The following is a 104,741-nucleotide window of genomic DNA, read 5'->3' as shown; positions in this document are numbered from 1 at the left end:
AGCTGGTTCAGAATGTGGCCGCGCGGGCAGTCTCGGGAGTCTCTAGCTACTCTCACGTAACACCTCTCCTGCGCGGGCTACACTGGCTACCTGTGGCTTTTCGGGTGCGCTTCAAGGTGTTGACCATCATTTTTAAGGCGCTCCATGGCACAGGACCTAGTTATTTGCGGGATCGTATCCTGCCCCACACATCCCTCCGGCCGATTCGCTCACACAGAGAGGGACTCCTCCGGGTGCCGTCCACTAGGCTGTGCCAGCGGACGACGCCTAGGGGAAGGGCCTTCTCTGTGATGGGCCCGACCCTCTGGAATGACCTCCCCCCGACATTAGAATGACTACGGATCTCCGCTCCTTCCGTCAAAAACTTAAAACCCACCTATTTCAGCTAGCCGGCTTGGCCTAATTCCACCTATCCCACCTCAGTCCTATTTAAGGTCTGTTTTTTAATTTTTATAAATTGTACAGGGGCTATTTAATCTGCTTTTACTTATGTGTATGATTGTCTGTATGTTTTAAATTTATTCCTGTACACCGCCCCGAGTCCCTCCGGGAGAGGGGGCGGTCTAGAAATTTAATAAATTATTATTATTATTATTAATATGATTTTTATGTTGATTTAATTTTTAATTGGGAGTTTGTTATAAGAAGAGAGGCTATACAACACCCCCAGGACCAGACTTTAAGGAGCACTGATCTATATAGTGGGGCTTCAGATAGATTCCATCAATTTTATCAATGGAATCAATTTCAGGAGCCACAAATTATGAATCTTTCTTAAACAAAAACAAACAAATTGCTTTATATCTTAGTACAGTGTGTGATTCCAGCCATTGAGTAAATGAACAAAGGCTTCAAATAAATGAAAATGTAAGAAGAATATCATTTTCTCCCTTTTCCCCATTTTGGGCATTAATAGAGGTCATAAGCATATCTTGCATAATGGTTAAGCAATATCTTTGCGTCTTCATTATTAATACCAACTCAAAGCGCTTTGTCTGAATTTACCAGACCACTGTTCCTTAAGCGTCTGGCTTGCAGTTCATTTGTCTTTGTTTTTGTGCCACAGGTCATCATTCAAAAAAAAAAAAAAGACCAGACAACTACAAACAGTTGTTCCCATATTAATCATCCGTACAGATCAAGGGCATAGTGTCACACATAAAGAAGAGTGGAACTTTAAGGAATGTTAACTCAAAGCCTGGGAGAACAGGTGACAGAAAAAGGTCTCCTATTATTGTTTTTCAGATCTAGTAAAGCAAAGGTTTCTGAATATAGATACCACCTTGCTGAATGCCGTTTCTAAGTTTAATGAAGCTAATACAGCAAAATAAAGAATGAAGTGTGGTGAAGAATTAGTGAGGGATTTTGTGACATGTTGCACCAAGTTTCACCAAACCAATACTCTCCAGTGTTGTTGAACTTTGATTCTTAAAATTCCCAGCTAAAACACCAGATTGGAGAACAATGTCTTATACTATTTAGTAAAGTATAAGAAGCTAAAGCCACAGCAACTGAGAAATGTTCCCAGTATAATCTATTTAGTGTAAAAAAAAAAAGTTAGTACACACAAACAGTCATGTAAGTTGTATCAAAAGTGGCTAACTTGCTTTGATGAAATAATTTTAAGTGGAGGATAGCCTACTTATTCATATCATATTTGCCAGGATATAGATTAATATTTGAGCTACAGTATTTAGGTATTAGATTTGCTCAGACAAATGATCACAGCCTGCAGTCCGGCTTCCAGAAAGTACAACCAGTGGATTCTTAATGCACATCCTGCTGTTTAAAATATTACATGGATGAAAATAAGAGTACTGACTAATACTCATTTCCTTCTAAACTGCTGTTATATACAGTGTGTTGAAAGCATAAAACATACAGTACATGCCTGCATTCATTCTGAAAAACAACTAAAACAAATCAAAATAACTTATTTAAAAACTTTGAAAAATAATATGTGACTTTATATACTGTAATCAAGAAATAAAAAGCATTAAATTTTTGAGCCAACAAAAAAGATGCAGTAGTAATTTTACCATGGATTTTATTATTAAAAAACAGTTTATTAATTGATTGATGCATATACAGAATCATAATCTATGTGTAGGCAACTACTGTACAAAAGTTTCTATTGTGAGCCAGTGTGGAATAATGGTCAAGGGGTCAGGTTATAAACTGGGAGACCGGGAGTTCTAATCCTTTCTTAGTCACAAAGCCAGCTGGGTAAACTTGGGCTGGCCATTCTCTGTTAACCCTGGGAAAGAGGTAACTGCAAACAACTTCTGAAGAACCTTGCCAAGAAAACTGCAGGGACTTGTCCAGGCAGTTGCCAGAGTAAAACACTGGCTAGTTGGCAACAACAATAATAAAAGATTCAATTATACCTGCAGTTATGTGAGCACTAGCCCATTTCTGAAAGATTTCTTTTGGAAGGATTTTCAAAGAAATCTTTGCAAAATTCAAAAATTTGCTGGTAATTTATTACAGAAGCTATGCCAAAATATATCCCTTTCTAAAAAGGGAGGGGGGAATCAAATAAAACTGAATGTTATTAATTATGGCCTGACATCTGTACACTTAAAACTATTCTTTAAAACCAAAACATCTGAACCTATGTGTCTAAAAATTAAGATATACAATCAATGAATATGAATACTATTGATGATCCTTACTTTTATGCTATAGAAGTCATCATTTGTTGATAGCTGAAGGCTAAAGTAACAACTTTGGCACCATTGTATATAAAATAGCAATCCTTATTAACCAAAGCCTTCATCATAATCTTAAATCTAATCAGAATTCCAGCTGAAAAAAGAGAAAATTAGCTTGTGCCACAAATCCAGATAAAACCTCCTCCGTGCCATGTGGCACAAGAAATGCACTGCGGGAATTTGAGTATATCTGCCCTGCAAAACTACAGTTGAAAGCAGTTAATATGCTGTATGTCTTTATAAAAGCCAAATGATTGAGTCAGTATATAAAGAGAAAGGATTAAGGTTCCTTTGAAAAACATTTGAAGATTTTCAAAAGCTAATATTAAATTATTTTTGTGTCTCTAAAAGTTGCTCTTTGCTCTTGAATAATTATTTCCTCCTGGATAATTTTTTACTCTTGGATAATCTCTTCCTTATGTCTTAAGGCCTAGGTGTGTAGCATACTTTATTTTTATAGTACTGAATAAGTTAAGAAGCCTATGATTTGATGGATCATCCCTACTACCTTTTTTGTAGATTGGATTAAAATGCCTTATCCCCTTCTGGGGATAAATAGGAGTAACACAGCCAAAATTGGTAGCAACCAGTAAGCAGGCTTTTTTTTTTTACATAGCTCAAGAAACATTCATTTCCAGGGGAAAAAATGGTTTTTGATCTTTGCATAAAAGTAGTAAGTCCTTTCTCAATGTGGGATGGAAGAAAACAATTCATTCCTTTAATTGTATCCTTCAAATGAAAGACAGCTAGTCCAATGGAGTACTGTAGATTGGATTAGATTAGTACAATGTATGAACCCAATCACTACACAGGTTTATAGTTCAATGTGCTATTCATGATGGTTATTCCAATGACTGGTAAGTGTAATATTCGAACCAAGGCTGGGAAAAGCCATTCCTGAATTATTGGAAAGGACTAATATTTGTAGAAGACAGAAAACTTTTGTTTTTGTTAGTCAGAGGCAAAACTGAAATATAACAAAAAAGATATTTGAAATTATTTTTCCCTAATTACTGTATGTGGTTGACTCCAAACAATAATCACTCCCAGTCACTGTAATTTAACCCAGGTGGAAAACACTGGGTTCAGAAGGCTTGTCTAGACATACTCTGGACTTCTGGGCTGCCAGATACAGATGATTTATTACTTATTCATTTGACTTCTTTCTGCTTTCTCTAACACAGAGACAATGTTACTGCCAATCATTTTTCTCACAAACCAGTTTGGTCTAGTGGTTAAGGCTTCACATTAGAGACCAGAAGACTTGGAGTTCTAGTACCACCTTAAGCATGAAAAACTGGATGCGTTACTTTGGGCCAGTCATCCTCTCTCAGCTCAGCTCACCTCACCTCACAGGGTTGTTTTTGTGGGGAAAATAGGAGGAGGAAGGAGAATTAGGTATGTTCACAACCTTTGAGTTATTTATAGAGTAATAAAGTCAGGATTTAAAAAATCTGCTGTGCCCAAGTTTGTTATCAGTTGGGTTATTAGTTTAGGTTTAACTAATCCTTCTAAGAAATGTCTTCAATTGAACTCTGAATCACGAGTTTGTGTAATAATTTTGTGTAATAGCTCATTAAAAAGAACACATGAAAATTAGAGATGATTATGAATTTGCTTGAGGCTTAAAAGTTTTGAACGGATTAGCTTCACAATTGCAGTTATGACAGGAGTTTTCTGAATTGCCTCAATTGGCACAGTTAGCTCATACTTAATATGTTTTTCATATTTTGAGATAATCTTCATGTTAAGCAACATGAAATTCTTTTTTTAGAGGTGAAAGGAAGGCAGTTGCCAAACCACTGTACCAATCAAGGAAGGATGTATCTCATCACATTACATATTTCATTCTGGTCTTTTGGAAGATAATTTAAACAGAATTGCTAGATTCTTTTAATGTAACAGAGTGTGTGATCAAATGGCAAGCAAAATAAAGTAAATTAAACTGTGTTTATGCCAATATCATTTGCTACTCTTCTCCATACAATTCCAGCTTTGCAAACTGTACTTGCTTCTCGGGGGGTCCAGATTATTTCATACATAGCTTTATGAGAATTATAACTAGTTTCCCCTTATTATTTTTCATCATAAGTACAGTCTAATTTGGGGTGAAAGAATGCCTTGTCACCTATTGCTACTATTAGGTAGAAACTATTCTCTCTGTCTACTCTATTCTATAAGATGTTTTAAGTACATATTGTGAAAACAAATGCATATTGTTGATCATCCCCAGATTTATCGTGATATCCTGATCTACTTCTTGTCCACTTCTACATTATAGAGTATGCTTAAGCTAGAATCTTCTGGAATCAGACTAAGCAAGTTTATGTATGACTATGGCTGGACTTATACAACCCCACTGAATATAGCTAGATTTATTCCTGGGTAAGATTGCTCTGGTTTGCAACCTTACACAAATGTTTGACTTTATACACTCTTTGCTGATGGTACATAGTTTAGAAATCACAAATGTAGTAATTTCCTATATTGGAAATAATGTTTATGATTATTTCTAAATGTGCTATTGGCCAATTGCAGCCCTGTAGACTTTTTACATCTCATGGGCATTGCTTTCAATTTCCAAATGTATTGCATTGCTTAATGCAACTTTCTATTTTAAAAAAAAGGTGGGTAAAGAGGCAACCAACTACAAAATTCTGTCTGATTTTCTCAACAGCACACTCTCTCTATCTGCATCTTTTAAAATTAAATGCTTTGAGAATTTATAAATATGTTTAACTGAATAATTTTGTGAAATCAATTAACTGAAGATTCCATCATGAACCCTAGCTGATAAATTAATACAGATTCTTTTATTTATGTATTTAATTTATTTATTTGCTGCCCATTTTGTAGCAAATGAACCTCATTTAGCAATAGTTTTCTAAAACATAATTTACTGAATAATCACATCTGATGGAATTTATTCAAATGAGAAACCATCATTTGAATGAATTCCATCAGATGTGATTATTCAGTAAATTATGTTTTAGAAAACCATCATTTACAAGATATAAGATACAAACACAACAAATAATTAATAAACAATCAATATTTTGATTTAATTTGGCATTCAGTTAAGGTTTATAGCACAAAATTGTTGTCTGATTATGGAGAACAATATGTTTGTCGAACATATAATATTGATATTTAGAACTATTCATGATATGGGCATATATGCATGTCATTTAAAGCTAAAATATATGCCTAAAGTGTTCATCTGTCTCTTGTATACGGTATTTCTGAATCACCGATCCCTGTTTATCTTACATGGGCAGCTGGGATGTCCTTCACGTTTTGGGTGACCCCATTGGAATTATATACTCTTGGGATCCAGTCCAAACATTTTTCCTCATTGCTCCCCAGGACACTCTACTGATGAGGTAGACTATCAGGACTTGGGGGAGAAGTCATGATTTCATCCATGTAAACAAATCAGAATTATAAATGATGTGAAAATGCCATCTAAACAGCTGCTATTTTATTATGATTTAGCTTTATCCTTTATTATCTTTATAACGGCTGCGACCCACCACATGTTTAATGGACCCGTGTCCCTCCTGGTTGGTACTGGCATCTTGGGAGGTGACCCGAGGCTGGCTTCTGGGCCTGGTGAATGCCTCATTGGGTGAGGGATCCTTACCAACCGCCTTGAAGGAGGCGGTGGTGAGGCCCTTACTTAAGAGGCCTTCACTTGACCCAAAGGAGCTAGCTAATTATTGTCCAGTCTCCAACCTTCCCTTTCTAGCGAAGGTTGTCGAGAATGTGGTGGCGCAGCAGTTTCCACAACACCTTGACGAATCCAATTATCTAGACTCACGCCAGTCCGGCTTCCGACCCGGGCACAGCACGGAGACAGCCTTGGTCGCGTTGGTCGATGATCTCTGGAGGGCCAGAGATAGAGGTTGTTCCTCTATCCTGGTCCTATTAGGCCTCTCGGCGGCTTTTGATACCATTGACCATGGTATCTTATTGCGCCGGTTGGAGGGGATAGGAGTCGGAGGTACCGTTCTGCGGTGGTTCGGCTCCTACCTCTCCGACCGGAAGCAATGTGTGTTGACAGGGGGACAGAGGTCGACCCCGAGGCCACGCACTTGTGGGGTGCCACAGGGGTCGGTCCTCTCGCCTCTCCTGTTCAACACATATGTGAAGCCGCTGGATGAGATCATCCATGGTTTTGGGGTTGAGTACCACCTCTACGCTGATGATACTCAGCTGTATATTTCAACCCCAAACCACCCCAACGAGGCTGTCAAAGTGATGTCCCGGTGTTTGGAAGCCGTCGGGGTCTGGATGGGGGACAACAGACTCAAACTCAACCCCTCCAAGACTGAGTGGCTGTGGCTACCGGCACCTCGGTTCAGCCAGCTGATTCCATCGCTGGCCATAGGGGGCGAACAATTGCCCCCTGTGGAACGGGCGCGCAATTTGGGCGTCCTCCTTGATGCCCGGCTGTCAATGGATGACCATGTGGCAGCCGTGGCAAGGGGGGCGTTCCACCAGGTTCGCCTGGTGCGCCAATTGCGCCCCCTACTGGACCGGGATGCCCTACACACGGTCACTCATGCGCTGGTGACGTCCCGCCTGGATTACTGCAACGCTCTCTACATGGGGCTGCCCTTGGGACGCGCCCGGAGACTGCAGTTAGTTCAGAACGCAGCCGCGCGGGCTGTGATGGGGAGTACGAGGTACTCCCACGTAACACCTCTCCTGCGCGAGCTGCACTGGCTACCTGTGGTTTTTCGGGTGCGTTTCAAGGTGCTGATTACCATCTTTAAAGCGCTCCATGGCACGGGACCTAGTTACTTGCGGGATCGCATCCTCCCACATACATCCCTGCGGCCAATTCGCTCACACAGGGAGGGACTTCTCCTGGTGCCGTCCACTAGGCAATGCCAACGGGTGACACCAAGGGGTAGGGCCTTCTCTGTGATGGGCCCAACCCTCTGGAATGACCTCCCCCCCGACATCAGAACCACTACTGACCTCCGCTCCTTCCGGCAAAAATTGAAGACTCACCTGTTCCGATTAGCAGGCCTGGCATAACTACAACTGTTCCTCCTGGCAAATGTACTATTAACTGGTTATTTTAGGGGTATTGTTTTTAATTTATTATATGTGTTTTAGGGGTTAAAATTTATATTTATATATACTGGCTCTGTACAGTTCTTTTAATTCCATTTTTAACCTGTAAAATTCCAACTGTACATATTATTGTATTTTGATATATTTTTGCATGGACTGTACACCGCCCCGAGTCCCTTTTGGGAGAGGGGGCGGTCTAGAAGCACGGTAAAATAAATAATAAATAAATAAATAAATAAATAAATAAATAAATAAATAAATAAATAAATAAATAAATAAACAATGAATCCATCTACATGTAATTTTAAAAAAGCCAAACTGCATATTAAAGAATACATTTGAATTTTGGGCACATATAATGCATTCATTGGCATCCTTATGGTTGCAAATTTGAGCAATTGCTGTTGCCTTTTACCCAGTTCCATTATAGCTGAACTGAGTATTCTTTAGTTTCACTTTCAACTTTACCCTAGTTTCATTCTTGGAAACTTTCCTATGCATACAGTTGTTTTGGCAGACATTTTTCTTTCTCCTATTCCTGCATAAATTATTTTAGCCAAGTATGGATTGTAGACTGCATGTACTGAATGTGATGTTATTACAGCAGACAGTCAATAACTGTTAAGGGCAAATAGAGGAAAGAATTTGAGTCAATAATAGCGCACATGCTTTGCAAAACAGCAGGTCACAAATATAGTCCTTGTCATCTCTAGATGGACTGAGAAAGAATTATGTACAAAACCCTGAAGAACTGCTGCTACCTTGGTAGTAGTATAGAGATACATACTGGTAGCCCTCTGGTTATAATGGCAATTTCCATCACCCAGCGATACAATCATATATTTGGGCAGTTGCTGAATGAATGAATTTAATTTGAGGACTACCTGAATGAAGGTCATTCACAGTGAGAATAATGCTTCCAAAACTGTATTTATAGGAATGATTAGTATAATCAACCAGGGATCATTGTAATTATTAAACATACAGTACTTGAAATTATTTCAAAATGCCTATGATTTGCTATGATTAGTGGCAATATTTCTGGCTTTAACAGTTATAGATAATACATTACTAGTTAAAGTAATAGATTATAATAATTAAAATTTATATTTTTGATAAATGGAAGACTAAAAGCAATAAACTATTTTGAAACAAGTTGGAAGAAAAATGTATATGATATCATTTCCATGTGAAATGATGTTTATACTAGCAGCCATTAAAAATGTAGTATTCAGTTCAGTCCCAGATAAGAGATGTTCTTGCTGTTTCATTAGGAAAATAAAGCAGCATGCTACAATATAATATAAACCAAGACAGGAATAAGGCTTGATTAAATAGCTTAGTGAAGTATTATCTCATTATACTTAGTATGAATGGAAGTAGCAGCTGCTCATGATATGGCATTATCAGATTTAATAAAGAAAGGTCAACATTGTAGTTTGTTACTATGGAAACAGGGGGAGTGAATTGTCATTTGGAAAATGAGGTGATGAACATTGTTATGGACATTGTGTATTTTTCAAAGGAACTTAACTACTGAACATAAGATTGTCATATTAAAGCAGGTTGTTTTTCTGAGATGAATGAAAGTTATCTAAAGCCTGCTGACCACTTCCATTCACTAAGATAGTTAATAAAAATGAAATGGATCTAATATTATAGATTTGATCCAGTATAAGAAAAGAATTCTTAATATTTATACCATTATTCATTTCAGTTATAAAAAAATAAAGCAAAAATGAATATTTTGTTGCATTCCAAATCCCACCAATTGCAGCCAGCACAACCAGTGGTTTAAAAAGGTGAAACCATTAGCTCAACATTTGTATGAGCCCAACTACTATAGAAATATGATACCCTGAATGCAAGAGGAGACAGGTGCTAGTTACCCATCATCATAAAAACTTACAGGTGACTTTTTCCAGTGACACACACTCAGCCCAACTTAACTCACAGGTGTTTGTTGTGGGGGAAAAATAAGAGAGGAATAATATGTACATAGAACATAGAATAACAGAGTTGGAAGGCACTTCTAGTCCAATCCCCTGCTCAAACAGGAGACTATATACCAAGGCTGTCAAACCATGGCCCTTAGGCCAGATGGATCACCTGCTGACCATGCCCACGCCCGTTTTAGCAAAGGAGAAGTGTCCTGATATGTCACATGACACCATCGTGATGACGTGAGTTTGACACCCCTGCCCTATATCATTCTGGACAAATGGTTGTCCAATCTGTTCATGAAAACCTCCAGTGATGAAGCATCCACAACGTCTGGAGGCAAGCTGTTCAATTGATTGATTGATTGATCTCAAGGCCAGAAAATCTTTCTTAAATTATCTCAGATCCTTTATTTGTTATCCTGCCCTCAGGTGCTTTGAAAAATAGGTGCACCCCATCTTCTCTATGACAGCTCCTTAAGTATTGGAAGACAGCTATCAGATCACCACACCCCTTCTCTTTGTTATATTAGACATAACTAACTCCCATGCCCATTCATTGTATGATTTAGCTTCCAGACTCCTTATTATCTTTGGTGCTACTCTCTGCACTCTTTCTAGAATCTCAACCTATTTTGTGTATTCAAAATCCTTCTGAATCTTGAGTTTATCTTTCAAAATGTTGGCTATTCCCCCCAACTTGGTGTTGTCTGCAAATTTGATGAGTTTCCCTTCTATTCCCTCATATAAATATTTTATGAAATTGATGAAAAGTATTGGACCTAAGACGGAACTTTGAAGCACCCCTCTCCATTTAGATGAAGTTCCATTTAATTTGATCAGCCACTTGTGAAGCCATCTGATGGTGATGCTATCTATCCCACATTGTTCTATTTTACCAAGAAGTAAGCTATTGTTTTTGAAATGCCTTCCTGAAGTCTAAGTAAATTATATCCACAGTATTTCCCCGATCCACTAATTTAGTCACTTTATCAAAGAAGGCAATAAAATAAGGTTTGTCTGTTGCGATCTGTTTTTAACAAAACCATATTGATTTTTATAATAGCTTTGCTAAATTCTAGGTGCTTAAAAATCCATTGCTAAATTATCTTTTGCAGAATTTCCCCAGGTATTATGTTAAGCTGATTGACCTGTAATTTCCTGGGTTCATTTCCCCCCCCCCCCTTTTTGAACATTCAAGCCACATCAGTACCTTTCCAGTCATCTGGTATTTCCCCAATGCTCCAGGAACTTTGAAAGATTTTGTTCAATGGTTCTGAGATCACATCTGCTAGCTCCTTCAAAATGTAGAAGTAATGGGAAGTAATCCATCTGGTCTTGGCGATTTGAACTTCTCTAGAGTAGATAGGTGTTCTCTTATCATTTTCTTGCCAATTTTGACTTGTATTCCTGTTTTGTCTTCTACAGTAGTTTTTTTTATTTTTTTCCTTTTGCATAAAGACAGAATGAATGAATGAATAAAGCAGTTCCAGTTTCTCCCCATACCTGTCTCCTCTTTGCCATCTTCTCTCATTAGTGGACTGATCATTTTCTTGATGTTTTTCTTGTTTTTCACATGTTGAAAGAAACATTATTATTATTATTATTATTATTATTATTATTATTATTATTATTATTATTATTATTATTATTATTATTATTATTATTATTGGCATTTCTTGCAAGGCTTAATCATTTTGAGCATTAGCTTTCTTGACTTCATCCTTCCAGATTTGGGCTATTTGCTGGTATTCTGTTTTAGTAATATGCCCCCCAGTGAACATATCCAACTCACCTCCTACTCATATTTTCCCCATAATAACAATCCTGTGATGTAGATTGAGCTGAGAGAGAGTGACTGTCCCAAAGTCACCTAGCTGGTTTCATGGCTAAAGTGGGACTTGAACTCACAGTCTCCCACTTTTTAGCTTGGTGCCTTAATGACTAGTTCAAACTGGCTCTCATTATAAATTATCATATCATAATCATATCATATTGCATTTTAAATATGGATCAGAGAAAGGCAATTCGTAGGTTACTCGTAGAAGAAAGACGATCTTCAACTTCCTATATTAGACTAGCATGTTGAAAATGTATCACAGAAGAAGGTAATTGCAAACCAATTCCATGGACCAATCCCAATAGATAGGTCCATGAATCTAGCTTGTTTCATTTAACTATGTACTGTACTTAGCAGACATTTCTTATTTTTAATCTGTAAACATTGATTGCAGCAGATATTAATAATAAATATACCGGTATTTATGTGGAAATAGAGCACCAACAATTGAAGGCGGTAACAGATGTCTGATTAGGTGAAGAAAATGTAGGTCTCTGTATCTGGTACATAAGACATAACTTAGTATTAGTATGACCAGTGACGTGCAGTCAGGTGAGGCAGGTGAGGCAGAGCCTCACCACTCTCATCATGAAAAAAAAAAGGAAAAGGAAAAAGCTGAGCTAGTTGCTGCCTCACCGTGGATGACTCTGCTTAACCTCACTGGTGCTCTCCCTCCCCAAGTGTAGTGACTTCCTCCCCAGGCCCCCATTCATTTCTCTCTCTCACACACACAGCTGGATAAAACTATATAAAAATCTAGCCCAGCTTCACTGATTACAACTTTGAAAAGGCAACGTGGCTCCACCTGCAATCAAACTACACTGGGGAGGGAGAGCACAAGCGAGCACTGAGGAGACCACAGGAGGAGGCAGGAAGCCAGGCAAAGAGCCATGATGTAGTACACACACTTCCCCGCAGCCTCTTTCTTTTGGAAGGCTCGGCTCGGCTCCCCTCCGGCTTCTCTGCCTCTCCTCTCACCCCAGCCTGCCAGCAGGAGGTGGTGGGTGGGCTTTATTGTGTTCCAGGCATTTCCCACCCAGACAGCAGGCTGCATTTGCAATGGTGGAGGTGTTTGGGAAAGGCAGCAGGGGGATGGGGGGGGGATGGCAGAGGAGCTGCTTTCAAGCCACTGGAAAAGATATCCAATCCAACTTTTGTGTGTGGGGGGGTTTGTTTGAGAGTGAGTGAGAGAGGGAAGGGGTAGGAGAGATAGTCCAATCCAACTTCTCTGTGTATGTGTGTGTGTGTGTTTGAGAGAGGGGGAGGAAGGGAGAGAGGGAGGAAGGAGGGGAAGGAGAAGAAAAAGAAAAAGAAAGAAGGAGCAAAGGAGAAAAACAAATGCTGTCCCTTTAAATTGGAACTGAGCATGCCTGGCTGTGGAATTCTGGGAGTTGAAGTCCACAAGTCTAAAAATATTTGAAACCCAGCACTGTGTCAGTGCCTCACCAGTCATAAACCTCACCGCACGTCACTGAGTATGACATAACTTAGTATTGACAATACCAACCAGTGACGCCCAAAACCAATAATGACATGTGGTGATTCTTCCAAGCTGATTTTGACACCTACATATAGACAAAATCTTGGCAGACTCTACTATCTGCAGCTATAATGAACTCGGTGAACTATTAGGGAGGAGCTGTCTTTATCCTCTTTCTCTTATAGATAATATCTGAACTGATTTGTCACTTCTCTGGAATGTACCCCGCCCTCCTGGGAAACTATCTCCTGACTACATAAACACAATAGCATTTAGATTAACATAATGCCCTATAGTGTTTTACAGCACTCTTTACAGAACTTCTTACAATGCCAGCATATTGCCCCCAACGATCTGGACTTTCATTTTACCAACCTTGGAGGGATAGAAGGCTGAGTCAACCTTGAGCTGCTCAGGATCCAACTCCAGGCTGTGGGCAGAGTTAGAATGCAATACTGCATTCTAACCACCACACCATCATGGTTCCTGAATAAACTATGGCTAGATGAGTATTGCAACACTGATTGTTAATTGTCTGAATATCTGCAGAGTATCAGGCAGGAATATTTTTTCCAGTCCTACTGAAGGCACTAGAGATTGCTACTAGAACCATCTGTACTCTACAACTGAGCTATAGCTTCCTTGTTCCATGGACCAGGTGCACTTTGCTATGTTTAACAATGCTGGAAACATTATTGTTCTATAATTACATTGGATAAAAAGTACACCACCTGTCTGTTTATTTTAATCCACTAGATGTCACCTTTCCTTTTTATTTTCCTTTTGTTCACCAGAATTCTTCATCTCTGCAAGTGGCATCATCAGATGTTTGTAATGCTATAAGAAGGGACTGGGCCAATTGTTTAGAAGATTCTTTTTAGAGTTTTGTTTAAAGTGGGAATTGGGGTAGAAAGCCTCAGGAAGGAAAAACACTTCCATTTCTATCTTTTAAAGCCCTTGACTTCCCCTTTTCTGTAAAAAGACCTGACTCATGCTACCAGAAGTCAGCTGCAAGATAATCAGATTTCAGTGGCATGACTTTGGACTATTGGCAGAAGTAGGATGGAGAGAAATGACCAAAATGGATGCTACTTGTTTATTAGGAGGCGCTCCAAATAGTGCCACTGAAAATTAGCCATTGATCACCAAATTTAGTTGGCATGATCTAAGGGTGCTAGAAGCCACTGCTCACCCCTGACCTATTGTAAGATAAGTTAATGGAGAGAAGTATCCAGTTTTGGAATGTGAGAAACAAGCCTAAAATTGTAACCCTGTGCTCCCCTAAGAGTAAAATTTATTGCACTAGGTAAATCTTATTATGGATAAATATTTATAAGCCTGAAATGTTAAACACTTTCTACGTAAGCAAGAAGGGAGGAAGTAAACAAATGAGATGTAGCTGCTGAACAGTGATGGGTCATGGAAAAATTAATATGAATAGTTTCTCACAGCATGCTATGCCTGTCAACATTTTAGAATCAGAAAGAGGGACAAGGTTATTTCAATGTGTCTTGCGCATAGCACCAACGTGCAGCATTATTTTCAGTCCTGTCCTCTTTGCTTCTCTGGTACTCTTCTCTTTCTGGAGCTCTAAATGATACTCCAACCAATCACAACCAATGTGGATGGAATATGGTAGATCAGGTTTACATTTATTTCATTTTTTCCCCAAAGATAGAGAAAGTTTTACATCACAATTCCAAGAAAAGTTTCATATTTCATTTATTACAGCCAAAAATAAAGTAGATGTACAATCACAAAGTTTACTAACAAAAAGTAAAAAATTGCCTATAGTACAATATTTGTCACTCTGCATATCTACCTAGAAACTGAAATTTTCAGATTTAAAGAGTTGTTTCTCTCCATAAACATGAGTCACCTTAGATTCGATAGGCCTTCTTCTGACATACATCTGTATTGGATTACAATCATCTCACATAGAGTTAAACAATATATTTGCCACAAGTTATGCCACCCTTTTTCCTAATCAATAAAAAAACATATACTGAAAAACTTTTTGTATAGAATATTTGGATAAATTGCTACCTGTACACTGCAATGCTAAAATTCAGGTTTGAGACAAAATTTGTTAAAGAAAGCTTATTCCTGGGTGACAGTATTATTCAATTCCAGCCAACTTAAACATACATAATTGCACAAGCCCATTGCAACACTGCAACCATTTTGGGGGTGAGGGGGGAGAGAAAATCCTTTATCTCCCCTTTTGGCTTATTTTTATTGTTAAGAACTCCCTAGGTACAATGTATTCCTGCTTTCTATATTATGTTGCAAGCAGCAGAAGTTTACTAAAGACAGCTAGGCTTACTCGGAAATCTCTCCACTCTGCTTTTGATCACTGTTCAACTAAAGAATAATTTCCTAAAATTCTTGATACAGAATAGCTATCCTTCAACTGCAGATTGAAGGCCAAGTTTTAAATTTAAGTATCTGATTGCCTGTGCCCTTAATTGGATTCAAAAGATAATGCTTCTAGCAATATAAAATGGGAATGACTAGAAGAATAGGTGGAGAATCTGCTTCCAACACTCTAGTGATATAACAACAGAGAATAAATCCATCCATTTTTGTCTGTAACACTTCAGATACTTGAAAGTTGTTACAGAGATGGTAGATATACTGTGAAGAATGGATAAGGACATGACATTGTTTTTTTCAGTCGTGATCTTATTATGTGCTGCGATGACAGAATGGCAAAAATAGTAGCCTAATCAGTTTCAAGAGGAACCTGTTCTAAACATAACCTTCCTCAGTGTTTATTAAAGTACCAAAGATGAGATATAACAGCACTTTCTTCTGGAATCTTTATATAACAGCCATGAAGTTCAGGTTAGAACATGTATACCATAGCATAGTAGACAGCATAGTTTAAGAAGGCTCATATGCAAATTAAAAGAGGGAGTGGAAGAAATAGTATATAACCCTATGTTATTATTATTAGTTTCTTAAATATTTTTTCATTATATCAGGTAGCTGTATTAATATCAAAATAAATATAAGAGAGATTACAAAAGAAATCTACTACAATTGTTTCAGTAAAAACATTTTCAGTTTGTTCTATTCTAGAAAAATGTTTTGGATGAAAGAAACACTGATTTATAAACTTATTTGGGTCTGACATAGTTTCAGTTTGGAACCATTCTTTAGAAGAGTCTTCCATAATAAATGGAATCATATGCTCCAACTGTGCTGCTTGATAAGGGGTTCACACACGGTACTACAGAAATCACATTATGGCTCAGCATAATATACAATTGCTGGCAACATGTTTTACTTCTAGAGCTGCCAGACATCTTCTGTCCTCCTTTCTGTATTTTGTCTTTTCCTTATATACAGACTCTTGCATGAATTTGCCAATTTTAGTCATAGTACATCATCAACTGCTGTAGATTGTTTCATTTTCAGCCTCATTAGACTGTCAGTTATTGTTCTGACAGCCTTAATTTTAAGCCTGATTGATAACACATTGAACGGAGCATTATTATAATAAACTCAAGACAGTGTACAATACACCTGCCTCCAATTTTCCTCATAACAACAGTTCTGCGAAGTGGTTTGGGGTGTGTTAGAGTTACTCGACCAAAGTCACCCTACTGGCTTTCACAGTCCAAGTTTCCTACCAGTACTTTAACCATTACACCAAATTGTCTCTCTACTATCTGATAATATGTGTAGACCACTCTTCATTATCTAGAACTAACTAGGATGAATACTTAACTTACATAAAGCTCTTTAGCCATGTATGGAACTTCCATAGATACTTTAATTATGATGTAATGAATCTTAAAAATAATACTCTAGTGAGCACACATTGAGTTAGGGAAGTGAAAATGAGACAAGAAAAGAAACTTCAGACAAAGTGCCTTTTAACAGAGTAGTAAGTAGGTTTACCTTTTTTGAAGCAGCCATATATAACTGACATTTGGCTGCTAAAGTTAAATTGTTGGTCTACTTAATCCCACCATAGTGCCACAACGTCCAATCAATTCTAACCAGCTGGACTCACTTCCATTCCAGCTGAGTACTTGGGTGAAGAGCCAGGAATTTATCCTCCTCCAAGAAGACTTAAGACAGGGGTGTCAAACTGGTGGCCCACAAGCTGCCCCATCATGCGCAGGTCATGCCCATCCTGGCCCCGCAAATGCAAAAAATGTTGTGCTATGTCACATGATGTCATGTAATACAATCAAGTTTGACACCCGTGACTTAAGAGGGTAGGTTATGATATACAAGCTCTAAACAACTTGGGACTCGAATAAGACCTCCTTTACCATTAAAGACTTGGGTAGTCATTAAAACATTTATTTATTAATGACTTGGGTAGTCATTAAAACATTTATTTATTAATGACTTGGGTATCATTAAAACATTTATTTATTTATTAGAGGAGACTTAGGCTGCTTACAACCAAATAATTGGGAAATTCCCACTTCATGTATAAAGACCTAAGCAAACAGTTATTTTATTCAGATACGACTGGTATATGCCATAGCTGCTTACAGATGGGTCTTGTCTACTTAAGTGCTCACACTCTGGAATGTTCTCTGAAATTTGGAAAATGCACACCATTTAACATTTTACATACATTTTGAAAATGTACCTGCTTACTCAGTATGAATGTTAGATCCTTTTCTCCCACTTGCATAATTCTTCAATGTACTGTATTCTATTATTTGTATTGAAAGGTTACTTCACAAAGTTTCAGCATGTTAAATAATGTAAAATGTGAAATAAAAAAAAACACCACATACTGCAGCCAAACTCATTGCTTTACGTGGCACAGATCTTAAAGATAAACAGCATCTTCTACATTGTGTAGAACATCTCTGTACCTCTATCATTCTTGATGACTGCCTATACTGAGCAGGACTGATAAGAACTAGAGTCCAACAAAATGTAAAGGATCACAAGTTCTTCAACTTTGACATTGTTGGAAGAAATGTCCTTCTAGGTTCGGCTCCAAGTGGGGAAAAAGACACTGGAGACATGGAGGCTGCTTGGAAAGATGGTTTTAATGGTGGACAGGACCACATGGCTTGAGCCCTGAACAGAAAAGGTGATCACATGCTTCAATGTTGGTGGAGAAGAAGAGAAAGGAGGATGGAGGGGCTTGCTAGGCTTTTTATAACCTGTTCAGTCCCACCTTTCTGTTTCCTGTTCCTGTGTAAGAAATGTATTCTGATTGGTTGCCAGACTCCCAGGTTGCAAGGGCAACCCTCTAGGCTGAGTTTCAGTTCAGATGCCATGTGGTCAGTTGAGTAAAGGCTTATATTATCATGCCTTCATTGTCACTGCCAGAACTCTACACCCATCCCCCTGGAGCTGAAGGGGAGAACTCTTTATTATGTAAAGTGGACTAGCTTGGCCTTCTTAATGGCCCATTAATAGTGAGGATGGCAGGAAGCTGCAGGAATTTACTTTGTGTTTAAAATGTGTTTCTCCCTTTTTTCACATCCAGGAAAATATAATATTCTGCCTTATCAATATTTCCTAGGATATTTCATTTTTCTGGGAGAGGGCTGGGTGATAACTTCCTACAACATAAATGCTGAAGACAAATTACTTGCCAACTTGATTTTCCTAAGAAGATCATTAATGGACATACTAAGGTCCTCACAATTCAGTGTACAAGCAGTATTCCACATATAGAATTTAAATCATATTCTGACTCAGGACTCCTTGCTTTGAAAACAGCACATGATATCTTAATTTACGCATGTGCATATACACACCTAGTAGAATCACTTTGCCTGTCTTGCACCATCTTATCAAGTGAACTTTCACCCACTGAACTAAGGCTAAGATTTCAACTGAACACTTTTTTTTCTGCTACGCAATTTGTGTGGACTTTGACTAACGATTTTTATAACCTTTTAAACAGAAGATTGCCACAGTCTATAGTACACATGAGAAGTTCTTGATATCACATATTGAACCTATGATTATTTGTTTGCTTTTGTTTCTTCATGACTTCTTAATTTTCTGTGTCTGAAAAGAGTGACTGATAACAGATAATAGGAGGCAGTCACAGATAAACAGCATCTATGGGACATTGCTGATGTGTTAATTCTGGATAAACTGATAGTAAAGGTTAAAATGCCATAAGAATATTTAAAAATTATGGCAAGAAACATAACCTATTTCTGTCCAAGTAACAATCATTTCCTATACATATTCTGCTCTGATGTCTAGTGATGCAATTGCTCATGCATTATTCAGAGGGCAGAATTCTTGTCATTGATTCACAAGCTGAACAGAATGAAAATTATGTCCTGAATGTTATAAATCCATAACATTAAAAGATTCACTGGGCTGACAGTCTGGGGAAAGAATCAGGCAGCTGATGCTTGCATATACAGCATGACAGCTGTTACTAATCTTTTGGAGAAGACTCCATGAGTTTTATTTTAGAAAAAGAAGGTGTGTATGTCTATGCCTGTGTGTGTAAATAATGACTTCTAATCTTGATCTTAATTCAATCTCATTTCCAACTGCTTAAAGACTGCAAATCTTCTTGAAACCAGTGTCTACAAAAGATAGGCATTTGTTTTAAATAATATTGTTGGAAGAAAAATCAGGTGGGGTTCCAAGCTGGGAGAATGATGCTGAAATAAAATGGAGCCAGGCTGCAGAAAAAAGATCTCCGTTTATTTGGTAGCCAGAAACTTCAGTGACCACAGCATGTTTCTGGAGTGGCTGACAAAATGGGGTTGAGAATAGGTGGGCTTTTATACATTCTTTGGGGCTTTGTGATTGAGATGCCTGTTCCTGTGCAAGAATATGTCCTTTAATATTTTAATGGCTCTTGCCAAATTCCTATGGAGTCATATAGGGGTCATGGCTGACTCTACTAGCAAAAGGGAAAATGCAAATCTTAGGTGTTTTGTTAGTCTGAGCTAATCTTCTTATTTACGCTCGTTACCTATTGTGTTGCTTATTCCGAGTTGCTGGCTGCTTTTTATTTATGAATAGAGTGGCCCAGCTTTCTGAATGGACATAAAATCTCCATTCTTAAAGACTAGCCTCCTCTTGCTTCTGCTTGAGGCTGTTTTCCTATAACAGGAATACTAGGGCTGCTTTCTGCCTTTAAGATGTCTTATTCTCCTTTAAGGGAAATATTCTATTCTGCCTCTTTAATATTAAGAAAAAAAAGAATATTTTATTCTGGGAGTACCTAGAAAAGAATCTGGGATTCTTTTTCTTTCATATCTCACTGATAAATTAACTTGCAAACAGTAATCATCAGAGTGTGTGTGTGCCTTTGTTATTTGGAAGTGGATTGTCTGTGTGTGTGTGAGAGAGAGGCAGAGACAGACAGACAGACAGACAGACAGACACTGGCCCATGGGCATTCAGCTGGCTTCATACCTCAGGCACAACTGGAAAGCCCAGTTTTCCTCGTTTATAGACTGATGCTTTAACCACTACATCAAAGTGGCTTTCCCATGCTTATATCCTTGATACTTTTTTCTACCAAAGATCCATTAACAGGTAAAAAGTAAGATCCTTAGCATAGGTAAAGAAAAAAGAAAACACTCATGCAGCTGGTCCATCACAGATTTACTCAGAATGTTCATTTATTTCTCAGAAACCTGTCCAATGTGAATACATTTGAGATTGTAAAGCAACATGGTCAATATTGGCAATTTAATATAAAATACCAGCATAAACATATAATGATTTCTAATATTATATATGAATAAAGAGAAAGGTAGCAAATATAATTTAATACATATATTAAATTATATATTTAATATATAATATAACCCTCCTCACTGTTAAGATTTAAGTATATCAGCAGTTATTTATCTACAATGTACAATAGCAGAAACTTGGCAATATATGATTACATTATCCAAAAATAAATGTTTCATGTTTTTCATATTGTAGACTTTGGAATCATTAATTAATTTTTATTTGATCATAGACCAGTAAACAGGCTTTGGAGTAATGATTTTTTTCCTCTCAGTTCAACATTCTTTTCAAAAAAAGACTGGATCACATATAGTGTTTACACATACCTATAGAATATAGAGAATAATAAAGTTGGAAGGGAACTTGGAGGTGGTCTAGTCCAACCTGCTCAGTCAGGAAACCCTATACTATTTCAGACAAGTGGTTGTCCAGTCCCATCTTTAAAAACCTCCTTTGTTGGATTGTATTGGTTTTGATTTGGAATTGACATTTTATTTAACACGTCAAAATCATATCACCATGTGTCGCCATGTTTGTTTTCTCCTGTATAAGTGAATAGTTATCATTCATTCTTGAGGGAGGAAGGCATATACAAAATCTCTTTGCTAGGAGACCTATCAGTAAATATATTGTGGTAGGCATGGCAGTTTAGCTTGTCAAACAGGTGGACAAAAAAATTACATGGAAATTGGCTCTTCAAAGTAAACCTCAAGCTAACTTTAAACAAAACTAAACAACTAAACTCATTTTTTATAATCAGTTTGCTGGCTTGTGTAGGGAACCGAATTATTAAAATAATTGCCAGATTAGCAGAGAGTAATATTTCTTCACTTTTGCTAGTTAAAAATTATTTTATCATCTGCCAAGAATAAGTTGTAGCCTATATTATGCTGGTGTAAATCCAAAAAAAATAATAATAATAATTATCTAGCATTCTTCCATTGCATTTAATGCCTACAGTACTTAAGAGTGGTTTACCTTTGAGTAATAATGCTTGGGATGTAAATAAAATTGAGCAGAGGCTTTATATGAAGGTTTCAGCCCTATGCACGCTTATGTTGAGACTTGATTTCTCAGTAATAAGCATAGAATGTGCAGTCATTGGTAGTATTCTGAGCAGTCTGAATATTTTACTCCAAAGTAATGGATCAATATGTATATTTGTGGCAGGAAAAGAGTGAAAGAATTGAATTAAAAAGCCACCAACACTGATAACATATATATTGACTATATTGATTATTGATTGTCTAAGGTGATGTATTGCATAGACCTTGCATTTTACCTTGATTTGATTTGATTTAATAGGGTCATAAGACTAATGAATCAATTATCCATCCATCCATCCATCTATCTGTCTGTCTATCTATAATTATTTTAATTCTATATTCCTTTTATGGAACTACTTTTGCACTTTTCTTCTACCCCGAGTCTTAAGATAATCTGCTACAATGATCTTGGTACGATTAAGCAAATCTTTAAGAGCTCATGCATAATACCAAAGCAGCACTGTTTGTGAATTGTTTTGTAAGTCATATTATTAGTCTGTTTTATAGTATTTGGGTTCGTGCCTTATTGTAAACCAGAAATCAACTACATTATGGTTTGATGTTTAGCATGACATACAAACTGAGTATGACTCTAGTTACTGCCTGGGAAAAAATTGCTTTGAACATCTTTGGCCTCTTTGAGAATATAAATGAAAGTAGATTTCATATATTATCTTAAAAGAGAGAGACAGAGGGAGCCAGTAAACTACAGCAATTAAGATATTGGATCAGCAACTTGCCGGACAGGTTCAACTTCACTTTCTGCCAAAGAAGCTCAGGGAATGACTTTGAGTACTCATTCTCCCCCTCAGCATAGCCTACCTCACAGCAGCATTGATGTGGGGAAAAAGTCCTGACCTCATAAAGGAGCAATGGTATGTAAATCAAATAATATCTCTATAAATACCTATTTTTCAGACTATATGGAGAAAAAACAGCAAAAAATTATTCTTGTCCCAAACAACACAATAAGACATGTATAAAATATCTTACTTAATAAACTTAAACAAATTTGGCTCATCTTATTCAAATGATTTTTTAAATTTGTTTTTTACCTATTTGTTGATTCTTATTTTTTGATCTAATATAGCAATAATGGAAAGTCTGAACAGGCTTGGAGATAAAGCTTTCATCTTTTTTTTCCCTTACTTGCTCCTGATTTATTTTTGAAATTCAGAATTTGAAAACTCACCTGGAAAAACAGGTTATGCTCCAATCAGGGAATTGTGTCTGGGGTTTATGTTCTATACATTTTAGTAATAAATTATTTTTGTACTTTTTGTGTTGAAACCTGGCAGGGTGAGGAACTAAAACAGTGGGTTTTTTTTTTAAAAAAAGGCAACTTTCAAGGGGTGCAGACAGAGCATGCCCCAAGCTAGCTATGGAATTCTGGGAGTTGGTCCACACCTCTTAAAGATGCGAAGCTTAAAACACAGAGTTTTGTGTATGGAAACAAAGAAAGCAAAAAATCTGGCAGTTGTTCTGAAGAAATAATATGTATGATCCAGGAGGAGTCCAAATGTCCTCTCAGATCTCATCAACAAAAAGAAAACAAAAAAGGTACCTGGGGATTGTTCTCAAGGCTGTGGATTATTCTGATCTATTCTTGGGTATGTCTTCCAGAAAAATCAGGTTTTCTCATGCATCAGTACTACCTCCCAGAAGATCTTACCAGCTGAACCCCCTTGCATTTTATGGTAGCTTTTGCAATATTATTTTCCAGACTGAGGTACAATATTGATACCAGAGCTCTTCTAATGTCTTGATTCTAACATATCTGGAGGATATCTATTGGCAAAAAGCTGTTTCCTATATTCTGCCATTACCTGAATCTCTTGCCCCTGGACAGACTCTTGCAGCTTCTCTACTATTTCCTCATAAAAGGACTGGTACACACACTAAAGATAAGCAACCAGGCATCTTCACAAGTTAGAGTCAAAATGATTTCATCCTGTGGCTGCATATTCCTTCTTGAGACTTGAACCTACCCTTGTCGGTACTCCTGGCAAACACAAGAACCCACTAATTTGGATGTGCATGGTATGAAAGGTTAAAATGAGTTTGGATAGTTTGAAGCTTCATTGCACATATGCAGATCTAGCTAGCATGGCTAGTTAATGGTTGTTTAGCATATCACAAGAACCTAAAAGAATGGGGAATGTTGAATAAATTATGGTTGCTAAGCAGGCCTGCAGGAAAGTAGGCTTTATAAGGTTTGTTGTGCACTATTGAGCACACTGATTTCAAGAAAAGTTCACAGCTTATCTGAAAATATATTTTATTTTCTCAGAGCAGTGATTCTGCTCTGGGCTTCAGTTAACATTGTTAACCTAGTTTACAGTGAATTTTTATTTGATTAGATGACAGAATAACTTCTGAATTCTGGCATCAGTGCTTCAGATGCTACTGGATTTCTCTTTAGGTTTTGCTGGTTGAAGTCTGTAAAAGAGATTAATTACTCAAGAGTAGCAACAGATTAGCTTAATATGTTGTCTGAATACAATTCCTTTAAAATATATTTTCCTTTAAACAGTGTTTTTCTGAATTTGGTAGCTTTAAGAAGCTGCAGTCTGGATTTGAAAGTTCACACAAGGTAACAGAGTTTCCCTTGTGAAACAATTTTTTATCCTCTCTGGGATATTTTCCAGGAGAAAACATATATTGGAGGCAAAAAATTAATAATTCCAAGTATATTCATAATTGCTTTAGAGAAGGGGGTTTGCCTAAGTTCACAGAAGGATCCTGAACAAGCAACGACCTGGACTTGCACAATTTTTTAGTGCCATGAACGAAAGAAACCTAGGCATTTGCCTAGGGCAGCATGATGGATAGAAGCAGTGACAGGCACTAAGTGACTGCGGTGAACATTGGAAAGCAGAAAAAGAGTACAGAAAATCCTAACTCTTTGTTGCCATCTGATGGTTATTAGGATTTTACTATTTATATCTGGTACTTGTAGCATTGGTATAACCTGCTGATACCAAGCCATCCCAAGAGATCACTCTGAGCTACCACTGCTGACATTTGTCCCTGAGAATGATTAATATGTGCAAGTCTTGGACACAGATGCAAGTCTTTTCCTTCAAATGAAACTAACGTACTTGCGTTTTAACTGAATACTTATGGTGGAAAGGGAGGCATCATCTCTCTTATCGCCCCAAGAGCTCTATTTCCCCTTCCCCAGAAACAAATAAGACAATTTAGAGATAATCCAGTCACAGAAATACTGATGTCCAGAGAAAAGGGGCCCCTCTTCTTAAAATTGAACTTTGAATCCAATTGCATTTTGTACCTGTTCACTGTCCTCAAGTATTTTTTTAAAAAAGAAGGGAAATGTTTACGACTAACAGTGATGTGGACCTTGACCCAATAGCTAAGATGTTAAAGTGCAAGAGATAGTATTTCAGTTAAAATAACTCCCGAGATACAAATGGGGAGTAAGGTTTCTAATAAAGTTCAAATGTGTTTGCTTAGTTCCAACATGCTAGGTCTGTTTGTTATGGCAATTTTGAGATCAATGTCCAATTTAGGGCACATTAAATATTTCCTTTCGTCGTCTCAGCTTAAAGATTGGTGGACCATTTGTTTCAAAGCTTTAACTAAAACAAAAAGCATATAGGATAAATGCAGACTCCATGCAAAGTCAATCAACCATATGTACACTTGGGCAACTCCCATAAAATATCAAAAGAAATAAAGACCTTGATGAAATACAAATGGAACCACCAAACATTTTTCTTGAATAAATATTTATTTATATATTTCTACAATTTATCAAGCAGCTTTAACTTGTTGAAACAAATGCCTTGGCAGAATGCCTTAGCAATGTGTTCTGTCATTTGAATCTGTACCTGTATATTACCTAATAAATGGTGTTAAATTGTAAACTTAATATAATTCCAAAAATAACCTTTTTCAATAGTATTTTGTTTCATGCTGTCTGCTTTAATTGAAAGATGCAACCCCCCAAAAAGAAGCCATCAATTTTTGCTGGTTGAAGTCTGTAAAAGAGATTAATTGCTCAAGAGTAGCATTTGAGGAGCTAGACTGATAGCTCTTGTCTTTGTCCATCTTCTTGAAACAACTGTTTGCTTTTGATTCATATGGCTGCTTGATTCATCCTTGTTCTTCATCTGAAATATTTTAGTTCATGCATAATATAAATCTTGAGTATAAAAAATGCAGTTGCTTCCATTTCCACTTCCAAACAAATGTGCTTCTAAACTGCATGGAGATCTCACTGGGCCAACTCTACCATTAGGCAAAAAGAGATGGCTGTTCCATGAAACTCAGTTATTACATACAGTGAGTAATGCTGGGAAATGGGAGAAGCATCTGTCTCATTGTCTGCATAACTGGATTGGCTTTGGGAAGCCAGGCATCTTGATTAGGGAAGATCAGCACTCTGTTTAGCCCCATGTTTTGCAGAACTGTCACATCACTGAGTCTCTGGTCAGTTTGTTTTTAAAAATTATTCTCCTTTGGTATCTTTTGCTTCTTCTATGTGCTACTTATTGTAAATATCACTTTGGGAGACAAAGAGCAACAGATGAAACACAGAGAGCTATTATAGGCTTCTAATCCAGATTGGAAGCTATGTTGATGTGGTCTCCTGCTGCTTTCTCTTCACAATCAAAACAGTGAATCTGTATGCGCCTGTTTAAACATATGAGAATACATGCAATTTGGCCTTTAGGAGCCATACAAAGCAGTGTTCTTAAGCCAGTTAAGGTTAATACCTAAACATGAGTCAGTATGGGGAATGAAATAGAAGTGACTAATGCTACCTACATAATTACATTTGACTAAATGTAACTCTGCATGGTATACTCTCAAAGAATTGCAAAATATGCACTCTAGGCCAGGCTATCTTTGAATAATAGAATAACAGAGTTGACAGGGACCTTGCAGGTATTCTATCTAGTCCAATCCCCTGCTCAAGCAGGAAACTCTATACCATTTCAGACAAATGGTTGTCCAATCTCTTCTTTAAAACCTCCAGTGTTGGAGCACCACAACTTCTGAAGGCAAGTTGTTCTCTTGATTTCTTGTCAGGAAATTCCTCATTTCTAGGTTGGTTCTTTTCTTGATTGATTTCCAGCCATTGCTTTTTGGTCTATCTTCAGGTGTTTTGGAGAATAGATTGACTTCCTCTTCTTTATGGCAGTCCCTTAGATATTGGAACATTACTATGATGTCACCCTTAGTCCTTTTCATTAAATTAAACATACCCAATTCCTGAAACTGTTTTTTTTAATATTTTAGTCTCCAATGCCTTAAACCTCTTTGTCATTCTTCCCAGAGTTCCAACATCTTTTTTATATTGTGACAAAAACTCAGTGTAATATTCGAAATGAATCTTACCAAGGCGTTATAAAGTGGTATCATTTCATGTGATCTTGTTTCTATCCCTCTGTTAATGAAGCCTAGGACTATGTTAGGTTTTTTGGCAGCTGCAGCAGACTGGTGGCTGATATTTTAAGTGATTGTCCACTAGGATTCCAAGATTCTTCTCATAGTTACTACTATTGAGCCATGTACCTATTCCATACCTGCGCACTTGGTTAAAAATGTAGAACCTTACTTTTCTCACATTGAATTTCATTTTGTTAGATAGGGCCAGTATTCAAGTCTGTTGATATCCTTCTGTATCTTGAATCTATATTTTGAGTGTAGCTATTCCTGCCAGTTTGCTATCAACTGCATATTTGATCAGTTCTCCTATCCCATTTAAATCGTGTATGAAGATGTTGAAGAGTACTGGGCTCAAGACAGAGCCTTGGAGATAGCCCAGTTCATATTTCCCTCCATGTAGATGCAGTTCTATTAAGGATTACACATTGGGTGGTCAGCCTGTTATGAATTCATCTGGTGGTGGCATTGTCTTATCCACATTTTTTCTATCTTATCAAGTAGTAGGTTGTGGTCTGCTTTATCAAACACCTTACTAAAATCCAAGTAAGTTATATCCACAGCATTTCACTGGTCCATTAATTTAGTCACTTTGTCAAAGAATGCAATAACATCTGTCTGGCATGATCTGTTTTTGACAAGCCCATGCTGGCTTCTGGTTATGACTTTGTCTCACTGTAGGCGTTCATAGATTTGTTGCTTATATTTTCCAGAATTTCCCCAGTTATTGATGTCAGGCTGATAGGTCTGTGGTTTCCTGGATCCATTTCCCCACCCCCACTTTCATCCCTTTTTTGAACATTAGCTCTTTTCCAATCAACTGGTAGTTCCCTGGTGCTCCAAGATCTTTGAAAGATACGGTTTGGTGGTTCTGAGATCATGTCTGCCAGTTCCCTCAGAACCTTGGTGTGTAATCCATCTAATCCTGATGATATGAATGTGTCTCATAGGGTTAGTGGATGGACAGGGTTAGGGTTAGTCTTGCCATTTTCTTGTTTATTTTATTTCTTGCATCCCTAATCTGCATTTTACAGTATTTTTTTTTGATAGAGTTAGGGTGTCCAAAATGCAAATATCTTACATTTACATACAGTTCTCAAAATTCCCAACTCCACCTAGCCCTTGATTAACAACTTTCCTGTTTAGCGACTGTTTCAGGTTAAAATGGCTCTAGAAAAGTGCTCCTCACATTTACAACTGGTCCTTACAATTACAATTGTCACAGCATCCAGCAGTCATGTGATCAGCATTTATATGCCTCACAGCCCAGGTGAGCTTTGCAATGGAGTTGCCAGTCTCAACTGTGATCGTTTTTCTAGGATTACCTGTAGTTTGTTAAAGAATCATTCTCAGAACCTTCCAAAACAAAGGAATAGTTGTTCCTCAGTTCTAAAAGCTGTCTGAATGAGTGAAGGTTTCCCTAATCCTAGTCTAACCCCATATGGAAATTCAATACGTGATTCCACGGTTGCTATTATACCATTCTCATCAGTCCTACAATGGTGAGAATTGATGGGGTTTGCAGTTTTGCTGGGCTACTTGCTACTGACTCCTGCTTCAAAGGATAGCCAACCATGACCTCCATTTGCCCACCACTGAGATAACTAGTAATCCAGGATCACGTTGCTCTTCAAAACGTGGATTTTCCATATTTACCTATTTGGTCTATATTTTAACTTTCCCTGTGACTAACACATTTGTAAAATATTTGTATTAAAAATTGCAACCAGTCCATTTTAGAAGACATTCTACTATATATCCTCTTAATGCCAGGATTGCAATGACATCTCTGTTGGTCAAGTTACTGGGGAAACCTTTGCTGACTTCTCCAGTAGCCACTTTACATGTACACAAACTATTGGTGATGATGATTAATAGTATTGTCAGAATGGCCTCACTTAAGGGCTTACATGACCTGTTGACTTTACCCTATCTGTTCATTTCTTTCCTATCTGTTGACTTTAGCCTGCCTGCTGATTTTACCCTGATTGCTGTGACACATTAACACTTTGACTACTGCTGCCACTGCAATATTTTCTCTCCCCCCCCCAATAGAGAAAAAACTAATAATTTAATAAATGAAAACAGAACACTCTTAACAATCATAGAAATAGAGAGGAAAGTGATCCATTCTAATTGCTTGTACAATACAAAATCTTGCAATTGCAACTTTCCTGACTGATGTTCAGGATTTTCCTTAAGTGTTTCAGTTCTGATGGTTCTTAAAATCTCCCTAAAGACTGTATCAAAAGAGATAAAGAAAACAGTTGCATTTCCACATACAGATAGTCTTCAACTTACAATTATAATTGACCCCAAATTTCCATTAAGCAAGGCAGTCAAGTGAGTTTTGCCTCATTTTAAACCTTTTTTTCTCCAATTAAGCAAATTACTGCAGTTGTTAAATGAATCATGTGGTCATTAAACGGATGTGGCTTCCCCCCACTGACTTTGACTGACTGGGAAAGTTACAAATGGAGATCACATGACTTCAGGAAAGTGATATGACAAAATCACCATCAATCAATTGTATAAGTAAACTTATACAATTAATACCTGTGATCATTTTAATGTCATCAAACAACATCTACATATTTGAGATCCTTGAGTAGAGCTCAGTAGGTGGATAAAAATGCCAAATCCAGTTTAAACATCTGGCTGAATGTGTGACCAACCATAATAATATCATAATCATAATAAACATAAATAAAACGTAACAAAACCAAATAAAATATGAGTAACAGAAAAATAAATTAAAAGTGGCAATGTTAAATTATTTCAGATATTTTTTGGAAAGGTTCAACATAAGCAGCTTATGGAACCTGAAAAGGAATGTAGTGAATATTAATTCTAATGGAAAGTATTTCTCAGCAGCTGAGAAACAGTACCCCTGGCCTCACTTGCCCTTACTTCACAAGACTCTAATATGGTTAAAAGCTTCTCCTTCCAAGAATAAGCTGTATGGACCAGATGAGTTAGTAGAAGATGGACTTGGGGCTGCATAAGTTAATACCATCAGCAGCATTTTAAATTGAGTTGGAAATATTTTGGTAATGGGGAGGGATTGACACACAGGAATAATCTAATATTCATGAGTACCTGAAATGGTTCCCCAAAATTCATTTTCCTTAGCACCAAGTACTTAAATGCCTACTCCCATCTCCACAATCGTTTCCAAAAAGGGGAACATTACAATACTTATCAAATATGGCTAGATTGGACACAACGCAGTCTGCTTCAAGATTGCATCATCCTTGTCATAAAGAGACGCTAATAATTTCCTGAACCCAACTAACCACACCTTCCTCCTATGCCCTAAAGGACAAGAACAGCAGGGATCAAGAGCACAGGTGAACTTCCAGTCATACTGACTGCCTTAGAAAGTTCCATTTTAAATCTTTCATTTGCTATACTGTATACATTTTACAAGGTTTATTGAAATCAAATTTGCAACAAGCAGTCAAAGGCGGAAGACAAATGTTTCCCGATTTAACACTACAGTATATTTTATGCCCTTCCTTCAAATCGGCCAAATACAAACGCTGAGTTCTGCCGACGTCATTCATGATTTCGTCCTACAGCGGCAGCACGACCATGAGAGACCAGGAAGCCCAGTACCTGTATTTTAAATCTTTGTTTAGCCTCGGAAGTTAAATTACTAACGCCATTAGCCAATATGGATCTGCATAATAAATTGCCTTTACATGATCAGGTGGCCTGAGAACAAGACCGTACAACGTTGGCGAGAGGCTAATAACGGTGGCAACAGTGCTGTAATTCTATCAATTGGGCAGTGCCTGAGCAGTGGACACGCTGGCGTTTGATTTGCAAAGCATACATGGTATTTCCAGGCAGCTTTGCCCTTTAGGCTTTCCTTCAGCCTCTGCCGCTGCTGTAGCTACTTCAACGGGTCTATTGTGTCACCACCACCAGCCGCCACCGCTTTCCTCCAGCGCCTGTGACCCTAAAGCAAAAAGTGACCGAGAGTAACCCTGGCGCTGTTCTCTCCCGCGCTCGTGCTTCCCCCACCTCTCACCGACACAACCGTTTTAGAACGTAATAGAGCCAGCCCCTCGCGCGCCACCCTGCGCGAACCAATGAGGATCCGCTGCCGCGGCATACGGAATGAGGATGGTCCGCCGCGGCGATTGTGAGGTGCGCCAGCTCGAGGCGGAAGGAGGGGGAGGGGGAGGCTCATCACGGAGACTTGGGCCTTGTTCATTGGCTCGGCGGGGCTGGTCCGCCCAAGGCTGGAGTTAACGCGACGCCCGCAGAGGGGGCTCCCGGCACACACGAGGAGCGTCGCTTTACCAGCTTCCCCTCTGGCCGCAGTGGTGAGTTCGGCGGGAGCCGGGAAAGGGTACGGAGTGTTTGTGGAGGGAAGAGCAAAGGGGTTTGGAGGACGAGGGCCCCTCTCAGGACCGCGTTGGGAGCCTCCCAGGCTGTGGGCAGAGCAAGCGAGGAAGGAAGGAAGCAAGCAAGCGAGTCTTTTCTTAACAGGAGCCGGATCAGGGCCACCCAGCACGGGCTTGAGGAAGACCCCCGGGGGTGCCTGTGGGAAGCAGGCGAAAGGCTTGGAACTCGGCGTCAGACCCGAGAGGCCTGCTGCATAGTTCCAGAATTTATTAATAGGGTTAATCCTGCACGATTTTATGGCATGCAATTCCTCTTCCCGCTTCCACAGTAACCCGGGTTAGGCCGGTAAAGGCTGCAGCTCGCTGTAAGCCTACCGGCGAATAAATTGTGTACGCGGTCAAGTGGGGCGAGTTCCTTTTTGAATGTTTCTGTCTGCCTTCTGTATCCACTTCTTACCTTGTCATAACCTGCCTCAAGAATGTTCATAGTTGCATATGATAAATGGCACTTCTTGCCACATGTGCAAATTTTAACCATTATTCACTCACGATGATGCTTTCTTGAGTTCATCCTTGAAGTGTCATCCTGGGCATATTGATTCAAAATAAGCTTCATTATATCCACTAGATTTTCCTTGGTAGTAGTAGAAAGTAGGCTTAAGGTGATACTGCTAATTACCTAATACGATTTCACATTTTTATGCATAAGTTGATTAAATAATTCTGTAATTTTTAACTCTTTGCATTCATAAATGATTGTTGGTTCCTATTTATATTAGCAATTGTGGATATAGAAGTAGGACTTGCTCTATTCATCCAAAAAGCATATGAGCATTTATGCACTTGTGCTAGTTCTATTCTTACTACCACTACTGCAAACTAACATCACTGATATGAGCACACATGTTTCTATAAATGGGATTACATGGCCAGAATCCAGAACTGCTTTAGAGTAGTTAGGAGAAACTGTTAAATCAATTTATGATACAATATGATAGTAGATAGCATCACTACAGTAGGTATATAAAATATTTCAGAAGAATAAGAACCTTTTTTTACTTTACCTTGCTTTTTACTTTGCTATTTTTTTTTACTTCTAGACTATTTTTGCTGTGTACAGGTAGTGTATGAGTATGTTAAATTGCCTTTCATGTATAAGAGAGCAACTTTCATCTACTTCTCTAATCCTTACTTAGCTAAAGCTCTGTATTTTCATTAATAGAAATTGTGATAGTATCTGGAATATGGTCCAGTAATCTTCAATATGCTTGGTGAATTTATGGAAAGTTGAAAGTAAGCTTACTTGGGACTTTATTTTCACCACAAAGTTCAACTTTGAGACTCATTTTTATATCCAAAAAGTAGAAATAGAGGGTCATATTATTTTTTGCTGTGACTAGTTGTAAACCTATTCATAAAATCAATATTAACTTATGACTGGGGAACTGCATGGTCATCTAATTAGTTTTTTAGGGCCTCTGTATGATTTTACACAAAGAGGCTTCTAGGGAAAAAAATAATAGTGGATAATTTTCTCTGTCAGTAAAATAAAGCCAATATTTAAATTAGACCAGTATTATACTGAAAATACTGATAGTAAACTATTTAAGGAAACATTTTATTAGGTAATCACTTACAACTTTCTGCAGCAGCTACTAAGATATAAAAATTTTTCTGAATATCCTCTTGGTTAGTTGATTCTAACCATCTTGCAATTACTTGTCAGACAAGTTTCTTTAAAAAGTTTACCATCAATTTTGGATCATTGATCTGTAGATTCTTTACTTCAGGAGTACGCAATATATGGCCAGCAGAGCCTTACTTTTTTCAGAATTGTACAACAACATACACATTTGATCTGTATCAGTGCCAATCTATTGATATGCTGCATTTACAGCATGGTGTTTAGCTTTATTTGAGTTCTTTATGGCCACATTAGCATTCTGATGAAAAAGAAATCTTCAGCATTAAGATATATAAAACCTGACACTCTGTTCCTGAATTGCTGCATTATTTTCAGAGTTTCAGATTCATGTCATCCACCTTTTGGATCACTTTGCTATAATTGAGATACTATAATCAGAAAGTATGCCCTGCTTAGAATTTAGCCGTATCTATTTTATATTAGCATGTATCTTATGCTCAGGAAATAATTCTGGTGAATCTATATACAAATAAATAATTACTGTTTCTGATCTCAAATGAGTATTTTGATATCCACTCATCATAGAAGTTTTGAAGGCATGGTTTTTACAGTCTAATCTTAATTTTTCATTTGATTAGGATTTTCCTTCCTGATTTTTTTTTCTTGATGTATTATGTAACTCAGGGATCCCCAACCTCTAGCCTGTGGACCAGCATGTCAGAAACCGTGTCACACAAACAAGCGAAGCCTCATCCCCAATATACCGGCAGCACGAAAAACCATGCCACCTCCTGGTCCACAGAAAAACCTTTTTCCACGGAACTGGTCCCTGATGCCTAAAAGATCGGATGCCACTGATCTAACTATTCACTTTTTAAAATACTATTCATATTAAGGAAATTTATTTTTACTTTTTAAAAACACTTACTTTTAAGAGAACCAACAAGATTCAAATTTTTTTTTTTTTAAAACGTTCCAAAATTTATACTATCAGTACACAGATTCTTTTACTGCATTGCCATAATAAAAGCAGAAAAGGAATGATGAAAAGCTACCTCATCCAGCTGCTCTATATGCAAAAAGAGCCTTTTGCAGTTAACAGTTGCAATTCCTAGAATGGGAGCCTTGCAGACAATCACCCTATCACTTACCATATGGGCTGCTGCAATATGTTCTACATGGGGCTGCTGATGAAGACCACTTAGAAATTTGTTGGTCCAGAATGTGTGAGCCATACCATGTTATGGCCATATGATGCCTCTGCTCCATGACCTGTAGTAGGTGCCTACTAGCATGCAGGTACAATTCAAAGCTTTAATTATCACCCATAAAGATTTTCATGGCATAGGCCTGACTATCTGAAGAACAATCTCTCTGATGGTTTTTGCCCCATCCTGGACCATTATACAGAATAAGAATGCTCATATTGAATAAATACTTGGGTTATCACTCGGATTTTTCTACAGGTACAATTTAAGTAAATAATAAGATATAAGTGTAGGTAATTAATATTGGAGCTGTTTAAAACTACAATTTAATCCTAATAGTATAATGATAGTACTACACCATACATTTTGAATTTTCTAAAGCAAGAAAATAAACAGTATGAGAAGATTGATAATTATCCTAGTTATAAGAGATACACATTGCAAACAGGTCTTTTCTATATGAATTCATATCAGAAATAATAGACTAGGTAAACATACATGCATGTTTATAAGCTCATCGGTGTATAAACCAACTCTTCTTGACCAAGATGATGTGAAAAATGTATCACCCATAGATACACTGATTCTTGAAGTTTTTGTATCCTTTAGTATTCACTATTGACTTAGCCATGGATAATCCATGGGTTTCCATTTTTCACGTATTTTGGTTAAAAATTTGAGTTTCGGCTTATCCTCATTTGGACATATTCACTAGTATATACAAGTTATATAGATACTTTTAAAAAGTATTAATGTATATACTTGTGGATAACCCTATCTATGTATAAGAAAATAAATGTAACAAGTCGAAACTAATTTTGGCATCTAAAATTCTTGTTTTATTTACATCAGTGGTGGGTTCCAAATTCACCCACATGGACGTGCACGGTGTGGGCGCAGATGCGCGCTTGCATTGTACTTGCCTGCGATGCTTCCACAAGCTTCCGTGATGCTCCATCTGCTTGGCGGAGCATCACACAGGCACTATACACGCCATGCACGTGCATGGAAGCGCCAAAGGCTTAAAGCACAGGTAAGGAGCTTGGGTGGGAGGGTGGGCCCTCCGGAGCACCGTACCGGAATGGTATCCGGTGCTCCGGGCAGGCTCCGGTATGCCCGTACCGGGGCATACTGCCTGCAACCCACCACTGAAGTATATACAGTATGGTAGGTTTATCCTTTAGTAGCTTTAAATTACAAAATCCATTCTACTCAGCCAGCCGTTGTGGACATGCTAGTTGTCAGCAATGGTAGTTAAATGCATTTCAATGGTATCTTTTTCAGATAGGCAAACACTGGGCCCAAACATTATATAACAAACCAGGAGTGGTTGAATTTGTGTAACATAACATTAAAACAAAGCCTATGATGCATTAGGGGTACGTGTAAACCTAGTCTGATACTCTTGTGGTGTATAACTTTAATATACTGGTATATATATACGTGTTTGTGTTACAACCCCTGGTATGCCCAAATACAGCACAAATACCCCCCCCCCATATATATATCCTCTTAAGAAATATAATTCTTTGCCCCAGACTATAGTCCTCTATCTGTTCTTTTTCTACTGTATTTGTCCTTCAGTTGGGTTTAGCATGGAAAGAATGAGTGCATTGGAATTTCTTCCAAATGCGTTCTGAATTGGATTAATTGTTTATAATAATGTTTTCAACTTTATTCTATGAAAACACTAAACATCAACTTGTCCATGCAGGAATACCTGTGTAGCTCAATGGATTCTGTGAAGTACTCTTGGTGATCCTCAATAAGGTACTATTTAAGGCATACAGAAATAGTGTATGTGTGGCACACTTTGCTAGTCAATGGCCAAAGTAATAATTACAAATGACTGTTTGAGGCATACCTTCCCCAAACAGAAAGAAGTCCATTAGAGACAAAATAATTACCAGTCTCAATTTTGGTATACTGAGATAAAATGATTGAATTACTCAGCAGATGTTTTTTGGGCTTTGGGATTGGAGGAACCTATGAAAGATTTAGAGCCAAAATAAAATAAGATTTTGTTCTCGTTAGATTTATGTGTTACTTGGATATGTCATTAAAATATTTAAAATGTTGGATTGTTTATTTGGAACTTAGACTACTAGGGCCTAGTATTCATGGACAAGCTGAAGACAAGCTGCTTCCCTTCACCAGCAGTAAGAAAATTTGTTGGAAGTAGTTTCCACTTTGATAGAATTATCACCTTATATTGATAGGTACTCCAAATATTAAATGTTACAAACTTGAATTACTTTTTGTTGTATCCGCATCTCATGATACCTCTCCAAAAGCAGTCATTTCATTTGGTTATTAGGAAGAATGATAACAACAATAATTTAGTGCTTATGCGAAGAATTCAGCGTTTAGCCCAATTCAGTCTAAGAATTGCCCCTTTCAAGAATGCACAATCTAAATTCTTAAGGACCATATTTCAAGTCCCATGATTTGTTCCTAATCTGATCTTGAGCCATTTAGGCCAGTGTAACCAAATTGAAATTTGTATTTACATTCCCTCAATGGTTGCATATACCCCACCACTGGTGTAGTAGTATTTAGAATATTGCATATAGCTCTGGTCACCACACCTCGAGAGAGCTATCTAGGAGATGCAGAAAAGGGCAAGAAATTGCATGAGATAGGATGCAACAAGTTTCAGCGATTTAGTTCACAGAAAAAAAATGCTTATGAGAAGATAATCAAAAGGTCATTTTGATTAAGAGCAAAAGGTTTATAAAAATATACCTAGTAAATGCCAAGCCCTCACCGAACAATATGAACAATACGAACAATGAAGCAAGAATTACACTGATCGCTGTAAAGTGTTTTCAGCAGCAGGATTGGGGACAAAAAACAGACTTTTGGACACTGCTAAGAACCTTCAGCCCACATTTATTAGGGAGTTCAGTAAGGCATATTTTCTTGAATGAGTTGAATTTATTTATTATTATTTTTTTCTGAGGGTTTTGCAGCCTAGATTGAGCTACTGCTTATGAAGTAAGCTACTTACAAACTCCTCTGTTATCTCTTTGTTGGATTTGGCTAATGTTCTTCCTGTCTTTTTCCCAGCTTCCTGCAATCTATTAGAGTAAAAAAAGGATGAACAGAGAGAATGCACCTGCCCCCTTGTGCATGTGTGTGTCACCCCTGCACATATGCCCTAACCCCATGCATGTGTCCGCATATCCCACATGCACCCTGCCTCCTGAGCAGGCAACCCCTCTTCGGAGGCTGCATTTAACCCCAGGGTAGAGGAAATAGTTGGCCGGGCGCCTGCCTGAGAAAACGGAGGGTGGGAAGGACTACCCGGTGGATGGGAGGAAAGCGGGAAAAACTTGCCACCCTCTCGCCCACCAGGAGCTCTCAGGTAAAGTTTACCCATTAGCAGAGAGCTGCAGTTAAAAAAAACACGATATGAATCTGAAAGGTGCTGGATAGCACTTCTCATCCGCTTGCACCACATTGGTTCCAAGGAAACATGTATATAAACAATAGATTGCAAGAAAGCTGACTAGTTTGAATCGTGCTATTTAAAAAAAGAGCACTAGAGGGCGGTTGTTTTCTCTAATGTACTTTAATTCACAGTATAAACTTTCCCAATTAAATTGACTTGACTCGTGTTAATCCTGGGAATTTAAAGAATAAAATAGGGAAGATTTTAAAACATTTGCAGAAAAGTATTCCTCCTCTGATTCCTTGTTTTTTGTTTTTGATAACTTACTAGCATCCTGCCCCTGGACATATTTACCTTTTATTATCCAATGAAGATTAACTCATTTTTATATTTAAACCCATTTGGGTTCAAAAATTCACATTTTTAGTTGCTTGTTCTTGATAACGGCCTGTAATGACTGCAATGAGATTTAATATTGTGGAGTATTACAATGAACAATAGAGTTGGATGTTATTAAACTTGTTTTTTAATGTATTACATCTGCTAAAATCAAATACGTTTAATTCTTGGACAACAGACATGTTTGCTGATTTAAGTTGTATTTAAGTTGATTTAAGTTGTAGCCACAGTTATGTTGCTAGCAAATGATAGTGTGATTTTATTTTTTATGTTCTATACTGCCACTGAATAGTGATCAGATGTAGTGAATAGATAACATTTTGTGCCTTCAAGTCAATGTTAATTCCTAGTGATTGCTTGGATTAGTCCCTGCACTTTTACAAAGTTTCAGAAGTGCTTTGCTATTGTCTTTTTCCTAGGACTCAGACAGACAGTTGGCCCAAAGTCTTCAAGCTGGCTTTGTGCCTAAGGCAGGACTAGAATTACTGTCTCTAGGTTTCTTGCCTGATGCCCTAAGCACTACCCAAGCCAGCTCTCAATAGTTTACTACATTAAGCTATATTTAATACATTTTGTAAGATACATTTGACATAATAGAGCTGAATTGGATTCCTTTAAAATACATGTAATACTGTCTATTTGGAAGGTTAAATACAAATATCCAGAAAACCTTGATGTAATCTTATTCTCAAACTAGCCCTAGAATCTTTCTCAATTTACTAATTAAACTATAATTACAAGGTTTTCTTTAGATGCATTAATGTTTGGTCTGCATTTAATAGTTAGAAACCATAACTACAACTTTTGTTTCAAAAAGATCATTTGAAACATGGTTTTTAAGAAGGAGGGAAATTGTTTTAGCATTTTGAACACCTTCCAGAAATGTGCAACTTGATCAAACATGTTTCTACCATAATGTTCTGGGATAGTAAGTCCAGCGATTTTTCAGCACTGTCCTGCAAGATGCCTTTGGAAATTTACAAAATGGTCAAAACAGTGGACATCTAACACATAATTATAAGTAACATAATTAGCTATCTTAGTGACATACATGTTATATATTAATTTATATAGAGCACATAAGGCCATTTTTCAATCAAGCAGATTTGAGCAGTTCTAAGCACCCTTAACTGTTCATTTAACCGTATTGTGTTAGTGAACTACTGTGGCTATATCAAGTGAATTGATGAAGTGGCTGTTGTAAAAAATATATATATTATGCTGTAAGAACTAAATATTACTATATATGCTCGTGAATAAGGCAATCTGCAGTTATCTTTTAACCAAAGCATAAAAATGTGGTATCCTGACCTTCAATATTTTTGCATGTAATTTTCATAATTATCTGGGGAGGCACATTTTTCATGATAGTTTGGTTAAAAATTTTAGAGTTGGCTTTTTTCTATAGATGGGCTTCTTTGTGAGCATATGCAGGTACCTTTAAAAAGTTAAAAACTTAAAAAATATATTTTAAAGTACCTGTACATCAAATATACTTGCTGATAAGCCCATCTGCGGATGACTAAATCCAATTTTGAGCTGCATTTTGAGATCTAAAATTCATAGCTCATGCACAAGTCAGTTTGGTAAATAAGTTAATAAGACAAAGAGTTTAAGATTTCATAATAGTTGAAATAGTTGCATTATTTTTAAAATGAATATATAGTTTAAACTATATAATCATAAACAATCATCTGGTTGTTTCCATTTCTTTGTAATCCAGTAAAATGATTTTGTCAACATTGTCTATCAGTAACTGCTTCTTTGAGTCCTTATAAAGTCAAGTATGTCTCATTGACATTTAACCTCTTTATCTTCTCTCTGCTTTTTGTTCAAGAACCTTTGATTTTGCTTAATTTAAAGACTGTTCCAAAATTGCTTTTCAAAAGTCAACTGGACTTTTTTGTTTTTTCTTGGAAGACATTTCCAAAACAAAATGCACAGGTACAGTATAGGTGGTACCTTGCTCAATAGTAGTAACTGTGAGAGGGATCTTGGAATCCTAGTAGACAACCATTTAAATATGAGCCAGCAGTGTGCAGCAGCTGCCAAAAAAGCCAACACAGTTCTAGGCTGCATCAACAGAGGGATAGAATCAAGATCACGTGAAGTGTTAATACCACTTTATAATGCCTTGGTAAGGCCACACTTGGAATACTGCATTCAGTTCTGGTCGCCATGATGTAGAAAAGATGTGGAGGCTCTAGAAAGAGTGCAGAGAAGAGCAACAAAGATGATTAGGGGACTGGAGACCAAAACATATGAAGAACGGTTGCAGGAACTGGGTATGTAGTTTAATGAAAAGAAGGACTAGGGGAGACATGATAGCAGTGTTCCAATATCTCAGGGGTTGCCACAAAGAAGAGGGAGTCAAAACTATTTTCCAAGGCACCTGAGGGTAGAACAAGAAGCAATGGGTGGAAACTAATCAAGGAGAGAAGCAACTGAGGAGAAACTTCCTGACAGTTAGAACAATTAATCAGTGGAACAGCTTGCCTCCAGAAGTTGTGAATGCCTCAACACTGGAAGTCTTTAAGAAGATGTTGGATAGCCATTTGTCTGAAATGATATAGGGTTTCCTGCCTAGGCAGGGGGTTGGACTAGAAGACCTCTAAGGTCCCTTCCAACTCTGCTATTGAATTGTATTGTATTTCCTTTCTCATCCAAGAAGCTTCTTCAGTTTTGAGAACTGAAATGAACCTTTTGAAAAGCATCTTTGGATGAATGAGAATCTCCATAGATATATTCTAAGGACTGTTGTCTTTGTGTTAACATTTATAAAATAGTTAGGCTTTAGCTTCAGTATCTGTGCTCCCTGTGAGGAATCTGGTTCATTTATTACATTTATCCTCAGTGACAGTCTCTGGTCATGGCATTTTTAAAAAAATTCTGTATATAGAGCAAAACAAATCCATATGGGAGTAAAAACTTAAAGCTGCTAATGTAGTTTTCTTCTTCCTTATGGTTTTGGGTATGTGGAGTTTAAAGAATTAGAGGACCACACCTGTACTATAGAGAGATACAAGAAAATATCTGATAGTACAGGGAGTAGTGTAAGAGGGAAGGGTAGTCAAATCAAAACTGAATGAAAAGACAATTGGATGTGTGGAAAAGATGGAAAAGTTTGGTAGAATGAGACTCTGAAACTGACATAATTGGAGTAAGAAGCAGCAGAGACTAACAGTCTTTCAAGCCTTTCAAAGAGGCAGACTAGCTACAAGCCAGCCAGTAGCCAGTAATTGTTTTCTAGTGTGATTTCTGATGCTTCTGACTCCTCTTGAGTGCAGCTTATTCATTGGTAGCTTTTTACTATGCATTGTTGGAAGGCTGAGAAAAATACAATTGTTCAGTAGTTTGTTTGGTATTGGAATGTAAACTGATCTTTCTGAGCCCTTTTTGAGGGCTTTTTTTTACAAATTGCACACAGCACTTTTAACTAGATCAGCTGTGTCAAAACTTGTGTTGTCATGGCATCGTCACATGATGTATTGTGACTTTTCCCCCCTTGCTAAATCAGGCGTGGGTGTGGCCAGTGCGTGATGCATCCAGCCCGCAGGCCGCGAGTTTGACAGCCCTGATCATTGGTAAGATGGTAAAGAGTTCTGCCAGAGTTTTATCAGCTTCTGCAGCTTTATTGTTAGCTATATTTTGGAAACCCAATTAACTTAATTTTCAAGGTTGGTTGGCTCTAATTCAGTGATTAAACTTTCATACCTCTCATTGATTTTTGGCATTTTTTGTACAATTCTATTATTTGTATTCTCTTTTCTTTGTATAGATAATCTTCATTTAGTGACCACAGCTGGTGTCAACAATTGGGTTGTTAAGCAAAGCGGTTACTAAGTGAAATTGTCACTCTGCTTATCTTATTTCAGCTTTGCTTTGCTTTACAGACCTGTGAAGATTGTAAATGCAATGGTCATAGAGTCACTGTTTTTCATCACTGTCCTAATTTTGAATAGTTGCTAAATGTGGCAGTCACTAAATGAGTACTACCTATATTTTCTTTCTCCAGTATATATGACATTTCTCCCTCAATGTGTCTGCATTATTTATATAAATATGACTCTGCCTTTTCCGGCTGTTTTCTGGAACCCAGTTTAGTTGAGCAATTTTATCTGTCTCTTGTTCTATTTTCTGCCTTTTGTCAGCTATTTTTCAGTCCCAGGCCAGGTCATCTTTTGGTTTCTTTTTCCATTTGGGAATATATAGTTAGCTACATGTTCAGTATCACTTGCCTAATAATCTACCATTTAAGTGTTTTATTATTTTAAATAATACAGCATCAAAGAATTGCATCAATTATGCATAGCAGATCACAGAATCAAAGTTAAAAGGGGGCATTTGAGCTGTCAAGTACAGTTATCTGCTTAGTGTTGGAAATCAACTAAAGCATCCGCGGCATGTTTTATCCAGCCTCTGCTAAGAAATCCACCACTCTCTGGGTATTGGGTTCCGTTTGTAAAACTGGTCTTACTGTTTTTCCAACAGTCCAAATCTGCTCCCTGTTACTTAAACCCATTATATCCTGTACTCCAAGATGATGGAAAATGATAGGTTTGAGCTTTCTCTGTGATGCCTTTGGTCTTCCTTCTCAAAATTGCACATTCTTTGTATCTTCACTATTGCTTTCCTAAATTTGATTATTGATTGTTGCTGTTTTCTATACCTATTCCATTAAAAAAACCTTTCTATGGATTGGTGCCAAAAACAGAATATTCCTGGATTGGATGCATTATGAGATGAAATATTTTCTGATTTGAAAACTATACTTGAAAACAGTTGCTTTTTCTTTTCCTTTCTTGCAAAATCAACCTGATGCTGGTTCATATTTAATTAATGATAAATAACTGTTCCAAACTCTCTTTCACAAGTATTGCTGTAAAAGCGGATATTCTCTATCTTATAACTGAATTTATTTTTTTCCTCAGTAAAAGACTTCATAGTTACCGTATCTTTTTTACATTTCATTCTGTTATTGTTTCTCCATTTCTCTAACTTATTAAGATTTTTTTCTTACTTTGAGATATTATTTCACTGAGTTTATGTCATCTGCAAATTTGATAGATTAGAATTTAAGGTACCTCCTCATTATTTTGTTTTTAACAAAAGTTTAAGAATACAGGCCTTTTTTTTAAAAAAAAACTGGAATAACATATGCCTTCCTTCAGTCATTTGCTACTACATTGCTTCTCTGGGATTTCTCAAGCATGATGGATAACAATTATTTGGCCAAATCATGAGCAACTTCCTGTAAGACTCCATAATTCAATTTTCTGGCTTCAAAAAATTAAACAAATTCAAAGTAAATAGAAATTCCATGGCTGTAATTCTTTCAGTCTCAAGTTTCAATTCTGCTTCCTCAGTTTTTCAGAATTGATTGTTGGAATTGTATCTTTAAAAAAAACAACAAATTGATCCTGTAAAGAAAATTAGAGATATTCAATTACTACACACTTATTACTTTTCAGGTTATTTTCAAAATAAACTGAAAAATAACAGATTATTAATTGTTCATGAAAATGTCAATAAACACATCTATTTTGGAGACATCTGAAGTGTTTTTGTTTTCCTTTTTATCCTTTATCATTCTCTGAACTTTAGCTGTTCTAGCATCTCTATAATTTAGGATTATGGTAGTATTCCTTGCTTACCTATCTTATTTCTCATCTCCTACTCTGTTTCCCTGAAAATAAGAGCTCCTCGAATAATAAGCCCAATCAGGCTTTTGAGCACATACGCTAAAATAAGCCTTCCCTTGAAAATAAGTCCTCCCCGAAAATATTGCAACACAGCAGCAACCATAAGGTAACCACGCTCGCCACCTCTTGCACCTCAAAAAATAATAAGACCTCCCTGAAAATAAGGCCAACTGCTTATTTCAGGGGTCAAAAGAAAGACGGTACATGCATGTTGTGTTTAGATCTTTATTCATTTTGGATTGTTTGTTATCCTTTCCCCTTTGGTACTCTTTTTACTATTGCGTTTTTAATATCTCTTTTTTAAAGGAACTCCCCTGAATCTCAAACTTTTCTCATAAGCTTCTCCTGCCATAGAATTACTTTTGCTCTGTATCTATTAACATATGTTTTCTTAAAATCCAGTATACAAAGTGAACTATACTTATGTCCTGTTTGCATTCAAGTGTATTCTAGCATTGTATGGTTATTATAAAGTTATGGATAGCTATCTTCTTCCATTGTCTGTAAATAGTCAGCAAAAAAATCTGTCAGAAAAACTGCCATTCATGACATAGTTTGTATGAAGACAGCTGTTGTTAGTTTATGACAGTAAAAAGCAGAGGAATATTACAGTATTTTTTCCAACTAAGAATTTTATTAAAATGTAAACACTTTTGTCAGTTGAGAATGCGTTGAAACAGCTCATGGAAGCATTTGTCAATTGGTGCTACCGGATTCCTGATTGTTTTGCTTGGCAGATTTTGTGACACATCAATATAGGTGAGCAATGGCGAACCTTTTTTGGTTCGCGTGCCATAAGGGGGGAGCGCAGGGTGTGTGTGCATGGGTGTGCTGCACCCACAATGCAACGCATGATCCCCCAGTGCGCATGCACGCAAGAGGTGCTCCCCCCATTTTTCCATGCTTTTTTCGCCCTCCCTAGGCTCCAGAGGCTTTATAGGAGCCTGGGGAGGGTGAAAAGAGCCTCCCCCGACCCCCAGGAGCCCTCTGGAGGCTTCAGGGACGTTCAGGAGGCTTCCCTGAAGCCTCTGAAGGTCAAAAAACGACTCTATGAGCAAACCGGAAGTGATTTCCGGTTTGCTCAGAGGGTCGGTTCACCATCCTGGATATAGGTAATCCTCAACTTATGTTTGTTTAGCAACTATTCAGAATTACGATAGCGCTGAATGAAGAAAGTTAGGAACCCTTAATATGAATATATAATCATTGCAGCAACCCTGCAATTGTGATGAAAATTCAGGCATTTGGCATTTTGTCAATCCTTATGTCTGCCTCCAGAAGGCACACAAAAACAGGCGGGCTGTTGCATTGTGTATGAAGTCAAGAGGAATTACATTCTTTGAGCTAATAGATCACACGAGTGTCTGTCTTAATCACCACAAAGACTTATGACTAAAATTTTGGCCTCATTTGTGAGTTGTAAGTTGAGGACTACCTATATTGAGATAATCAAAAACATAAATCACTGTTACTACTTGAAGACTGGAAACCTCCATCCATATAACCAACAGTATTGCTTTTATTTTTCATCTGCTCCTGATACATAGTTCATTCAAATGCATTTTTGTGCAAATATGTATATTTTTAACATGAACTGGAACTCTTCCCTGTTTCCCTGAAAATAAGACCTCTCTGGATAATAAGCCCTCCCCGAAAATATTGCAACACAGCAGCAGCTATGACCATGCTCGCTGCCTCCTGCACCTCAAAAATAATAAATCATCATCGAAAATAATAAGAAAATAAGGAAAAAAGGATACAGTCATGTGAGTCATCCTGCTGTGGATTTCTCTTAAGTCACGTTTGCCTTTCTGTACTAAGATGTTAAGCTCATCTTTCTTATTTTCCCCGACTGGGACCATTAGACAATGAAGATCAGGGACTTAATAAGCAAATATTCTGTTTGTTTATTTTTACTGAATGTTTTAACAGTCTTCTTCCTAAATCTTTATCTTAGGTCCTTGGTTCAGCCTTTTCATTTCAGTTCCCACAGAATTCAGTTTGAAGTCTTCCTGATCAAAGTCACTATGCTTCATTAAGTCATATCAATTCTCATGAGAACAACCCACTTTGGGCCAGTAATCTATTATTTTAAAAGTGTTCCAAGAAATAAAGACATCTTCAATTTAGCACCGTTTCCCAATACTCATTTGTAAGGAACTTTTTAAAAAATCCCCAAAGAAATCCCTGTCAACTCTCTTATTTATTTATTGTGTGAGCTTTCATTCAGGAAATTGCTGCTACTCGTTCCTTCTGTAGTCTCTGCAGAAGCTTCTGCAGCAGGAAGCATTCACTTGATCATCTTATGGTAATGAGCATAAACCAAGTTAGAATAATCAACTGTATTAATCCCTTTTAGCATTAAATATTTTTTCAAGAGGGGTTCCTCCTCATTTTTTGGAATGTTAGAGTTCACATGCCTTTCTAAAAAGGTATTTCTGTGAATGCAGGTCTAATATAGAAGTTTGTGTTTTCTTATTGAACTTGAAATTATATGGGTAGCTGAAACAAGAGTTAAAGCGACACAGAAAAGCATATAAAGCCAAGCTTCTTCAGATATGAGAAGCACCAAAAATTTATACTTTTAATTATTACATTTCTTTTAATTATTATGTTTGTAAAGCTCTGATATGAATCATGGCTGACTGAAGACATCCCTGAAAATGAGAGGAGGCAACTCACTGAAAAATGAAAGACCAATGAGTAGACTGGTCCCTTGAATCTCCCTCGTTTCTCTGAAGAGGAGATAGCCCACATATGTGCTAATGGCAGCTCTTCGAGAGGAAACTATAAAGCAGCAGTCTTTCACACATTTGAGTGCCAGGACCTAAGCAAGACAGCATCTTTGCTCTCAGCAGTTAGTAGAGCCTTTAATAAAGACAATAAGACAGCCAAATGCATTTTTTAATCACATTCAGAAATATTTAATTTAACCACTTTATGGATATTAGGAACCTTCAAAACAGCAAGCTTAAGAAGGTGTTTACCTTCTTCGGATTTAAGAATTTTTACACAGAAACTTGGGGATTTAATATGTAATTGGCAGAAAGAAAAAAGATACTTAAGAAAGTTTTAAACAAATTGGGATATCAGAGAGATTTGAAATATTGGTGATTTTTGCTAAAAGGTTTGAAAAACATGAATGTAATTAAATAATATAAAGCAAGTATATAATATATTTGTGGGAAATAATTGAAACAGATCTAAACTGTATCAGAAACTGATACAGGTTGCAATGGACCCTAGAGGGAAAATGCGCTGTAGTGGCACAGTGATTAGAATGCAGTACTATAGGCTACTTCTGCTGACTGCTGGCTGTCTGCAATTTGGCAGATCAAATCTCACCAGGCTCAAGGTTGATTCAGTCTTCCATCCTTTCTAGGTGGGTAAAATTAGGACCCAGATTGTTGGGGGCAATATGCTGACTATTTAAACCACTTATAGTGGTATATAAGTGCTATTGCTAAAAGTTCAGGCAAAAAGACTTGAAATGGTTAAACCAGTTATAACTTTTTCTTATCTTGATGTTTTTTCCTTTGAAAAATAGACTAAAATATTAATAACTAATATCGTAGAAAGGATCGAGATTTCAGAGGATAAATTTTTAGAAGATGATGGGAAAAACTTTTATCTCACATAGATATTATAGAGCTTGAAGGCATGGAAGACAATAAAATTGAGATTACCAAAATGGGGATTCAAAAGACAAATTAAGAAAAGGATCTGGACATGGAACAGCTTCAAGAATAAATTCTGAATAATGCCTCTTTATGGAATTTACAAAGTAGTCTTTGAAGACTCCTTTAAATGCTAAAGGGTGATGAAAGATCCTGCGATGCCATAGGAATAATTTAATGATTGAGATTGTACAGAACAAAAGAAGATATGAAGTTGGATTATTTGACGTGGGATAAACTTCGATATTTTTCATATTTGGGGAACGTAATGGACTTTTTGCTGAACTAAGACTGAAAAATGAGAATTTCTAAACTGCATATAGATAAAAGTTAAGTTGTGGGGGAAGAGTTTTTTTATTTGTAACTTTAAAAATGGTTGAAAACTGATTATATTAGTTTATGGTTGGGATGAAGAAAGTTCAAAGCCACTTTATTAGTGTTTTGTTGCCTTTCTCCTTTTTTCTTTTTCTTTTGTTTTCCTTTTTCTGCAGTTTCTGAACTTTCGTTTTTCTTTTTGTATTGCATTTGTGTTGGTTTTATTTTGAGCTAAACTGAGAACTAGTTCTGATCTCTGGAATCTTTATAGTTGTGGTTTAGGATTGAGGGAGAGGGAAAGATTTTACTAGAACTCTAGCTTAAAACCTTAAACCTGTCACCTTCCAAACTGCAAACAATTATGTACAATTTTACTGTGAATAGGACACTTTTTTCCTCCTTATAAATTCTTTCAGTTATATGGGTTATCTACTAATATCATTTTACCTGTGGTAATTGTAACCCTTTATCTGTGGGCTGAAAATCAGTGTATCCCCTGATTTTGGTGCTTGTTCCAAGAATTCATTAACTTGATAATACCTTCATAACTTAATTAGTTAAGTTAATTTTAAAATTTTAATATGAACTTCTCTGCTGTGCTTGTTACCGTATTTTTCAGAGTATAAGACACACCAAGGTTTTGAAGAGGCAAATTTTTTAAAAAAGTTTTTGCACTCTGCAAACTTCCCTAAAACGGCTCATTTTTCACAAAAACGGGCCCATTTTTTTTTCAAAAAAAGGGTATGAATCGCCCTTAGGAGGCTTGTAGAGTGTTCCTGCAAGGGTAGGGGGGGGGCAAAAATGAGCAAAAACGGCCTGTTTTTTGTCAAAAAAAGGGCATGGATAGCCTTTAGTTAGCTTATAGAGTAATCCTGGAGGCTGGGTGGGGGGCAAAATTGAGCAAAAAACGGCCCGTTTTTCTCTCATTTCTGCCCTCCCCAGTGCCCAGGAGCTCTCTGAAAGCCTTCTACAAGCTATGCATGGCCATTTTGGTGAAGGGGCGGGGTTTCAGAAGGCCAAAAATGCTGTACTCAGTGTATAAGACGCACCCAGATTATAGCCAGCCTCTTTTTTGAGGAAAAAAGGTAGTAAATGTGAAAGGTATCTTGGAGTATCTTAGTGGACAACCATTTAAATATGAGCCAGCAGTGTGCAGCAGCTGCCAAAAAAGCCAACACAGTTCTAGGCTGCATCAACAGAGGGATAGAATCAAGATCACGTGAAGTGTTAATACCACTTTATAATGCCTTGGTAAGGCCACACTTGGAATACTGCATTCAGTTTTAGTCACCACGATGTAGAAAAGATGTGGAGACTCTAGAAAGAGTGCAGAGAAGAGCAACAAAGATGATTAGGGGACTGGAGACTAAAACATGAAGAACGGTTGCAGGAACTGGGTATGTCTAGTTTAACAGCTGGAACAGCTTGCCTCCAGAAGTTGTGAATGCTCCAACACTGGAAGTCTTTAAGAAGATGTTGGATAGCCATTTGTCTGAAATGGTATAGGGTTTCCTGCCTAAGCAGGGGGTTGGACTAGAAGACCTCCAAGGTCCTTTCCAACTCTGCTATTGTATTGTATTAAAATGTGCGTCTTATACTCTGAAAAATACGGCAGTTATAGCCAGGGAAATGAATGTGAAGTAATTAGAGTGTTAAGAAAACTTTGTAGATATCATTTTGTATCAATTTAGGTAAAAATTTATTTCTGTTATTTATTAGTTGTTTATTTTATTTTTATTTTTTATTTTTAGGTTTGCTCAATCAATATTTGTGAACAAACCAAGTGAGGCTGAAGTGTCTGGAAATTGTTTCCCTATTGATACCAATCATAACAATGACAAGTCATTTAAGGTTTGTGTTGACCCCTTGTGCTTTCTTTTAGGTTAATTTATCTTCATCAGGTTATCCAGTGAAAAAATGAACACATTTATTTATTTGATTTATGTAGTCGTCTATCTCAACAAGTGATTGCAGGGTACATCATAAAATATAAAAACAACTACAACAACACAAAATAAATATATATGGCACCAAGTAAAACTATTACTATGGATGATAATACAGCTAGGAACACACTTGGGATCCCAGGCCTGGGCATATAAACTAGTCTTCACAACTTTGCAAAAGGCAGAAAGATTGGGATTGTTATTTTTTCTGTTTCTTAGTTAACAAAATACATATTTGAAAGTAATAGAGGTCATGTCTGCTGTTTAATACAGTATGTAAATAGCAATAAATCAAGGTGGGAAGCATTTGAGAATGCAAGCAGATAATCCAGAATGGTATCACATTCAATTTCATAGCAGAGAATATCCAGAATTCTCTTCCAGATTCCCTTTCCAAATAGGAAGCTGTGCACATTAAAGTGTCTTCTCAGCTGCTCATACTCCAGAGCAGTTCTCTTGTTAGAATGGTTCCCTCCTTGCCAATACTTAGGAAGACCAGTAAATTAATTTAAATTTAAAAACCTGAGACAGGGGGAAAAAAGAGACCCTTTGCCTAGCTCTTTAAAGACAACATAGTAAGCGCTTAGCATGTCTTTCTGAAAATGGTGACCTGCTACTTGGAGGCTGGGTATGTATGTGAGAATATGCTACTAATAGGAAAACCCATTCCCAAATAACTACAATTTTTACAATGGTCTTAAGACTGTTTCTTAATCTACTTTTATGCTAACAGTTATTTATGAAGAGCGAGCAGTCATTTTTCATCAGTTGAATTTATTTTTATATATTCATTGTCAATTACTAACGCATTATTTTTTTCACTTGCAGATATCGCAGTAAACATTAATGCAAGTTCTAATGAAATTAACCAAGGTTTAAAGGATACATATTATAACAATATGGCTTAATAAGCATGGTGAACAAGTAAGGTGTGGTGTTTTTGTAATTAATATAATTTCTCAAAAATGAAAGGTTTTCTGGCTTAATACAAGAAGTTGTTTGTGAATCTATGGTCCTAAGAAGGCATATTTATTTTATTCATATTTTTAAAATTTCCTCAACTTTATGGGCGCCATCTGTTCAGTTATTAAAAATGTTTGTGTATGTGTGTGTATAACATCCCAACACATTTTGAGACTGTTATAACTACATTACAACACATATTTTGACATTTATAATGATGTAGCTGTCATCCAAAAGTAAATCAGAGTCCAAGGCAAAAAATTCCCCAAAGTTCCAATTTATTAAGAGAGCCATGTTGGCACATCTGGGAAAACCCGAATCTGAAAGCTTTTCCCACCCATTTGAAAGTTCAAGATTCTGCCCCACACCCACAAGTCCATCACACGGTCCAATCTTCCACGGCCATGTTGGCAGTTTCCACCCGTCCAGTTCCGGGCAGGTGCAGAGACAAAGGATGACCTTGGCTTTGTAGAAAGAATGTTGTTATGGCTACATATCACCCAACACCGTATAATCCTCCCTCCCATGAATAATAGAAAGTGTGGCAGGCCTGAAGTCTAAAAGAAAAGATGGCTTGTAGACCTGACAGTAGTTTAGTAATTTTTCTAAATTAGAGAGCACGATCATGTTTGAAAATATATTGACTCTGTCACAAATTTGAGCAATTATTTATTTTGACTTAAAAAAGAATGGAATTTTGTGTAGCATATATTATGGACTGATAACTAGGTGTAATAAGAAAAAAGCAAGATTTTTCTTGCTTTAATCAGGATAGACCCAGGCAGTAATTTGTTCAGGATTCAGGTGAATTTAACAATGTAATTTGTACATTATGCTAAGCTACGGTTTGCTTACTATTGGATTAATAACATTAGGTGATTTCACACAACATATTAGGACACTGTCTGGTTTATTAGTTTTGTCTTACTATTTTGCATGAGCCCAACCTCTGTGATTCATTCAATAAAACAATGATTGGTTACTTTTTGTATTTCAATCTGTCGAATCTGAAATACAGTTCTTGTATTTCTGATAACATGAATGGAGAAAAAAAAACCTAAGAAACTTAAGAAAATGTCAAGGAGGGGGGAGTTGCTTTGTATATGAGAATTAGAAACTTTTTTCATTATTTACATTAATAAAATTTATATAAATGTAATTGATGAAGAAAAAATTATATATTCACGACACACGCGCACACACCATATATATATATATATGCATGCATGCATGCATGTATGTATGTATGTATGTATGTATGTGGTGGCTCAGTGGCTAAGACACTGAGCTTGTCAATCAGAAGGTTGGCAGTTCAGCGGTTCGAATCCCTAGTGCCGCGTAACAGAGTGAGCTCCCATTACTTGTCCCACCTTCTGCCAACCTAGCAGTTCGAAAGCATGTGAAAAAGCAAGTAGAAAAATAGGAACCACCTTTGGTAGGAAGGTAACAGCGTTCCGTGGGCCTTTGACGTTTAGTCATGCCAACCACATGACCACAGAGAACATAGTAATACAAGTTGATTTCAGAAATAATAAACCAAATCATAATATAAGATCATTTAGTCCTTCCTTCCAAACAAATTTGGTCTTATTTGGACCCTATGTGCTCATATTACTTTGTCAGTTAATGGTTCCTAGTACTAAGTGAGAAGGAATATAAATGTGATGGAAGCAGGTAAGCATACTGCATAATCCCAAGTATCCAATTCATTCATGAATTGTAAACTAGTTTACAACTAGTACCAAACTTCTGAGGCTTAGTAAATATATTCAATTCTCATATCTAATAACTATTGAGATACTGGATATCAAACATTTTGGCTTATTTAAGTAAATATGGAATAAAATACAACAGCTTTGTCTTGTCTTCCTTTTAATTGCACTTTATAAAAAAATATTTGTCTTATTAAATCCTTAAGGCTATTATTAGTGACATTATACTTTGTTCCTATTTCAGGTCTTCATTTGTTTTTATGTGATACATAGGACTTGTCAGGTTCTTCTGAATAACTTACAGTCTTCAAAGATGGATACAATGAAGTTAAAGCATGATATTAATCCTCTTCTTCTTCATATTATAAACTTTGCAGTTTTGGTATACACATTTTTAACTTTTATTCCATGGTATTTATTTTCTGGATCAAAATCTATCATAAACAAATCAGAGCAAATTAAAGCAAAACCAGTGAAGAGCACACCTGGAAGTGCATATAGATCTGTTAATAGTTTGCATTGCTTAGCATCTGTATTCTATCCTGGATGCGATACCCTTGATACAGCTTTCAGATATGCTCGAAATAAATTTAAGGACAAGAATCTCCTGGGGACAAGGGAAATATTACAAGAAGAAGATGAAATCCAACCATCTGGAAAAGTTTTTAAAAAGGTACACAGTGTCTATTTTTTATGAGAAAGAGGGAAATATTTATAATTTTATTCTCTATGACCTGGGAATTCATTATCCTGCAGTTCAAGTTCAGCCATGGACCTGTTGAAACTCTAAAACAACTGTAGAAGGTTATTGAGGCAGGATTCACCTTTGCCAAATCAATGCTGATTTCCCTTTTTTCTTTGATTACCTTTCTACCAATTTCTGAAATAGATTTTAAATTGAGCAACCTGCAACTCCCTGAATTCCCACTGAACCCCTTTTTAAAAACTGATGTCACATTTCTTACCTCCAGTTTGTTGGCACTGAGACCAATTTGAGAGAGAAATATATATTTTGCTAACAGATCAGCAATTTCACTTTTGTGTTCTTTAAGAATTCTTGGGTTGGTGTGATTTGGATTTGATGCTTTGTTACCTTTTGTGTGGACTCTCAGGATTAGAAATTAGATAGATGAATTTCTTCTGAGATGCCCTGTACAGAGACTAGCATAGGTGCATGTGTCTTAGAGAGTCCACAGAGCTGTATCTTCACTGGGGATTGCTGCTGAATATGTTTTTATAATGGAACTGTGGGGGATAGTGCATTCATCCCAGTGAAATTTTACTTTTAAACTGAGAGGTAACTAGGATGGTGTATCATGTATGTTTGAGAACAATCCATCAACTATAGGGTTGGATGTTAGGCCTAGACTGGTTTGGAAAGCACTATGACAGATAGGCTGCCTAAGATGACTCCTGGCATTTTCAAACTCAAATTGGTAAGAGTCTCTCCAAAGAGAAACTTAAAGGTTGGAGTTTGCTATTAGCTCTTATTAACCAGTCTGATTTAAGGAAGAGTCTGAAAACTAGTGGAACCAGATCTGCAAGAAAAAAAAGAGTAAACAGAATTTAATGAAAGAGGCTCTGGCCCCCATAAAACCATAAGACCTGTGCTAAATTGTGAGGTACCTTTTCGATGCAATTTGAAGCTACAATACTAACTTATAAATTTGGACTGGGCAGCAGCTTCTAACATATTAAAATGTACAAATGTGGATAAAATAAACTGAGAAATAACCTTAGCAAGAAAAATCTTACAAGCTCTGGAAATAGGATGGGTTTCCCTTTGAATTGAAGTATCTTAAGGCAGCCATATAAACAAGGGCACATTTTATTTGTTTTTCTTAATTATTTATTATACTGCCTTTATGTTTTACAAAACAAGGTGGAAAACATGCTTAATACTCTTTCCTATTTTCCCCACAATAACAACCCTGTGAGGTGGCCTGGGCTGAGGCAGAATGACTGGTGCAAAGTCACCAAGCCAGGTTTGATGCCTAGGGTATTAAAAATCCTACTGAGCAAGCACAAGTTAGTTATACAACTTATGTTTTATAGTTAGTTACAAGTTAGTTATGAAATAAGTTATAACTTATCACTTGTAACTAACTATAAAACATAAGTTTTATAACTAACTTGTACTTGCTTTATGTTTAACTTATATTTTATAACTAAATTTAAAATTAATATTAAAATTAATATGGTAGAATAGATGAAAATTAAGAAGTTAATACATGATAAAGTCTATGAAGAAATAAAAATGTATTTTTCTGTAAGGAGGATAATAAAGTAGGCTTCAGATGTGCCTCATTAGGAAGAATTATCCATATAAACATACTGTATGTTTATATATTATGCCTAGTTTATGATTCAATAGTGTTAAAATTGTGTTGAGAAATTTTAAAACAATGTGTTTCTGATATGGATTAAAAACAAATCTATCTGAATAAAATTGGACTTTGTGCCAATATATTGATCTGACAGTAAATTTAAATGTTACTGCGAATAAGTTGTTTGTAAATGAATAATACTGCTTAAATGATATTTAATTCAATTATTAATCTAAATGTTATAGCAAGTAGCACACACTAGAGGGCACAGTTTATCTCTTTATCCTTTTCAAAAGCTTAAGAGTATATGGATTGCTGTTTTATATATGTATATGTTACTGTGAAAGACAGAAATTGGTGAATGTCGACATTCACCGGTGAATGTCAACACATACCAAATACGTAGGGTTAGGGTTAGGGTTAGGGTTAGGGTTAGGTATTTAGTGTAAGTCATAAATAAGGGTATTTAGCAAATATTTCGGACATTCACCGGTGAATGTCGACATTCACCAGATTTCTGTCTTTCACTGTAACATATATACATGTGCATGCATGTATTAGACCAACATACTAAATACCGCATTTAAAAGCTGATTGGCTCCGTTATGCTAAGCTGCCTCTCAGTTGTTGTTCTGATACTAAAAGAGGAAGAATAAAGACAACAAAAGCTATGCCTGGATATAAAGCAGCAATGCAATTACCTTGTGCTATTGCTCCAGTAGCCTTAGTTTCTTTAGCTGGAAAAATAGATGCCAAAACGAGAAGTGGTTTAAAAGTCAAATTTGTAATCAATTTTTACATTTGAAATAACCTGTTTAAATCTTAAATATTAAACAATATTTTTAATTTTAAAATTACCTTTATTAATAATGCATGCTTTTTGATTTCTTTGAAACGGCAACATTGAAATGGAGAGGGTCATACAGTTTTTAGATTAAAAGAATCTGAACAGATAGCAAAATTTGAGATTTTCTGTATCTCTTATCTACTGCACTTAGGTGCACTATATCTTCTGAAGAAAACTGCACAGAGAACTGGCTGTGACTGGCTGCGTGATAGATTTAAACTATATAAAATTGTATTATGTAAATCAAATAGATTTTATGGATCATATAGTTATAGTATGCTGTATTGTGTCAGTGAAGAGCGTGCTACACTTTTAGAAATGGACTACGGCAATGTTACTAAATATTTGCTGTTCTTAAGCAGTCCGTATAGATAATATATATCATTTTCATATTTCATAATTGGAAGGCAAAAATATCTTACTAAAAAGAAAAATAAGAGTATGTCCAATTGATTATTATTTTTTAAAATTATATGAACAGTTTTAATTATGTAAGTTGCTTTCTGGTGTATTTTCAACAAAGGTAAATTTTACCCCCTAGATTTAAATTCTGATAAAGAAGAAAAAACATGGGAGGATGACTAAAAGGCAAGAGGAAGAAGAGCACAGGGCACAGGATACATAATTACAGAACATATTTGTATGTGTCTTTTTGTGTAGTTTCTACATTTAAAATGTTTATAAATTTTCAGGTGGTACTTGGAGAATATAATTGGCTATCATATGATGATGTTTTTAAAAAAGCTAAAGCATTTGGTGATGGATTAATAATGCTGGGCCAACAACCAAAGACCAACATTGCCATCTTCTGTGAAACTAGAGCAGAATGGATGATTGTAGCACAAGCTTGCTTCATGAACAACTTCCGACGTAAGTATGTGTACAGTATCAGTCTTTGGTGTTTTTCTTATGTGCCTCTGTGTGTATGCTTGTTTCACTTAATTATCCCGGCATTCAAAGAGAATCTACACTTCGGAGAAATACTCATCTGGGAATTCTGGAAACTGCAGTTCGAACCTACCTAGATTACCACAGAAGGGTTGGCCTGTCATCTGTAACATTGCTGGAAAATAGTCATATTGTTATTATTTAGGAAGATAAACTTTTAGGGAAATAAAGGAAATCTAGATAGCCTTTTTGCAAGTTCTTTTCTGAATTCTGATTATTATAATATTTTTAGCAAAAAGAAAAATGAAGAGCTTTTTGTTTTTAATCTCGTGTTCTTCCAGAATCTGGTACCATATAAAGAAAGCAGAAAAAAATATTATAATGAGGGGAAAAATGAGGTTGGTTGAATGATAATCATTGAAATGTCCCAGTTCCATTTTTACAGTCGTTCCAATTACCTAATTAACAGATAGGCAACCTTGGAGCAGCACTGGGGTTATAAGGCATCAGAAATTCTGGAAAGTAGAGTAAGCCTTTAAAGGAGTCTTTGAGTTCAGAAATGGTGACTTTTATGAAGAAACAGATATCACTTTCCCCCTTATTCCCATACATACTTTCTGGAATGTCGTTCTCTTACATGGTTTAAGACTGCAGTCTTCTGCCCACTTCTGTGGTAATAATATTTACTAAATCCCAATTACTTTGGAATAAGGATACAATATAGTAATTTGACTGTGATATAGTAGTTTGTTGTAATGGTGAAAGATACTAAGCTACATGCTGGGAGATCTTCCTTTTAAAGCCCGGGAATCAGCTGAGTGATTTTGGGCTAGTTTTTCTCTGAGCCAAAAGAATTGCCAAAACAACTGTGTGGATTTGTCTGTTACTCACCTGGAGTCAAGATTGAGTCAAAAACATACATAAGTGTATAATTTGCCTGTAGTAAATTATCAACTCTGGACATGGTATTTTAATTTGTTTATTAAGGCCCTTATAATTTTGAAGCTTGTCGTTTCAGCTGTGGTTTAATTAAGTAAACTGATCTGATCTGCAAGTATTTGAATAGCAAAAAAATGGGCTTTTTACATGTTGAATTAAAGAAGAATAAGGTAGTTTGATTGTAATGTGGCTTAGTACGGAATAACATCCTCATCCACAGTAATATTTTTGTGGTAGAACTCCATCTAAACAGGTCAGTTGTGAAGTATGGACAGAAATTAATTAGTAAACCTGTAATCTCAAACAGAGGAGAAAAAGACTTGTTTACACTGCTCTGTTCCAGACAGAATGAATAATCATGGGCTTATTCTGTATAAAGTCTGATATGTGCTCCCATCTTCTTCTTTATATGTGAATATACAAAATACTTAGTTTGTTTAGAATTTTGATTCAAGAGAGAGAACTGAAGTTATGTCAGCCCTCGCAGGTAACCAGATAAGAAATGCAGCTACATAAACTAATTCTACTTTGTTGCAAGGCTAATTAACAGAATCTTGCAAGTCTGAAAGTATAAACTTCCTACCTCCACCTATAACTGCTTGATCTGTCAGGGTAGGTCCTTCTTAAATTTCTTTCTCTGACCCTTAAATTGTTTCCTAGGCAGCATATCTTTGATCTTATCCCCAAGGTCATCCACACATTCCATTACAAGTTAGGAATTGAAACATATAAATTATTCCCTTTATCTGGAAATTAATATTGTGTTTGGACAATCCTAGTATATTTGTTCAGGAACATTGCAGACTCTATAGTGAGTTACATTGGAAGTTACTATGTTGAATCAATGTCAGCTATAAAGAAAATCCTCAAGAGAGTTAATAAGGAAATGACAGCTAAGAAAGAAATCAAAGTATTTTAATAATATTATATATTTCTTAAGAGGAAATTTGGCAAGCTCGTCTTCAATAAATGTAACTTTTCAAAAAGAGGATTCTATTTACAGTGTGATAATGTAATGAAACAATGAAACATCTGGTATAGAAATGTTTGCAATTATGATTTTAATAGGATAAAAAGAGAGATAGTATTTAACTGGACATTTGAAGTTCCTGAGACGTGCTTCAGCTCACAGCATGACGCAGCATTTGGTGATCCCAAATTAATGAACTTGGCTGACTTACTTGCTGGCAGATGGAAGCATTGCCGTACACTTTTCACGTAGACATCTTTTTAAAGTCAGAGTTGATCAGTGAAATACAATGAATTAAAACTTAAGTTTGCACAATAAATTTACTTGCTATTACAATGTTTGTTAATTGCTAATTTTTAAAATCCTAGCTTATTTTTTAGCATAAAATAGCACAAAATAGTATCATTTTAAAACCTATCTTGATATTTTGAGAGAATTATGTACGCATCGGTACTGAAAAAGCTCTGGTCCCGGGTGATCCCAAATCCAACCCTGATTGGATCCTGGTGCTGAATTTCGTTTGAGAATTGTGTTAGTGTACAATTTGTTTTATTGCAGTGTAGTTTGTTTTATTCATTTAAGATAGGCAAATTGTCAAACCTTATAATAAATGGAAATATAGCATTCACTCTCTCCATTCATTTCCTTTTTAAACATGTACAGGTTGTCATTCACTTATGACCATTATTTAGTGACCATTCAAAGTTACAATGGTACTGAAAAAAGTGACTGACAACTGGCCCTCATACTTAACAATTATTGCAATGTTCCCATGGTCGTGTACTCATCATCTGGGCACATGGCAGCTGGCTTGTACTCATGCACCTACAGTGTCCTGCAGTGACATGGTTACTATTGTAACATTCCAAGTTGGCTTCTGGCAAGTAAAGTCAATGGGGATACTGATAGAAGGCTGCAACTACCTCCTGTCGGCTTCCCTATTGATTTGCAGTCACGTAATATTTTACTTAATGATCATAGGTGACTTTCTTTATGACCATGGTAAAAAAGATTTTAAAATCGGGTGTGGTCATGTGATGCCTTAGTTGATGACACACTGTGTAACAATGATTTTTTTTAGTCCCTATTGTGCTAGAAAGTTGAGGATTACATTTATTTACTCTTATAATTTCAAGATCGATAACCATTTGGTTGTTGACAGTCAACCTGACTATGTATTTCTGAAGCCAACTTTAGAGCAACATTAAGCATAATAATTATTTCTGTCACAACTGAGGCAACTTCAAGTACCTCTGTTCTGATGCTATGCCTTTCTTTTCCATGAGTTTTCTTTTTAACTTGAATCACTGTTAGAAAGCAACAAATATTAACCTAATGGCTTTTACAGGTTATAGTTCCTTGTTACTTTTATTTGTGACGTGTGCATAAAAAGGCTTATGTGCAGTGCTAAGTAGCAACTCAGTAGACCGGATTCTTCAAAAAGAATCTTGCAACTGGTATAGCTTATCTTGCCTCTTGTTCCATAACTTCACTGCGCCATGGACTTTATTTTGTTATCTGATGATTATTTTTGGTTCATTTTTCAGTATTTATACAGTTACTTAAGAGATTGGTTGTTGTTGTTTTTGCTATAGCTTGCTGAGAGCTGGCTAGGAAAGGCTTATGTTTCATAATAGGGGTCACTGGAATAAGCACAAGCAGCACACGGAAACTAACATTTTTGTAATTTCTCCTACCAAATTAAATGTGAATACGCTTTGCAACAATTTGGAATTGTATTCTGTACAAAATATATCTTTTGTGCCAGCTCCTTGTTTTCAAGTAAATAGTTTTATCCTCACCCAGAACAAGTGACTTTTGAAAAACTACTCTTCTTCTCACATTCTGTATACCCATGTTCTTAGAGAATAAAGGAATGGTTGTCTGAAGATGACCTGCATTGGCAGTGCTATTGGCAAAGCAATTGATAGAGGAATAACAAAGATAATAGTTTCCATCATTATAGATCAGGGGTGTCCAAACTTGGGAACTTTAAGACTTGTGGACTTCAACTCCCAGAATTCCCCAGCCAGCATGGCTGGCTGGGGAATTCTGGGAGTTGAAGTCCACAAGTCTTAAAGTTCCCAAGTTTGGACACCCCTGTTATAGATAGTATTCAATTTATGTCTATAATGAAGCCAGAAACCAGAATCACTTAACAACCTTCTTACTAAATGTAGCTGCAGAGATTCATTTAACAACTGTGGCAAGAAAGCTGGGGCAGAATTCACTTAACTGTCTTCCTTAGTAGTGGAAGTTTTGGACTCAATTCCTGAATTTCTAAAATTTTTGCAGTTGGAAATATTGAATTTAAATCACTTACATTTTGTATTTACACTATGCCATACATGTTTGATATATTCTGAATATTTGCAATAGGAAATGTATTGTTTCTTTCCCCTTTATCACTAGTTGTCACACTTTATGCTACTCTGGGAGGTCCTGCAATAGTGCATGGATTAAATGAGACTGAGGTGACAACCATTATTACAAGCAAGGAACTGATAGAAACAAAATTGAAGGTAAATATAGCCTTCAGGTATATAAACTTCTTTTATCCCTTTAATATTGGGGAGGAAAATGTTACATATGGCTTATTAGGTATTGGATCAGAGAGTTTGTGGATTCTGTTGTTTTGTGTTTTTTATTGCTCTATTGCTTTATACTCCAGGTTGTTATGTTTTGTTACTAAACTCTGAACTTTTTAAATTTGTTATAAAACATCCAGAGTCTTCTGGAGTGTGAAGCCATAAAAATTAAATAATAATATAACATCTTTCTTGTTTTCTGCTTTCTAGAGATTTTGTTTTCTTATAAAATAATACAAATACAGAAATATGGATGGCTCGTACGCAGGAAAAGTTGATTAATAATTTCTGTGGTCCTTAAGTTAATGCTTAGATAATTATGATATTTAGTTGTGTTTATGTATCATGCTAAAGAATAATGTAGTTATTTAGTTTTAATTTAGTGTGATGTGGAAACCCAACAGGACCCTATAAACTATATCTTATGGCTTAGCAGTTTATATGAATCCAGTCCATTGTGTGTTTTTTTAAAAAAATGTATTATAGAGCAAACAAGGGCCTACTGAAATGTGTCAGCATAATCTTTTGCATTCCTAGAGGACTAAGTATATTTATCTCTTTAAAAAAGAGTCATTCTGCTTGGTACAGTGCAGTTTATATGAATGACACAGCATACTATTGTTCTTGATAACCATTTCATGTTAACTAGGGCTGCACAGCATTTCAGAGTTGAAGGCAGAAAGGTGCTCTGCTATTGTCAGGACCTGTCTGCAACTCCTGAAATCTAATTCCATTTTTCTAGGGTTGTGCTGCAATTATAGAGGGCAGCCGTATGGTCCCTGGAAAAGATTCAGCTACTTTAAGAAGTGGCAAAGAGATAATGCATGAACAACCCTATGTAGTCCAAAGCATCTTTTTGCCTTTGCGTCATAAGTGCCGCATAGACCTGATGTTCATAATATATATAACTTACATGCAAAGGAAAAGTGCAGGCAACTTTGAGCAGCTATCTTATAAATGCTGTGTTATACCCATTAATCATTCCTACAGTGTAAGCAACTTAAAATGGAAAGGAGGGAAAGGCTGGTAAATTTTAAAAATGACAAAATAGGTTATTATCTGTTTGTACCCACTGGAACAAAGCATGGAAAAATCATGTCATATCTGAGGATTTTTCCATAAAAGGACTGCTAACATCTTTTTTGAATATTAGCTTCATAGGCCAAAAATTTGATGCCCAGCATATATCTTTGAATAATCTGCTATATATCAAAACAGATAATATGCTGCCAAGTGTTTGTAAAGATGTCTGTCAAAGAAGGTGTCAGCAGTAGAATGCACCAAAGTAGATGTGAAGTAAATATATATTTTCCTGTTATCATAGAGACAGCAGCCAGACTGGGTATGCTTTGTCCATTAACCAATCGGACTGAGTTTACACTTATGATGTCATTGGGCCCTTGTGGCTCCTCCCCAATTTCAGACTCAGTCCAACCTGGACTGGCTGTGAGAATTGATCTCTCCTCCAAATTATTTAATTATATCTTTAGTTGGTGAATTTTTCCAAAAAAAATTTGTTGTTCCTTTAAATTGGTTCCTTAAATAATCCTTTATTCTACAAATTGGAGGGAAATTCAAAACTGATCTCTGGCTGCCTCTCCTCAGCCATCTGATTGCCTGCGGCCACGAGTTCGCTCAGGAAGCTTGCCTTGCAATCAGATCGGCCAGCTCATGAGCTACGGCTCCATGGCTGTTTCCCTGCGGCGCTCCTTGATTCTGGGCACTCGGAGGGACGCGCGACCGGCCATTTAGTGCACAGTGGTTCCAGGCGAGCCCGGTGGCCATTCTGCAGCTATACTTAGTATCAACAGCCATTTTGCGGGTCGGAAAAGCCCGCGAAGATAGCGGTGGCCATTTTGAGGCTCAGAAAGGCCTCAGAGAAAAAGCATTTGGGATGCTTTAAAAAAGGCGCGAACTCTACAGCCGTTTGGAGTGCCCAGCAACGTGGGATCACCCCAGGTGGACCGGATCAGGAGCGCCTGGCCAGCAAACGGGTGAGACCGTTGCCTATCTTATTGGGGTGTTGATTTATGTTTGGGGAAATGGCTGATCCAGCTATGGATATGAATGCAGGATTAGAGGGGGCAGGGCCATCAGGGGCAAAGAGCAGCAGGAAGAGGCAAACCAAAGAGGCCCCTTCCTCAGGAATAAACCCCAAGGACTCTAAAGCGACTACCAAGGCAGAAGAGCGCAGGCAGAAGGCCCTTGAGAAAGAATTTCAGAGGGCCCAAAAACAACAACATATTCTAACTGCCCAGCCCTCCCTCCCTCCCTCCCTCCCTCCCTCCGAGGATCACCAAGTGGCGTCCCCAGCTTCACCTGTCTTGCCTCCCATGGGCCCTGCCCCCCCCTATTCAGAATGGGAGTTGTCTTCGGAGTCCTCATCATCGATGGAACCTGACAACAGAGGCAATTTCTTTGATGTCCCTCTCAATAGGGAGCACACCTTTGAACAGGCTTTCCTCACGCTTGCACATGGCGCTGGGGCCCCCCCACACCATGTACACCTCTCCTGCTGATATGGCAATCATCATTGCTGAAACCATTAAACAGGTCATGGCTGCTGGCCTACAACAGCAACCCCAGCCTGCTCCATCACATGGCTATAAGCATAAATCTTCTGCTGTGGCTCAGCAACCTGATCCCTCTGCCTCTGCTTCTCAGGCCTTAATTGGCGGGGAGCAAGATAACCTGCGGGACTCAGACCTGTCTGATGATGAGATGGTCACCCCCAGATACCCCTGCCTTTACCGGATTATTCAAAACTGATTGTTTCAAGTCCCTTCTTAAGGCCATTAAAGCTGCTAAGTTACCATCTTCTGCTTCAGCTTCTACTTCACAGGATAAACCGGCAGAATCTGCTTGAACTGAGGATCCCAGTACCCCATTCACCGAACCCACGGTGAAAAAAGAGTTGATCCCTGTTCCCACGATATTCCTGAACGTCATCCAGAAGCAGTGGGGATCTCCAGGCACGGGCCCACAGCTGACCAACCTCTACAACATTGCCCCAGACCTCACCAAGTTCTTCGAGACTCCACCAGTGGATGCACCGGTTGCAGCCCTGTCTTCACCTACTGTGGTCTCTGGAGCCCCTGAGGAGGTTCTGAAGCCTGAGGAGAAAAGGTCAGATCAAACCTTAGTCAAAAACTATCAGGCTGGGGCCTGAGCTGTTAGGGCCTCTACGGCCACTTCCTTTTTCTCCAGGGCGGCCTTGGTTTGGATTGAACAGCTTCAGGAGGGCATTGCTCCTACTGACACTAGATCACATAGGGATCTCAACAAGATCAGGGCAGCATTTGAATTTGCGACTGATTCTTCCCTTAATGCTGCTAGATTCGCTTCTAAAGCCATGGCCTCTTCGGTCACAGCCAGGCGTCTGCTTTGGCTCAAGCCATGGCAGGCGGATGTCCGTACCAAGTGGCGCCTAGCAGCCTCCCCATTCAGTGGCACCCAATTATTAGACCCGTACCTCACAGAATCTAAAGACAAGGGTAAGGTCCTTTCATCCATCTACAAGAAACAGGACAGTTGGCCCACTCCCTTCTACAGGAGGTCGCCCTTTCGACCGAGGCACGGGGGACCTTCTTTCCCCCTCCACAAAGCCAATCCTACACTTCCAGATAGGGATCTCATCAGGACAGGTCCAGTAGAAATGCACAGCGCTTCCCCTCCAAGAAATCTTACCGTGGAGGAGGCAACCACCATTTTTCACATAGGAAATGACTGTCTGGACTCTCTTCCGATCGGAGGCCACCTGGCATTCTTTGCCCACCGCTGGGAGGAGACCACAACAGACAATTGGGTACTCAAAACTGTCAAATTTGGTCTCATGCTAGAATTCCTCTCCATCCTCCAGGAACACTTCGTGCCATGCCTGGTCTCGGTGTCCTCGCAAGAGGGCACTGATAGAACAGGCCATTCAGCACCTGTTGGAGATCCGGGCCATCCAACCGGTTCCTCCGGGCCATCCAACCGGTTCCTCCCCATCAGGAAGGCCAGGGTTTTTATTCCTGCCTGTTTGTGGTACCGAAGAATTCTGGGGGATGGAGAGCAATTTTAGATCTAAAAACATTGAACCGCCACATTGTCTATCGGCGGTTCAAAATGCATTCTTTGCACACCATCCTCCAGGCGGTCAGGAAAGGTGACTTCCTCACGTCGGTAGACCGGACCGAAGCTTACCTTCTCATCCCCATCTTCACAGACCACCGAAAATATCTGTTTCTCCTATGGGGGGAGGCACTTCCAGTACCGAGCTCTTCTGTTCAGTCTATCCTCTGCCCCCAGGGTATTCACAAAGGTACTGGCAGCACTAGCCGCCCACATCAGGTCATCCCCAGTTTGGATTCTCTGTTACCTGGACGACATCCTCTTGTTGTCCAGGTCTCTGGTTCAGGCAGAAAGAGATCTCGCCCTCACCATTCACACCTTGCGGAATCACTGGTTCAGGGTGAATCTCAAAAAGAGTCACCTCGTTCCCAGCAGTTGCCTTCTCCACCTCAGGGTCTTGATAGACACCATGGCGGAGAGGGTGTTCCTATCCAACGACCACATTCTCAGTCTGAGGGAACTTCTCAGGAAGGTGCTACGTCTGCGCATGGCATCCCTTCTTTTTCTCTCTCAAGTCTTGGGCAAAATGGCATCCTGCTTCGGGATTGTCCTGTGGGCCAGCTCTCATAGCAGGAGCCTTCAATGGTTCATGCTTCCACATCAAAAGGCCGACAGGAGCAGCTCTCATCTCAGGGTCCCCCTTCCCAGACAGGTATTTCACTTTCTCAAATGGTGGCAGTTTCCAGTGATTTTGCAAGGGACCTTGTTCAGAGAGCCGTGCCGTTTCACACTTACGACGGATGCAAGTCTGACGGTATGGGGGGTACACATGCAGGACCTAGTGGCTCAGGGTCAGTGGTCCCTCGAAGAGAGTCAAAACAGCATAAATTGGCTAGAATTGCGGGCGGTTCGCCTCACCCTCACTTCCACCACAGAGTTCAAATCCATCATATATTAGTCCTCACGGACAATACCACGACCAGGGCACACATAAACAGACAGGGGGGGGACTCGTTCCTGGTCCCTGATGCAGGAATCCAACCTGTTGTGCCAGTGGGCAGAATCTCACCTGTCATCTCTCAGGGCAGAACACATCTCAGGGGTCTCCAACGTCCAAGCAGACTGGCTGAGCCGGAGAACGATAGATCAGGCGGAGTGGACCATCCATCCGAGCCTCTTCCATCGACTGACACTATGGTTCGGCCTTCCAGTCCTAGACCTTTTCGCGACGGCAGACAACAACCAGGTCCCCAGGTATTACTTGAGGTTCATGGACCCCATGGCAGAAGGAGTAGATGCTCTCAGATGCCAGTGGCCCAGGTCTCCTGTACGCATTTCCTCCTCTTCCCCTCATTCAGAGGGTAATTCAAAAAATGCTGGAGCAGGAGGCAGAACTGTTGCTGCTAGCGCCGAATTGGTCACGCCGGCCTTGGTATGCCGACCTAGTGACTCTGTCAATCTCCACCCCATGGCACATCCCACGGTCTCTCCTGTTTCTACACCAAGGATCAGTTTGTCATCCCGACCCCCAGTGGCTGCAGTTAACCGCATGGCGATTGAGCGGCAAGCCTTAATAGCCGATAACATCTCCCTCGACGTCATTGCTACCATTCAGGCATCACGCACTACTAACCACATTTATGATGCCACGTGGCGGACTTTTGCTCTGTGGTATTCCAATCAGACTGTTGAGACACTTAGGGCATCCATTCCACAGATATTGGACTTCCTGCAGAGGGGGCTTGATCAGGGACTTACCCCTAACACGCTACGCCGACAGGTGGCCGTTCTGGCCTCTGTTTTGTTTTGTCAGAATTTTTTATTGATTTAAAAAGTTTTACAAGGGAAAAGGGGTTAAGAGGTTATGGAACATTTTGACAGCTACATCGTGCGGGGGGGGGGAAGCCCCCCCGGGTCTTACAACTTTTACAAAAAGGAGAAATAAAAAACTATGAACTTTTGCATAGATATTAGCAGTTTTAAGTTTACATAAAATCGTCAGTATGTTTCAATCATTTTACTTTTGTCGCTTCCTTGAAAATACATTGTAGCAACAATTAAAATAGTGTTTCAATTCACTTTTGTGATCTGAGTCTTCTTGTTGTCGCATCCTCCCCCCCGTCCACTGGCAGAGCCTCAGCCCCTCCCTGCTTTGTTTCTTGTGTGACATCCCCCACGTCACCTAAGAGAGCAGTATGTTTTTTCATGAAAGCCTCTGCTTCCGCAACTGTGTTAATTCTGATTCTTCTACTCTCCCAAAAAATCAACATGCCTTCTGGTAACAACCACTTAAACCAAACCCCGTTATTATATATATTTTTTGCTAAGAAGGTATATTTCCTTCTCTTATCTCTTACTTTCTTTGGGATCTGCTTAAGAATGGTTATTTCTTTATCCTTATATTTTAATGGTCCTCCCCTTTGAGCTCCTGGCCTCTGTTTTGGACGGCCTGGCATCCGAACATCTGCCTTCTCACCCCTTGATCCGGAGATTTCTCTGTGGAGTGTCCAACCTGCGTCCCCCTGCCATACATAGATATCTGACTTGGGACTTGCCTCGTGTTCTAGAGGCTTTGACGTCCGCGCCCTTTGAACCTATGAGATCCACTTCTTTGAAACTGTTGTCCTTTAAAACACTGTTTTTGGTGGCTGTAACCTCAGACGTATTTCTGATTTGGCTGCGCTTTCAGTCAGGCATGACTTGTGCGTGTTCCATGCAGACCGAGTTGTCTTAAGACTGGACCCAGCATTCATACCGAAGGTCAATAGCTGTTTCCACCGAGGTCAGGAGTTGACCTTACCTGATTTCTGTCCGTCTCTCCGTCACGAGAGGGAGCGCAAGTGGCACATTCTTGACGTACGCCATACTCTCAAGATCTACATCGACCTCATTCCGCCACTCAGAAGCTCTCTTCATCTCCTTTCGCCAGGCCTCCTTGGATACCAAGGCTTCATCGTCTAGTCTGGGGCGCTGGATAAGAGCCTGTATTAAACTGTCTTATGAACTTCAATCCATACAGGTCCCTGCAAACATTACAGCTCACTCTTCATGCAGCGCTGCGACATCTGCAGCTTGGTCCACTCAAGCCACCTTGGAAGAAGTCTGCCGGGCAGCCATCTGGGCGTCTCCCACAGTCTTCATACGTCATACAAGTTGGACAAGTGCGCGTCTGCTGACGCGGCTTTTGGGCGCAGGGTGCTACAACAAGTGCTTGTGTCCTAACGGACCTTTTTTACAATTTCCCACCCTAGTGGACAGCCCAGTCTTTGGTATGTCCCAGTCTGGCTGCTGTCTCTACGATAACAGGAAAATGGGCGCTGGTTCTTACCTGATACGCTCATTTTCTGGTAGAGTAGAGACAGCAGCCAGCCCCGGTATGGGTCACGCTAGGGAATTCCTTGTGCGGAGGGGAGAGATACAGTGACTATGGACTTTCACTTTTTGCTCACAATTCTCACTTGAGTCTACAGTTTTCCTTCATCTGAAACTCGGGAGGAGCCACAAGGGCCCAATGACATCATAAGGGTAGACTCAGTCCGATTGGTTAATGGACGGAGCATACCCAGTCTGGCTGCTGTCTCTACCAGAAAATGAGCGTATCAGGTAAGAACCAACACCCATTTTAATGTCTGGTACTTGATCTTAAGCTGATTATAGTTTAATTTAGCAAATTTTAAAAAGTCTATGCACTGTGAAGATACTAAGCACTATATGTGTTTCTTCTCTATAGTACATTATTTCTCAGATTCCTCTACTACGTCACATTATTACTGTGGATGGCAAGCCAACATCATGGTCTGATTTTCCAAAAGGTGTTGTTATTCAAACTATGTCATCTGTTGAAGCTATTGGAGAAAAAGCAGAAAATAGTATGTATTGTTCAATCAATTGATTTTTTTCCTTATGGTGATGGAATAGAAAAGGCAAACAGAGATTGAACAAAAAGTCTTTGGTGTATTTCCAAAATAAAGCTATTTGAATCCTGGAAACGTATTGCTGCTGAATGCTATCAATATTGAACAAGTATTCTTGTTCTGACTATGTGCGTTCCTTGGGAGAGGGAGGAACCAAGAGAGGATAATAATTAAAATGAATATGTTTCAGGTTAAAACTTCATTGCAAGAGTGTATCCAAACAATCATTTAAAAAAAACAACAATGTTATATCGTGCCAATCCTTTAAAAGAAGATACCAGTTAAATTCAGTTCCTTGAACAGGAGTGGCATGAATTCAGCTTCAGCAATAGAAGTGTTGACATCAGATTTCTTGAGGCTCCCTTCAGAAATAGGTCCATAGATACCAGTGGAGGCCAAGATATATGAAAACTTTAATCTGAAGGAAAGCAGAGTGTGCTTAGGGATACATGTAGCTTCTATTAGCAGCTCCTTAAAGTGTCTATCTTTTCCTAAGAACATGTGGCTAACACTTATTTATCAATCTCTACAAAATTGCAGTAAACCTAAAACAAATGTGCTTGCTTTTTGTTGATATCAGAGAGGAAAACTAAAAAACACAAGAAAGAAAGAAAGAATATATTTATTTTGGGTTTTAGCAAAAAAAAAAAAAATCAAAGTAACATCCATGTAGAAACAAAACTAGACAAAATCTTAAGTGAAGAGAGTTAATTTTGCCATCTCAACCTGTTCCATTAACTTAAATATCCATTAATTGTGGGAATCTATAAGTATTTCCATCTTTGTGCATACAAAGGTCTTGCTGCAGTTATCACATATTAAAACAAAATCTCATGTTTTTTTATCAATCACTTATCCATCACACCTAAAAGAAATATCTACAGTTTCTATTGTACATTTATTTTAAAAATTCTCTGAATTAAAGTAGCAATAGCAATAGCACTTAAACTTATATACCGCTTCATAGTGCTTTACAGCCCACTCTAAGCAGTTTACAGTGTCTGCATATTCCCCCCAACAGTCTTATCAACCTCGGAAGGATGGAAAGCTGAATCAACCTTAAGCCTGGTGAAATTCGATCTGCCAAATTGCTGGTAGCCGATGATCAACAGAAGTAGCCTGCAGTAGTGCAGTCTAACCACTGTGCCACTGTGGCGTACATACATGATCCCAATAATTCTGAGCCTTCTTGTTACTTACTCTTGCAAACGTGATAAAAGGTGTTTTCAGAGTTCTTACATTTCCAGCATATCTTTGACACGCCATTATACATCTTTGAAAATTTATCAGTTATTAAATATCAACTTTATCAGCGAAAAATGGGCCCGTTTTCACTCATTGTTGCCCTCCCCAGCCCCTAGGAGCACTCTACAGGCCTCCCAAAACCTTTGTACACCTCATTTTTTGCAAAACAAATGGGCCAATTTTTCACTTGTTTTTGCCCTCACCAGCCCCCAGAAGCACTACAGGCCTCCCAAACCCTCTCTGCGGCTTGTTTTTTGCAAAGAATGGTCCCATTTTTTGCTTGTTCTTGCCCTTATCAGCCCCCAGGAGCACTTTGCAGGCCTCCCAAACACTGCGCATCCATTTTTGCATTTTTGTTTTGGAAGGCCAATACTGAATGGCTGTATTCAGTATATAAGACACACCCAGTTTTTCAGCTTCATTTTTGGGGGTGAAAGGTGCGTCATATTTTGAAAAATATGGTATATACAAATTTTTTCCCATTTAATCAGTTTGATCAAAATATGACGCTTTCAGTTATTTATAAAAATAACGAAGGAGAAATATGAATAAATAACATTCCTTTTCAATAAAAGTTGATGTTTATTGGCAATAACATGCTCATTAATTTGGGGATTTGGGTAATTGTCTATTATAGAAATATTGGATAATATTTAATGTTCAATTAAAAGGTTAATTGATCTAAAGTACTTTATATTTTAACTATATATAAAAACGTTAGAAGTGATTGTTTTTTCTCTTTTCTTTTGCACTTTTGCACCTGGCCCTTCCCTATTTTTTCCTTTTTAATTCCCTTTTCTTTTTGTTTACATTTTTTCAGAAATTTAATAAAGTATATTTTTTAAAAAAATCATGAAAACATTTTTCATTCTAGTTTCAATATGCTATTTCCATAGGCAACTGGACTTTTTTTCCCCTTGAAGATAATTCACTTCTCATCCAAGAAGCTTCTTCAGTTCTGACTAAAAGATCTTTAAAGGAAAAAAAAAAGGAAGCCCAGTTGTCTTTTGAAAAAGCATCTCTGGGATGACCATGATCTAGATCAGTGTTTCTCAAACTTGGCAACTTTAAGTCCTGTGGACTTAAACTCCCAGAATCCCCCAGCCAGCATAGCTGGCTGGGGAATTCTGGGAGTTGAAGTCCACAGGACTTAAAGTCGCCAAGTTTGAGAAACACTGATCTAGATGACTGAGAATCTCCATAGACATTTTTTTATTCTAGTATGACTACTGAAAGTTTACAAGAGTATGGATGTGTTGGCTGTTTCTTTGTCAAGAAAAGGAAATGGGTTATATTTATTTGAATGTGTATGCTTGGAGACAATTTAAAAATGTTTTTCTCTAATGAATATTTATGTTTGTACCTTTTCTTTTTATAAAGCTTCTTTCAAACAGAAGTTGAAACCAGTATCTTCAGACATTGCAGTTATTATGTACACAAGTGGTTCTACAGGAGTCCCAAAAGGTGTCATGATCTCTCATTGTAATCTTATTTCTAGCATAACGGGAATGGCTGAAAGGATTCCAAATTTGGGGTATGTATTAAATTCACTTTAGGGGTTTAAATAGCTTTTATATTTCTTTACAATACTATAATAAATCATAATGCTTTCATTAAATCAAGGATAATATAAAGCTAAATAATAAAAGAAAATCTGACTGGAAAGAATGGCTTCTTTTCAGTTGTGCTAAACTACTGTTAACAAGGAATAGTGCAAGGAGAAAAGCTACTAAATAGAACTGTAAACAGTTTATATTGTTAAATGCATTTGGGCTTCATCCTTAGGGACATATGTGCTTTTCTTTATGCCATAAAAGAATTTGCATCTTTTATCCATATTGTTATGCTTTCTTCTGTTTGTTTTCTTGATGCAACAGTATGCCAAGATGTGTTTTAGAATATATTATTATCGTCTTAGCAATGAGTTGGCATAATTTGACAAATATCTTAATTTGTTTTCAGAGAGAAAGATACCTACATCGGCTACTTGCCCCTTGCTCATGTTTTAGAGTTAAGTGCTGAACTTGTTTGTTTGACCCATGGTTGCCGAATTGGTTATTCATCACCTCAAACTCTAAGTGATCAGGTAAGCTTTTTCAACACATAAACATCTCCAAATATGACATGATACATTTCACAGTATTTCCTAAATGCAAAATGGAAGAGTTTGTCTTATTTTTTTAAAAATCAGTGCTTTTTTGTATTTCTGACAAAATATTGTTGGCCTATTTTCTGAAGTTACAGTAAAACCTTTTGCTTTAGTATAGGCTACATTGTGAACAAATAAAACAGATTCAATAAAGACAACACATTATTTTGTTCATTTTTCTTTCAGTCATCTAAAATAAAGAAAGGGAGTAAAGGTGATGTGTCTACATTGAAGCCAACTTTAATGGCAGCTGTTCCAGTAAGTTGATGTCTGCAACTATAAAATAATGTTTAATATATGTGGAAAATATTTTGTAAGCAGTGTGTGAGCTTTGTGATTATGGAAAGTATGTTTTTAAAGAAAAATATTCATATTTACGTATTGTAAGCTTAGAACCTTCTTAAAAATACATGAATAAAGAGTGATTTATTTTTTCAGGCTGAGTAAACAGAACCTGGAATATAAGGGAGCCGATTTCCAGGGACCAAGTTTACTGACCAAATGAGCAAGCAGAGCTAATAGGCAACATAGTCTTTAACAACTTTTCCTTCTAAATGGTCAAAACAATTAGATAGGAACAAGAAATAGCCTAGTTATTACCCTAGGAAATACCCTAGGAAATGCACGTAAATGCAGATGCATCCGATTGAGCATATCTGGCTTGGTAGAATACTTATTTGAAAAAATGCTTGAACATATTCAATTTGGAATGAGCCTTCAAAAAGATAAATGGAATTTTAGGTGCATCATTACTATACAATACTGCTACATATTGTTGTGATAGAATAAATGTATAAGCACATTACAGTTTATTACTGCTTGATGTAATTTATTTCTACAACTAGGAAATCATGGATCGAATAGTCAAAAATAAATGTCATGAATTGAGTGGGTACTAACTAATCAATTACTTTAACTGTTCCACTAAATTTTGCATTGATTAAAATATAATTCAGCTACTGAATCTAGTTCTAGGGAATATATTTTAAGAAGAAATTGCACAAATTAGAATGACAGTGAGGATAATTGGGGACTAGAAATTAAGCCTTGTGAAGAAACATTGAAGGGAATTGAGAATATTGACTTTTGAGAAGAGAAAGCTAAGGGTATGTAAATACATGAAGGGTCTTGCAGAGAAAACTAAGGTTTTTATTCTACAGGACAGAATATGGAAGGGTGAAGGGTATTGATCAGGATAGGGGCTACTACAGAAAAGTGCACTTTTCCTAGGTCTCACTAGATGTAATATTTAAGGAAAGGAATCTGGATTGTGCCCAGTTTATCCAACTGATGGGGAAACCATCCTGCAAATATTTTTTTCCTCCAAACATTTTTATTAAGTTATTAAGTATTATAAAATACAAAAGTAAATAAAAAAGCAATGGGGAATGCAGGGAGAGAGGAAAGAGAAGTGAGGAAAGGTAGGGGAAAGAAAAGAAAAAGAAAAAGAAGCATTGACTTCCGACTCACTGTTGCAGTAAAATAACGCTTTAGCATCAAATCCCAGCTTGAAATCTATGCAGCCTTCATAATAGCGGTATGATATGGACATGTACCACATATGTATACTACATTGTTTTAAACATGTAATATTAGTTAGAATTTGATAACTACAAATTAAAAGAAGTGTATAAAATTCTTTTAAACATATAGTATTAATTAGAATCTGATAACTACAGATAAAAGAAGCTTATAAAATTTTACTTTTTTTGCTTTTTATTCCCATTTCAGCTGTTTGTGCCTTTCCCATGAAAATGACATATTAATTTGAGGTGCTACAGAATAACTAAAAATGTGACTTATTTTCTAATTATGTTTCATGCCTCATATTTGACAGCTTTATTAAAAAGTTCTATTAATGACATTGATGTATGGAAATTAGTTAGGCATTTATGTCTTTTAAATGTTTGAGTTTAAAAGATAATCAAGCAACGAATTAGCGAATACCTAGAAATAAACAAAGTAATAGCCAAAAGCCAACATGGGCTTGTCAAAAACAGATCATGCCAGTCTAATCTTATTGCATTCTTTGACAAAGTGATAAAATTAGTGGACCAGAGGAATGCCGTTGATATAGTTTACTTGGACTTCAGTAAGGCATTTGGTAAGGTAGACCATAACCTACTACTAGATAAAGTAGAAGAATGTGGGTTGGACAGCATCACCACCAGATGGATTCGTAACTGGCTGACCAACCGCACTCAACATGTAGTTCTCAATGGAACTGCATCTACATGGAGGGAAGTATGCAGTAGAGTACCCCAAGGCTCTGTTTTAGGCCCAGTACTCTTCAACATCTTCATAAATGATTTGGATGGGGGAATAAATGGGGAACTCATCAAATTTGCAGATGACACCAAGCTGGCAGGAATAGCCAACACTCCAGAAGACAGGCTTAAGATACAGAAGGATCTTGACAAACTTGAACATTGGGCACTATCTAATAAAATAAAATTCAATGGTGAAAAGAGTAAGGTTCTACATTTAGGCAAGAAAAACGAAATGCACAGGTTCAGTATAGGTGGTACCTTCTTCAATAGTAGTAACTGTGAGAGGGATCTTGGAGTCCTAGTAGACAACCATTTAAATATGAGCCAGCAGTGTGCAACAGCTGCCAAAAAAGCCAACACAGTTCTAGGCTGCATCAACAGAGGGATAGAATCAAGATCATGTGAAGTGTTAATACCACTTTATAATGCCTTGGTAAGGCCACACTTGGAATATTGCATTCAGTTTTGGTCACCACGATGTAGAAAAGATGTGGAGACTCTAGAAAGAGTGGGTCTCAGGGGTTGCCACAAAGAAGAGGGAGTCAAACTATTCTCCAAGGCACCTGAGGGTAGAACAAGAAGCAATGGGTGGAAACTAATCAAGGAGAGAAGCAACTTAGAACTGAGGAGAAATTTCCTGGCAGTTAGAACAATTAATCAGTGGAACAGCTTGCCTCCAGAAGTTGTGAATGCCCCAACACTGGAAGTCTTTAAGAAGATGTTGGATAGCCATTTGTCTGGAACGGTATAGGGTTTTCTGCCTAGGCAGGGGGTTGGACTAGAAGACCTCCAAGGTCCCTTCCAACTCTGCTATTGTATTGTATTGTATTGAGTTGCATTTAGGATATGTGTATATATAGTGATACATTATTTCATTCCTTTCTAGGTAAGCATGCCTCAGGCAGGAGATGAGAGAGGGAGAAGGAAGGGGGAAATGTAAATTTTAATTCAATCAACATTGTAAAAAATCTTTCTAAGTAAATTGGAATCTTTAGAATAGTTAGAATAGTTTAGAATTACATCATGTAATTCCTTGCTTGAAAAAACAAAACAAAAGCAAAAAGCAGTTTTCTGTGCTCTATGATACTATGCATTCTTCTTTCCTCTGTCTTCCAGGCTTTCAAAGGCTCCAATCATACAAAATGTATAAATAGTCATTATAGCCTTATGTTAAAGTAGTGCTTAGGTACTTGAAAAGTAATGTGAATGTGAGCATGAGAAAATTTTTTGGGACCATTGTAATAATTTTTGATTACTTTCTTTTTCAGTAATAGTTTCAAAACTTTGCCTTTTATCTGAAATGGTATTCTTATATGTTAGAATTATTGGAGAATAATGTTAAACCATATAGTACTCCTCCATATTACTGTAATGGAGTAAGTGTATAACCCACGGCAATTTATCTCTGCTTGATGTCATTTATTTCTATAACTAGGAAATCATGGATCGAATCTACAAAAATGTTATGAATCGAGTTAATGAAATGTCCAGTTTTCAGCGCAATTTGTTTACTTTAGCTTATAATTACAAGATGGAACAGATTCCAAAAGGCTACAGTACTCCAGTATGTGACAGGTTGGTAAGAGAGGTTGATTTGTTTTTCTCTAAAGAGCAACATTTTTATGAAGGGCTGCTACGCTCCAAAAAAGAGCCCATTTGGGAAATGATAGAAGTTAAGCTTATAAAATAGTAATGTTATTTTGGAGAGTTACTTCCAGCTATGCTGTTTAAAAAGAAAATAATAAATTATTGTATAAATCTATCTGTCTTTTGCTATAACATGCATTCTTATTAGGGTGTGTTCTACTGAGAAGGGGATAATTTATTTCTTGGTAGCCATGTATAGGATGCAATTGCATTTTCCCTAAAACATCATTTTACAAGGTTAGTTAAATCTTCTGATTAGTTATATATGCCATGCCAGTTAAACTGATGTTTTTAAGTAAAAGAAACGACTTCTTCATGTTCTTCTTCCTCCCCACTCCTCTCTCTTTTTTAGCCTTGTTTTCCGGAAAGTCCGGATGCTGCTAGGTGGGAAGATACGGGTCTTACTGTGTGGAGGAGCTCCACTTTCTGCAGCAACTCAGAGATTTATGAACATCTGTTTTTGTTGTTCTGTGGGACAGGGCTATGGCCTGACAGAATCCTCTGGAGCTGGAACAATAACAGAAGGTGAGTAGTATTTGTAAATCAACATGGCAGTAGATTGTAACAATATATAACTGGTTATTATCAGCATACTGGATGATATTATTTCAAAACACTGTCATTGCATATTGTTTAGTTGTTCAGATTCATGATAAACTGCTACTGAAACTATGTCTGAATTTTTTGATTATATTTTATTTTCCTAAATTTCAGTTTGGGACTACACAACAGGCAGAGTGGGAGCACCCTTAATTTGTTGTGAAATCAAGCTGGTGAATTGGGAAGAAGGTACGAATTTTTTTTAATGATTGTGTGATAGTTGTTTTTTGAAAAGGTTGAATATATTAACATATCAGAAAGGGTTGATTGTTAGTGGCATGAGGGCAGGTTCTGTATTTAGTTTCTCTGAGTTTTAAACTAAGCCTCTTTGAAGCTCTGAAGCATTTGCAGGACATGTGGGCGTTATGTTGATGACTTCCTGGGGTGCTTGTGTGTATGTGTTCTTCCTCAGTCATTTTGGGAAGTTTTTATTTTTTTAAAGAACATAAAATACAAGCACATTTTCAATAATTTTGCTATCAAAATTTGATCGGACATTGTTTTGAGCTCTTGGGTTCCAGCCCCAGAGGATTCTGTCAGGCTATAGTCCTGTTCCTGACCGTTTTAGATTGTTTCAGTCCTATTAAGTTTAAGACCAGCACCTCAAACTACTTTGTTCTAGATTTGTATAGTTGCCACCAGCATGTTGTGAAATGCCTCTTAAATCCTATCTCATCAAAGTAAACAGGGAGCTGAGATCCCGAACCTCTTACTAAATTGCAATGACTAAAAAATAAGTAATTATCTCTTTTCCTCCAACATAGGAAATGAGAGATTTTGAATTTTTCACCTCATATAATGCTGATGCCATTAGCCTTGATAATTATATCTGGAATTAAGGGACATTTGTTTTTCAATATTATTGCCGCATATCTCATTGTGAGGCTACTCTAGACGGTTTATAATAATAAAAAAGGAATAAATGAAAAAGAGTTGTAAACAGAAGAGTTATCAAACAGAAGTTTGATAATAGAACAATAAACTTTCTTAGACATAAATAAACAAAGGTTTTATCAATTATGTGGCATCCACCAAATTAACAAAAATTAAACAGGACATAAAATCATAAAAGCAATAAAATCAGAATACATCATAAAAAGTTACCATCAAAAGTAGGGTATACAATTATAAAATACTAGCAATTAAGAAACTTATTTTGTTAATAAGGTGTTTAACAAAAGAGTCTTATTACCATTCTCAGTATTTGAGAATGTGCTGATTGTTACCTATGACAGAGTCATTTAGAAAGACCCAGAAGCACACCTGCCCTGTAGCAGTGTCTGCCCTCTGAAACAAGACTCCCCCAAGATCTGTATAGCCCCCATTCTGCCATTGTTTAGAGGATCTATGAAGACTTGTTCATCCAGCCCTTGTTGCTGCTGGCCTCCTGCAGTTTGGTCCATCTGATCTTATAGGTTTTTATTTGTAGCCTCTCTGCGCTTACTATTAGTATTGCAGTTTCATCTAATGAGAAAAATAAGAGATGGATTGGTGGTTATAAGAGGCCATCTTGATTTCAAAACACTATTTAATTTTGCTATATTTTAAAAAGTAATATATTTCTATACTAACCTATGTTCTACATATGGGTAATTGTGATCATTACATGAAGCTATTAGGAAATTTAGTACTTAAAATATTTTAATTGGCACAAACTGAGAAAGGAGATGTTCTATTTTGGCTGAGGTATGGGAGCATTTGTGGTATAGTGAGGTGTTGGAATAGGAGCAGGGGCACCCAGGATCTAGTCTGTCAGCGATGGAAGCTCTCTGCTTGTCCAGCCAATCACACTCTCCCAGCTCTGTCAACTACACAGAGTTGCTGTAAAGAAACAAAAGGAGGAGAAAGTAGTTATCCAATGAAAGGCAGTATATATAGCTTATAAAATTAAAGCTTAAATGTAGCACATACGTCACTATTGGTCATAAGCCAAGAGAACATATAATTCCTCTTGGTAAGATGGAATCCTATGAACTCCATTTTTCATAGAAAGATTGCGTATAGACTAATTCTTCCATTGTAAGTAGATTTTTTATTTCAGTATAAAAATATTAGTATCATTGTTGATATTATGTGATTGTCCCAAGGCACAGACATTGATCTTGTTATCTCAGGAGAATATTTTATTTATATATTACTAAAACTGTACTGTCAGTTTGTCTCTTTGCAACCTTAAATTAGCCCAAATGGAGCCTCATAGTATATTTCTGAATCAAAGTATCAAATTCGGTAACATAAAGAATGCATACAAATCTGGGAACATTGCTTTCATGTAATTGAAATATCAGTGATTTCTTATCAGTTCTATTTGTAAAGTTGTGAGTTATAATGTCTCTGTGGTTAGCAGCAATGAAATGATTGTAATTTTCATCTATGTCTCAAAAACCTCCTCCCAACAAAATGGTAGGCAATTTCATAGGTCAGCCAAGAAGGAGGACGAGGCTTCACCAGGGGTCTGCTTAGTGTCACTAGGAGGGGGAAAACAGTGCCACCCTATATTATATGTGGAAAGTAGGTTGACCAAACCATGGTCATGGGTTGTTCCAGTCATGGGTTGTCTAGTTTTAATTTATTTATCAAATTTATATGGATGCCTAGCTGACACAGGGTGAATTTGGGGGGTATACAATAAAACCAACAATTTACACACATGCTAAAACCATTTAAAACATTTCAATTAATATTAAAACCAAGATCAAAATGTTATATGTGTTGTAGCTACTATGCAGATTCTCCTGCTGTCAGGAGAGGCATTTTGAGGGCTTTCTGAAAGACAGAGAATTAGCATCCAATGTGTGTATGTCGACACCTTTTTAAGTATTATCAAGAAACCATAAACATTTGCAGAAGCATACAGATTTTTTTTCATATAGAATATAGAACTATGTGCATGATACATGCTGGCAACTCAGGAGCAGGTCAGGAAAGCTTTCCTGACGCATGCTTTTTTAATATATATTTTCTAGCTGCATTTCCTATAGCCAGATCTTAAAATAAGTAATCTGTCACATGGTACACATAAAATTGAACAAAAAATATTTTTTTAAAAATGTAAGATGACAAATTATCAGTACTTTTTGCATGTTTATTCGATTTCAAGTAGTTATGGTTCTTTCACTAAATATTGTATTTTAAAATTACACACTTTAAGCACTATCAATAAATATTAAGTGAAAAGAATACACAGAAGAATTTGCTGGCCTTAAAATCTTATTTCCATAATATTTGCAATGACTTTTATCAAAATTCTAATAAATTATTTTTGCTGTTTATATTTGGATCACACAATGGAAAAATTTAGTCATTGTTAATAAGATAAATATAAAAGGCTAGTACTGTGGAGCTGGCACTCTAACTGTGATAACAGTAGCTTATAGTGGATTTAGCTAAAGAAGCCTTGAATTCAATTATTTATTTAAATGCCATTTTCAGGCCTATTACACACACTATACCTTTTTCACTTTACCTGTTTTGCATAATTTGTTTGTAATTACATCATTACTGAAAAAGTTAACCTTTGTTTTTATTCTGAAAACCTGAGTTTATCTTGAATGTTTTGGGAATGATAGAAAGAAAAATGAACATTGCATTTTGATTCCAATCCAAGTCAGCTCTTTTTGGATTTATTTTTCTTGAACAGAATTTATAGATTGATAGAACTTCATTTCAGTTCTTAGCTAACCAAGCAAATGACCAGTGTTGAATGATAGAACAATCACTTCTATGTAGAATACTGGAATGACAGCTGTGAATTCCTTTTTTAGAATTATGCCTGCAGCTTTAATTGTGGTATTACACAATTCACTATGTCTAGTTGAACCATTTGCGTAGTAGCTGTGTGTGTGTGTGTGTGTGTGTGTGTGTGTGATTGAATACTTTCTAGTCCATGAAAATGTTTTATTGTAGAACTCTTCCAGTTCACATTTTCAGTGTATCCTTAGTGTATGGTAGTTTAATGCTAGCATTTCCACACAACATTAATAAGCAAGCTGCTTGGTTCTTTTTTCACGGGAACAGCTGCAGAACCTATGTGTTTCTTACTTATCTGTATGAACTGGTTGCTTCTCTCCATAGAAGTCAACATTTAACAATATTCCATGCCTTCTTTTCCTTTCTTGCTTTCTCTCATAACAACACAGCATTCCTGTTTATATATAATAATAAACCAAAATTAGCACATTAAAAATTAGAGTTGCTAGCTACATCATTGGCTGGAACAGGAACAAATTTATGGAAAACCTGTCTTGCTGCTTTGTCTATGTATGATAATGCATATATATGTGCATTTTTGAAAAAAATGTGTCTGTATATACAAATTCACTTGTGTTTTATTTGAAATATATTTGTTCTATAGGTGGATACTTTAATACAGATAAACCATACCCTAGAGGTGAGATTGTTATTGGTGGTCCAAACATAACTATGGGATACTACAAAAACGAAGAACGAACCAAAACTGATTTTATGGTTGATGAGAATGGAGAGAGGTGGCTCTATACTGGAGATATTGGGGAATTCCAATCAGATGGGTGTCTAAAAATTATTGGTGAGTGTAGTGTGCAGAACTTAAGTAATTGAAATACTTTTTGTTGCAAAATCATTTAACTATGGTAGAGTTGGTTCTCTATTATTTATTTGAATATATTTAATACTAAGTATATGTATGTTCTATTGACAGTTCATTTCTTGTTTAAAATTGCATTTACTTTCAATATGTTGGAGAGTCAGTTTGGTATAGTTTGGTATAGGCATCAGGTTAGAAACTGGTAGACCAAGAATTCTAAATGGCTGGGCTGCTGGGGGTTCGCAGGTGCTCGGAGAACCTCTAGCTAAGATTCTGTGCAATTCGGAGAACCCCCAAATCTCACTCCTGGCTAGCCCCGCCCACACCTTCCCTCTCAGGAGTGCCCACGTTTTGGATACAGGTAAGTGTAGGGCCCGCATGGAGGTTCGGGGAGGGTGAAAAACGGGCTTCTCCAAAGTTCAGGAAGGCTGGAAACGGGCCCGTTTCTGGCCTCCAGAGACGCCTCCAGAGTCTGGGAAGGCCATTTTCACCCTCCGGAGCCCAGGGAGGACAAAAACACCCCCCAGCCCCATGGTGCAGGAGGCCGACTAGGCCGTGCCCACCATGGCCATACCCACCCAGCAACTGGGCAGAGAACCCCTTGCTAAAAGATTCTGAAGCCCACCCCTGGTTCTAAACCTATTTTAGACATAAATCCAGTGGGTGACCTTGGGCCAGTCACATTTTCTTAGTCCTAAGAAGGAGATGATGGCAAACCACTTCTGAAAAACTTTACCAAGAAAAATGCAGGGATTTGTCCAGACAGTCTCCAAGGACAGGATTGAACAGAGGAAAACAGAACATTTGATTCATTGGATTTATTAATGCTCTCCCTAGAAGAGGCCTGTAACATTAGATTAGTCTTCTCTAGCTGAAGCATCTTCCAAATATATAGATTTGCGTTCTCAGAATTCCTAGTCAGTGGCGATTGGTAAGAATTCTGGGTGTTGAACACAACACACTGGGAAGAGTATAAGACACAATTTATTCAATTTACACATTCTTACAATCAGAATGAATAGTAGGACCATCATAAATCTAATCTTTTACATATAATTTTCATGTTGTTTATTCATTATAACATTCATTTTAATTTCCCATTCAATAGATCGTAAAAAGGATCTTGTAAAGCTTCAAGCAGGTGAATATGTTTCTCTTGGTAAAGTTGAAGCAGCTTTGAAGAATCTTCCCTTGGTAGATAATATTTGCGTATATGCAAGCAGGTACGGCAGTATAACTTTGTTCATTTTTGCATGGGCAACAAATATTTTCTAGAAATGTCTTTCTTGGTATTGTGTATTTTTATGAAAAAAACAGTAATTGCCTTTTAAATCTGTTCACATTTTGTGGAAAAAATATATTCCTTTTGGCTGTACTCAACATAAGGCACTATTAGGTTACTTCAGTTAATTTTGAATTACTGTCCAGAAATGTCCATATGTAGCTGTTTCTGAAAGATAGTTGTTGATAGGTTTTTTCTCCCAATGCCCCCAGAATCAGAATTTTCATCTGATCCCTCAACTAGAGCCTGTTTGCTTCTTACAGCTGTGTATACTAGAAGGAGACTTTTTAAAATCCTGAAGTTCTCCTTCCCACAGCTATCTCACCAGGCAGGTTCCCTAGAGTGTCTTGAAGCCCTGACTCACCCATCACCTTTCTCTGCCCTTTTAAAGAAAAATAAAGAACTCCAAATAAGAGAAGTAAAGAATAGATTTTTGCCTGAGGAAAAAGATCGTGTTTCTGCCTGACTGAGTTTATTGTTTGTTTTTCATTTTGTGTTTTTAGTTGATAGAGCATTAACTTTCAAATTCCAAATCTCTTTTGTCTCTTCCTTAATAATTCTAGACGTTTAACAAATTAAAATCCACTAGACATTAGATGAAAACATATCGCTGACTTTTCCTGCCTTTCCTATTATTTTATCATTACTAGTCTAAGATTTCTCTATTCTCCCAATTTAACATATTTTCATTATTTTGATGTCCAAATTCTGTTTTGTTATTTTGGTTTTATCAGACCTTGCAGTTCCTTGTAGATAAGGTATTATAATAATAATAAAACTGATGAGTTACATTAATTTTTGTTTATATTATTCCAATTTTGTATCATGTATTTTTTATTTTACATTCTTAATTTTATACTGTAAATTGACTAGAGAAATTATGTAGCAGTATAAAATTATTATTTAAAATATATCAAATGTTCAGGCTGGATATGGCATTTTTGTCTACCTAGCAACTCCTTTCCAAGGACCTGGAATAGACAGATATCGATGTTTGATAGCATTACATGATCATAAAATTTGGGGATGCCACAAAACTTGAGGAATTGCCCTGAAAGACATGCTCAAGGTTCAAAAGAATCTTGGAAGACTTCACCTTGGCCTATCAAAAAAAGGTTTTTCGGTTATACGAAATACAAGGTTCTACACTTAGGAAAAATCAGTTGCACAAGTACAATAGAAATGGTACCTGGCTTAGTGATAGTACTTTTTAAAGAGAGACCTGGATGTCTTGGTGGATCATATAAATGTAAGCCAGTAATGTCCTGCAGCTGCCAAAAAAGCTAGTACAGTTTGGGTTTTTAAAATAAAGGTATGGTACTCATAGCCCACAGTTAAAAAAAATGCTGAGTGACAAAGATGGTAAAAAACTTTGAGATTAAATTCTACAATGAGGGTTGAAACCTTAAGAAGATAATATTAAGGCTTGTAGAAATCTTCCATTACATCAGTGGATTTCACCAGGAGGAGGGTGTAGACTTATTCTCTGGAGCACCCAAGAACTAATGAGTGAAAGCTTTTTAGTCAGAAATCCAAATTTGAAATAAGGAATAATTTCCTGACTGAGAGAGTTATGAAGCAATTCAGCCTGCTTTCTGAAGTTGTGAATGCTCTTCAGTGGTTGGATGCTGCTGGTTTAACAACTGGTTCGGGGAGCGTGCGCTTTGCACACATGCATGGTTTGCGCATGTGTCGTATGCGCACGCATGCAGCGCTGAACATGGAGCATTTAGAAGCTTAGCTGTTTACCTTCCAAGTCAGCAATGGTAAAACAGCTGTTGTGGTGGGGGCAAATCATCTATGCCACGTGATTGAGATGAGCTAGAAAGCAGGAAATAAAGGACAAGCTAGAGCAGGAATGGATGGGTGGGCTCAGCTGATCATAAGTGCTAACAGTTTGCCCGAATCAGTAGAATCCCACCCCTGATGCTATTTCACTGAACCTTTTCAAGAAAATATTGGATATATATTTCTCTAGGATGGTATGAGGATTTCTGTACTGGGCATAGGGTTGGATCAGAAGGCCTCTAAAGTCCCTTCCAACATTGGCAGTTAAAGGAATCTTCTATAATGCCATTCTGTTGCTAAATATATCTGATTTATAACCAGTGTGATGGATTTCCTGCATTTTTGAGGAACATAAAAATAATGTACAGTGTTTCCCCGAAAATAAGACATGCCCTGCTAATAAGACCAATCGGGCTTTTCAGAGCATGCGCCATAATAAGCCCTCCCCTGAAAATAAGCCCACCCCCAAATATTTAAGCGCATGCGCAACCGATCCCCACCATTAACACTGTACCACCTACCGGTACAGCTTCCGGGGCAAAAAGAGGGCTCGCCGCAAAAACAGTGGCAGGCCAGCAATGTGATCACTCCCTCCCACCTGTTCCTTCTTGCGCAAAAAAACACCGCCCACCCCAATGGCAAAGGCAGCGTGCCTGGTTCCCTTCCTCGCGTTCCTTGCCATTGTGCTCAGGGAAGCGGCTGGTGAAAAAAAAAAACTCGTGAGTTCAATCAAACATCTTGAAATCACGAGAAGGTTTTTTTTTTTTACCAGGGGCTTCCCTGAATACAATGGCGAGGAACACAACGAAGCTGGAAAGGTAAGAGGCGCGCCTCGCGACCCAACACCGCTCACTTTGCCCCAATAGTAAAGGCAGCCTGCCTGGTTCCCTTCTCCGCCGTCCCTTTAACGAGGGGTGGCAGGTGGGCGAGAAGCGAAGCGCGCCACCTAACTTTCCAGCTCCGTCGCGTTCCTCGCCCTTTCGCCCATTGAATCCCCTTGTAAAAAACCCTCATTAATTCAACTCACGAGATTTTTTTTACAAGGGGTTCAATGAGCAAAAGGGCGAGGAACGCGACGGAGCTGGAAAGGTAAGAGGCACACCTCGCTTCTCCCCCCCACCTGCCACCCCTCATTAAAGGGACGGCGGGGAAGGGAACCAGGCAGGCTGCCTTTACCATTGGGGCGAGGTGGGTGGTGTTGGGCGGCGAGGCGCGCCTCTTACCTTTCCAGCTCCGTCGCGTTCCTCATCATTGTATTCAGGGAAGCCCCTGTTAAAAAAAAAAACCTCGCGATTTCAAGATGTTTGATTGAACTCGCGAGAAGTTTTTTTTTTTACCAGCCGCTTCCCTGAGCACAATGGAGAGGAAAGCGACGGAGCTGGAAAGGTAAAAGGCGCGCCTTGCTTTTCACCTACCCGAGAAATAATAAGCCCTCCCCTATAATAAGCCCAAGGCCATATTTCGTGGGGCAAAAGAAAATAAGACCCTGTCTTATTTTCGGGGAAACACGGTAATAAGAGCTGTGAAAAAATAGGGGTGCTGTTACAATTGAAACCTTCGTAACTAAAGTAATATTTCTTCAATATATTTGGGGGGGAAGTTTTTAGAAAAATATATAATAAGCATGCAGAAGATTACTAATGTTTTATAAAACAGATGATCAACTTAATTATGAAATTGTACATATCTGTTTGTATTAGTTTCCATTCTTATATCATTGGATTTATTGTGCCAAATCATAAAGAACTTAAAGAGTTGGCAAGAAAGAAAGGATTCAGAGGAACTTTGGAAGAGATTTGTAATAATTCTGAAGTGGAGAAAGAAGTACAGAAGCTTTTATCTGAGGCTGCTAGAACAGGTAAGTTCCTAATTTTGTTCAAGTTATCATATAAAACAAAAGTATTAAGAATTCATGAATTCACTAGTATCCCCTAGATATATTCTGAAATATATTCTCATATTTATTATGATTATAACAGAATAGGGACAAACAAATCCCATAGGACTGCCCAAACGTGTATCAACACCCTGTTTCCCATTATGACAAACTAGATGATTCCAAGAAGCCCACAATCAGAATATGAAAGATACCTTCTCTTTGGAAGGAGACATGCTGGCAAAAATATTAAATTTTGTTCTTCCCCTGATTGCCATTTCTGCAACCAGGAGCCCTGTCTACCAGGGAAATGCCCAGTGTGCCTTGTCATCCCTTTCACTCTTGATCACATAGGCTAGAAAATTCTTCTCAAACCCAAAGGTTCAGCCACTGCATTATTTTACATTCTGGCCTGCCAATTTCTCCTGGAGTTCACCCAAGGATATTTCTAAGAAGTGGGAGGAAATGACAAAACATGGCTTGTTGTAGCTTTCTATCAGAGATAGTTGCTCCTGGTTCAGACTGCGTTGGGCGAACCAGTAGTGGCGGCAGGAGGCTATGCCCACTCGCCTGGATACTTTGCGCATAAGGCTCGCGCACGAGCACACCGGTAATTTAAAAAATGGAACCCCACCACTGCTTTCTATGTATTGTAAAGGTTCTTCACAAAGAAAACTGAAGGGCAGAAATTGCCTTGCCTATAAATTTCTACTCACAGGGATCTAAAGTACCTATGAAGGTTGCCTCGAAGTCAAAGAGGCAACCAGAAACCTTAATACCAGTCCCCATTATTCCAGCTAAAGCATCTATTCAGCACTGATTCCTCAAGGTTGGTTCTTCCTTTGGGGTTAGTTTTCTAATAAGTCTTTTAACAACACAGGTCCAAAACAGCTGCTTTGTAGCACATGCTATTTAAATGCCTGATGCTTCATTTCATAATTGTACCCAGATACCTCTGTCCCACTTCAACCTATGTCAGGAGCAGTCAGGATGTAATCATTTCTTTGCAGAAGAATGCAAAAGATAACACCCAATGCTTAAAAAATAATTAACTTCCAATCTGAGCGACAGAACACTGAAAATACTTCAATCTGGGACAATCAGGTGTCTAGAATAAGACATCAAAGCAGCTTTTTAAAATGATACATAAACAATATGAAAATATTTCTGTGCACGTACAAAATATTTTTCAGTGCAATCCTCCTGCTACTATTACTCACTTGCAGATTTTCTTTGAAATAAGAAATAGTTACTATGAGAACTGATTACAGGGCCAGATGAATTGCATTCCAGGTTATTGAAGTTTAATATACAGGTAGTCCTTGACTTATGACCACAATTGGGACCAGAATGTTCGTTGTCAAGCAAGACAATTGTAAAGTGAATTGTGCCTGATTTTGCTACATTTTTTGCCAGAACTATTAAGCAAATCACTGCAGTTGTTAAGTGGATCTGGATCTTCCCACATACTTGTTTAGAAGCTACTGGGAAAGTTGCAAATAGCAATCACATGATCCCAGATACTGTAACTATCATAAATATATGCTGTTGCCAAGCACCCAAATTTTGATCATGAGACCCCAGGGATGCTGCACTGATAGTAAGTGTGAGGACTGGTTGTAAGTCACTTTTTTTAGTGCCATTGTAACTTTGTTCACTAAATGAATGGTTAGAGGTCAAGGACTACCTGATTTGTACTATCTTTAGAAAATCCTGGAAAAATACAAATAGTCAGACAATGCCTCTGTTTTTAAAATGGAAAAAAGATCCAGGGAACCACAGGTTTCATACTGATGCTTTGGGATAGTTTAGAATTTCAGTTCTGCCTTAAACACAGAGCCAGCTGGGTGACTTTGGTCAGTCTTTCTCTCACATCTTTAAGAAGAAAGCAGTGGCAAATTATTTCCAAAAATATCACCAAGAAAACTTTAGAGACTAATGAAGAAGTCAAGAATGTCTTGAAGGTATCCTTCATTCATCACAAAAAAGCCTTGGCAATAATTCTATTACAAGCTAAATATATCCCATTGATCAAGTTATATTTAGACTTTATGGTTAGATTTGGGTACCATAGTTAAAAATAATTTAGGCAAATTCAAAATAATTCAGAACAGGGATTTTAATCATGGGCAGCGAAGAAAATATATTGCCTGGATAAAACTTAAATCCTCTACTCCAGCTTCTCCCAACTTTTTGGGCGCCAGGGACCAATTCCATGGAGGGCACTTTTTCCACAGAGTAAGAGGGCATGGTTTTGTGTGCTGCCTGGATCCTATGTGTGCACAGATGGGGCATCATTCACTTGCGTGGCCGAGTTCCTGGGATATCGCAGAATGGTGCCAGATGATGGCTGGAGTTGGGGACACTTGCTTTACTCCATTGTTCCAGGATATGGGCTACCAAATAATTCATTTTAGGTTGTAGAAGGTAGATTCTAATTGAATAGTTCAGAATATTTTTTTCTAACATTAAAACAGTGGAAACTGTTACCCCACTACTTTTGCTAGATATGTTCAGAGAGAGGCTGGCTAGCCTTCCATCAGGGATACTTTAAATAGGGATATTTTAAATTCATCCACTGAACTGGGTACTGGACATAATTGTGCAAATACTATACTGCATTCTAACTTTTATGATTTACTTTTCTCGCTGAGTTGTGTAAGTGCTTTTTAAAGACTTCAGAGCTATCCATCTTTAACTTTTGGTTACAGATACTTCAATAGCAAATACTACACTGTATTTCTTAAATCTTGCTACCCTTTTTATGATCCTAAATTTTAATATTATTTCAAAATATTAGAGAAAACATTCTTTCCCACACTATACATTTCTTAATATTTGTAATTGCCATATCCCTGACTCCAGGTGAAATAACCCAGAGATTTTAAAGGTTTCCTAAGCCTTTAAAAGTGTTAAAATTTATATTTTATCTTTTTCTGCATCCATTCCAAGTTTATAGCATTTGTTCCAGGATTATAATAACCTTTTAAATATAAAATTTGTAAGCTATTTTTTTTATCTTTCTGTTACAGCTAATCTGGAGAAATTTGAAATTCCCCTCAAAATTCGGTTGTCCACTGAACCGTGGACCCCTGAAACGGGTTTGGTGACAGATGCCTTCAAACTAAAGCGTAAAGAGCTTACTGCACATTATCAAGAAGATATTAATCGAATGTATGGAACAAAAGTAAAATAACTCATCCCTCTCTTTTTCTCTCTTTGTCTTTTTTTTATTTTATATCACTTTGCTATGGTGAGCTCAGATCAAATAGGAAATACTTGAACTCTAAGTCCTACTGCTTGGGACCAACCTTAAAACATCTCTCCTTCCTTTCAGCATTTGCTGTTACTTCTGATAATATCACCATCTTTAAACTGGCAGGATTAGTAAAATTCTAAGACAGCAATTTTTTGTCTGTCTTCATTTGTTCCAGTCTCTTGACCTATCTTGTTAATGTGCGGATTTTCCTATAAGTCCATTTGTACTACCATGATTTTGAAGCCTCAAATTTTTAAACCGGATTTATAGATCCTGTATAATGTTCTGTTTATTTGTAACTTTTTTGAAGTTTGGCTAAATAGAGGAAGAACATGGCTATAAAACAAATTATTATTCTAAGTCTTTTTTACATATAGATTTAAATATTCAAGAGCTATCAATGTGAAATTATGTACAATGAAATCATTTATAGTTGAAAATCATTGTTAGCCTGAAGATGGAGGTTATTTGTTGCTGTGCAATTATTTTGGATCAAATTATAAGATTCTGAGATTATAAGATAGTCTGAGATTCTGACTAATAGAGAACAACTGAAATATATGCCTGACAATTTCCTCCTCCATATATATTTTATTTTTAATCTCAAATAAGGAAAATGGTCATGGCAAATGCTGTATGTGTGAGAACACCTGCAAAACAAAGTATATCAATATTTTACTTGTGCAGAGTATGCTGTCACATAGAAAATGTTACATCTGTGAATCACCTACCTACCACAGGTAATTCACTTTTCAAAATGCATTTAGACCATTTCACAAAAATTGAATTATCGAAACTAGTGAGCTCAGTTTTATTGAATTACATTTTGATTGGTAATGTGTTTTACTCAATGGGTCTTTTATTGTATTGATTGTATTGTTTTACAGTTCAGGTCTATTCCTTTTACTTGTGTGTGTAAATCAACAGTTCAATTAAATAAATTTAAAGTCCATTATGGCCATTTCCTGCATGAGTCACCTAAAATGGATCAGCATTCTTGCATACTTTTCAATAGGGAAGAAGGTGTGGTGAGGTGGGAAAGTTCCCTGTATCAGTTTATAATGGATTGTGTACTTGGAGTCTATTTCCATTGAACCATTGTTTGTTTTTATATTCTCTTTGTTTTAACTGTCATGAATGATAATAGAAGTGACATTTTAATTACCTGGTTATAGGAATCTTGGTTGTATTATTTGGAAAGAATGTTTGTAAACAATTCTTACTACTTAACTATGCTTGTGGACATAATCCATGACAATTTTCTTTGGCTTTCTAAACATTGTTTTATGCACTATATGGTCCTTTTGAAATAGTACTGAAAATGTTTGGCTCTTGACCATCTACTGTTGTTCATATAGATGTTTTTTGCAAAGCAGAGCAGACCTGACCCCAAACTGGGAAAAGCCCAGGTAGACAAGGAAAGTGTTTTTTTTCTTGCCATTCAAGAAATGGTGTTTGTTCTCTTCTGCATGAGTATCTATATTTCATGATGATATAAAGTTCCACATATATAAGGTCTAAATATCAGTTTTGTTTCTCCAATTATATAGGCAATTTTAGAACATGAAACATATTATATCAAATGTTATTTGCAAATAGCAAAATTCTTTTATTTCCTTTCTGTGATGCAACAAACTAGCACACCTTGTGATTTTTAATCTGCATCTGAGTAATGCGGCAATGATTACCAAATTGTTTTGAATACTGTTCAGCCCACTTTAAGTACTTTTGAAGCCATTGGCTTCAGTTGACAATTTAGTGCTTGTTGCTTTTTCTTTTTCTGTCTGAAATGGTGGATTGTTTAATTTTGCATAGACTGTGCTATTCTATGTTTGCCATAATAGCTTTTATTTGAGAAACAATACAATTTGGTTGCATTTTAATTAGAAAGACAAAAATTGTCTACAGTGGAACATTTTCTTCTAATATGCAGAGATTAGAACAGGAGGTTATTTATAATGCTTTATTTTTTGGAAAATTAATCTGTACTAAGAGTGATCTGTATTGGGTTCCAGTTCATGAAAACGTTATTCTGCTTACCACATAGAATGAAATTGGTCAGTGGAAAAATACAAATTTAAAAGCCTCATTATTAAATCAACAATGTGTGTTTTTCTGTTAAAATTCACTTTAAATATACTTTGTAAAAAAAATGAAAACTAGGTGTGTGTTGTAAAAAACCCGTAATTGATATTGTCTAGATTTCACATATTTCTAGCTCTGTTGTATAATAACTGGGTATGACAATTGGATACAAATAATCATCTGTTTTAATATTTGGATTCTATGGGGCTAATCTCTTTCATTGATATTTCTAGAATTGTTTAAATTTATTCCTCCATTTGAAAGACTATGTGAGGAATTGAAATATGTAATGGGAGAAACTGCACACTGTGCTCTTCCACAAGTTTTCAATCCCAGACTTCCTTGTGTAGAGGTTTACAACAAAAGGGGTATAGGAGTATGGGCTACATAGAATGTGGTGCAATGTACACCTTTCTCTCCCCCTACAAAACTTAGAACCATTATTCACTTACAAATAGGTTTACACTTTAAAAATGCTCATGATATACTGAGGTTCTTCACATGGAATTACAATAGGAAATAGCTCATTATTACTATGTAATGTTTTTATGCCTGTGGTTTTTTTGAATGGGTAATAAGCAGATTTGCTGCATTTATGTTAAACTCTTAGGCTTTACAGATGTGTGGGATCATTGACTTTCTCATTGGAAAGACTTAGTTTTCAAAGACTAATTACAGCAGTGAAAGTGATTATGGTCATCTTCCATCTTGACTTATTGCCAAGGTATATTTGTTTCAAGCTTCATCTCCACAATATGTGGACAAAAATACAATAATGTTAATGGGGGCAATCACATGCATGTTTTTTGCCTTGTTGTCTTCCCTTTGAAAACTAGATAAGAACTGAAAAGCTTGTTTCTTCGTCAATAAAATTTCAGTCTCTCTGGGTGTGGGTATGCTGCATGAAAGAGTCAAAGCACTACTTCCACCCAGTTTTAGTTCATTTCACTTAGATGGAATCCCATGGAAATTCTGTTAAAAATAACTATAGTAGCAGTTATTATATCCTTAGTGTCAGAAAACAGTTTTCAGTGGATACAGTTTACAGATAGGCTACTTCTGTTTACCTCAGGGGAAACTGTCCTTTAGCAGTAAAATATTTTGCTGGATTTGAAAGCTATTTTGCCACAATTGCTAAATACAGTGTGCAGTTAAAACCTTAATGAAGCCCTATACCTGTGTTATAGGTTCTCATTTGCTTTAAACAAAGTTAAAAAAACATACTGAGTTGAAACACCGATGAGTTTCGTCCATTAAAGCTTGAGATTTTGTGCAATAACTCAACAAAATTGAAATCCTTTGAAAATAACATAACAATAAAGTTTGTTTTTCTGTTTTTCATTTCCACTTATTTTTATTTTTCAAGTATATTCATTGTTAATGTTCTTTTATATTGTAAAAAATTATTTGCAACACATACACTACATTGCCAAAAGTATTCGCTCACCTGCCTTTACCCGCATATGAATTTACTGTAAGTGACATCCCATTCCTAATCCATAGGGTTCAATATGACGTTGGTCCACACTTTGCAGCTATAACAGCTTCAACTCTTCTGGGAAGCTGTTCACAAGGTTTAGGAGTATGTTTATGGGAACTTTTGACCATTCTTCCAGAAGCGCATTTGTGAGGTCACACACTAATGTTGGACGAGTTTACGTGGCCTACCACTTCATGGCTGAGTTGCTGTCGTTCCCAAACACTTCCACGTACTTATAATACAGCTGACAGTTGACTGTGGAATATTTAGGAGCGAGGAAATTTCACGACTGGATTTGTTGCACAGGTGGCATCCTATCACAGTTCCACGCTGGAATTCACTGAGCTTCTGAGAGCGACCCATTCTTTCACAAATGTTTGTAAAAACAGTCTGCATGCCTAGGTACACCTGTGGCCATGGAAGTGATTGAAACACCTGATTCTGATTATTTGGATGGGTAAGCGAATACTTTTGGCAATATAGTGTATCTTCTAACCAGGTAAAAAGGGGGGAATTTAAGGCTGTACCCATATTCCATCAAATTAAAATGGAACTGGATGACCAGTTGTTCAAGCAATTGGTTATTTAATGTAAATTCATGGACTTGGTTATTATTCTGAACGGCCTAAAATGTGTCTATTACTACAGAGTTTTATTGTATGATTATTTATTTTTCGTTGGACATTTCATTGGACATTGGACAAAATAAAATTGAGTTTCACAAGTTTACTTCTTTTTTGTATCTGAGTTTTCACTTTAGGGGCATTAATTCTAATCCTGACTTCCCAGGATGGGGTGAGCAGCAAGTGGCCTTATAGATAACTTCAGCTTGCACAAAGAATGAATTTTGTTGTTTTAATGCCTAGATAATCACAATCATTATATTAGTTCACATTCTCTTTGCCCATGACCCATCTTGCTTGTGGGAGCATTAAAGAAGAAGAAAATTGGCTTGAAATACTTCTTAGTTCAAACAATGCCTATTGGTCAGAAGAAAAAATATTTTAAAAAGGAATAATCTAATTTTTGTAAGCAGTTGAGCATTTTGTCTTAAATTAGCAAGTTTCTATAAAAATGATGATTATGAACCAATACCAGATTTAGTGTAGTGAGGGCTACAGAGAGATATATAGTTTTTTACAGTATGGTATAATGGACACAATAAATGAGAAAAGTCTTTGGACTTACTACAGTGGTACCTTGGTACTCTACTGCTTTGAAAATCACTGAATTTGGTACTTGTTGCATTTTGATTCAAATTTTTTGTCCCAGTACTCATTAGTGTTTGGTACTTGATGCACAAGCTAGAACTTGGTGTTGGCTGCCTTGTGACTCACTGCATTATTCCTTCTGGGGAAAAATTGTTTGAAACATTATTTTTGATACTCATTGCACCTCCTGGAATCAATTAACAATGAGTACCATGGTATCACTGCAGACCAGGTAGAAATCTTATTAGTGAATTAGATAATGTAATACATCTCAATGCAACAATTTTCAGAGCATCTTCCAATATATAATTCAACACAAGAAAAATAGTATTGATTGTAATGAGAATTTTTTTGCCAGCATAAAACTATACATATTGCTTTCTATACCTTTTTCAAATAGACTAACAAGGATAATGATGGTTTACAAATAGCAATGGTTGGATTTACTCAATATGCTAAGCCAAGATTAAATAAACTGCTTTATTGTTTACACAATATATGAACTTGCCTTGAAAGCAAGCTGGTTAAAAGAATGAATTCTACAGCTACCGTTATGCATATGAATGGTACAGTATTTTATTTTATGTCAAGTTACATGGTCAAGTCTATAATTACTTTTTTGCCTTAATTTTTTATCTCTACAAAACTGCTGGCAAGAAAAAGAGAAGATGGGCATTATTTTATATGAACTTTATTTTAAGGTTATCTTTTGAAACAAAATTCTGTAAATCTTGATGCTGATGGAGATTGTGCAGAGAGCAAACCCACTGCCTTCTAACACTGAAGATGTTACCTAATTGGAAAATGAAATGTCTGCAAGAAACAGAGAGCACCAACGTTGTGGCCTGTCAACTGCCAGCAGAGCTAGCAGCAGAGTCAGATGAGAAGGTTGAGGGGGAACCTGGGCTGGCTATGGAGCCTTTGGAAGGCTCTGACGAGGAAGCAGGATCAGAGGCAGATGCATAGCCGAGGCCTTCTGTCCTGTCCCAGGTGGAGAAGCAGCTATCTTAGCGCCTGAGCTGAGTGAAGGGGAGGAACAGATGGTGCCCATCCAAGATGCGTATATGGGTAGAGAGGAAAGGAGAAGAGAGCAACAGAAAGCCGGCTCTCAGGGACTTTCATTTGTGACTAATTACTTTTGGTTTATCCATCATCAACAAATATTGTTCCTGCCCTGACTTAAATAAAAAAGGGCTTGTGTTACTTGTGAGTAAGCAGTTTCTCATTGCTTGTGAAGGCTTTGATCAGAACAACCAAGAACTCCATAGTTCAAACCTGAGCTACAAATATTCTCTCTTGTGCAATTTGGCAGTGTTTTTGTATAATGACATTGATTTTCACAAAAAAAAGTTCTAGCCCTTCTCAATCTGCCCTCAGACTTGTAATTGGCAATCGTGGTCCAACTTATCAAAGAGTAACAAATAAGATCATATCACAGTTTAATATTGAGTGCTATAGTATGTCTCTTATAAGAGAATTTGCAACACAAAACGTATTCACACATGCTATTACCCCACCCTATAAATTTATCAGGAAGCTGCTGCTTTTAAAACAAAATTTATTTCATTACAGGTAACCGCAATGGTTGCTAAGAATGTCTTAAACAGCAATTCTGGTTATTATGAAGGATTCTACTTCAGTTTGTTCTAATTATCAGATCATATCAACTAATTCTGGTGACTATAAGAATCAAAATATTTTCTACATTTTCCTACATTCCTACAAGCAATATTAAGAGAACTTGTCCTCTTGCCCTTTTGCCTTAAATATTCATTTATGTGCAAACTTCTTGTCCCACTTGTGGTCATAAGTTGAGGACTATCTGTATGTGTACTACATTGTCCATATTTATATTATAAAACCTCTGTCAACTATAAAGTGCACCAATTTTTAAATTCATTACTCTCTCATTGCGCTCTACACCACAATGTAATCTACATTCAATGGTGGAGGAGTAGGAAATTTATACCTTTTGGATCCTTGGTGCTTTCTCAATTTGCGTAATGAAATGTCTACAAGAAAAATACCAAGATCAGAGAGCATTAAGAATCTCACAGTTCAACCCTGAGCTACAAATATTCTCTTCTATCAAAACTCGTATTTAAAATGCTGTTATTTAACGGATAAAGAAGTGAAACTGAAAATGTATTTAATGCGGTTAAAGTTTGTACTTTAACCCTTGTACTTAGTTACAAGTTCCAACTCACATGCTTATCAGTTGAGCTATATGAAAAAACCCTAGTTTTACCAATGACACTACGATTTCCAAAAGTATTTTCCGTAATATGTTACTGATAAAATCAGAACACACTTTAGTTCTCAGCATCTGGCCAGCTGTTTCTCCAAAGTAACATTTAGCTATCATAAGAAAGATTCTTCCCAGTAACTTGTTAAAATTGAATAAGTCAGAAAATAATTTTTTAAACTAATTAAACCAAAATCAGATCTCCCAGAAAGAAGTGTTTCCTTACAGGAAGTGATCGAATGAAGAAACACTAAAATATTGCAAAAGATTTTATAGAGAAATAAATCACTTTTCTGTCTCCTTACAGGCAGCTGTTATATATACTGATATCCTCATTTTTGAGACATTTCAGGCAAGTATGTATTAAAAAGAGTATTTTTGGAGAAGGGGAGGGGGGGGAGAGAGAGATTAAATGCTTCCTCTTCTGAAGGCAAGCCATAAGCATAATGTCAGCATGATTGAATCTGTAAATTTATCTGGTCTGTCAAGCTAGTTAGAAGCACTGCAGTTAAGGCTATGATGTTCAAGCCATCCTGTGGTAATCCTCAGTCAAAGCCGTGTTCAGTCAGTTTTCTCTGGAATAAGATTTTTTTTTGCTTTTACCCTTCTAAATGTACCTGCTTGCAGAAAATAATGCAACCTCATAAATATGGTATATAATGAAAAACAATAAGTGCAGAGATGATGTTGCCTATAAATCGCTGTGACATTGCATTCTCTACCTATGATTATTTTCATTGCAGAATTGAAATCAAACTTGTAAAACCACATTTTTAAATGAAGTCTGCCTTGCAAAGAAGTACAATATGACAGGTAGATTTTAGATTTTAGGGTAAGGCAGAGAATTAGCACTCTGCAAATCATAAGCAAACTCCCCTGAACAGCTGCAAAGTACTTCCAGTGCAATGATAATATTTTATTAAGGTGACTAACTATTCCTCCCTTCCTCCTCAAAAAACCAAATAGAAGTGGAAAACCCAGTAATTATAAAACTGGTGGCAATCAAAATATGATGCATTTGCAAGTAGCAAAACAAAATTCAGACATTCAGAAAAAATGAAATTACATTGGAGTAACAATCACAAATAAGGATCTAAGTGCCTTGGACATATAACAAAACAGATTAAATTTCAGATATTCCATCAAATGCGGTTTAAAAAATTGTTGAAATGGGGTACTCCATAATTTCCTTTCGAGAACAGCTCTTGTGAGGGCATGGCATCTTACAGGGTTGTCGCTCATCTGAATTAGGGAACCATTTGGCTTATATATTAGGCCACCTTAAGGGGAAAAAAGTGAATGGCTCTCCAAGAATACATATTGGGTAGGGCAGCCAACATAAACAACCAAAAATCCCAAACTAAACTATAAAATCTCTCACATATGGCATGGCGTCAGCTATGTTACATCATTTATATCCTGTTCATTCCAAAGAGGGTAGTTCTCAGCGATCAAATACTGTATACCCCATATCTAAATATTCACTTTATTCCCTTTTCTGGATTATTTTATATTTAAAAACCAATTATATACAGCAATAAGGACCACACACATTTCTGTACTCCAGCTGTTCATTGTTTATATTGAGCATCTAATTGTATGCCTCTGGAAAATAGATGACTACAATTTAAAAACTATAAGCAGAACTATGAACATTGCATAGGATTAACAAGAAGCTTTTTTTAAAAATATACAATTCTAAATCATTCAGCTGAAAAACCAAAGACCAAAGAATCAAACAAGACACAGCCTGGAGGATGCACGTGACTGAATCAGGAGATCATGAATACTATTTTTTGAAGGAGAAGAGGAATGTTCTTTTTGTCTTAAACAAGATGTGATACATTAATTCTGAAGAACTGCTCTATTAATCCAGATGGATTTGAAAACTTCTTGATCTACAAACTGTTCTGTTTGGGGAAGATTACATTAGTTATAGAGAATCTTGGATGAAATGAATTGACAATGGAAATAGCATTGGCCACTGTAGTGACTTTTGTTATATCGCTCAAGGGCAGCCTACCGTGGATAATGCTATCTTTTAGAATTGCTTGAAAGGATTTGAGTATAAGGACCATTCTGCAGTGGTTCCATGCCTTCTTAAAAGGCAGGTTCCAGCTGCTAATTTCCAAGACTGAGAATTCAGTGATTGAGCTTTTGGTTCCTCCTGTTCCTCTGTTCTTGCCCTAATATTGTTAACATTTTTTGCGTTTCTTTGAGCAACGGGTTCTGGCAACATTAACGCTTTACCTTCAGAATGGTAGCCTGCTTGCTGATGAATGGCAGCTATTCCAAGATTGTTAACATCTTTATTACCTGTATGAGTGGAATATTGATTCCTTATATATTCCCAAGTACCGGTTTTGTTCTATAAAGTCATACACAGCTGGGATCGGGTATAATATAGGTGGTACCTGGTTCAATAGTAGTAACTGCAAGAGGGATCTTGGAGTCCTAGTGGACAATCACTTACATATGAGCCAGCAATGTGCTGAAGCTACCAAAAAAGCCAAGACAGTACTAGGCTGTATTAACAGAGAGAGAGAATCAAGTTCACGTGAAGTATTAATACCACTTTATAATGCCTTGGTGAGACTACATTTGGAATATTGCATCCAGTGTTGGTCACCACAATATAAAAAAGTTGCTGAGACTAGAAAGAGCATAGAGAAGAGCAAAAAAGATGATTAGGTGACTGGAGGCTAAAACATGAATAATGGTTGCAGCAATTACATCTAGTGTAATGAAAAGGACTAGGGCATGGTAGCAGTATTCCAATATCTAAGGAGCTGCCACAAGAGGGGATGAACCTATTCTCCAAGGCACCTTGAAGGCAGGTAAGAAAAACAATGGATGGAAACTAATCAAGGACCAACCTAAAAATAAGGACAAATTTCCTGACAGAACAATTAATCAGTGGAATGACTTGCCTCCAGGAGTTGTAGGTGCTTCAACACGAGGTTTTTAAAGAGATTGACAACCATTGGTCTGTAATGGACTAGAGTTTCCTACCTGAGCAAGAGATGGGACTAGAAGATCTCCAAAGTCCCTTCCAACTCTGTTATTCTGTTACCTTCAGAGTCATCATCTGGAAAATATAGCCGCATCCATTATAATTAACCCACAAAAGGGTTGCATTTTGCATTACTGGAAGGTCGTTCTAAAATGGCATTGTACATTTGTTTACTTATTCCAAAATCAGACAAGCCAGGATCTGGGGGCTCTGATGCTTATTTTGGTGAATGGGACCCAGGTTTTCAGCTGCTGAACTCTTTAAAAAAAATCTATGAATTCTCTTTTAGTCAGCCTGTTTGAAGTTCACTAAATTTCTGAAATAGATTAAAGATCAAGGAAGAGCATCAATCCCACAAATAAGAAAACCGAGGAAATGGAATAAACAGGTTAGAGCTTGAGCAAGCTCCAAAGATCCTCCCATTTTCTCTTATGTAAAATAATATTTTACATACTGGCCAGGTCAATACTGCATTGAGTTAGGGATACAGAACTTTTCTCAGCCCCGAAGCTGTATTTTGGCTTTATGCCAGGGATTCATTCCAAAAGGTGATTTAGTATCAAATATAGATTTAATTTAATTTAAATGCAAGTGTAATTAAAGTGAATGTAAATAAATTAACTGCAGTTGACATAATTGCCCACTCTTAAAAATTATTTTCTCTGGTTTTCATCCAATTTGGAACGTCTGATTTGATAGAAACTTTAAGAGAGCTCTATGGACCTCATTTAAAGCTTTTAAAGTCTGCATGCAGCCCTGGGATTGTCTGAATGTGCACTTCTGTACTAAGTCATGGTTTCTTTAACCATAGTCTGTTGAATAATCTGCAGTGATTGGGTTCACATTTCATGCTGCATCAGAAACCACATTTATAAACCACACAGATACACATGAAACAAATGGTATAGCGTAAAATAGGTACTTTGGATCTAAACTCCCCCCCTCCCCAGTAAACCCCCCCAAGCCAAGTCTGCAACCTCAGAAAAGGACAGAAACTGCAGAGTCTTATCCTTTTCCAAGAATTTTTGAAGCCCGGTAAAGAACCTCCACCCCACACCATATTTCATAGTTATCTCAGAAGAGCAGACGAGGTCATTGTAACCTTAAACACATACCAGATGTTTTATTTTCACATTCTCTTCCCCCCGCCACACACACACAAATGCCTTGTCATACAGCAGTTCAAATGGATTCCCACCCGCTGAGGTTTTCCTGCCACTTGCAAATTTCACGTGCAACGTTTCCACTGAAACTCTGTGAGCATTCACAACTTTTAATTTTTTAAAACTTTTTAAAGACAACCTTATCTCTGTCTGTTTAGCTTAAATCCCAGTGCTGAATGTATTTCCCATGGACATGGTGTTCTCTTTTTTTTGGGATCTCCACCCTACCCATTACTTAAGTGTCACTTGTAACCTTGCTCCAACCATGAAACAGCCTCAACAAAGAGAGAGGGAAAAAGTAAAACTGATCAAAATAGGAACAGTTCTGTGAAGGTGGAAGCAAGTCAGGCCTTTTGTAAGCCAAGGCCCCACTGTGAATGAATAGTAATCCCATCACAGATAGCCATACAGAAAAATCTGTAGGAAAATTTTGTTTTTGGACATCATTCTCCAAGTGCTTAGGGTCTGTTTTTGTGGAACTTCTGACTTCATGTTATTACCATACTGTGATTGTTTGCTTCACCTTTCCAATTATGGCTGTTTTCATTACTTTATGGCTTCCCAGGCTATCCATGTTCCCTGGTCTGAAAAATGCTCATAGAAATAATTCTCCTAAGGTTTCTTCCTGTGGGGTTGGATAAAAGCATGGGCAGCCTGGGAGATTCCCACTGTTGATGAGACCATTGTGTAAAAGAGACAGAACATCTGTACCTTTCTATGGCTTCTTAATTAAATGAAAATCCTACCCAGCACAGTTTCACCTATTTATTCTGAAGAAAATGATAAAGAAAAGAGGGCAGTAAGACGCAATATTGCATTGTAATTGAATGGATTTGACCTTGTGAAAACTGAATTTCCCAAGCTGTTCTCAATCAGGGAACTTGAATGAAAAGACTGGCCTTTATGGTTGTGCCCCCCCACATTATGGAACTCTTTACTCACAGAGGTGACTTCCCTGCCTTCTAGTAAAGACAATTAAACAGTTCCACTCTCTGTACTTTCAGTTTGAATTGTCTGAGGTGTGTTTGTGCATGTCTTAGTCTTTGGCTTCTTTCTTAGAATATTCTTATTATCACTTCATTGAATATTGTCTGGATACAAACTATGGATTGGGCAAAGTCACAAAATCAAGCAACAAAACCTTTAAAAATTAAAATTGCTGCAAACTGAGCCAAAGACTGCCCCTCAGCCCAATCCCAAATTATTCAGGGACTTCTCTCTTTTGAAAAGGCTATTTGAAGTGTGGGTTACTGTTTGGAAGACAGAAATGGGAATCTTTTGCCTGTGGAGAAAGTTTTTGGGCTTTCCTCATAGTTGTCTGCTTGTCTCACTCTCAGTATGTCTTTGGTTTTAAAAGTGGAGAAATCCTGAATATATTATTCTCTTGTATTCCCATTGCCCTTTTCTTTGATCATAAACAGATGGCCCCAGAAAAGACTAAGACCGAGTCAGCTGCATGTACAGAAATGAAAAGCCAGTGGGAAATGAATGGGGACTAACTTCTTAGTATCTGCTAAATTCTGGGAGTTGATTCCATTAATCCTCCTTGACTCATGACAAGAGAGAATCCAGCAAATAAACATAGCCGGAAAAGGATGATCTTTTTCAAGGGGTTAATGCTGATGACTTGTAATGTACTGGATGATAACAGTTCAGTTTCCTGGGGAAAACGTTTGCTTTAGTTTAGATCCTATAGCAATAATGCATCCTTTGAAAACATTTTCTTACTAGAAATGCTGTAGAATATTGTTGGAAATTATCACCCAGCCCTCTCCCAGAAAAATGAAATATCCTAGGAAATATTGAAAAGGCAGAATATTTCTCTGGATGTGAAAAGAAACATGTTTCAAAAAGACAAGGTAACTCTCCCTGCAGCTTCCTGCCCCCACCTTTTGTCCATGAGTCATTAAAGGCCAAGCTAGTCCACTTCACATAATAAAAGACTTCTCCCCTTCACCTCCATGGGGAAGGTAATAAAGGCATGGTAATATAACTGACCACATGGCATCTGAACTCAACGAAACCTGGATTTAAAACAGCCTAGAGGATTGCCCCTGCATGGGCCCATATGAGTCTGAAACCAATCAGAATACATTTCTTACACAGGAACAGGAAACAGATAGGTGGGACCGAACAGATTATAAAAAGCCCTGCAAGCCCTTCTTCCCCTTCTCCTTCTTCCCTTTTTTCTTCTTCTTCACCCAACACCTGGAAGCATGTGATCACCTTTTTCCCCAGGACCTCCAGCCATGCGGTCCTGTCCTCCATTAAACCATCTTTGTAAGCAGCCTCCATGCCTCCAGTGTATTTTTCCCCACTTGGGGGCGAACCCAGAAGGACATTTCTTCCAACAATTGGCACCCCAGATGGGACCCCAAGCTAACCTGACCAAAGGATATGGCCCAGGTAAGTCTCCCTTGCCGGCACAGACCCCATTGAGTCTGTGGGAGAAATTTTCCTGGACCTTACCCATTTGGAACTAGGTTTTAAAGGGGTTTTGAGTTTTGAGCTCAAAGTCTGCTTGGAAAGAAGGTGAGTACCATGCTAAATTTAAATTTGTAGAATTAAGCAGTGTGAGTGTGTGTAATCTTGCCAATAGAAGCAAAGCCCTAAACCCTAGGAAATTAGAAAAAATAGACTAAATTAATAGGAGCGCCAGTACTTGTCTGCAAACAAGCAGAAAAGTCCTCCTGGATTTGAACTCTTCCAAATCCAAAAACCTTGGCCTGAACTGAGGAGTGTCAGTACTTTTCTGGTGGGGGCAGAAAAGTCTCCCGGACTGTCCTTTTTTTTCAGTCCGAAAACCGTGACCTGAATTCCCTCTGCAGAAGAGTGCGCTTACTTTGACAGGGAATCAAAGTCTCTTCCAGACACCTTTTTGTCTGCAAACAGATAGCCTGCTGACCTGACTATGCCAAAGTGTAAAAATCCCACATCGGAAAGGGAAAAAAAACATGGGAAGCGGTAGTTCGAAGGTCCTGTATGAATTGAACCCCCCTGGGAGAGTTAGGTAATGGGCTTTGCTGAGGGATGACACAGGAAAATCAATTTGGCTAAATAAAGGTACTTAATGAAAAGGGAAAATGGCTTTTTTTTTTTAAATCTGTCTCTTTTCTATCTTCTATGAAACCACGTGGTTTGTTAAGATTTGTGCCTTCCCCAATTTAACTGAGATCCATGGTGGGAATGATTGTTTGTGAAACTCATGAGTTTTGTTATCCCCTCTTTGTCTGTGAGTGTGTATGTCTAAAGTCTTTGTGTGCCCTCGAGGTAATTGCAACTGTAAAATGTCTCCCATCCCCCACCCCACCTCTAAGAAAAAAAGAACTTTTGGTCTGTCTGTTTGGCCAACACACAGAGTAAAGAGAAATATATATGCTTTCTTCCTTCCCTCTCAGTACCTTAAAGTAACAAACCAGGGAATGTTTTAAGTTCATTTACAAGAAAAGTTTTCATTCTTGCATTTATTGTGTGCTTAAATGATTTTACCTGTTCATCTCTTTCCTGAAGTATGTGAATCCAGCTCCCGTTTCTCATCTGTGATATACCAGTTTATCTGTTTGGTAACTGCAATACTCTTTTTTTTCTCAAACTCTGCCTGCAAGCTATCTACCCCCCTCACCCCCCCTTGCCTCCAATCCTCCAAGGATGCCTTTTCGGTGGGGGAGGAGATCTTGTTCCCATGTCTTTCAGTACAGATGAGCAGAGCACATGGATCCAGATGACTCCAGAGGAGACCCTCCATCCATTTCAGCCAGGAATTGGGTTTGGATCCAGTCCTCCACTGAATTT

At 37.4% G+C, this 104,741-nt stretch overlaps 1 protein-coding gene across 3 annotated transcripts; it reads left to right on the top strand.

The window, feature by feature from the left end:
- The first annotated feature begins 31,372 nt into the window (after window positions 1–31,372).
- Window positions 31,373–94,046, top strand: ACSL3 (acyl-CoA synthetase long chain family member 3). Of its 3 annotated transcripts, none has more exons than XM_081956374.1 (17): window positions 31,373–31,564; window positions 49,677–49,776; window positions 50,700–50,795; window positions 52,791–53,219; window positions 56,413–56,590; window positions 60,930–61,039; window positions 68,889–69,027; window positions 71,698–71,851; window positions 72,280–72,403; window positions 72,653–72,724; window positions 76,172–76,311; window positions 76,736–76,908; window positions 77,098–77,172; window positions 81,338–81,529; window positions 82,656–82,770; window positions 86,318–86,475; window positions 89,526–94,046. In XM_081956374.1, exons 4-17 carry the CDS (start codon window positions 52,860–52,862, stop codon window positions 89,687–89,689), a joined length of 2,154 nt encoding a protein of 717 aa, XP_081812500.1. In that variant the 5' UTR covers window positions 31,373–31,564; window positions 49,677–49,776; window positions 50,700–50,795; window positions 52,791–52,859; the 3' UTR covers window positions 89,690–94,046. The 3 variants fall into 3 exon arrangements, with proteins under 3 accessions (XP_081812500.1, XP_081812498.1, XP_081812499.1); XM_081956372.1 differs by having other exon boundaries at window positions 50,700–50,800; XM_081956373.1 differs by having other exon boundaries at window positions 31,373–31,590; window positions 50,700–50,800.
- The last annotated feature ends 10,695 nt before the right edge of the window (window positions 94,047–104,741 follow it).

The sequence above is a fragment of the Natrix helvetica genome (genome assembly GCF_964273705.1).
Source record: "Natrix helvetica genome assembly, chromosome: 5".
Lineage (NCBI taxonomy): Eukaryota > Metazoa > Chordata > Lepidosauria > Squamata > Natricidae > Natrix > Natrix helvetica.
Note: the sequence above shows the minus strand (reverse complement) of the source record. Positions and strands in the feature narration are given on the sequence as shown.

Excerpts from the sequence above, each read along its gene's own strand:
- ACSL3 (XM_081956374.1), top strand. The coding sequence starts at position 52,860 with ATGGATACAATGAAGTTAAAGCATGATATTAATCCTCTTCTTCTTCAT. Across the intron at positions 53,220-56,412 it reads CTGGAAAAGTTTTTAAAAAG|GTGGTACTTGGAGAATATAA; the intron begins GTACACAGTGTC and ends ATAAATTTTCAG. Across the intron at positions 69,028-71,697 it reads TGGAGAAAAAGCAGAAAATA|CTTCTTTCAAACAGAAGTTG; the intron begins GTATGTATTGTT and ends CTTTTTATAAAG.